Source organism: Podarcis erhardii (assembly GCF_964252035.2).
Source record: "Podarcis erhardii genome assembly, chromosome: 5".
NCBI lineage: Eukaryota > Metazoa > Chordata > Lepidosauria > Squamata > Lacertidae > Podarcis > Podarcis erhardii.
Genome location: NC_138509.1, coordinates 22,933,039 through 23,053,514, shown reverse-complemented (window position 1 = coordinate 23,053,514; position 120,476 = coordinate 22,933,039). Strand labels below are relative to the sequence as shown.

The 120,476-nt window shown below is 43.5% G+C and overlaps 2 protein-coding genes and 2 long non-coding RNA genes across 7 annotated transcripts; 1 reads left to right on the top strand and 3 right to left on the bottom strand.

Annotated features, from left to right (window-relative positions):
- Positions 1-4,661: 4,661 nt before the first annotated feature.
- On the bottom strand, positions 4,662-74,845 carry CDHR1 (cadherin related family member 1). 2 transcript variants are annotated; one of them, XM_081861158.1, is made up of 17 exons: positions 74,548-74,845; positions 73,704-73,799; positions 70,991-71,136; positions 69,626-69,676; positions 67,175-67,264; positions 66,282-66,368; positions 52,902-53,018; positions 48,654-48,797; positions 46,248-46,326; positions 35,433-35,533; positions 34,450-34,653; positions 30,568-30,720; positions 27,291-27,455; positions 24,653-24,720; positions 16,571-16,799; positions 14,228-14,482; positions 4,662-8,184 (listed from the first exon to the last, which is right to left on the bottom strand). In XM_081861158.1, exons 1-17 carry the CDS (start codon positions 74,834-74,836, stop codon positions 7,633-7,635), a joined length of 2,826 nt encoding a protein of 941 aa, XP_081717284.1. In that variant the 5' UTR covers positions 74,837-74,845; the 3' UTR covers positions 4,662-7,632. The 2 variants fall into 2 exon arrangements, with proteins under 2 accessions (XP_081717284.1, XP_081717285.1); XM_081861159.1 differs by lacking the exon at positions 4,662-8,184 and adding an exon at positions 8,975-9,364.
- Positions 74,846-87,385: 12,540 nt separating this feature from the next.
- LOC309341688 lies at positions 87,386-91,155 on the bottom strand. Its single transcript, XR_014156534.1, has 3 exons — positions 91,000-91,155; positions 88,574-88,630; positions 87,386-87,588 (listed from the first exon to the last, which is right to left on the bottom strand). It is a non-coding gene; the product is annotated as an uncharacterized lncRNA (long non-coding RNA).
- A 2,807-nt stretch (positions 91,156-93,962) lies between these two features.
- On the top strand, positions 93,963-95,544 carry LOC309341845. Its single transcript, XR_014156586.1, has 2 exons — positions 93,963-94,514; positions 94,546-95,544. It is a non-coding gene; the product is annotated as an uncharacterized lncRNA (long non-coding RNA).
- GHITM (growth hormone inducible transmembrane protein) lies at positions 94,657-111,762 on the bottom strand. 3 transcript variants are annotated; one of them, XM_081861691.1, is made up of 9 exons: positions 111,636-111,762; positions 106,977-107,131; positions 105,372-105,471; positions 103,074-103,185; positions 101,109-101,250; positions 99,774-99,882; positions 97,377-97,565; positions 96,755-96,932; positions 94,657-95,890 (listed from the first exon to the last, which is right to left on the bottom strand). In XM_081861691.1, the coding sequence occupies exons 2-9, from the start codon at positions 107,100-107,102 to the stop codon at positions 95,803-95,805; spliced, it is 1,044 nt and encodes a 347-aa protein (XP_081717817.1). In that variant the 5' UTR covers positions 107,103-107,131; positions 111,636-111,762; the 3' UTR covers positions 94,657-95,802. The 3 variants fall into 3 exon arrangements, with proteins under 3 accessions (XP_081717817.1, XP_081717819.1, XP_081717818.1); XM_081861693.1 differs by having other exon boundaries at positions 111,627-111,682; XM_081861692.1 differs by lacking the exon at positions 111,636-111,762 and adding an exon at positions 108,057-108,230.
- Positions 111,763-120,476: the final 8,714 nt, after the last annotated feature.

Sequence of the window (120,476 nt, the reverse complement as noted above, 5' to 3'; positions counted from 1 at the left end):
ACTGGTTAAAGTCAGCCATAACTTTAGATTTAACTTTATTGTCGCCTTCTAGTGAGCTTGCAGCAGTAATTTTTATCAGCAGCACAAAAAGTTAGTGGTGTCTTAGTTAATGGTGAAATTATATAACAGAGCTTATCGTACAGAAACCCTATTTGCTGCTAAAATGAAGTGATTCTTAAAAGTACAACCAGCCACACAAGGTACACACTGATAACAACAAGGATTCTTAGTTGTCTGCACAGACCAAAACCTGATGTCCATGGAGAAAAGATGCCAGTTTCAGGTGTCCCCCCCCGGTAGTAGTGAAGCACATCTCTCCCTAGGGATGAGTGAATTTGTCAATTTTGGTTCTCTCAGCTTCTCATTTTTCCAACTCATACTCAGTTCTCTGCATTTTGCAGCAATGCAGGTTAAAAAAAAACCCTCATGAAAATTCATTGTCATTTTAATGTGAATTTCTCCTTTAAAAACTACGTTTTTAATACGCAGTGTTGACCCCCAAATAACACCTTTTTGTATGCTATTTTCACCAGTATCTTCATTCTTGTGCCCACTTTCCCCCAATAGATGCATTTTTGTAGACACTGGCTGGAGAACTGCATCGCAAAATTCAGCTAAGTGCGAATTTTGAAGGCAAGCTGTGTTTAGGTTTGCTTATTGCTCCTGAATGTGCAGTTTTGATAGATTCAGCTTTAAACGCACAATTGGGTTACTCCTCCATCCCTCCATCTCCTCACCAATCAATTTCACACACACACATTGCATTAAAAAAAAGGGGGGGGGGACACTTCTCAGATCTTCCATGCCACATCTGATTTTGCCATTAGAAACAATCCAACAATACTTTATTCCCCAAATGTAAAATAATTGATAATAGGACACGAGGGGAGGGGGAAATGCAATCCATTTTCAGCAGAACTTACTAGTCTCCTTTTTGCAAAGGACACCCAAGGCACTTTACATTAGAAGCAATTAAAATACAAAGCAGAAAGTTGCCCCCATCAGTAAATGATCGTTATGTTTAATGAAGCCATTCTCTTTTAAATGTGTGAAATCCCCCTCTCCTGAAAAGGTATATAAACACAGTTGCATATCTGCATGCAGAAAAATTATCTACCTGTTATCTACCTGTCTGTCGTTATGTATGCATGTGGCAATTTTGCCCCAGAGTCTGAAACTTTCATCAATATTTTTAACTGGGCTCTTAAAAAATGATGTAGAAACAGTGCTATTTTTTAAAAAATAATAATTATTTTTGAAGTTTACTCTTCAAAAGAGTTCAGCATATTTAGTTTAATCTCCCACAGCAGCTCTATGAGGTAGGTTCAACTGAGTGGTCCAGTGACACTTAATGATGCTGACAACCAAGCAGAGATTTGGCCACAGGTCCCCACTGTTCCCTATGCCATGTTCATAAGCTCAGCAAAGTTTTATATTCCGGAGCTTCCAGAGCAGGCATGTACAACTGGTCGATCGCGAGGTGTCCCTGGTCGATCGTGTGCTTCTGATTGCTCCAAAAAAAGCTCAACAACTTTGGTTAATCCAATGGTTAATCCATTGCCAGATATATATATATATATATATATATATATATATATATATATAGAGTAGATAGCAGTCTCTTGGGAGTTGGACATGCCTGTTTTAGAGCAACTAATTTACAGGATTTCCTTGCTCCTCTAACAACAACCATTTCAACACATTATTATCCTGATCCTTAGATATGACTGTGTTATCTTTTGGATATTGAAAGTATATGCAATAGAAAGAAGTTGCTGTTAGCTGGAAACACACGTCTTGAAATAAAAGAAATGGTTTTTCAAATGCTCTGACGTTTCTTCTCTGTTGCGACACCATTTTGCACATATACATGTGGGAGGTTGATGGGGAAGGGGCGTATGGGAAGGACACCCCCCCCCAGCAAAAATGGAAGGCTTCAAACGTTAACGCTTCAAATGATTCAGGTGATCATAATGGCGACCAGCTATTAGGAAGAGAGAACAATTAGGGGAGTTCAGTGACCTCATTAAATAGATTAAAAAAAGTGGGATGGGAGAGGACGGAAATGAGCCAGGTTTTAATTTGGCATCTCAAGCATCCTCTGCAAAGCAAAGTGTTCTGAGCATGAAGCACCTTTTGAACAATGTAACCCCGCTTGACAATTCTATGCCATTAGCTCACGAGAAGATGGTACAAATGGGGAAATGGAGTGGTCGAAATAAGAGTGCATAGATCTCAGGCCTGCCAATAAAGTTGTGACATTTAAAAAACTTGTAGTGCAATGGAAATTGAATTGATCGTGGCTCAGAACAGCGCCGGATTTACGTATAAGCTAAACAAGCTATAGCTTAGGGCCCCACTCTCTTGGCCCCCCCCCCAAATTAAAGAATAAAACACCTGGATGTACATTTCCAAAATATAAGATAAAAAACAAATAAAATAAAACCTACATACGGCAACAGTGTTTTGTGTTGTGTAGGCTCCTATGATGTAAATAATGGGCACCGCCTGCTCCCTAAAATATCACTGGTTTACTCATTTCTATATATAGGGTGCTTACATTTTGCATGGACTGGTTGTATGGGCAACATGTGCAAATGGCTTTAGATACCTATTAGGTCCATAAATTACTATATAGCATATATTCAACACAAAAAACAGCAACAACTTGTTGACAAAGGACAGCTGGACATATAAAGGGCACCATTACCTTCAGTAGCTTAGGGCCTCATCGAACCTAAATCTGGCCCTGGCTGAGAACCAGATTCGGTAGCGTTTCTAATGGTAAGAGGGTGCTGTTTAAGTGCCATGAAAAACTACTTGTCCTTATCCATAACTTCTGATTCTATTACTTGCCTCTGAAACCCTACAGTCCATCTCACTGTGATCCCCTTTCTCTGCCAATTGCTTCAAAAGGGTGAATCTTAAAGAGATTGTTTTAAAACTTTTGTTTTGGTTGCATGCATGCAGCTGTGGGATGTGCGTGTTGTATTTGTGCCGTGGCAGTGAAATTCTGCAAGTGGGCTTCACAGGGACATCTGATTGACTACAGTAAGAACAGGATGCTGGAGTAGATACTGGGCAAGCAGGTGGCGTTGTGGTCTAAACCACTGAGCCTCTTGGGCTTAGTGATCAGAAGGTTGGTGGTTTGAATCCACATGATGGGGTGAGCTCCTGTTGCTCTGTCCCAGCTTCTGCCAACCTAGCAGTTCAAAAGCATGCCAGTTTAAGTAGATAAATAGGTACCACTGCGGTGGAAGGTAAACGGTATTTCTGTGAGCTCTGGTTTCTGTCATGGTGTTCCATTGTGCCAGAAGCAGTTTAGTCATGCTGGCCACATGACCTGGAAAGGTGTCTGTGGACAAACGCCGGCTCCCTTGGCCTGAAGCGAGATGAGCACTGCAACCCCATAGTCGCCTTTGACTGGACTTAACTGTCCAGGGATCTTTTACCTTTACCTTGCTGGAGTAGATGGGACATGGCCTGATCCAGCAGGATCTTCTTATACCCTTACAAATCAGATATTAGGTAAAAGTACATACCAGCTTAGTGTACTAGGATAAATCCACACTGGCGTTTTCATGAGGCCTTTTCTTTATAAAAAAAACGCAAACAGATATGGAAACGTGGATAACTGGACTTAAGGCTGGAAAAATGAGAATCTGAGAGAAGCCAAAATCGATGGATTCACCCATCCCTAATTGTGACCTTGGGACCCTAAAGGCACTGAAGGCCAAGACATCTTCGCCAGGGGCAGGGTTGTGAGAACAGGATCTCACCTATTGATTTGCAGCAGCTGGGAAATTTTGGGGCTGGAAGCTTCTAGTAGAATCTGGGCCAGATCTAGGCACAAAAAAACAAAGTTTCAGGAAAATGCGCATGATGGGAAATCATGTTGCCAAAAGATGGAACTCCACAGCACCATCTGGTGTCAGTGTTATAACGCATTTGAAACGCTTTTTCTTTACTAATGTAGCCGAGTCCCTGGATTGCCTTCTGGTATGGAGCACTTGCAATGCTGAATATGAAGAATTGAGAGGGGTAACAATGGTCAGAACAAGGCAACAAATGCATTTTTCAAGTTTTTATTAACAAAAAACATTTGGAACGCAGTTCACTCAGTACAGAACAACTGCATTCGGTTTGGGGGGTTGGGAGTTGAACGATGTAAAAGAAAAATAGTTATCTCTTAATTATGTTGAACCCTATTAAGTCTAATATTATAAGTCTTTTCTTGAACATGATGCTGAGGGTTGCCACCTTTTCAGCTGCCAAAGGATGGGGCAATACAGATGTTTTTCATGTAGGTGGGCAATAGCTGCTTTGGACTCCTTTATGGGGGGGGAGAGAATTTGCTGCCCATTCTATCAGTGCAATCGGGTCCTTTGACTGCATTGTGAAGGTGCAGCACACTTCTGCTGGGGAGAGGGGAGGAGCTGCAGGAGAAATTTAATCCTGCTACACCTTTCCTCCCGTCTCGTTCTAATTCCAACATTCTATTGCTAAAACCTAGTAAAATCTTGCGGTACCTTAAACACATTTCATGGCGGCATCTTTAGCATAATCAAATGTGCTGGTCTTTAAGGTTCCACAGGGCTGTTTGTTAGTTAGCTACAGACTAACACAAATCACCCCCTGCCCCCCCCCAAAAAAACCTGGCAAAATGCACAAGATGCTTTTTGTGGTTCCATAATTTTTTCTCCCTCAAATGCATCATTTAAAAATAAAATGTAGAACTGATTCAAGTTTGTTTGTGCACAAAATGTTGATTCCATAAAAAGTATATCTGCAATAGGTTTTTTACATATAATACGGACAGATATATTTCAAAAATATGAACAATCCATACAGATTACAAATGGATGGCAGCCCTGGAGATTTTTTGACCTTTGTCGCATTGTGCAATAAAACACTGTGTTAGGAAAATAGCAATGCAGATAATTCTTGGAAGCTTTTGGTACCTCAAAGAGAATTTGTTTAAGTAGGTTCAGAAACAAAAGGAAAGATGTTGCATGATTTACAAATCTTCCCATGATTTGGATGTGCCCCTCTGGGTGCAATATAAGAGATGTGCCTCTTTTTAAAGCTATTTATGACGTATATACTCAGCTTTTCATCTGAAGAGCTCCAAGCAGCTCACATATAGTTCCTGGGAGGACTTTCTTCCAAGCCATTACATGGCCAGACCTGATCAACAATAGGACTCTTTCATGTGCCTTCAAGCTATTATCTTCTCCTGTGACTATTCATGGAGATCTCATGTGGGGGATTTGCCCAGGAGTGAAATTAACCAAATTGAACGGAGGGACATTTTGGTAATCTGGTTCAGGGGTAGCCAATGTTGCACCCTCTGGATTTTGCAGGGCTACAAGTCCCAACACCACAGGCTATTCTTATTATTTATTATATTTGTCAGTTGGTTTTCTTGCAAAGCAAATGAAAACAATGAAAAATGAAAAATACAGCAACACAGGCTAAAAACATAGCTAAATGAAAAGGCAGGGATACAAGTCCCCCCCCCGCCCCGCAATGCCACCCTTCAGATCAAGGGCCCCAAACATAGGAATGGAGAAAGCAAAGGGGGTGCCACTGAAAAGGCCCATTCTTGAATTGTCACACTCTAAATCTCCCATGGAGGTGGCACACAAAGAAGGGTCATGCTGGCTAGGACTAATGGGATTTGGAGCCCAATAATATAGAGGGGGGAATGGAACCACATTGGTAACCCCATGTCTGGTTGGACCAGCCTTTGCCTCCTTCAAACACCCTGATGTTTCTTCCCAAAATGAACCAATGAAGTCACCACTACTTGCTTTGATGGCAACTCTTGCTTAGAACTAGTAAGGAATCAAGTTAGGGCCACCAGTAAACCAGTCTAGATATGATGCAGATAATGTTAGGCTTCCCTCAGCCTTGTGGCTATTAGAGCCAGGGGAAGGTCAGCCTATCTGGACAGGTCCGTCTGTGTCACAGCTCACTTGTGGACCAGTCACAGTGGGTGAAATGGAGGAAGTTTCAGGAAGAAAACACACACAACATCCTCCTATATTCCTTGGTTAGCGGGATGCAGCTTGAAAGCCTTACATCATGTTTATAAGGGTATGGCACTACCATTCCACATGATACGATTTTAAGGAATGTTGCTACATTCCTTAAAATGGCCTCAGCTCAGAAATTTACCTAAATTGTGCTGCATCTCAAAATGATGCAGGGTTGCAAGAGATTTCTGTCTTTCTTCTGTTCACACCTTTTCTTTGCCCAGCTCCCCTCCAAGGCAAACACTTCTGACACCATGTTTCTCGTTTAACTGCCTCGTTTGTAGTAATTTAACACCAGGGGAATGTTCAGGTTGTCCCTCTGCAGCACCTTAACTTCAAATTCCCATAAACACCGGCATTTTAAACATTCAGTGGTTAGGATGCTCGTAAAGCAGTAAAGCACTGTTTTGCAGCAGTGTAGGGAGCAATTTTGCCTTTTATAGAGAAAGAACTCTTGGTTTTTCCACTCCTCCATAAAAAGTTTTACGTCACTGGTCTGTTGTGATGAGGCATATCACATAGAGACGTGTCGACTCTCAATAATACTGAATGTTATGAAAACATTCCTGTTTTCAGTATAACTCATCTGCTTACTTTATGGACAGAAGTGGCCCAGATCTCTGTGTCTGATAAATTTTTGTCAGCCTATCCTTACTTGTCATTCAGTGCATGTGCCCCAATACTGTTCATGTTACCTGTGATTAGGGATTACATGAATACCCCTGACTGCACACCTGTGAGCAGAATCAGGGTAAACACAACTCTCCTTGCTGTCTGTGTTCATTTCAGTCCTGAGAAGTGCCTCCTCCCTCACCTTCCCAAAGGTGAAAAAACTGGATTGCAACTAGAAATACCACAATCCTTGCTGGGAAAGTGATGCTGTTGGCTGTCACCTCCTGCCATGATCCCTCACCTCTTTCTTTTCTCATTCAAGAGATTTTCTTGGACAGGTTAGGGCAAATTGCATCATTCACACCTCACATTGGGACATGTTAATCTGTATGCTTGATGCCTATATGATTGGGAATGCTGTCAAATTCCAGCCCAAGTAAAGCCCGAGTTATGGCTGGGGCAGAACAATTTAAAAGGTCAATCAACATCTGAGCTGGACCCTGGAGCTACTGAATTTCAGCGAGTGGCATGCTAGGAGATGGGGCAGCTTCTTAGGCTTAATTGGCTATTCCTTGAGGACTCTGGCATGAGATATTTTAAAACATTCAATATTTCAAGCTGAACTTTAAAACAGATCACTGGAAAGCCTTGGCCAGATACAGAACAAATTGGCATCCTGAAAATTGCAGCACACAAACACGCAAGCAGACTTTGCAGCGGGAACCTGTATAAAAACATTGTAACAAATGCGCACCACATATTACCATAAAGTTATAGGTGAAACAATTGCACCGGGCGAGAGGATATGTACCGGCATGCGATCCGGGCGAATGGATGCGAAACACCGAGAAGAGATAATGAGCGTTTTCAGCTTGTGGGGAGATGGGGAATTGGTACAAAATGCAAAATAAGAAAATCACACCATGTACCTGGAATGGCACACAGAAGACACACTCCCCATGCAAGCTGTGGGGAGGAGACACTAAATGTGAGGGCTTGCCGCATTTCTCATTTCAAACCTCTGCTTGAGCTCCGACACCAGAGCATTGTGGGATGTGCAGACCGCGGCACCTTTCTTCGCCTGCTTTTTAATAAGCTTTGGACTCAGCGATCCGGATACTGTGGGGACCCTCCATTCAGAGACATTAGTCTTGAGTGCCGGGGCTGGAGGTAGGGCTGGAGCAGTGGGTGGCGGAGGAGGAAGGGGCACCTGGAAGTTGTTGTTGCTGTTCTCATTTTGCAGACTTTTGGTATCCTCTTCGACGACAAACTTCTCCGCAGCGTTGCTGGGCCTCTTGAATTTCAGCCACTCCATTCTGATCATCCTGGTTGGTTGGTGGTTCTGCCTTTTTTTAATGATCCGTCTCACGGGCATGATTTTGTTGGACCTCTTATTGCGCCAGAACATGGCGGTGGAGATTAAAATGGTGATCGCCACCATCACCCCCATGACACCAGCTAGCACTCCTAAGGCTTTCATGGGGTTATCTTTTGTTTGCATCAAAAAGGCAGCCATAGGCCCTTTGTGAAGAGTCTGTAAAAGAGTACAAAGAGAACATGGTGACTTAACTCTGGGGCACAGAGAGAGAGAGACTGCGCTTTCATTTGTCCAAAATATGTGATCCACACCACAAAGCCACCTCCAATTTGGCATCCAAAATTCAAATTTAACACTAAGAAGGCCAACTGCAGCCATTAAATAGTGGAGCCTTTCACTCAGGATGTGGGGAGTTTTGCATCATCCCTATGCAATACTCTATCGTCCGTCGGTTGCAAGTGGAAACAAAACCACTGGGTTGTGCAGTCAAGGACATACCCATACAACAAACTGGTGACAACAGTCATTCCCTATTCTCTGAGGAACCCTGGAAATTGTAGTCCTGTTAGAATGGACACCAGGGATCCCTAACCAGGCAGAGGGCCTTCTTGGTAGTGGCGTCCGCTCTGTGGAATGCTCTCCAATCAGATGACAATGAAATAAACAACTACAGTATCTGACTTTTAGAAGACATCTGAAGGCAGCCCTGTTTAAGGAAGTTTTTAATGTTTGATGTTTTATTTTGTTTTTAATATTCTGTTGGGAGTCTCCCAGAATGGTTGGGGAAACCCAGCCAGATGGGCGGGGTATGAATAAATAAATAAATAAATAAATAAATAAATCAGATTTCATTTCAGAATCTCCCAAAATCAAAGCAACGCTTTCAGAGAAAATACTAGCAATAAGATTTTCTCATCCTATTGATGCATCTTCAGCTGAAAACATTTTGAGGCTGTCAAATCGGTTCTTAAACAGCAGAAACTGAGCATGTTCTAGTACTCTTTTACAGACATTACAAAAACAAAACAAACCACTCCAATGCTATGAGGTAATGAATCTGAGATGAAGAGACAGGCTGTTTGTTTCCCTTTTAAAGAATCCAAAGCTTGATTAAGAGGTAATGCAGCCTCTCAATATGGCATATTGAGGACAAATGAATGAAAAGTTCGTACAGTATAGCATTTTAGCACACAGAGCGCTGTGGTAGTCGCCGTTTAATTTTCCTGATTTTTCCCTGAGGATGGAGTCTGGATCTTTTCACACTTTTCCAGTACATGATGGTGGAGATCACCATGGTAACAGAAATGGTAGAAAGGACGCCACTCGTGCAAATCCCAAATAATGTCCATGGACGTTTCTTGAGGCCTAAAATATAGGACCTTACCCTTGATTTGATCTGAAAATGTCAAAAATAAGAAAACCAATCAACCTGTGGACCACCATCATAAAGGAAACAGCGGGTTGCATCCAATGTAGTGCAAAGTACCTCATTCTGTCAGTGCAAGGATGTCTGCTTGTGGGACACAACTTTCTCCTCCCTCCCTAAATCTGTTCTGGGATTCCTCCCAACCCCCTGCAACATATTTGGGGAGGGCGTGGGGTGAACACAGGCAGGAGAAAGGGGAGGGAGTTCTGTTGTGCAAGTGGAAATCCTCGCACAGCCAAAATACCTTAGCAAGTAACTGAAGCAGATAATTTAATTAGACAGCGCCTACATGATATCGAGCAACAGAATTTGGCCATGATAAAGAAATTTTGTCCATTGTATGATTATTTCCCACCTAGTCATTTTGACACTTTGGCACCCTATTTGCAAAATTTAACAATTCCAAAATATACAGATGCACTTTTACTTATGCAAGATTAAATATACTGCCTACAGCTGTGCTTGAGGGTCGATTTCAAAAAAAAATGCGGGGAAAAGGGCTATGTCCATGTGGAGAGGGCAGTATTGAATCAGTAGCTCATGTGCTTCTAGCTTGCATTCTGTATAAAGATTTGAGGAGTGAGGTTATTACCCCTCTACTACTATCCCTACCAGAATAAAAAAAATTCCTTCCAGTAGCACCTTAGAGACCAACTAAGTTTGTTATTGGTATGAGCTTTCGTGTGCATGCACACTTCTTCAGATACACTTCAGATCCCTACCAGGTTGCTCAACCATTGCTACTGTGTGCTTTCTTTTAACAGATCAGGATAACCAGGTGACAGCAAAAACTGCAAAAAATAAATAAATCAGCAGGGGCAACTAGAATAAGATGTATTATTTGATTATTGAGGTAAATCTCCAGAATGTATTTTGTATAGTTAAGTTTTTACCTCTATCTCCAGTACATTTTATTTTACTGCTATGGCTGGTAAAGGTAAAGGTAAAGGGACCCCTGACCATTAGGTCCAGTCGTGACCGACTCTGGGGTTGTGTCACTCAACTCGCTTTACTGGCTGAGGGAGCCGGCGTATAGCTTCCGGGTCATGTGGCCAGCATGACTAAGCCACTTCTGGCGAACCAGAGCAGTGCACAAAAACGCCATTTACCTTCCCGCCGGAGCGGTACCTATTTATCTACTTGCACTTTGATGTGCTTTTGAACTGCTAGGTTGGCAGGAACAGGGACTGAGCAACGGGAGCTCACCCCACCACGGGGATTTGAACTGCCGACCTTCTGATTGGCAAGTCCTAGGCTCTGTGGTTTAGCCCACAGCGCCACCCATGTCCCTGCTATGGCTAGTAGCTGATGCAGAAAGAATTATTCTGAATATATTGGTTGGAGACCATCATAGGACCCTCCCCTCTTTAAAACATAGCAGGGCTAAGAAGCCACTTGCTGTACCAGGACATTAACAAAAAGCAATTGGGCGGGGGGGGGGGGGAAGCAACTACTAAATATTTTTGAGCCCATCCTCCTCTAATACATGGTGCTGGGACAGAACACCAAACAAACAAACAAAACAACAACACACCACTCAGTGTGTAAACACAGGCAAAAGAATAACATCACAAAATTGGTGGTTAAAAGACCAATTTTAGAAGCTAAAAAAACCCTACCCAGGTAGCACAGATAAATGAGTGCCTGTAATTGCACATAATACTAAGAGAAACAGCAAGGCTTGAAGACTGGAGAATGGAAACATGCAACCACAGGAGATGTTTATAAGTCATTATTACTGTAACCAAGCAGTTACATATGTGCAGTTAGATATGAGCTTCAGAACGAGACTGGCTTAGTTGTACGGTACCTATATCTAATAATGAAGTAGAGGTGTTCTTTGTCTGAGACCAGGGACTGGAGCCTGAGCTGCAGAAGCAGGCAGAAGATACTGCTCTCTTGAACTGGCAAAGGCAGATATCCAAGCTCCCATTATATAGCTTGGACTTGGCCAACTTTTCCTCCTGACTGTCCATTGTAGGAGACTGCAATCTCCTCACAGGATTGTGAAGCAGCAGATTGCCAAAACCTGAGACACCATTCCGTTCCAGCTTGGCACCCAGTGCTTTCTGCCTCCTTTCTTGCTTCCTGCCAGCTGCCTTGATGGCGACAGCACAGTTACAACCCAGAGGTAATGGTGTGCAGAATTCCAGCCTCGAAGACTGACTACACTGCAGCCCAAGTCAATGGGAAGATTCTTCTACTGATTTGAATGGTACAGAATCTTGTCTTCCAAGGATTTGTGGAGCAAGCCACAATCAATGCATGTTCTCTTTAGCTGCCTGAATAAGATTATCTGTTATACACCTGACTCAGCAAAAAGCGTGCCAGAGAAAAACATATTCATCGCATGAGACACACTTAATCTGAGTTCCATCTCCTCAGTGTCCCTGCGCGTCGTCATGACACATCCTGAGTCTGCTTAGGTCAAATGCAAAGGAGATGCGGCTGTTAATAAAACACTCAGGTGTGTATTCAATGATACCTGATTTCTCATACGAAAGCTTCCTGCTGCATGCCGTGCTCATTTTCCACATGGCACTAGGATGCTACTGCAATGATATGTATTGGGGCTGGAGCGTCCAGAAAATTGTGGAGCTGCTAGGCTGCCTAATTGGGATCAGCCATTGTGAACATATTTTGCCATTGCTTAAAGAGCTGCACTGGCTCCTGGTTCATTTCTGAGAGCAATATAAAGTGTTGGTGCTCCCTGTTAAAGCTGTATATGGCTTGGGATCTGGAAACAGCTCACATAGCTGCCTGCTCTATATTCACCTGCCTGTGCACCAAGATCATCTTTGGATATCCTCCCCCAGGTACTCCACCATCTGATGCAAGGCATGTGGCAATTGGGAAGAGGGTCTTTTCCAGAAGGCTAAGCAGGCAGAGCGAGGCTGCCTCCCAAGCCCACACAAGTGTAACATGTAGCTCGTCTCTGAATGAACCTTGTGCTTATCCATTTATGTTCAGGGCAAAGGGTTAGGTAGCCACCCCTTCTAATCTTGTGGACTATAGACAAACTTTCGCAAAACTATTGGTGTGCTCTGTCACTGCAATGATCAGTCTTTCCATTCCAGGCCATGGAAATCTAGGACTACGTATTCTGTCATTAAAAAAATACCTGTAATCAAGGATAGGGGGGAGCAAACAGCATATGCCTTCAGCACTTTCCCCCCAGTGGGTATGAAAGAAAGCATTAGCTTATCATCAATATCCCGTTTTTTGTGTAAAAATAGGATCCGTTAAATAGCCTTGGGATTTTTTTATTATCACTGCATTGTTTCAAGAGCAAAAGGTTTTTTTGATGCATGAAACCACCAAACCTAGCCGCAGGGCATCTATCTTGAAGGGAGCAGTGTTCTGCTAATTGTGATGGTAAATGTTAATCAAAAATAGGCCTGTTTAATTACTCATTGTGATTAACACTGCTGGACACCTCTAGTTGTGTTGTCAAAAAAGCTTTTCCTTCAGAAAGGAAAACAGAGCACTGTTCTGCGGGATGAAGAATGCCGGGTCAGACACAATGGAAGAGGAACAGATGTGTTCAAGTACATCCTGGGGCACATTATACAAAGAGAATGCTTATTTGCATGCCACTAGCTTTGATCCTGCCATCTCCAGTTGGAAATGATTCCCAGTGTAGTATATGCTAACCCTTTTCCTCCTGAAAAAAGGTCACAAAGAGCACAGTCTCAGAGATGGATTCATGTACCATGCAAGCTTAGGGTTCATCCACACTTCTGCTCGCTATTGAATTGGAGCAAACATCAATCAGGTTTTCTCCAGATGGACATTTGCTCCAATTTAGTGCAGAAGTGTGGGTTTCCTGGGGAAAAGCTGTGAGGAAAAGGCCAAACTGCTCGTGGGAGAAGTGGAAATGTGGATAAGACCTATTTACAGGAGCTAAGCACCGTTGCAATGAAGGCACAAAGAGGACAAACAGTTACTATGAAGAGACCAAGATATGAAAGCAAGGAACTAAGCTATTGCAGAGGAAATTACAGACAGCATAGCAAAGACAGGGGAGTTACAGATGGACACTTGTAAATTGTAAGGTTTGGGGATAATAAAGCTAGATATGGCTGAGGGGGTGGCATTTCAAATCTCTTTGCCACCAATTTGCAATGCTTATTCAAGGGAAATAAATATTCTAGAACAGATGGGTGACATTCTGTTTGCTGATATTAGATGGCCACATGTCTCGGTTGCCCCTGCCACATCTATGTAGTCTGCAAGGTATAAGGGAAATGACAGTTTAACGAATCCTCTGTATATGTGAAGCAGAGTGACAAGTCTGTCACACGCACCCCAGCATTGGACCCGCCATAGCAACCATTCTGAAATATTGTTTGGGAAGTTAAATGTAGTAATAAAGGAGGAGTTATTCTTCTAATGAACCATCTGGAGAATGGTTGGTAAAATCAAGGGCGAGTTAAGATACAAAGTTAAAAGAAGGACAGATTAGGTGTGGACCTTTAAGACCGTTGTTGTGGGCCTTCATAAATTTCTCCTTCTCCATTTTCAGTGTAGGGAAAGCAATCGTAACTTCTATTTGGTACCAATGAGGTGAACAATGCAACAGAGAGGTCAGGGGTGGACCCATTGCCAGCAGATGAAATGGCTTAGGATCCACTTGATCCTTTGGCAAACTCTACGCTTCCTTGACCCAGAAATTCTCATTTCACAGCTGACAGCACTCCCTTACTTCAATTTAACTTCAATGACTCAAATTATGACGCTTTTGCAGCGGTGCCCATTACCAATCACTGTTTCTCAGCCACAAATCTTGGGTCTCCCTGCTTGCCTTTTCTCTCCAGTATCCTATCCCCTTACCTCTTCTGTGATATCAATCTTCAGGACAGCGGTGGTGCTAAATGAAGGAGAGCCCCGATCTTTGGCTTGAACTACCACCGACCATATGCAGTCTTTGTTGTTGGTGATGTTGTGAATTATGTCCAAGGATCTTATGTAGGATTTCAGTTTTATTTCTCCGGTGCTTTGGTCTATATCAAACACATTGGCAGGATCTGCTTGCATAATAGAATAGTCAACTATGTTATTGGGTTCTTCCGCATCTTGGTCTATTGCCTGTTAGGGATGGGGAGAAAAGGTGAAAGAGAAATGTTTATTGAATGGCAATCTATTTTAAAGAGGACTGGTTCTTTTTGATTCTGAAGTTCCATGCTTTGAGCATGGCTTCTATACCAGAACTTTGTGGGGTGGGGTTTGGTTGGATTCCAGAGTAGTTTAAAAATCTATCTTGTACCATTCTTCCATTTTATAGTCTGCTTGGTATAGAGAGGTGTGGGATACAGCTATTAATGATAAATTGACATGTGCCATTAAGGTAAGGCAGGGAATATGCAGGAGAAATGATTCTGAGGAGATATGGAGAATGTTTGTAGAATTTGTACTGTTAAAATGGAAAGGAGTCAAACCATCGCAAGAGGTGTTGAAATTTTGGGAGGCCGGATAGTTACAATGGAATGGTTTCAGTGGTGGGGTGCACATTTTTATTCTTATTTGTTTATGATTATTAATTTGTATACAACAAAATCTATCTTAGAGAAAATTGAAATGCTAGGAGTTTGAAGGAACAGTTCCCCCCTCCCTTAAAAAAAAAACACCTTGGAAAATTCAGATCTCCTACCAATTATCCCCTTCCCCCTTTTTATTTGAAAAACTCTGCAATGGGGGAATTTTTAATTTTATTTTTTTACAAAAATAAAACCAATGTATGTTTAATTTTCTGATTTGAAGTAAATGGCCATTGTGCAGAATTCTGCCTGCTGCATCTGAAATCAGCATTTCTCCTCAGAAAAACAGCAGGGGGTGGGAATTCTAGAATAATTCCAGAATGGAACTGCTCCATTCTGCTCGACCTATTAACAATTTTGCTGTATTCCATCAAAGTGGAAGGGTAATGAGGCACAGCAAAACAGAAATCACACCCATGATGCAACTCTAGTTTTCAAAGAATGGTTCTAGACTAGCCTTTTATGATTATTTCTTGTAAGCAAAAGACCCATGGCATTTCATGAGTAATAATAATAATAATAAAAATAATAATAGTAGTAGTTTTGGTCTCTGTGGAAGCCGCCCAGAGTGGCTGGGAAAACCCAGCCAGATGGGCAGGGTACAAATAATAAATTATTATTATATAATAATAAGACTGGAGATCTTTCCTACGCCACCTATCTGACACGATCTTCTCTGTCTCTCGCCACCTCTCTGACACTGTCATTCTCTGCCTCCCACTCCAACCTTGATTCTCTTTGTACCCAAACACTCTTCTGGGTCCTCTTCCCATTTCCATGGGAATGACTGGCAGCTATTCACAAATGAAGGAGAATGTAACGGGATGCCCTCAAGTGTAACCTTAGGGCTTAAGGCAGGGTGGGGATCCTCTAGTCTGTGGGCCAATGTTGGACTGCTATTGGGCTCTGGGTTGGCCTGTGAGGCCTTTCCCCCAAACCATGCCCAACTCCCAATCAGCTGACTTAATTTGTGATGTTATCTGATGGATACTTGAGTATGGTTACCATATTTTTCGCTCTATAGGACGCACTTTTTCCCCTTCAAAAATGAAGGGGAAATGTGTGTGCGTCCTATGGAGCGAAGACGCCATAGCCCCGCGACCCTCTCCCGGCTGGAGAGGTGACGCGCGGCTATGGCTGGAGCCTCTATAACCGCGCGTCACCTCTCCAGCTGGGAGAGCGCGCACGGGGCAAAAGATGCCCCCCGCGACCCTCTCCCGGCTGGAGAGGTGACGCGCGGCTATGGCAGGAGCCTCTCCGCTGCGCCTTTCCGCTGCTCCCTGACCTGCTCTTTGGGGCTGGTGGTGGGCTTCCCCCGCCAGCCCCAAAGAGCAGGTCGAAAGGAACCTGAAGCCTGGAGAGTGAGAGGGGTCGTGGGGATTCGAACCGCCGACCTTCTGATCGGCAAGCTCAAGAGGCTCAATGGTTTAGACCACAGCGCCACCCGCATCCTCTAAACTGTAATGGAATATTGAAAAGTGGATTATACCCATAGCTGCACAGATTTACTTACAGAAGTGTAAGCTCCTTATTTAGCCTTTGAGTCCATAACAGGAACCGTTGCAACATAACAAATCCATTGCAATCACTTCAGTACCAATCACTAAAACCAAACACACAAACGTGCAAATCGACCAACCTCCACTTTCACTGGAGTGCCTATAATCATGGTTTTTTCCTGGATGTTCTCGTTGAACTCTGGGGAGTGATCGTTGACATCAAGCACAGTAATGAAGACTTCAGCCAAGCTATACTTCCCCTCTGTATCTTCTGCCTTCACATAGAAGTTGTACTTGGACGTAACTTCTGCATCTAACGTGGCCCATGGCTGGGTGTAAATGATCCCAGTGGATGGATGGATGAGGAATCTGGAAGAAAAAAACAACAATGGCCAATATTTCATCTATTTCCTAGTTAGCTGCACAGACAGAAGAAAAGAGATCACCCTTATGCTCAGATGCACCCTTTTCAGAGTGATTTCTCCCCCTACAGTAGCTGCTGTGGGTGGCTGCAGTCCCACTTGTGCTTGGAAAATGGGAATTTATTTGTTACAAAAGATATTAAAGCAAAAATTATGGGATAATGCACACAGTGACTTGCGATCTCGATCACACATAGTCTGTAGTCCACTGGCAGTAGGAGTACAGTATGGGCATGTCTTTAAGTTAACATCTTACATTAAAAACCTGACAGTACCAAACTATCGAAGGCTTTTCACCAAAGCCAGACTAAATGTCTTTCCTTCTGCAGTGTTGGATGGCAGGTTGAGAGGAGTTCCCTATCAGGACAGACTTGGCTCATGTGCTCAAGACATCGACTCCATAAAACATATTTTGTTGCACTGTGCAAAATATGAGCAAGCCAGGGCTGAACTTATACTACCCTTGCTGGTACCTTTCCCGGGAAAATCAGAGGCTCACTATGTCAGGTTCCTATTGGAAGACCAGACAAATGCTAGAATATTAGCATTGGCAAAGTTTTTATCAATGGTTGCAAGAACCAATGATCCCTATATTCTGAACAAAATGCTTGTTTAACCTGGAGGTAGGCTGTATGAATTGTGTATTGCTTTGTAACGATTTGTTGGGTCTCTGGACCGTAATAAAGATTGTTGTTATTGTTGTTGTTGTTACAAATCCTATTAGCCAATTCTCTATAAAATACTCTGAACAACATACAGTAAAACAAGTGTTTAACGTGATGCATCTATTAAAAATAACATTTCATACCAATGACTACACAATACCCGTTTAAAATCAAGCTCAACTCAGCTATTCAGCATTTTTGAAAGTTGTGGCGAATAAAAAATATGTTGACCTATAGGTAAAAAAGGGAGCACAAGGATGGAGTCTGGTATACTTTTATGTGTGCAGAGATCCACAGGGAAGAGTGTCATATAACTGAAAGCCTTGCTCACTCTGTGGCCAGCCTTACCAAAATCAGCTTTCGACGGAAACTTCTCAATTTGTACAGCTTATGAGCATGGAAAAGATCCCAGGAGAGGCCAATTTTGACTTATTAAGATTAATGAAGGATGGAGTTATTTGTGTAAGATGGCAGAAGTTATTAACACAAGGGCTCTGAAGTAGGAAGTGAAGTCTTATATTGAGGAAAAACGTTAACAACTTTGGACTCCTCTAATTTGAGTTATTTCCCGTTTAATTTTAATTAAAAATGATTTTAAGGAAACGAGAAAGCAATCTGGAACTTATGGAGTATTCCCTGGGTCTGTCAGAGGGGTCATGTTATTCTTGCACTAATATATATATATATATAGAGAGAGAGAGAGAGAGAGAGAGAGAGAGTGTTCATGTTATCTGTTGATCTGTACATGCTTTCACCCTTCACCTTACTTCAGCATATTTTAGAAGCCCCTACAAGAGTTGAAAACTGCTCAGAGGAGTGTGTGTGTGTTACTTGCTGCCCATTGGATATTTTGGTTTAACTCCCCCCCACAAAAAAATAAATTCCTGAGCATTGGCCATGCTTGCTGAAGCTGATGAGAGCTGCAGTTCAACAACAGGCATGGGGGGGGGGGCAACGGGTTGCCGAAGAGACAGGGCCAGATGGGCTTACCTCCAAGTATTATAAGACATTAAAAGACTATTTGATACAACCATTGATGGAGGTAAGCAATGAAATTATGGAGGGGAAGAGGGCGCCGGAATCGTGGAAGGAAGCTTTCATCACATTGATACCAAAATTGGAAACCGAAAAGACACAACTCAAGAACTATCGTCCCATCTCCCTTTTAAATGTGGATTACAAAATATTTGCAGAAGTTTTGGCAAGTAGATTTTAAAAAGTTTTAAATGAAGTAATTCATAAAGACCAGGCAGGCTTTCTCCCAGGCAGACACATGTTTGCTAATACAAGGAACATTATTGATATTTTGGAACTTTTGCAAACAGACATAAACACAAAAGCAGTGTTAATCTTTATAGATGCGGAGAAGGCTTTTGATAATATCTCTTGGAAATTTATGAAGGGAAATTTAAAAGAAATGGGAGTGGGACGGGGTTTTGAGAATGGGATTGATGCAATATACTCAGAACAGAAGGCCAAATTGATAGTTAACAATGTGGTTACAGAAGAGTACAAAATTGAAAAAGGAACACGACAAGGCTGCCCGATCTCCCCTTTGTTATTTATTTCGGTTCTGGAGGTGCTCTTGAATATGATCAGAGGGGACCGGTTGGTGGAAGGGATTCAGGTCGGAGCGAAACAATATAAACTTAAAGCCTTTGCAGATGACCTAGTTTTGACCCTGCAGGAGCCAGAATCTAGCACAAAAAGAGTATTACAATTGATTCAAGACTTTGGTCGGGTGGCGGGATTTAAATTAAACAAACAGAAAACTAAGGTGTTGGGAAAAAATCTGACAGATACAGAGTCAGAACGGTTTCAGAGAGAGACAGAACTAATTGTGGTTAAAAAAGTAAAGTACCTAGGGGTAAACATAACAGCAAAAAATCTGAGTCTATTTAAGGATAATTATGAAAAATGTTGGTCTGAAATTAAAAGAGACCTGGACAGTTGGACAAAATTAAAACTTTCTTTGCTAGGCCGAATTGCTGCTATTAAGATGAATGTATTGCCAAAAATGTTGTTTTTGTTTCAAACACTACAGATTGTGGACAAGACGGAGTGCTTCCGGAAGTGGCAGAGAGATATCTCCAGATTTGTCTGGCAGGGCAAAAAGCCCAGAATCAAGTTTAAGATATTAACTGATGCGAAAGAAAGAGGGGGCTTTGCCCTGCCAGACCTAAAGTTGTACTATGAAGCCGCAGCTTTCTGCTGGCTAAAAGACTGGCTACTTCTCGAAGACACTGACGTACTGGACCTGGAAGGTTTTAACAATACTTTTGGTTGGCATGCATACTTATGGTATGACAAAGTTAAGATCAATAAGGCCTTTAAGAACCATATTGTCAGGAAAGCAGTGTTTAATGTCTGGACAAAATATAAAGACTTATTGGAAAACAAAACTCCAAGGTGGCTTTCACCTCTGGAAGCTAAGGCCCGAAAAAGACCCAATATGGAGGCCAAATGGCCAAAATATTGGGAAATATTAGAAAAAGATGGAGACAATTGGAAATTGCAGAGTTTGGAGAATATGAAGGATAAAGTGCGAGACTGGTTACACTACGCTCAGATTAAAGAAGTTTTCAAAAATGACAAAAAGTTAGGGTTCCAGGTGGAGAAATCGAAGTTGGAAACAGAACTGTTAGAACATAAGACTAAGGTACTTTCAAGAATGTATAACTTGCTGTTAAAATGGAACACACAAGATGAAATGGTTAAATCGGCTATGATAAAGTGGGCACAGGATATTGGGCATAACATTATGTTTGAGGACTGGGAAAGGTTGTGGACCACTGGGTTGAACTTCACTGCATGTAATGCTTTGAAGGAAAATGTAATGAAAATGACATATAGATGGTACATGACCCCAGTTAAACTTGCCAAGATATACCATTTGTCTGATAATAAATGTTGGAAATGTAAAGAAAATGAAGGTACATTCTTTCACCTCTGGTGGACTTGCCCTAGGGTGAAGGCTTTCTGGGAAATGATATATAATGAGCTGAAAAAGGTATTTAAGTATACCTTCACCAAGAAACCAGAGGCCTTCCTTCTGGGTATTGTCGGCCCGAAGGTGTTAAAGAAGGACCGAACATTTTTTATGTACGCAACAACGGCAGCAAGGATACTCATCGCTAAGAACTGGAAAACTCAAGATCTACCCACACTGGAAGAGTGGCAGATGCAACTGATGGACTATATGGAACTGGCCGAGATGACTGGCAGAATCCGAGACCTGGGAGAGGAGAGGGTTGAAGAAGACTGGAAGAAATTCAAGATTTATTTAAAAAAACACTGTAATTTGGTTGAATGTTAAGAAAGGATGCTAGATCATAAATAATTGTGCACCACTAAACTAGATGGAATTAAGATGACAAGTAAGTTGAGGAAAAATTATAAACCTATTGGAGAATTAACAGAAATAGAGTTAAATGAATGTGACACAAGATTGTAAACAAGATGATAAATTGCAGGCAAGAATTGACAATGATGCAAATGGGAGCGGGAGATGTGAGGGAGTCCAAAGAAGTTACGAAAGTATGTTATGATATATGTTATACTGTTTTCTATCTTTGCATTTATGTTTAAAAACTTTAATAAAATAGATATTTTTTTTTAAAAAAACGGGTTGCCGAAGAGAGGCTTAAGGCATGCCTTCTCTCTCTCTCTCTCTCTCTCTCTCTCTCTCTCTCTCTCTCTCTCTGTGTGTGTGTGTGTGTGTGTGTCTATTTGTATCTATATATATCTGCATGCAAATAATAATATTAAATCCAAATCTGCAAAAGTCAAAACAGAGAGGGGGGGCCAGGAATCAGTTCCAGTGTAACGTGGATATGTTTAGATGTAATACTGTTTTTACACAAGGTCTCTAGAGCCTTTGGATATGGCGAAAAAAATGAGGTGGGTGAATTGATTGCCTAGCATTTCAAGTTTCATATTTTTTAATCCATTTTGGATGTGTCCCTTGTTTTTGTGAACAGCATAGTGCGGTGGATTTCCACTCAGTCCCTCTACGCTGAAACAAGGGAGAATGGCGCAGTTGTGCAGTTTGTGAGAACAGTGCATTGAGTCATGCGCTGAATAAAACAACGCAGAGACCTTCAGCACGCAAGCAATGGAAGTGTGATGAACAGTGGTGTAGCGTGGGTTGTCAGCTCCCTTATAAAACAAGAAAGGGGAGAAGAATTTATTTCCTTCTGCTTCTAATTTATTTCTAATTTATTTATCTAATTTATTTCTAATTTATTTCCTTCTGCTCTGCTCCTCAAACTCTGAGGTACATTTAGACTACCTCAGAGTAGGCAAGTCTGAAAATCTTAGCTTAAATGAGTGTAAGACTGCAACTTCATCACACACAGACATGAAGGCAGCAGGTAAGCAAAACTATTTGTCATACATTATATACCAATCATTTCAAACGACAGACTGAATTTATCTGAAAGATGCTAATGTGAAATCTGATTCATTGAATTTGCAGATTGAACGATTTGGGGGTTCCTTTTTTAAAACACAAGATAGTGCTAAATGTTCTGGGGTCCCCTCACTACTTTGACTTTTCCAATAGCAAGGCCAAGTCATAAATTCTCGAGTAAACTTATTTTACTCAAAAATGATTTGAGGGTAATGGAAGTTGCCCAGAGTGGCTGGGGATGGGTGGGGTATAATAATAATAATAATAATAATAATAATAATAATAATAATAAGGGTAATGGAAGTTGCCCAGAGTGGCTGGGGATGGGTGGGGTATAATAATAATAATAATAATAATAATAATAATAATAATAATAATAATAATTCTTCACAAGCCCCTGCTCTCACCTTTTCTTTTTTGCTACCAACTCCTCTTCCTGTCCTTACTCCATATTGGCTTCATAATAAAGCCAAATCAGAATGAGGGCAATGTGTCCTGCCATTACTCCGATTGGCTTAATTGTAAAATAAAGAGAACAAGGGGGTCTAGTAGCACACAGAACCATTGCTATGGCAACCAGGAATACCAGTAAGTGAAATAAACTTCACAGAGCCCCTACAAAATTGCTGAAAAATGGCCCCACCCAACTCTTGGATTCAGCCCAACAACAACACTAATAACAGCCTCCTAATGTAAAATGTCCCAAGCAGAAATTAAAAACCAACGTTGTTTATTGTTTTTTTTTCATGCCCAGTGAGTCGGTGTAAATATTGGAAGTAATTAAAAATCTAATTATTTTTGCTAATTCCTTTTGAGACCATTTGCTGGGTATTAGAGTTATGACTAGGGATCTGCTATTTGTGCCCACCTTTCTGCAAATGCAAAGGGCAAGATATTCGAAAGGTTGTTCGTGAAGACAGAGAAATACTATTAGAATTCTGCTCTTGCAGAAGTGCCTTGAGTTTTTCAGGTGTAACCAAAGAGACAGCCCATCCCACAAATTGCTTAACGGCATCCTAAAAGAGAGGAGAAATATCTAAAGGAGATGCTTAACTGTTGTTGCTGTCACACACACACACATATATAATTATTTTCTGCATGCAATGCAGGAGACACTGAGGTTTTTCAAGGTCACTTAGGAAATGTGGCTCAGAACTGGAGGAAAAAGCACATGGTTTTCTGACTCTCTACCAGGGTTCATCCAAACCTTTTCGTTGTCCATGGGTGAGGTGCTAAGCATCTTGCCCATGGATGTGCAGGAAGAACAATGGCTCCCAGGACGAGGATATGGCTGTGCTGGGCAGCAATTACCACTTATCTGAAGCCCCAGTTCAGTGGAGATAATCAGAGCTCTAAGGGATGCAGGTGGCGCCGTGGTCTAAACCACTGAGCCTCTTGGGCTTGCTGATCAGAAGGTTGGCGGTTCGAATCTGTGCAACGGGGTGAGCTCCTGTTGCTCTGTGCCAGCTCCTGCCAACCTAGCAGTTTGAAAGCACACTACAGTGGTACCTCGGGTCACAGACGCTGCAGGTTACAGGCTCTGCTAACCCAGAAATAGCACCCCGGTTTAAGAACTTTGCTTCAGGATGAGAACAGAAATTGTGCGGCAGCGGTAGGCCCCATTAGCTAAAGTGGTACCTCAGGTTAAGAACAGTTTCAGGTTAAGAACGGACCTCCAGAACGAATGAAGTTCTTAACCCGAGGCACCATAGTAGTGCAAATAGATAAATAGGTACCGCTGCGGCAGGAAGGTAAATGGCGTTTCTGTGAGTTGTGGGTCCCGTCACACTGCTCCGTTGCACCAGAAGTGGTTTAGTCATGTTGGCCACATGACCCAGAAAGCTGTCTGTGGACAAACACTGGCTCCCTCAGCTTGAGATTGAGATGAGCGCCTCACCCAATAGTTGCCTTTGACTGGACGTAACCATCCAGGTCCTTTTAAAATCAGAGTTTGAGGAGATTTCCAGCCAGGTGAAGGCACCAAAATATGACGCGAAGCAGGAAAAGGAAGGGGCCTAGATGGGGGCCAGATTTTTGGCATGAGGAGAGTCCAGAGGGCCAGATGGAGAGATTTATTAGGCCCCAGGGGGCCTTACAGTGTTCCAGAAGGAAGATTATAAGTGGCACATCTTTTGAATGACATGCAGTTAACATTGATAACCTCCTCAAAATTATTTGCTGCCCCCTAAGTGGCACATCTCTTGAATTGCATGCAGTTTTATTTGGTATCCCGCTTAAAATCATTTGCTCCTCTCGATCCCAATTTTTAATGCTTTTACGTTTTATTTATGCAAAACTTTTACAACCCACAGTTGCTCAAGGCGGCTCACTCCATCGGTTTCACACAGTTCCCTACATCGAAACAAATGAAAAGCACACACTAAAACGGCAAACATTAAAATGAAAAACAGCAACACCCTTTCCACAATCTGTTCTTCCTTTATGCATATTTATTGTTAGGTTCATGTGGAAGAACCTGGAGGTTTGGTCCTCTGCATGTTGCTTTGCTTGAAATAGAACACTGTTGGTGTGAAACAGCCAGGAAAAAGATATACATCCCCTTTAAGAAAGAATTTCATCATGTTTGAATTTGATGCATCAGACAGAACATTACTCTCATTCATTTGCTAATAGCAATAAAAATTATGCAAACTTTTTTTAAAAAACAACAACCACACCCTTAAATAAAAATATGTATATATCCATATGTAAGTTTAAACTTACAGATCTGCACCTGTTCCATAAATGGAGTATTTCATTTCGCCCCAAAGTCCTGAATCAGGGTCTGTTGCCTTAAGAAGAAAATGGAAAGGGGTACTGATGGATTAAAACAGAAGCGAAGCAGACTTTTGTGACATGCATAATTGGTCACATTGAGGATGGAAAATAGCAAAAACCAGAAGGCTACTTTCCCTAGGGGGACACAGCTTTGGGAGTGGGATTTGGAGGGCGGAAGTAGCCAGGGTGAGAGAGGGTGCCTCACCACTTTTCAGTCTAATAATAATAATAATAATAATAATAATTTATTTATTTATACCCCGCCAATCTGGCCAGGTTTCCCATCCACTCTGGGCGGCTCCCAATAGACTATTAAAAACACAATAAAACATCAAACCTTAAAAACTTCCCTAAACAGGGCTGCCTTCAGATGTCTTCTAAAAGTCAGATAGTTGTTCATTTCCTTGGCATCTGATGGGAGGGCTTTCCACAGGGCGGGTGCCACTATGGAGAAGGCCTTCTGCCTGGTTCCCTGTAACATCACTTCTCGCAGTGAGGGAGCCGCCAGAAGGCCCACAGAGCTAGACCTCAGTGTTTGGGCTGAACGATGGAGGTGAAGATGCTCCTTCAGGTATACTGAGCTGAGGCCGTTTATGGCTTTAAAGGTCTGCACCCCAAATGGCCACAAACTGCTTCTATCTCCCCACCCCACCCTTTCGCCACCAAGGTATTTGGAGATGAAAATGTGCAACTGAAAGTTTGTGACAGGGCGGGGGGCGGGGGCGAATTTAACGGTGGGGAAGAGTCATGTCAATTACAGTGGTACCTCAAGTTACAGAAGCTTCAGGTTACAGACGCTTCAGGTTACAGAGTCTGCTAACTCAGAAACAGTACTTGGGTTAAGAACTTTGCTTCAGGATGAGAACAGAAATCATGTGGTGGTGGCGTGGCAGCAGTGGGAGGCCCCATTAACTAAAGAGGTACTTCAGGTTAAGAACAGGTTAAGAACGGACCTCCGGAATGAATTAAGTTCTTAACCCGAGGTACCACTGTAATCTGCATCCATCTGCAAGGTGTTGGGAGAGGATGTTGCTAAGAGATGCGTGTGTGAGAGAGCGTAAACTTCAGGATCAGGCCTACACACAAAGAAAAGGTGAAAAATTCCACCTCTGTACTAGCAGCATAACCAAGCGGGGCCACTGGGTGGCTCCCCTCACTTGAGATACATGTCACCATTAAAGTTTGGGACATGGAAAATGATGAAATGATCCTCTTTCTGAGCATATTATTCTGCTAAGAAAATATCTAGGCATTGTGCAGATTGGGCCCCTAGAAAATAAGGGAGGAAATCAATCATCTAGCCATGTTTTATTTTCCACTTAGCTGCTCTAGTTTAAGCTAAACAATGTGTGAGATGAAGAAAGCATGCTAGGCAGAAAGGTTCAGTTCTCTCCAATGGCTTATTTGGTGCAGACGTAGCAGTTTCATATCAGTTAACTTTCATATCTTCCACTACAGAATCATAGGAAGTATACTTTGTAGTGCAATCCTAACCAAGTTTGTCCTGCTTAATTTGGTGGGAATAACATCAATGGGAATTACGTTAATCCAGAAGATATCATCATCATCATCATCATCATTTATTATTTATACCCCACCCATCTGGCTGGCTTTCTCCAGTCACTCTGGGTGATTCCCAACAGAATATTATTATTAATAATAATAAGTGATAAAGAATCAAACATTAAAAACTTCAATAAACAGGGCTGCCTTCAGATGTCTTCTAAAAGTCAGATGGTTGTTTATTTCCTTGACATCTGATGGGTGGGTGTTCCACAGGACAGGCGCCACTACCAAGAAGGCCCTCTGTCTGGTTCCCTGTAACTTCACTTTTCACAGTGAGGGAACTACCAGAAGACCCTCAGAGCTGGACCTCAGTGAATGGCTGAACGATGGGGGTGGAGACACTCCTTCAGGCATATTGGGTTGAAGCCATTTAGGGCTTTAAAGGTCAGCACCAGCACTTTGAATTGTGTTTGGAAACGTACTAGGAGCCAACGTAGTCTTTCAGGTCTGGTGTTAATATCAATTTATAGTGTGAATATTCTCCTGGGGTTTTCTGCATATTCTACAGAGTCCAGCAACATCTGGAAGGGCCCAGTTTATCCTCCCCAGCTTTAAACAGCCATATATTCTGAAGTTGTAGAACATGGAAAAAAATCCGAGGATAGACTTAGCTTGGACAGACAAACCATCTATCAAGTAGTTTCAGTACAGTTTTAAAGTGGTGGCATTATTATTTTATTTGTTTGGATACTGACAAACTATAATTTAATTTAAGAAACACACCCTTGCTCAGCAGAGCAAATTCCAGCCCGCATTGCTCTGTGCAGAATTACAGACTATGGTGAATTCAAATTCAAATTCTAAAAAGCAATCCTAGCTTGAGTCTGTGCTTAGACTCATGAGAGATTCAGCTCTACAACTCTGTGATTCTATGATTCTATTTTTTTTGTCAGTTTCTGAATATATAGATCCCCACCTCCTCCCAGGGACAATAATTACAGATATCGAGAGACTCATGGAACTACACAGAATTATAAGTCCAACAGAGCATGGCTCTAGAGGAATGAATAAAATTTACCGTTACAGCCACAACATTGGAGCCTCCAGGAGAATTCTCTGGGATCCTCGCGATGTAGTAATCAGATGAAAACTTTGGGACATTATCATTCGTATCCAAGAGACGGATCACAATATCTGCTGTTGAACTGAACTTCTCAGGTGTGTTAACTTCTATTGCAAGAAGCTAAGGAGGTAATTGAGAAATTACGAGCTAGTAAGTCACGCAAAATCCAACAGTTGTGCTTCTACAGAACCCAGATATTTTATATGGAACTGACTAATTTGTGTTACGGCTAATAATGATGAAAGAGAATCCCATCAACAGAATATATTCCACATGGTACAGAAAGAAAGAAAGAAAAGAACTCACAAAAGTTGGAATTCCATCATTGTTACGTTAATAAAAAGTTAATTTTCAAATGACTCCAAAAATCTGAGTATAAATCCCTTATGGCATAACTATGTTTGTGTGCTGCCTGTATATCATTTCGTTAACCATGGGAAGGACTCACGTTTTCAGCACATCCTGAATCAAAGAGATTCAGCCAATGGCAATGGAACATTAGCATTGCCACCAAAAAAGGAAGCAGAAAAAAAGAACATAAGAAGAGCTCTTGCATTCGTTCTTGGTTGAGACCTTGGTGGCGATGCTCAAGAAAACCAATAAAGCAGAATAAAATGAAACCGAATCAATCTTGAACATCAATACACCAGAACAGGTTATTTGGCTAAGGCATGAAGACGTTAAACTGTGTGTGTGTGGGGGGGGGGAGATATGAGTGGGATACACTTATGAGAAGTGAATAATAATAATAATAATAATAATAATAATAATAATAATAATAATAATAAATTACTTATACCCCACCCATCTGGCCGGGCCTTCCCAGCCACTCTGGGTGGCTCCCAACAGAATATTAAAAACACGATAAAACATCAAACATAAAAAACTTCCCTAAACGGGACTGCCTTCAGATGCTTCCTAAAAGGCATCATCATCATCATTATTTATACCCTGCCCATCTGGCTGGCTTTCCCCGGTAACTCTGGGCGATTCCCAACAGAATATTGTCAGATAGTTGTTTATTTCCTTGACATCTGATGGGAGGGCATTCCACAGAGCGGGCGCCACTACCGAGAAGGCCCTCTGCCTAGTTCCCTGTAACCTGAGTATTATTGTGACTAACTTAAAGCCAACATTTTATTATTCTGCATCCAGCAATTCCTCAAAGAGAACATGGAGCAGCATCGAGAACATGGAGCAAGATGGAGCAATGGTCTGCCTTATGTCTCTGGGAATCTTAATAGGCCACTTCCACAGGGATATTCACATGTCTTCTGAAGACAATGCGTTGAATACAGTATAAAGACTGGTGGAGTCAATAGCCAAGGAGGTCATCTGGAGTAATAGAAAGATGGTAATGAATCAAAGTGGGCATTAAGCTGCCCCCCCAGGAGAACATGCAGGGGCAGAAGACAGGTGACTATTCCTCCCCCCCCAAAAAAAATTCAAATGCCCAAGGACCCAATCCAAATCTGTCTCTGAAATATTGCTTTCAGCTTGAATCGAAAGCTGCTGCAAATAGATGATGATATGCCTATTAAAGACTGTTAATCATTCCCTCCGCTACGAATAATCAAATATTGGGGACCGACATAAAACAAAGGTTATCTAAAATTAACTTTGTATATTCCATCGCTCTTGGATAAAAACCAGCAGGCCCGCTATCTTAGATATGTCAGATAACGAACCACTGGAGGCAACCCCAACACAACAAAACATTTGGAATGTACGATTTCATGTGGAAATCTGGTCTCCAATCAAGTTACATGTCTTTAGGTGCCAGGCAAAAACATTCCTCTTCTCCCAGGCCTGTGACCAATTAAACAATTTATGGCAAACTGTGTGTGGCGGGGTTGGGGTGTTATTGCTTTTGCTTGTTAGTATGTTGTGCATTTTTGTGTTTTTATATTGTAAATTGCATTGTGTTCCTCAGATGAATGGCAGTAAATAATAATAATAATAATAATAATAATAATAATAATAATAATAATGTCAGTGGAGAACTCTCTACTGGAACCCATGGTGAATGCATCTCTGCCTTTCTTTGTTGCCAATGCATTTGGAATTTATAAAAGGGCTTTAAAATGTTGTATAAAAGCCCTTTGCTGTTTATCTTCAATCACTTGCAAACAACAACAACAACAACAACCATTTTTCAGAGACAAAGTGTACAATTTCTCAAGAAAAAGAAACACACACTTTTCTCTTTTAATTACTTCCTTTGGTGTTTACAGCGGTGCTCTTAATCATGCTGAATTCTATTAGTATTCATGAGGCCACGCTTTGTAATTTCCTTACCATGCATACTTGGGCATTGCTTTATAACCTTCTGAGAATTTTCTAGTTGTAACAGGAATAATTATAGGTTGTGTTCCATGCGCACCTCTTGGATGAAACACCCCATGAAATAAACAGGCAAGGGCCTTGACAGGGCTCAAAAGGAGCACACGGCCATCAAATCCAGCCCTCTCCCATGAGGCAGAAATATCCACACATCACCTCTCCCCCCCGCCCCAAGATTTACCCACAAAAGCCAGAACACTGTATGCCGCAAACAGAGAGGTCAAACAAGTCGTAAATAAGACAGCAAGATACTTGCAAATCGCGTAGGTTGAGGTGGCTCTTGCAAATGAGCCAAGGGACACACTTCGGAAGGGCTTCTATAATTTTAGCCGCATGAAAAACTATTTTGGGGGCGTTTATTGTTTGTTTACAGATAGTTGCCTTGGTGATGTTATCTTGCGTCTGTTGAAGTAGCTGTTGCATCACCACCCGGTTTATTGTTTTTCAGTATATTTATGATATGCAGTGTTTTTTTCTTTAAAAATATGTTTAGGGGTAGTCTCATTTTGACTCAAGAAAATCACCATTTTGTAGTTCAAATCAGGGGAAATAAATACAGTAAATGGACAAATGGACAAAGATTCACAAAATGTTTAGGGGTATGCGTACCCCTTTGTCTCCCCAGGGGAAAAAAAAAACACTGTATATGTGACATCTCAAGATTCTATGCTGCAGCTTTAATCCTTTGTGTAGTATTTTGGATGCAGGATTCCCCCCCCCCCAGTCACCATTCCAGGAATTGGAGGGCAATTTTCTGAAGGAGGAAGCCTGCTATAAACCCAGGGTTCTAAAACACCGAGGGAGAGCCAGCCAGGGCAAGAGACTCCCTGCTTCAGAAGATTGCGCTCCAGCGGGAATGAAGTTAGCATGAAGGCAGAAGTTACAATACCTTGAAGGTGAAGACCTGGAACTTTTCGTAGTCTATGGCAGCAGAGTTTTCTACGATGATTGTGACCTGCGCTTCATTCAGCACAGTCTGAGGGACAACGCGAAAAATGCCACCTGGCCCGACAAGCCGGAGGTTGAATTTCGCATTCGCCCCCTGTGAAGAAAGAGCCGGCATTAAAAAATAAATGACAAATGTATCATAGCATATAACCCAGTACTGTTGATTTCCTTACAGAAGAGACACATGTGTGTGTTTGTATAAGTGTAAAAAAATCCTAGTCTTCCCGCAATAAATGTGGAAGTAGTGGATAGTTATTGTTAGTTCTACTCTTGACCTAAATGGGCCTGCTGGCTCTCCATCTCTGCACAGTAAATGGAAAGTATGCTTGCATAAGCGAACATGCGGAAGTCCTGCATTCACAACCAGGAACTCTGCTGTTATCATGGAACCCTGTACAACATGTAGAAATTGGGGGATAGAGTCGGCATTTCCCTTTCCATATGTGGGGGAGAATGAGAGGAGAGGGCAAGAATGATTGCTTAGTATCTTCAATTCAGCAGCTACTGGATGAGAGAGAACTAAGAGGCTTTCTGAAGTAATCTCCCCAAGCTTTGGCTCACAAGATGTCGTGGTTTTGATGAAAATAGATTTGGGAGCTTGCCTATTCCTCCAGTCACACTGGAAGAGCACCTAGTTTAGGTTGGCTAAGTGTGAGAATAATCTGGAAGGTAGACTCTGAGATGCTGAACATTCAGAATGACCCGATTACCTAAATATGGGTCATTTTAAGTACAAGGTACACCTCCATATACTTTGACCAGGGACGTGTTTGAATACTATCCCTTCTTCTGCTAAAAAAGTACTAGGAGTGGGCCTTAGGTTGGTGGCACAGGTATTTTTCTTATTATTCCAGATTAATATAGTTGCTGCTCTGGAAATAAGTCACTACACCTTTCTGAGAGGAGAAGAATACGATTGGGTACGGTCAGGGCCAGCCCACCCATGAGGCAAGATGAAGCTTTTGTCTCAGGGTGGCAAGGCTGAGAGAGGCGACAGATCTGCCTCTTGTGCTTGTTGGTCTCCTCTTCTTCCTCTGCTGCGTGCCCACTCTTCTTCTGCTGCTCCATTGTATGCATGCCCACCCTGCCATGCAGGGCTCCATCTTGAAAATGTTGTCCTTACAATGTTGCCTGTTCCCAAGGAATGAGACTATGAAAGTAATGAAGCTTAAGCTTCAGGGTCTGTGGTCCACATTGCTTACAAACATTTGGGCCTAGTAGGCCCAACCCGAGTCGCAAATTGTTGCATATGTTTCGACAGTCCCAAAATTTGGGAGTCAGCATCACAGATGTTGTAAAGGTGTCATGATCTGATGTGGAACAGCTCCGATGGAGAAGATTGCAGCGGTTCCGCGGACCTCGTTGCTGGTTATGAAGGGTCTCCCATGACAGCTGAAGCTTTGGGGCCCCCGAAATGCTGGTGCATCACTGAGTAAGGGTGTGACAGGCAGGCACATGGCAGTGGTGAGAGTCCAGATATTCTGGGGAGGGGACAAGGCCCTGGATATGGCAGAGGGGCAGACCTATGGGGGACATCAAGTGGCAAAACATCTCAGCCTGGCTGTACATAGGGTGAGGTGGTAGCCTCAAGCACCAGATTCTGAGGGCTGAGGAGTGGCTAGAGCTGTGTGCCATAAGTACTGTTTTGGGGGGACAGGAGGCAGGCAGGTGTGGGGAACTCCCTGGTCCTGAATGGGGTATCTGTGCCCCTAAAGGACCAGGTGCGCAGCCTGGGAATCATTTTGGACTCACAGCTGTCCATGGAGGTGCTGGTCGATTCTGTGTCCCGGGCAGCTGTCTACCAGCTCCATCTGGTACACAGGCTGAGACCCTACCTGCCCGCAGACTGTCTCGCCAGAGTGGTGCATGCTCTAGTTATCGCCCGCTTGGACTACTGCATGGGACTACCTTTGAAGGTGATCCAGAAACTACAAGTAATCCAGAATGCGGCAGCTAGACTGGTGACTGGGAGTGGCCACTGAGACCATATAACACCAGACCTTAAAGACCAAATTGGCTCCCAGTACATTTCCGCGCACAATTCAAAGTGTTGGTGCTGACCTTTAAAGCCCTAAACAGCCTCGGTCCTGTATACCTGAAGGAGCATCTTCACTCCCATTGTTCAGCCCAGACATTGTTCACTCCCATTGTTCAGCTCTGAGGACCTTCTGGCGGTTCCCTCACTACACGAAGTGAAGCTACAGGGAACCAAGCAGAGGGCCTTCTCCATAGTGGAGCCTACTCTGTCAACACCCTTCAATCAGATGTCAAGGAAATTAACAACAATCTGACTTTTAGAAGACATCTGAAGGCAGCCCTGTTTGGGGAAGTTTTTAATATTTGATGTTTTATTGTGCTTTTAATTCTGTTGAGAGCCATCCAGAGTGGCTGGGGAAACTCAGCCAGACTGGCGGGGTATAAATAATAATAATAATAATAATAATAATAATAATAATAATAATACTGCTACTATATGGTCTGCCTTGCATCCTATCGGCTAGCCTGCTGCCCTCATGTGCAGTAGACAATGCACACTGGTTGGGGCCAGTGAGTGCTGCTAAACTTTCCCCTTGAACACCCAAAGATGGCTCCAGTGGGGAACAAACAGGTGCAGGCGGAACCAAAGATCAATTTGGGTAGGGACTGGAAATATAAATATGAATTAAAAAGCAATCTTCAATCTCAAAAGAAAATTGTATGGTTTCCTTGTGATAGGAAGGGGAGTAGAATGTAGCAAACAAAAGATCTGTGCAAAATATACTGGCCGTGACAACTTTTGGCTGGTCTCTGCTTGCTCCGTAATATTAGTAAGCAGTTAATTTAAATTTTGCTGCCTTCTGCAACTGCAGAAGCAGCAATTACGAGGCTGGCTGCCTCAGAAGTAGTTACTTATCCCTTTGCAGCAGGCTGGCAGGGAACCTGCTGACTTTTATATGGAGCAGAATGCAACCATGTTAGCACAACACTGAGTATATGCTACATGTTGATGGACTAGATTTTCTTTTCAATAATTGCAGTCCTTTCATGTGTATTAAACTTTCAGGCCTCAACTTTTCCTCTCCTGCTAGCTCAGGTGGAAGCTATTACAGAGGTTTCCTTAGCAACCTTTGCCATAGTTTCCACATAAAATAAACTGTACTGAACCTAAAGGAATCCCATTCCTCTGGTTAAAGCATTCAGCGCTCACTGCATATGGGACAGAGTGCTTATTTTTCAAAATAAGGCTCTAGTAGAGTAGCTTTAGCAATGCTCCAGAAAGATCGGGACCAGAATTATTATTTTTTAAAATAAAAAATAAAAACTAAGTGGGGCAGCATGGAGTATTATTTCTATCGGCTGATGAAGTAAATCAGCGATAATGCAATAAAGAAAGGGCACGACCCAGTCAAACTAAGAGGACAAGGCTTGCTGAATCAAACAAAATATTCATCCATTAACAGCATTTTGTTTCAAGGACACAAATGTCATATGCCCCTGGAAATCAAGCAGGACAAGAAGACAATGGATTGTTGGCTGTCACCACCACCTAGTTTTCAATGCTGTGATACTTAAAACAAAAGGTTTATGGAATCAAGGCCAGCCCACCCATGAGGCAAAATGAGGCAACTGCCTCAGGTGGTAGGATCCACAGGGGCAGCAGATCCTGATGTAGATCTTTATCCCCCCCCCCCGATCTTCCCTGGAAGGGAGGAAGCATTTTGTGGTTCGCCTCAAGTGCGAAAATGTCTTGGGCTGGCCCAGAATGGAGGTATAAGAGAGAGGCAAGAAAGGACAGATAAACAAAACAAAACAAAACAAAACAAAACAAAAACACCACACTGGCCTGATCTGAATCATTGACGGTAATTTTGAGGCCTCTCAGAATCTCGCCCTCTGGCGGATGCTCGTACATTGTGAGCTCAAATCGGTTCTGCAGCCCGTTTTCTCCATAGAACGTCGGTGGGTGGTTGTTGAGGTCCACAACTCGTATGGTTGCCGTGGCAAAGGCGTGAGCAGTCGCCTCACCCTCCGGGCTGATTTCGGAAGCCTGTAGTGAACAAGAAATGGATTTGCATGGGCTTTCCCTCCTGCTTACGATGCTTCATCCAACATGCAATTCTAGAGTTTGATCGTATCAGTATCTTGCTGGTTGCATTTGAGACTTCAGCGACGTCAGCTCTTCACCATTGGCCTCAGGGCTGAACAGAGGTGGAAGGTCCAGATTTGACTTCCCACAGCCCCAGCCTTGCACAGTGTTAAGCATACTCAGCTAGAATGAGGAACTGTCAGCTCTGTATGCAGTTGCCCTATATATTAGAGCACATTGCTGACACTGAAATATTTCTTGAGTTCAGACCTACTCTGACCATTTGGTCCTCCTGGACAGAAAGAACTCCAAAAGGCTTCCTGACCAACAAAGACTTCCTAGTTCTGGTATGTTTCTGTGCATTCCTCCCTGACTCGTGGCTTTGTCCCTTGCCTCACAGTCTCTGGTGCAAATCTGACAGCTTAACCTATGGTTTAGCCATAATACATAGTACATATGTGAACAAATTTGCATAACTTGAATAATGCACACCTGTCTGGTTACCTAGTTAAAGAATCCAGTTCTTTTCTCTTTAACACACCAGACCCTTTGGGTAGAGTTGGCATTGACAGAGAAAATTGTTTTTTTTTTTAAATGGTATCATAGCAGACAGCAGCAATATGCATCAATTCTCCTATGTAAAGAGGGCACTACATTTGCAGTAGTTGAAATTCTGCACACTGCAGATCTATCAGAAGTGGTAAGGGGAAACATTTATAGCAGGAGAGTAAGACAAATACCTGAATTTTCAGTTCATATACTTCTTTCTTCAGCTGATTTGGGCTTTTAATAACAGAAATGGCTCCAGTTGCGTTATTTATTTCAAACGAACCTTCACTTCCTGTTACAAAACAGAAATATACCTATCAAATTTTCCAGCCCCCTCAAAAAGAATCCGCTTCAATCCAGTTGCAGTCAGAGGTAACTAGTTGTGCAGAGCAACTACTGGCCATACCCAGAGTACTGGGAAGTTATATTAATTGAAAATAGCTTCCCAACCATGCTGAACATGTGACCTGCTGTTTAAGAGACCCAGGACTCATCTACACAGCTGCAAATGAAATGTTTCAAATGTTTTGTAAAGTGCAATGTACAAATGTGACACTAGATGGTGACAGTGAGCTATGCCAAATCGAATGTATTTTTCAAAACTTTTAAAAAGCATTTTCACAGCTGTCAGGGGCTCAGGAGCTGAGGCACAGGGAAGATGGGAGATGGAGAGCGAGGGGGAGGAATCCGAAGGGAGCGTAGGAGGGGACAGTGGTCCGAGGGATTCCATGAGCCTCTCCAGAAGTCCAGAAGTCCAGAAGAGGTCCAGAAGTTTGTCGGCTTCGCCAACTTTTATCGCAAGTTTATCAAGGGTTTCGCGATGCAAACGGCGGCCATCACCGACACCCTCAGCTCCAAGAAGAAGTTGTTCATCTGGACGGAGCAGGCGGAGAAGTCCTTTCAGGAGCTCAAGCGACTCTTCGCATCCGAAGAACAACTGCTACATGTGAACCCCAGCAAACCCATGTGGGTTGAAACGGACGCCTCCGACAGAGCCGTGGGGGCAGTCCTGTTGCAGCAAGATCCGCAAGGGAACTGGAGGCCGTGCGCTTTCTAGTCCAGGAAACTCAGCAAGTCAGAGCAGAACTACACCATCTGGGACAGGGAACTGCTGGCCATTCATGCAGCCTTCAAGGCGTGGCGGCACTTCCTCATCGGAGCCAAACACACAGTGCAAGTTTGCACGGACCACAAGAACCTGGAGTACTGGCGTATGACGCGGTTCCTGAACCAGAGACACATCCGACGGGCGGAGTTCTTTGCAGATTTCGACTTCAGAATAGAATACATCCCAGGAGACAGCAACATCATGGCGGATGCGCTATCCAGGAAGCCGCAGTACCTCGAGGCAGAGGCACCGGCGGCAGCCAAGCACATTTTCGCACCGAAAGCGTGGGCATGCGCCGCAGCCACGGTGGACCTGGACGCAGTACGTCGCGCGTTGCAGACAGACTCCTTCGCACGATCCAAGATGGAGGAGGTGCGAAGCGGCACAGCGAAGGACGATGAGTTTCAGATACGCGACGGACTGCTCATCCGCAAAGGGGCCCTCTACGTGCCGGGAGACGACCTCCGCGCGAAGGTACTGCAGCAGTTACACGACGCACCCAGCGCTGGGCACTTCGGCAAAGAGAAGACGGTGGAATTAGTAGCCAGAGACTTTTGGTGGCCCAAGATGAGGGGAGAAGTCGAGGATTACGTCAAGAGGTGCGACACATGCCAAAGAGCCAAACCAGTACACAGGCCGCCAGCGGGATTGCTGGAACCGCTACAGACGCCCCTTGAGCCGTGGGAGAAAGTGGCCCTGGAGTTCGTCACAGATCTGCCCAGCTCGCGAGGCAAGACAGCGGTACTCGTGGTAGTGGACTTGTTCACCAAGATGGCCCACTTCATTCCTTGCGCGAAGGTGGCCACAGCGGAACAGACAGCCAAGATGTTCATAGACCACGTGTTCAAGGTGCACGGCCTACCACGGTCTATCCTGTCCGACTGGGGGCGCCAGTTCATCTCGAGTTTCTGGCAGAAGCTGATGGGCATCCTGAACGTCAAGGTCAACCTATCGTCGGCGAGACACCCGCAGACCAACGGACAAGCGGAGAGGGTCAACGCCATCATGCAGCAGTACCTGAGATGCTACGCGAACCAGCAGCCCTCGACCTGGGTGGACTATCTACCACTGGCCGAGTTTGCCTACAACAACACGAAGCACGTGTCCACGGGGGTGACACCGTTTTTCGCCAACAATGGGCGGCATCCCAGAACCTTCCCGGGGTTAGAGAAAGTCGGGGAGGGGGAGCCGCAGGGAGCTGAGGACTGGGCGGCGGAGTTACAGGAGGTCCACGAACAGCTCCGAAGTTGGAGCTAGCTAAACACGCTTACAAAATGCAGGCAGACCAACACAGGAGAGTTGGTGAGGACATACGGGTGGGGGACTGGGTCTGGTTAGCAGCCCAGGCAGTGCCGGCCAGATTGTTAGCTAAGAAGAAGCTCGGACACAAGCAGCTAGGGCCTTACCAAGTCGAGGCACAGATCAACCCAGTGGCCTTCCGGTTGACACTCCCGGAAGGATCCAGAATGCACCCGGTCTTTCATAGATCGGTGCTCACGCCTTATAAGGCACCTCACAGGTTCCAAGCACCAGGGACAGCTCCCAGTCCGCTCAGAGGCGCACCCACAAAGGGGGGGGCACCGAGGGAGGAGCCGCTCAACGAGGTCATGGAGATCTTGGACTCGAGATGGAGGGAAGAGGGGGTTGAATATCTACTAGCCAGGGAAGGTACCCCGGCCAGCGCCAACAACTGGGTACCATACAATGCGGTGGAGGAGCACTACCTCAAAGACGAGTTCCACGCACTGTACCCACACAGGCCCATGCCGGCGGATTATTTCGACGAATATCTTTTCATACCCACACTCTCAACCAGCACATTCCAGGGTTTCTCTTCAGCTGAAGAGGCGTCACAGGAGACCAGCTCCCCAGAGGGATCCCTCTCAGAGTTTGGTACAGGCGGGTCTTATTGGTGGGAGGATCAACCTGAGGTGGGCTGGCGCAGAGAACTGCCGAGGGGACCATGGCACGCAGTGTCACCCCAGACAACAGAGGAAGGGGGGGCACCGGGCGAGTTGGGGGTAGATCCAGGTTTCGAACACACCTCCCAAGAGATGGAAGCAGAGGAGATCGCCATTGGCGGGACCATGGAGGACTTCCCGGACTTATCCGGCTGGCAGCACGCCACGGGGGAAGAACTGTACCATGCACTCACCCCCACAACACTGGAGCACCCAGAACCCACACCGGAAGAAGGGGAGGGGGGAAGGGGGGCTTCGAGGGGGGGATGGATGTCAGGGGCTCAGGAGCTGAGGCACAGGGAAGATGGGAGATGGAGAGCGAGGGGGAGGAATCCAAAGGGAGCGTAGGAGGGGACAGTGGTCCGAGGGATTCCATGAGCCTCTCCAGCGAATCGGAAGATTCATGGAAGGGAGGTCAGATCCGACCAGTGTCACGGAGGAGGGAGGCAGTGATAGAAGTAGTGTAACGGTTAGGAGAAAGGTCACTGGGTTGGCGTGAGAAGCAAGTTCAAATGTACAGGAGCGCGGGACAGCAGAGAGTGAGGATTGGGAACCGGGTCCTAAAGCACGCCGGAGGCAGGGGGAGGAGCTAAGCGACTCAGCGTCGGAAGAGTCCAGAAAGGGCAATGCCCCAGAGGGCAGGAGGACCCAGAGGAGAAGAGAGCAGCGCAGGAGGTGGAGCAGGGCTAGGATCTTAAACTGGTGTGGAAGGGGCGGAGACTCAGACGGGACTTCGCCAATCTAGAGTCTAGACGTAGGGCTGCACGCTCTGGCTTTGAAATGGAAATTAAACTTCAATAAAGACTTTTGTACATAACATCAGCCTGGCGTTGGTCCTCTGTGAGCTGGGACCTAGAGGCAGCTCTGACAACAGCGTTTTTTATATGTGTGTAGATTACACCCTACTTGTGCAAATACACAGGTACATATGAACCTGTATCTTACATGCGTGTTCATGGAAATATCGCTTTAGGGATCTTATCTGGAGTTGATTGTATACCACAGAGGCTATTGTAATGGACACCATTACTTTTACAATACCAATCTAGTTTTGCTTACTGGGGAATTACCAACCACCAACAAATGCCAATATAAACAAATTTAACAAGTTTGTTTACTAAAAAGGGTGGTCGGTGAGTCAAATGATTCTGCTGTTTGAAGTGACAGCAAAATAGCTAGTAGTTACAAAAAATCAACACATTACTTGGGAAGAAAGGCAAACTAGTGTCAGTGTATTGGAAGAAGCAAAGACCACCAGTGTTGAAGCACTGATTCTTCAAACATCAACTTTGTTGGACTGGTCATGTTGTTCGAATGCCGAATTATCGTCTTCCAAAGCAACTATTCTATTTCAAACTTTAAAATGGAAAGCGTAATGCTGGTGGTCAACAAAAGAGGTTTAAAGACTCTCTCAAGACAAATCTAAAAATAATGTAGTATAAGCACTGACAATTGGGAAACACTGGCCTACAAGCACTCCAATTGGAGAACATCCTTTTCCAAAGGTGTCATGGACTTTGAAGATGCTCAAACTCAGGACGAAAGGGAGAAATGTGCTAAGAGGACGGCACGTTTGGCAAACCCTCACCATGATCAACTCCCACCCGGAAACCTATGTCCCAACTGTGGAAGGATGTGTGGATCCAGAATTGGCCTCCACAGTCACTTACGGACTCACTTTTAAGACAGTGTTCATGGAAGGCAATCTTACTCAGCTATGAGTGATTGCCAAAGAAGAAAAAAGAATGACTTGCAGAATTATCCGTCCTTTTGCTGGTGGAGCCATCCATGCACAGAGGGGTTAGCATAGGGCTTAGTAGAACCTGGTACTTTTCTGTGTCCTTCATGAACCCACTTTGGAGCATGACACGCCATTGCTGGGAATGAGAGGCCTGTGCAATATTCCCATAGGCAGTTCCACGTTACCCTCCCTTTTTAGTACAGGTTACTTGCATGCACTCCTGCGCCAATCCCTCCATGTGTGGTTGGCTCCACCAATGTGGAAATGGATCATGTCACAAGGGAGTGGAACCAGTGAGGAATAAGCATATGTGCTCCAGACAGGATCTGGAAGAAGGTACACTCTCTCTGTGTGAGAGATTTTTCCCTTTAAATGCTCAGTATCTATCTTTGAATGCCGAATTGCTCGGGTGTGCAAAACATAAGCAAAAGCTGAAAAAGAACACTTTTCTTTGCTGGGGCATAATTAATTCCTCCAACAGTGCAAACTCCTCTCACAAAGCTCAAGTATGTGAGAAGTTTAACTTTCACAGATTCCTTTTCCTGCACATGTTTCTGAAAAACACACAACAGCCTCAACCACAAACTCAGTTCCTTGTATCTCGGGCATTCGGTGCTCAACAACAACAATGGCAACAGAAGCGGCAAACCCAAATCCTTGTATCTTAGGTGTTAAACATTCCATTTCCAAGTAATCTAAAAAAATGTGAAAAGATATGAGTCATGCAAGAGGCTTGGGGTTTTTTCCCTGATGACTTCTTGAGGCAGCTGTAAGTGTTAAAATCTTGATTTTTAGATCTAGTTAGTCTTCTAGAACTGGGCTGCTCATGATTCACCCAATCTAGAACCAGTACCAGACCAATGTGGATTGCTTGCATTTGGCTTGTTGAGTTGTATGTGGCCAAAAGGGGAAATAAATATTGGTGATGTATACATACATAAATAAGAATATTTTGCAGACTTAGAGAAAGAGTGACCATCTTTTGTCTTCACAGCCAAGTAGAAAAAGGAAGGTGCTAGAGAAAATATTGAGTCCAGTCCTCAATTATACAGAACCCCATTTCTGCCATACATGGAAGTATGGGTGGGATAAAAAAAGGCTCTCTTCCAATCATCTCTCTAAACAACTACAATTTTTACCTCTCACACCATAATTGGTCCAATCTAGCTAGTGACATATGCACACAGAGTTAAGCTTCCACAAAGAGAATGAATCATGCACACACAGGAACTGCATACATGAGATTTCTGACAAAGTTCAGCAGCCAGGTAGGATTCCAAGCTACTACTAAGTTTACTGGTCCAATCAAAATATTATACTCTTGGCCAGCCACTAGAATCATAGAATCAGGGTTTTGTTTTCAGCCGGAACTTGCCAGAACTCAGTTCCCGCACCTCTCTGGTGGGTGCCATTGCCATGAAAATAGAACAAGGGAGGTGTTTGTGGTGAGTTCTGGCACCTCTTTTTCTAGAAAAATAGCACTGCATAGAATCATAGGATTGTAGAGTTGGAAGGGAGTCTGAGGGTCATCCAGTCCAACCCCCTGCAATGCAGGAATCTTTTGCCCAACAGGGGTTTGAACCCATGACACAGAGCTTAAGAGTCTCACACTCTAGCAACTGAGCTATCCCAGGTCCCTGTTCAGCCAGAAATTGTTGAAGTTGCAGCATATGTTGCTGTCAATGTGCATGCATGTGCTGGCACAATGCACGCCTTTGTGCATGCCTGGGCACTGACAGCAACCTCAGCTCAGCTCAAATCTTTTCTGACCCTCTGATCCTAGCAACTGACTAACAGGATACTGTAAGGGAGAGATAGAGTTGTGAAGGCCAGGCAGTCTAAAAGCAAACATGTACTTTCACTTCAAGCTCAATCCCTTCACGAGAGCATCACTGAAGGTGGCTGGCAGCGATCTCTGAGTGCATTCTCCAAAATGACATCCATATAGTTTGCTCTCCTATTCATAGCACAGATAAAGGTAAAAGGTAAGGCAAAGGATCCCTGGATGGTTAATCAAAGGCGACTATGGGGTTGTGGTGCTCATCTCTCTTTCAGGTTGAGGGAGCTGGTGTTTGTCCACAGACAACTTTCTGGGTCATGTGGCCAGCATGACTAAACCACTTCTGGTGTGACAGAAACCAGAGCACACAGAAACACTGTTTACCTTCCCACCACAGCAGTACCTATTTATCTACTTGCACTGGCGTGCTTTCGAACTGCTAAGTTGGCAGGAGCTGGGACAGAGCAACAGGAGCTCACCCCATCGTGTGGATTCGAACTACCAACCTTCTGGTCGGCAAGCCCAAGAGGCTCAGTGGCTTAGACCACAGCTCCACCTGCACCCTAGCACAGATAAACTAGGGAACCCACAGTAGATCATGAGCTCCTGTCCCTCATAAATCTCACCCCAGGCCTTAAATCTTGCTGACTCAGGTCTACTCTCAAGCAGTGCAACATCTGGGGACACTGCCATAGGGAAGTTGAGTGCCCCTGTTCCCCTACCCTTCAGACCTGACAAAAAAAAATTATCAGTGCTATCCCCAGTTTTCTGACCAGAGCTGCATGCATGCGACCCTGACTGGTGCATGCATGTTCAACATGTTCAGTACAACAGGAGTGCAGCATGTATTCCGGAGAATTTTCATACGACGGATGAAACATGTTCTGGGGCTCAGCCAAGCCTACTTTGAAACTAGAAGTGTAGGAAATCCAGTTAAAGAAAACAGCATCGATACTCTTCTCTGTTTCCTTCTCTAATTTAACACTGATGCTCATTTTGAAAACTGCCCAATAATGTCTCATTTTGCTAATATCTGCAATAACTGTGACTTCATTAGAAGGCATTAGACTTTGCACTGAACATGGATTGACTTATGTGGAGGGCCATTATCAAGATTCATAGGGCAGAAAAGGAAAGCTTGACTACAATGGAAATGAAGTCAATAGCAGTTTCAAGTGCTCATATATCATGCTATTCACTGCCTAATTGCTATGTGGAAATAGATGATTCAGAGCATGGTTCATCATGTGTTTTCTGGAGGATTTGCCAGCATATAAAATATAAAGTTCTTTTCAATGGTTTAGCATTATTTATTCTTTAATAAGAATAATAGACCTTCCTACAATTCTACTGGGTAACAGGTATGAAACTTCACATGGGACTGAGATGGTACAAAAAGCTTGGGGAAGAACAAGTATGCAGAAATCCTGCATCTGTTGTTACAACATGTAAGGAAAGTAACTGGTAGTTTAAATAACTCGCCATGATATGCATGTTTGTTTTGTGCTATGCAATAACAACCACAGCAATTTAAATGCATATACAGGGTGAGTCCTTTAAAAGAGGCCCCATGGATACAGAGTACACATATTCCACGGGGCCTGTTTTAAAAGACTCACCCTGTATTTTCACATTGGCAGATAATGAAGTGCAACCTAAGACGTGCAAAATAAACTGATTGCAGAGGAATGGAGAAGACCAGATAAAAATGCAAATAAATGTCGGAATAGATTGAGGCGTGTCCGTACGTCATTCTTATAAAGCTACTGAAAGTCAAACAGCAGAAAACCTATTCCTTGAAACTGGGTGTGCCCCAATCACATATAAATTCAGAGAGAGAGAGAGAGAAAGAAAGAAAGAGAGAGAGAGGGGTTGAAGAGCAAAATGGGATGTAGATGAAAGGAGCTGCACTCTCCCATTCCAGTTCTATACCTCTCTTCCCCTGGCCCCCACAGTTTGGACCCCAAAACTGAAAGCGGGACTTTCAGGGAGGGGAAAATAACACCTGGGAGACAATCTGTGAGGAGATAAACTGCAGAAGTGAGGAAGGAAGGTTCTGCTCTTCAGCTGCGGAGCATATGCCCACGCTGCCCAGGGCAGGTGAGCTCCCAAGGGGGGCAGGGCACGGAGGATGCCCCCCCCCCCAGGCACGGGGTAGCTGCTCGGGTGCATGGAGCGGCACACGTGCCCTGCAGCTGGAGGCAGAGCGAGTCGCCGATGGCGGACATTCGGTGAGCCTTCCTCCTGAGACTCCCAAGCCTCCCCCAGACTCTCAAAACGAAGGGGGAAGGGGGGAATGCCACTGGCAAAGCAGCACAACTCCCCCTTCCCTCAACAGCTCGGGGTGAGCTTGGGAGTCGTGGGCTAGCAGCGCGCCAAATGTCACCCCCCTCAGTGAAAACACCTGGGGCGGTCTGCCCCAACCGCACCCACATCCTCCACCCCTGCTGCTCTTCTCACTTGAATTCCCCCTTTCTCTCCACAACTTCAGCTTTTATACAGCCTTTTTTATAAGGCCACAGTCCTGTATACCTGAAGGAGCGTCTCCACCCCCATCGTTCAGCCCGGGCACTGAGACCCAGTGCCGAGGGCCTTCTGGTAGTTCCCTCCCTGTGAGAAGTGAGGTTACAGGGAACCAGATGGAGGGCCTTCTCGGTAGTGGTGCCTGCCCTGTGGAACACCCATCAGATGTCAAGGAAATAAACAGCTATTTTATTTTTAAAAGACATCTGAAGGCAGCCCTGTTTAGGGAAGTTTTTAATATTTAATGCTGTATTGTTTTTAACACTCGATTGGGAGCCGCCCTGAGTGGCTGGGGAAACTCAGCCAGATGGGCGGGGTATAAATTATAAATTTATTATTATTATTATTATTATTATTATTATTATTATTATTAACATGATTTGGGCCGGCAGGCACTTAAACTAACACAGTCTGCTGCCATCACTTGTAGTCTGAGATAGCCAGGTTGTGCTATCTCCCCAAGGTCCAGTTAGGAGAATTCCAGGTAAAAAAGGCACTCTCAACATCATCCTTCACACACCAGGTACTTGACATTACAAAATGCGTCCTTTTCCCAATATGAAGATAGAAGTTATGTGTGAAATAATCCTTAGCTTGAGGGTAAATATTCTGCAGATAATACCATGCTCTAGTTGGATCTCTCTCTCCCCACCCCCCGCAACCCCACCACTAATAGCAGCTTAAAATAATAGACTAATTCCTTCCAACAAAGCTGCCCTGATTGAATTAACAGAGTTTTAAGTTAAAAACAAAAATCAAGACAGTCATATGGATTTAATCTAGCTTGGCTGTCAAGGGTAAAAGTAGAAACATAGTCTCTGTGTGGAGGGGCCAGAGTTAAGGAAGCAGGCTAGTTCATCTGGACTGAAAACCTTTGTCATTTGGGATTGTATAACAAAAAACTTGTTAAGACAATATAAAATGTAAATTGGAAAAAAAACAAAAAACTTAAAAGGAAAACCTTTGTCATTTGCTCCTGTCACCCCATGTCTATCAGAGCTCCACTGTGACATCATGGTTTTCCCTTGCCTGGCTATGTACTACTTTCTATCTCCACTAACAAATGCTAGACCCAGGTCTTATTGTACTCCCCATGATCTGTCATAAACCGGCCCTTGACTCTCAAGCATCACCCCTGCAACAGAGTCTCGGCCAACTGGCAATCCTGCCCAGTGGCTTAAAATTGGTTCACTCATCATCACAATCCTCATAACCAAATGCAGTTCATTAAAAGAGGAGAAACAGGCCTGCTAAAACACAGGCAGACAATGGTGGTATCTACACACACACATACAAAAAAAGCTCCAACGCTGTGAAAATGCTTACCGCCCCCCCAAAAAGTTTTGAAAAATGCATCTGATTTGGCATAGCTCACCATCGCCATCTAGAGTCGCATTTGTATATTGCATTTTACAACACATTTTAAATGTTTCATTTGCAGTTTTATAGCTGAGTCCCATGGAGGCCAATATGCCCATTCCCGATGTGTACAACTCCTATTATCCCTGGCCATGGGGCTGAAGGGAGTTGTAGTCTGAAGGGCACCATGTTGGGAGAAGCCTTTGACTCTCCTAGAACCTGCCTGTGCCTTCTTAGACACAGTGAGAGTGAATATCTATTTTGATTATATAATTTGTGGTTTTATATTTTGATTTTGTTCTGTGAACCAGCCTGAGACCTCCGGGTATAGGGCGGTATATAAATTCAATCAATCAATCAATCAATCAATCAATCAATAAAATAAATAGCTTTACAGCAAATCAAAGCAATATTAAGTACATCTGTTTTTTTATATCTGATAGGCTTCCTTGCATATATGAAACCATAACTAAACAGTGAGTTCGGTGGATTTAGGTATTCCTTTAAGATTTCAAACCAACCCAGTAAACTTACCATTCATAAGACGGTAATGAATGTCATTAGGCTTCCCTCGGTCCCCATCAATAGCAACAACTGTTATTACCTCAGAACCCTGGGGAGAGAGAGAGAGAGAGAAAGAGGGAAAGAAAACAAGGAGCACAGGGAGGTAAAACTGCTGTAAAATATAACTCCAAGCCAACCTAATGCATCAGCTCTCTCCCATGTAGACAGGCAACACAATATAAAACTGAGCACTCTACTTGCAGACAGCCTTGCCAAACACAAGCTCACCAGCATGATATGGTAAATGATTAAAGAGAGAGGAACTAAAGGTCCTGATCTGTATTTGTAGTTCTGCTCAGAGAATAACTTTTCTATATTTTTTTATGGCGTATTTAGCAGAGAACGCGGCAAGACCAAGTTCAAGGAGCTTATAACAAATCAAGGAGCTTCGATATCTCTGGTGGAAGAAGTAAGGACCAGCAACTTTTTCCTCAGTGATAGGAGGGGTTGACCACATCTCAGAGTTGCCTTGGACTCTAATGAGCGAGAGACATCCTTCTGCAATTATTTGGAAAGCTTTTTTGGGGGGGGGGGAGTTGTAGAGCTTTGAAAAGCGCTTTAGGAAGAAATCCTCTTCAATAGCTAAGAAAGCAATATGCTAAAAAGAGAGAAAAAAACGTTTGACCTGAAAATCCACTCCCTTTGCAAGTTTAATGGGCAACACCTGGATCTGTAAATAATAGTAAACCTCGAAATAGCATTTTACTATGTGGAGTTTGACATACTAAGCAGGGAAAGAGGTGAGTTTTTCCATCATTATAATATGATAATATTTTTGGTTATGGGGCTCACAGTGGAGGTGATTAATGCTTAATTATCCCTGATTTCCTCTGTGAGCTCCATAAAAAACCCCACAACTCGGCGTATTTAATAATTATAGGCATTTCCAGATCATTGGTTAATAGCAGCACAAAGTAAATTATTATGTTTCACAGCTTTATGGCACCTCTTATTGCCAAGGATTATGAAGTGCATGAAAAACACCTCCAATATTCCTCAAAATCATTCTCTCCTGGCCTCTAACTGGGCAGGCTACAACAATATGGGCAGTGAAATATGGTACCAATGTCTACAGAAATAACTGAAGATTGTGAAGGCGGAAGCCTCCGTAAACATGCTTTGAACAGCAAGTTGCAGCACCACAGAGCTAAACTATGAGCTTGCTTCAGCTCTGGAGAATTTTATATCCACTTGCACAAGCTAAACCAGGATTAACCAAACCTTATAAGCTCCTGCAGGTTGAACTTGGATTTCTGCCGAGGTTGAAAACGGAAGTGGATGTAGTACATAAGTTCAGTTTGAACATTAAGCAGGCTTGGCCTTACCATTTGGCAAAGTCAAATAGCTGGGGACAACTTGTGTGTATAATCATGCTACAACCCTTCGTTATATCTGAGCATCATAAATTAATTCTGTAAGAACATGGCTTGTCTAAGCAATACTTCTGCTAAGCCATTTATGGTACATGTTCCCCCCCAGTCTGCTTCAACTCTCTCTTTGTTCATCTCCTTTCTGCCTACCGTCTTTCCAAAAACACTTGGAAAACTTGATGCAGTTTCAATATGATCTGATTTTAATTGATTAATTTTGGAGCATCAGGCGTAATCCAATGGTGTACATACAATCCACTGCGTGTGAAGTGGGGTGAAAGGATATTTCAGCCCCCTCTTGAAGCAGGAGCTGCTCACACTCCTGTCAGGCATCAGAGGACCCAACCCCCACAGCAGGTTGCCAGGAATGTACAAGACAAGAAAAAGTCCTTACCATCTGCTTTTTATTCAATATTCACAGAGAGAGGCTTGGAATTCAGCCTCTTGGATAATGCTGTTGCCCCGAGTGAGTTTCCACCCCCTCCATCCCTCCCATTTCTTCATGTGTCATCGCTATGGGTGCTGAAAGGTGCCCTTTGCCTTTGAGCTCTTTGCTCTCCTACTTTCAATGCTTGCTGGGTTCTGGGAGAGGGGGATTCTGGAATGCTTTCTAAAGACACTGTGTCTGTCAGCTGTCCCCCCTCTGGTGCTTCTTCTTCCTCCTCTCCCATTATTTCCCAGCTTTCCCCCTCATCTGCCTCTGAGCTGTGACCTCCCTCAAACCCCTGTTGTAATTCTGAATTGTCTTCTTCTCCTCTAGAAGGGTCAGGCTGGGGAGGCGGTCTCTACCATTCCTCCTCTGCCCAGTTTCTGACAACTCCCCTGAAAAGTGACCCCTTAAGGTCCAGGGACCTTGGACATTTTGTGGGGAGCACTCACTGTCAGAAAGGAAATCAGCAATCTCCTTGCACATGTGCACTTTGCATCCTTCCCCCCTCCAGTTATTTGTTGCAGAAGCTACATCATTTTGGCAGGGAGCACAAGAAATGATTCTTGTGGTACTCACGGCCAGAGTGTCCTCATAGACATATCCATAGTAGGGAGTGCCGACAAACATCGGAGGTGTGTCCTGAACATCTTCCACATTGATTGTGACAGTGGTTGTGGCTGAGAACACCTTGTTGTTGCCACGGAGCTTGCCGCCGCCATCCTAGGATGTAAAACAGTTCCAAGATCTTAGGATCCCTTTGCATTTCACACACAAAAAATGTTCTCCACTCATTTGGAGTGAGAGACCAGGCTGAGAAGTACAGCTCTGATGAGGAATGGTGGGAGCCTCCCCCTCCCCTTGGATCCTGAAGCTACCCAGGAGCAGGAGGACAGTATAGATTTGGAACAATGGTTTGCAGAAGGGCATAGTTCTGAAGACAAAAGTTGGGATGAACTGGGGTTTGAACAGCAAAGTGAAGTAGAACAGGAAGAGATAGAGCTAACAGACTCTCTCTCACTGGAGACTGTCCAGCTATCAGTCCAAGGACACGTAGAGCAAATAAGGTGGCTGCACAAAAGGCACAATGGTTGCAAGATCAGGTTGCAAGGCGCAGAAATGACGAGGGGGGGAAGTGGGTGGAAACCTTAATTGGAAACACCGTCATTTCGAGAATGGCTGTGTTGGTCTTTTGCTGTGATCATTAAAGACTCTTTAAATGGTAAGCAACTCTTTTCACTTTGGCCTGCTTATCTACGGCAAAAGGGTCCCCGAAGCCTGACCATTGCTCTGCTCCTGGTAGAATAGACTAACTGGACATGTTGAAAATTATGTGTACACCAGAACTGATGGAAATAGGAAATATCTGATCTGGCACAGATAGATGGGGCTCATTCCCTGAACCATAGGAAGTTCCCCCCTCATTTTCAGCTTTTCTTCTGTTAACTACTTCTGAGGAGGCCTGACCTTAAGTGTCCAAGATTCTACATCCCAAGGATTCTAAGGAGAGAGGCTTTTCCCCGGGGACCACTCCCAAGGTGACAACGGTTACTGTCACTGGACCAAGGATTTACTGCAGTGCTCCTCATGGATGCAAGCCTTTCGCTGTGTCAGCACAATATCAGTGGTATCAAATTACCAGCCAGTATCTCTCCCCCCCCCATTCATATGAATTTAACCTTTCTGCAGAATATACGATAAGCAAAGAACAAACACTTGTTGCCAACAACCCATTTGCAATATCTCAATGACTCATTTGGAATATGAACCCAGCAGTATACAAAATGCTTCTACGCATTTCTCAATTTTGCTTTATTTTTAATTGCTCTTGTTTGTTCCTCAGCCGAGGTAAATCCATCACATATGCTTTGTTTGCTTTTCTTTGAAAGGTTTGCAGATTTGAGCTTCAACTGGTCAAAGGGTAGCTAAGTCGGAAAATTCTGCTCTCCTATAGGGTACCAGAGGCTGACTTTACCCAGAATCCTTAAATACAGGCCTTGACATGATGGTAAGACCCCACTGATCTTGGCAACATTATTTCTGAAGGAAAAATCAGAGGACTGGAGTCCCTTAGAGACTCCCTTGTGATGGTATAATCAAAGTGCAAACAGCCTCTATGGACTATGAGAGAATTGACTCCTGCTGGAGCTGCAGGCACAACATAGGCAATTAAGGAGACAATTTGACAGATGTAACCAGGAGGAGCCTTTCAACACCCCGTGATCATCATGGCTGAGCAGGGCTTTGAACTTGAGAGATCATCTACACAAACAACCAAATTATGCCCCGAAACCTTTAGCTCATATAGTCACTATGTCCATTCCACCCTTTCGTGGGCCAGGGGAATTGGCCTGTAGACTGGAATGTACAAAGCATCTGTACGAAGGAGTCACAGATCTGCTTTCAATTACCGGTAATTATTACTCTCTTCTCCCCACACACCCCAATTTCATTTCCTCCTCCTCCTACACACCACACAGACTGATGTCTTAAAGCTTGGAAATGGTGTTCAGAAATATAATGAGATAGCCGTCCATCTTGGATTGTCCAAGTTCAGAATGAAGGTGGAGGAATCTTTTGACCGAACGCTCTTTCTCTCATGTATAAAACTTCCCGAAGCCAGAAAAATAGGATGTCAGGGAACAGGAGTCTAACCCACCCTTCACACTGAAATGTGCAGGGTAGGCTTATTGTTCACAAATATTTTTTAAAGTAAACAGGAGTGTATGGTGAAGAAGGTTGCTGTTGTAGATCTGGCCTCCCAGTGGTGGTAACATTGCCACATAAAATCATAGAATTGTAGAGTTGGAAGGGACCACGAGGATCGTCTTGTCCGACCCTCTGCAATGCATGAATCTTTCACTCAACATGGGGCTCGAATCCACAACCCTGAGATTAAAGAGTCTCGTACTCTACTGACTGAGCTATCCCAGAACAGCAAGGATAGGTAGCAAGTTTGGGCCATATAGGCAAGACCAGCAGATTGGCTTCACTGATCCACTTGAACTGTCATAACTATGATCCTGACCCACCATGTCACCCAACCATCCCAGTACACGGCAGAAACATTGCTGCCAGGAGGCCAGATCCATAGCAGTGCTCCTCCCCACCAGCTGTTCTTGGACTTGAAGTTAAAAATGGGCAACCACAACAATGGATCACACCTGACAATACAACAGGATTGCAAAGCAATAAAGAGATCTGCTGGTTACAACGCTTAATATTTCAAGCTTGTCTAGGATAACACCTGACAACATATATAACTAGACTATATATGGCTTGTGATACGGTAAATACATATTTAGTATGACCTAAGTTTTCAGAGATGGAAAGAAAGCAAGGTCCCTATCAGAGAAGAATGGCAAACCAGGCTGATGGACTATGCCAAAATAGCAAAACCTGACTGGAAAACTCAGAAACCAAGAGGACAAAAACTTTATAAAAGAACGGGAAAAAATTATAAGTTATTTAGGAGACCACTGTAAGCAGATGGAAACATTGGCAGGATTTTTATTTCACTTGTAGTGTAACAATTACAATGGACAATATGGATTGATATAAACATTAGAGTATGGAAGAATATGCAGTTGTAAATGTTCAAAATGGGACCCCGTGAAGGGGGCAGGGGGAAGTCCCAAGATTCGGAGGAATCTCTCTATATGGATACGTATCTGGGTTTTTATAGTTTTGTATTTGTAAAACCAAATCAAAGTGATTTCAAAAATAAAAGAAAATAATATGACATAAGTTTTCATGGACTATATTAGCATTAGGCTAAGTTGCAGGAATATGGTTGGTGTGTGCATTTAGAAGGGCACTCAGAGAGAAATAAGATGCAGAAAAGTACAGACAGCAATAATTATATACACGGCAGTGGTAATTTTTTTAAAAAATGTCAACGGTATAGACCAGGGGTAGGCAGCCTAAGGCCCGGGGGCCAGGTGCAGCCCAATCGCCTTCTCAATCTGGCCCATGGACGTTCCAGGAATCAGCTTGTTTTTACATGAGTAGAATGTGTCCTTTTATTTAAAATGAATCTCTGGGTTATTTGTGGGGCCTGCTGGTTTTTTTACATGAGTAGAATGTGTGCTTTTATTTAAAATGCATCTCTGGGGGGCAGAGGAATTTGTTCATTCCCCCTCCCCCCCAAAAATATATAGACCAGCCCACCACATGGTTTGAGGGACAGTGGCTGAAAAAGGTTGCTGCCCCCTGGTATAGACACCCTGGCATTGGCAAGCGAATTAACACATATTTTGGTTTGGTCCACAAGTGATAACACCAAGACTCTTGGTGTATTTTAATTCAGCACTTTTCCATTGCAGTCTCCCTTCAAATGACAAAGTGGACCTGTCTGAGCTAAATGGACCATTGGCCTGGCTCTGTAATAAGGGAGGTCCATACATTTTCAAGACCAGAAATTGTCCACCCCTGCCCAATCATCACCATCTCTTTCAAAATGTGCACAGATATCTTGCACCCACAGACTCTGCAGGATACCACTCACTCTGTTATGGAAAAGCTGGATATGTTTGGCTACCATAAACCATTTCTCCAGAACTTTGCACAGCAAGAATACGGAAAGATACTCGGGCCATGTCCTTCACTGTAAACCCCAGGAGAAATCACAGCAAGACTTCTTGAGGACTGCTTTGCTAGACTGGCAGAAGCACTGTAGATCCAGTGTCGAGAAAATATTAGATGTCACAAGCTATTTTGGGCCTGTTAGATCTCACACCATTTCTATCACCTGCAAGGGTGCTTTTCCTTGTCCTTGTACAGTTCCCCCACAGCTGGAAAAGTATGATCAGGAGAATATATAAATACCTTTGCCACCACAGTAACAAAATAAGTTCTGGATTTTTCATAGTCAAGAGTGATCCCGGTTTTGATGCGAAGGACACCACTGTGGCGATCTATAGTAAACTTATTTGTATGGATGTTCTAGAAGAAAAGAAAAGAAATGTAAGATTGTGTGTGTCTTTAATGCATAGGTTGATATCCTCCTGCTGTCAGAAACCAACTTCATATTATTTGCTCTGATAGAACAAGACCTACGGCAACACAGAGAACAAGCGGCTGCCCGCGAAAAGAACGAGCGCTCTGCACAATGTGAATTTCCTTGAGACAAATGGAGTTTTAATCTTCAGTAGGTCAACTGACTGAAGCGAACTGGAGCAAGCACAGAATTCATCCCCTCTGACAGTAGCATGGCCAATTACCCATTGCCGTGAAAGGAGATTTGCATTACCAAAGAGGACATCAATTGTCATACGGTAAACCACAGAGCCTAGGACTTGCTAATCAGAAGGTCGGCGGTTCGAATCCCCACAATGGGGTGAGCTCCCGTTGCTCGGTCCCTGCTCCTGCCAACCTAGCAGTTCGAAAGCATGTCAAAGTGCAAGTAGATAAATAGGTACTGCTCCAGTGGGAAGGTAAACAGCATTTCTGTGTGCTGCTCTGGTTCACCAGAAGCGGCTTAGTCATGCTGGCCACATGACCCAGAAGCTGTACGCCGGCTCCCTCGGCCAATAAAGCGAGATGAGCGCCGCAACTCCAGAGTCGGTCACGACTGGACCTAATGGTCAGGGGTCCCTTTACCTTTACCTTTATTAAATTTTATGTAGATGCACAAATTCAGAAATAATTGATATAGTTTAAATAGAAGTGCATGCTTCCCACCATACTGGGGAAGGCACCAGGTGACTTGGGTCACTTGTTCAGTCTGCTGACCCACAGCTGCCAATTGCTCCTCAAAGCTCTCCCTTTCTATGACCTAACAGCCCTCAAAATAGAGGACAGTTCTCTTTAAATTTGGACATAAGGCCACCCTAATTGTCAGTGGTCTTTTTCTTTTTCTTTTTTTTTTTTAATAATATTTATTATCATTTTTGAAAAATACAAATAACAAAGATGCATACATAACAAAAAATTACAGAAAAAGAAAAAAAAGAAAAATTCCACCTTTTAATTCCCATTTTCAGTAACTTCTTTTCTGGACTTCCCCACGCCTCCCCTTCTTGTATTCCATTTCCCATATTTGTTCAGCAAGTTTTAACCTTAATATCATCACTTGTTTTAACCATTATTTCAATATTGTATTTGCTTTAATCTAATCAAAGACACTTAAACTATATATCTTGTTCATATATAAACAGGATAGAAGAGCAGAAAGAATATAGAATAAAAATAAAAATATTTTTCCTAAGGTTGTCCCTAGTTCCCGTCCACGAATTCCCCATTTTATTACTAAAGAATAAGATAAAAAAAAGGAAAAAAGAATTTTTACACTGCATAGTGAAAATTAGATCCCCTTCGGGCTCCCAAACCCTCCTTTTCCATCCCCAGTTTTCACCCCAAACCTAGGTCCATAAGTCTATCTTTTTAACCCGGTGCCCTAACGTCCGAGGCTCTCAGGTCCCCTTCAGTCCCTCTCAGCCGGCTTTTTTGAAAATCTTTTATATTAAATACCTAAACTCGAAAAAGTACTTTCCCAATACTGTCAATGATTTTTTCAGCCAAGTCAAGTTGTTTAAGTGTGAAACTCTGTCTTTGTTTCTTAAGTTCATACATCCCAGCTAGTCCAGCTGTGCTGGACCCGGGGGAAAGGTACCGTGAGCGTAGTCTGAGTCCACACGAAGAGGGGCGAGGTCCGAGGCGGAGAGCCGGGCGGGGAACAGGAACGCTGGAACAGGAGGCCGAGCAGGGAACAGGAACACCGGATGGTCAGGAACAGGAGGCCGAGCAGGGATCAGGAACACAGGAAGGTCCAAAGCCAACAACGACGTTGCTCCCGCAACCTGGGGCCAGGCTGACTGGGCTTTTATCCTCTTCTAAGGCCGGGGGCGGTCCCGACCCCCAGGAGCCCCGCCTCCTCTGGCCTTAAGGCGAGCACTCCTCCTGGGGGCAACCAGTTCCCTTCGCCTCTCTGCCCTAAGCCTCTGCAGATCAGGAGAGGCCGAAGGGTTACTGGGCCCTGGAGGAGGCTCACCTGTGGCCACTGAGTCGTCAAGCCCCTCTGGGGCCAGAAGGGCTTCACCTGGGGCCAGCTCCTGATGCTCTGTCACAGGTGCAGGCTCTTCAGCATCTAGGCCTTGCCCCAGTTCAGCCGGCCCTGGAGGCGGGGACTCCTGTGCAGGCTGGGATTCCTCTGGTTCATCCTCAGAATCGGAATCCCAGGCCATCACACCATCCCCCCTCCCAGGCCCCCCCCTCAACCGAGGGTCCGGACCCGGCTTGCCGGGGTACGTCGCATGGAACTCTCGGAGGCAGGCAGGTGCGTGGACGTTGGCCGCTGGTTCCCAGGAACGGTCCTCCGGTCCATACCCCTTCCAGTCAATGAGATACTGCAGCTTTCCCCTGCGGTATCGGGAGTCCAGGATGCGTTCCACCTCATACTCAGGCTCTCCCTGAACCAACACTGGCTGCGGACGGGGACGGTTCGGGTGGAACTCGTCGGGTGGGGCCACCGGACTCAGCAGGGACCTGTGGAAGACCGGGTGAACCTTCAGGGTTGCGGGTAACCGGAGACGGAATGCTACAGGAGAGACTTGGTCCACGATAGGGAACGGGCCGGTGAAGCGGGCGTCCAACTTCCGCGAAGGTCGAGAGGGGTGGAGGTGGCGAGTGGAGAGCCAAACCAGGTCACCGACGCGAAGTTCCGGCCCCACCTGGCGGTGGCGGTCGGCCTGGGCTTTGTACGCTTCATTGGCCTGGTGCAGTTGCTCCACCAAAAGCTGTTGCTGGGACTGGAGCTCTTGAAGCCACTCCGTCACCGCCGGGACCGCGGATGCCGGCAGCACATCTGGAAACAGCCGTGGATGATAACCGTAACTGGCCTGGAACGGGGTCTGCTGGGTGGATGCATTCACCGCGTTGTTGTAGGCGAACTCCGCCAATGCCAGGTGGTCGACCCAGTCATCCTGCTGGTAGCTGCAGTAACACCGGAGGTACTGCTCCAGCACCGCGTTCGCCCGTTCCGTCTGGCCATCGGTCTGTGGGTGGTAGGCTGACGAGAGGCAGACCTCTGTCCCGAGGGTCTGGTGTAATGCTCGCCAGAACCGGGATGTGAACTGAACGCCCCGGTCGGACACCACGCGCTCTGGTAGGCCATGCAGGCGGAAGACATGCTGAAGGTACAGCTGAGCGGTTTCCTTGGCTGTGGGTACAGATGGGCAGGGGGTGCAGTGCACCATCTTGGTGAAATGGTCGGAGAACACTAGAAGGCAGGTACAGCCACGAGACGGGGGTAAGTCCACTACAAAGTCCAACGAAACCGTGTGCCAAGGGCGCGGTGGAACTGGCAATGGCTGAAGTAGGCCGGGGGGTCGCCCGGTAGGACCCTTGGCGCGCCGGCAGACATCACAACCAGCAACGTAGCGAGCCACGTCGGCCTTCAGGCGGGGCCACCAAAACTCACGACTGACCAGATGGGTGGTCCGATACCGTCCAAAGTGCCCCGCTGCTGGGGCATCATGGGCCATCCGGAGAACCTCCAGCCGCAGTGGCCCTGGCGGGATGTACAGACGGCCGTGGTGCAGCAGAAGGCCCTGATGCAGGACCAGCCCCGGATACTGTGGGCTGGACCCTTCAGCCAGCTCCCGGAGTCGTTCCTGGGCCCAAGCGTCGACCCGCTGCTGTTCCCGCACCCGAGCCTGCAGTGGTTCCGCCTCCTGGGTGGCCAGGAACGCAGCTGGAGGTAGGATCGTGGTGGGTTCTGCTTGCTGTACCGCGTCTGCGTTGTCTTCAGGTTTCCGGGACAGGGCATCTGCCTTCTGGTTCTGAGAGCTAGGGATATAGCGGATCCGGAACTGGAACCGGGAAAAGAACAACGCCCACCGGATCTGTCTTTGGTTCAGCTTGCGGGTGGTCTGGAGGTACTCCAGATTCCGGTGGTCGGTTCTCACCTCCACCGGATGTCGTGCCCCCTCAAGATGGTGGCGCCAGACCTCAAAGGCCACCTTGATGGCCAGTAGTTCCCGCTCCCACACAGTATAGTTACGCTCCGCTGGTAGGAGCTGGCGGGAATAGAAGGCACAGGGCAAGAGTGGCGCTTCATGTCCATTCTGTTGAGACAAGACGGCACCGAGAGCCGTACTGGAGGCGTCGGTCTCCACCACAAAGGGTCGAGAGGGGTCAGGATGTTGTAAGATCGGCGCCCTCTGGAAACAGGCCTTCAACCCCTGGAACGCCTCCTCTGCCTCCTCGTCCCAGGAAAACGGCGTCTTTGGGCGCAGTAGCCGGGTCAACGGGGTGGTGCGATGAGCATAATCTGCGATGAAGGTCCGGTAGTAGTTGGCGAACCCCAGGAAACGCTGTAGGTCCTTGCGGTTCCGGGGTGCCGCCCATTCTCGAACCGCTGCCACCTTCCCAGGGTCCATCTGCACCCCATCTGGAGAGAGCCGGTGACCAAGGAAGTCCACAGTCCGCTGATGGAACTCGCACTTGCTGAGCTTTGCGTACAAACGGTGCTCACGCAAGCGCTGCAGCACGGTCCGGACATGTCCCTCATGGCGAGCCGGGTCACGGGAGTAAACCAGTATGTCATCCAAGTACACCACCACGTACTTATCTAACAAATCCTGGAACACGTGGTTGATGTAGCGTTGGAACACAGCAGGCGCGTTGCATAAACCAAAAGGCATAACCAAGTATTCGAACTGCCCGTACCGGGTCCCAAACGCTGTCTTCCACTCATCCCCGGCTCGGATCCGAATCAAGTTGTAGGCCCCCCGGAGGTCCAGCTTGGTGAACACCTGTGCCCCTTGCACCCGCTCCAGCAACTCCGAAATAAGGGGCAAGGGGTACCGGTCTGGGATGGTGATTTTGTTCAGGGCTCGGTAATCATGGCAAGGACGGAGTTCCCCACATTTCTTCTTAACAAAGAGCACTGGTGCCGCAGTAGGCGAGGTGGAAGGCCTAATGAACCCACGCTCCAGGTTCTTGCGCAAGAAGTCCTGCAAAGCCTCGCGCTCTGGCTCTGTTAGAGAGTATAAGCGACTCACCGGTAGGGGCGCTCCGGGCTGGAGGTCTATGCCGCAGTCAAAAGACCGATGCGGCGGCAGCTGGTCTGCCCCCCGTTCCTTGAACACGTCTTGGTAGTCCCGGTACACGGCAGGGAGCGTGGGTGCTGCCTCCTCCGTGGGTGCGGCCGCTAGCATCTGCGACTGAGCATGGGAACATGGATCTGGGAAGTGTACGGTCCGTTTGACCCAGTCAATCTGAACGTTGTGAGCCTCTAGCCAGTCCATTCCGAGCACCAGGGGGAACCGGGGCATGGAGGCAATGTCCAAGGTTCGCACCTCCCGGTGCTGCTGGAGACACAGGACCAAGGGCTGGGTCTCCCGAGTGACGGCACCCGAACGCAGGAGCCGTCCGTCAATTGCCTCCACCTGTACCGGTTCTGGTTTGTTCTGAAGTGGCACCTGATGATGCGCGGCAAAGGCAGCGTCCATATAGGAGCGGGTTGCCCCCGAATCTACCAAAGCGTGGGTAAGAATCCAGGGCCCACCTGGAGGGTAGAGACGCACCGGTACCATGAGATGTCGCAATTCTACTGGTGAGGGCCCTTCTTGCATGGTTTGGGACCCCACGTTGCTGGGGCCTTCGGCTACCGAGGTTGGCGGTTTCCCTGCGACTGGTAGCTTCTCGGGACAGGAACGGGCGTAATGTCCACCCCCACCGCAGTAAAGGCACAGGTTCCCCTCCCGACGCCGCGACTTCTCCGAGGGGGAGAGCCGAGGTCGCGCAGCCCCGAGCGGCGTTGGCTCGACTGGTAACTCGGCTGTGGGCGTGGACCTGCTGGGAAGGACTGGCGCCAGGAGTCGGGAGTGCTGGCGGTCCCGGGTCTGGCGACGGTCCTCCAACCGATCGTCTATCTGCAGGCTCCGCTGAATGAGGGTATCCAGTGTGGTGGGACGATCCATCATGGCCAACTGGTCCAGTATCTCGTCCGACAGTCCCTCAAGATACTGGTCCCGTAGTGCAGAGTCATTCCAAGACAAGTCTTGTGCCAACAGCCGAAATTCTGTGGCGTAGGCGGCGGCTGTGGACTTGTCCTGTCTCAACCGACGAATCGCCCGATTGGCTTGGCTCTCCTTCAGTGGGTTACCAAACGCAGTCTCTAAGTGGTTACAAAACCCCACATAGTCCGTTAGCAAAGGAGAGTCTTGCCGGAGCAGTGGCAAAGCCCACTTGGCCGCCTGGTCCTTTAACAAACTGATTAAAAAATGCACCTTGGTGCGGTCGTCAGGGAAGTTCCGGGCTCGCCCCTGAATGTACAACTTGGCCTGGGCGAGGAACATGGGAAAACTGGCCTGGGTCCCATCAAATTTCTCTGGCAAGGCCACTGGGTACTTGCCTGGAGCTAGGGCGTCGGCCCCAGGATCTGGAAAGGCTTCCAACTGCTGCTGAAGCGCCGCAACCACATCGCTTAGCTGCTGAACGGTGTGGGTCAAGGCCTGGTTTTCCTGGGCCAATGCCACCAGCGCAGCCGCCTGGTCAGCCATGGCCTCTGGCTCTTCCCGAACGCACCCCAACGAAGGGGGAGTGCGGGTGTGGCGGGAGCAAACTGTGCTGGACCCGGGGGAAAGGTACCGTGAGCGTAGTCTGAGTCCACACGAAGAGGGGCGAGGTCCGAGGCGGAGAGCCGGGCGGGGAACAGGAACGCTGGAACAGGAGGCCGAGCAGGGAACAGGAACACCGGATGGTCAGGAACAGGAGGCCGAGCAGGGATCAGGAACACAGGAAGGTCCAAAGCCAACAACGACGTTGCTCCCGCAACCTGGGGCCAGGCTGACTGGGCTTTTATCCTCTTCTAAGGCCGGGGGCGGTCCCGACCCCCAGGAGCCCCGCCTCCTCTGGCCTTAAGGCGAGCACTCCTCCTGGGGGCAACCAGTTCCCTTCGCCTCTCTGCCCTAAGCCTCTGCAGATCAGGAGAGGCCGAAGGGTTACTGGGCCCTGGAGGAGGCTCACCTGTGGCCACTGAGTCGTCAAGCCCCTCTGGGGCCAGAAGGGCTTCACCTGGGGCCAGCTCCTGATGCTCTGTCACAGGTGCAGGCTCTTCAGCATCTAGGCCTTGCCCCAGTTCAGCCGGCCCTGGAGGCGGGGACTCCTGTGCAGGCTGGGATTCCTCTGGTTCATCCTCAGAATCGGAATCCCAGGCCATCACACCAGCTTTCACTCTGGTCGGGTTTGAAGTCATCTTGATAGGTCCTCGGCTCTCATTTATCTTCTGTATCCCTTCGGCCGTCCCTTGTTTGACAAATGTCTTTTCCTCCTCTTCTTTCTTTAGTTTCCTTTCTTGTCCAGCTGCCGGTGTTTTGAGTATCAGGCCCTTTTCCATCTCAGTGATTATATTCTCTTTTGGTTTCAGCTTTGAAGGGCTTGTAGACCAAACATGACCTTGCTCATACGTCTCTTGCAGCTTTCTCATGAGAACAACCAGCTCTTGCAGCTCTGCTCGCATTTCCCGACATATTTCCATCTTGTAATGTCCGTAGATCCCCTCTAGAGGGATTCTTGTTACTTAGTATTCCTTTCACTTTCGACCCAAAAGTCAATGTTATTTGTATCAATTTTCCTTTACTTTAAATTACTTTATATCCAGATCATCGGCTAAGAGTTAAAACTTTCAGTTATTCCCAGACCTTGACAGCTAATCTGACAGCTGTCAAAGGCTTGTAAATCCACCGCAGGCTCTTTCACAAAATACTCCCAGTCTTTAGAAAAGTGGTACTTAATCCAAATATCTAAACTCTTGCCCTCCAGCACGATAACTTAATCTTTTAAAATCCGTGGAGTTAATATCTTTTATCCGATCACTAAAAAATGAGCGACGACTCTTCTCACAACCTTAGTTGACAGATCTTTGCTGTTAAGCTGTTTACAATGGGGGTGAGGCGGACTTCCTCTTTTCACCTACCCCCGCTCGTACCAAATCCAAATATAAATAATTTCAAAAGTTCGGTTCCAGATTACTCACGGGTTGTTGCTCTTAAATTTAAGTCCGAATTTTAGACGGAAGAAGTCAGCGCTGTCCGGCAAATGGCATGCGGCTTCACTCAGCGGGGGAAGCAGAGGACTCACAGCACCACGCCGCTCCCCGGCACCAGTTCCGTAGCCTTTAAAAAGGCTCCTTCGCGGGTCGGGAGGGCGCTAGCGGTGCCCACCGAGTCACCACGTCCCCGGTCATTCGCGCCTGAGGTTTTTAAGGGTCCCCGTGTCGCCGGCACGGCAAGACCCAGCCCCCGCTGAGCAGATTCCCTCCGGAGCTCAGAGGGAATCCGCCATTAGCCGATCGCGCTAACCCGGAAGTCCTGTCAGTGGTCTTTTTCTGAGTGAGGAGACTCTACTCACTTTATGCTCTGCAACCGCCAAGGCTCCTGTGCTCACCCCATTGTGAGTACCCATTTATTTGCATTGTCCAAAGAAGGGGGAAGTACAACAGGGAATGAGTTATGTTGGTTAAAGGTAAAGGTAAAGGACTGCTGGACGGTTAAGTCCCGTCAAAGGCGACTATGGGGTTGCGGCCTTCATCTCGCTTTCAGGCCAAGGGAGCCAGCGTTCATCCACAGACAGTTTTCCAGGTCATGTGGCCAGCAGGACTAAACTGCTTCTGGCACAATGGAACACTGACGGAAACCAGAGCCCACAGAAATGCCGCTTACCTTCCTGCCGTAACGTTACACCAACCTATAACATACTTCCTTTTGAAATCCTTGTCATCTCTAGAATCTAGAGACACAGAGGAGGGGCAGGTGATATGACCTGACAAAAGGACTCAAGAGGCAGAAGGCACATAGTATAGGACCAGCTCTCAGCATTTATGAATGTCATGACAGGCTCAGCAATATTCTCAGACTTCCCGTAATTCTTACTTGTGAACTCAAGCTGTTTATTGTAAAGGACAATTGAGTTGCATCCAGGATAGTGCTATGTGAATGTTCTCTCCGCACAAAGATTTCTGCTTGCGCAGCAAAATGTTTGCCCCCTCTCTTCCCTTGTGCATCCTAAATCATGGGTTCTTCCAACCCTCTGGAGCAAATGGGGGGAGTGGGAAGAGAAGGAGTAAAGTCGTGGTACATAAGCGGGGGGGGGGGGGGATTCACAGATGGGACACATTAGCTCAGGCATCCCCAAACTCAGCCCTCCAGCTTTTTTTGGACTACAACTCCCATCATCCCTAGCTAACAGGACCAGTGGTCAGGGATGATGGGAACTGTAGTTCCAAAACAGCTGTGGGCCGAGTTTGGGGATGCCTGAATTAGCTGCATACAGCCCTGTAGTCTGCCATCTTAACAGTAACAGCATCATCAAGACACAGGGTGTGTGGTTTTTTTTCTTCCTTTCCTGCCTCTGGGCACATCCCACAATTTTTAGCAGTATAACAATTCTTATACAGTTACATGTGCTTTACCAGAATATGTATAGAGTTTTATTTCAGGTAAAAGGGCAGCTAGAAACACTTCTTCTGACAGCTTAGCTAAGGAGATTTTGTTGTGTTACTTGTGAAAGCAATTATACCCCACTTTTCGGCGCTCAGAGTGTTTTGCGGTAAAAAAATAAAATGAAATACAATAGAGCCGAGAGCTTTTAAATGGAACCAAAACATAAACAGCATGGTGGAAACAAACAAAAAAAATCAATCAAAGTTTAAAACCATGTAAAAGAAAAGGGGCTTCAGAACTTTGCCTAAAGGTTCAAAAGGGAGGCTCACCACCATAGCACTGTGTGCTATCTGAGGAGGTGCAAATCTGCAAGAAGACTGTAATATTTGCCCCTATATCATCTGGAACACTAGGACAGGGGTTGCTCAAAAAAGGAGAAAGAAAAATGCTAAGGTCTCTTTTCAGTAAAGAAGAATGATTGCCTTTCTGTCTCCCTTGGCTGTGCACAATGCTCAGCTTATGGTTTCTCTCCTTTCAGTATTTTTCTCCTGTTAAGAAGATTAGATTTAATCCTACTTAAATATTTGTGCTTTCAGAAGCAGCTACTTGATTAGTGAGCTCTCCAGTGTCTGAGGAAAGACCAAAATGAGTAGGTTTACATGGATTCTTTTACCTCTAGTTGGGTGGGAATCAAAATTACTCAGCTGTGAGATTTTTATATTGCAAGCTCTATTAGTTCAGGTAGACAGTGTCTTTTTTTGCACTGAAGTTTTGTCTTTGAAAGGGGAAAAAATCCATTAGAAGAACTGGAACTGTTTCCACTGAGATATTGCTCCCTCCTAGATGGGTCATTTGCTGATACACAATTGCAGCCAAATAAATTAGGACTTGTGTATACAGTAGCTAGCTGGGAACTGATACACTTGTGGCAAAGTATCATTAAAAGGTAAAGGGACCCCTGACAGTTAAGTCCAGTCGCGAACGACTCTGGGGTTGTGGCGCTCATACTGCACTCAAAAAACCCATATGTGTGAACAGTACCAAAAAAAGAAAAGAAAAGAAAAATTAGGGAGAAAGAAACACAAGTAAAAAGTCATATTTCAAATGGAGAAATCTCTAAGAATTGCTCTCTCCCTTTGCAGGATATGTCTCTCTTCTGCAATGTGTATGGCTTTTTGCACTGTAGGGAGGGGAAATGAGGAGGTCACGAAACCATACTTTTGCCTGCAGCTCAATACACAAAACAACCTTTCCTAACTCATTGTCTCAAGTAACCCTGGGAGGTAACCTGGGAGAAGAATTGGTGGAGGAGGATTGGAAGAAATTTAAGGACTATTTACAAAAATACTGTAAATTGTATGAGTGTTAAGAAAGATGTAAGATCTGTAATAAGATGGCTCCAACAAATTAGTAACAAAGAATATAAATTTAAACGTGACTGAAAGAAAAGACAAATTTTGGATAAATAATATGCTAGAATTAAGTTTTTTAAGAAAAAAAGAGTGATTTAAATTCTAAGATTTGAGATTTAATACTGGACAATTATATGATATAAACTGAATTAAGTAAATAATTTGCTAGAAAATCTATGTGTTCAGAAAGCAGGAACAAGAGATGTGAGGAAGTCCAAAGATGAGAACGAAATGTGGTTATTGAAAAAGATCATGTTGTTATGTATGTTGATTATTGTTTAAAAATTTAATAAATATTATTATAAAAAAAGTAACCCTGGGAGGTAGATAAGTGATGCTTTCAGTTTATGAATTGGAAACTGAGGCAGACAGCTGCAGCGATCACAGAGCCTAGGACTTGCTGATCAGAAGGTCGGCGGTTTGAATCCCAGCGACGGGGTGAGCTCCTGTTGCTCAGTCCCTGCTCCTGCCAACCTAGCAGTTCGAAAGCACATCAAAGTGCAAGTAGATTAATAGGTACCACTCCGGCGGGAAGGTAAACGGCGTTTCCATGTGCTGCTCTGGTTCACCAGAAGCAGCTTAGTCATGCTGGCCACATGACCCGGAAGCTGTATGCCGGCTCCCTCGGCCAATAAAGCGAGATGAGCGCCGCAACCCCAGAGTCGGCCACGACTGGACCTAATGGTCAGGGGTCCCTTTACCTTTACCTTTTACCCATCTAACCTCTGAGTCACACAAGTCCGCTTACCCACTCTTAGGGGTGTGGCAGCTTTGTGGAACAGCCAGCGCCTCTCCTCCCACCAACGATGCAGGGCTGGGCATCAGGGGCTGATCCTTGCTGGACCGCAAGCTTCAAATCCTGCTCTGCGTCAGCCTGCCAAACTGGCAAATGGCAGGCTGGTGTAGAGGGCTGGGCTCTCTGGGGGCAGGCTGGAGGGAACAATCAGGCTTCCCTCAGGTCCACGCCTGGGGGATTTAAAACAGCCTGCACCAGCCCCCGATGCCCAGCTCTTCTTCATCGGATCTAACCAACTCCAGTAATTTTGCATTTACTCATTGAATTGACCTTGCTATGGCTGTGGTAGTTGCCGCATTTATGGGGCCAGGTAGGAATTTGCTTATCAGGCAAATGGGCTGTGACCTGGAGGTTTTGCCTACCTCGTAGCAATTGTCACAACTTTTAGAGGTTTAGGCACTGAGTAACCTTAGCCTGGGTTGGAAGGGGGGGTTGTACCCTGGCCTTCCCATCCAGAAACAGAGTAACCTATTAAAGGGATCTGTGATGGAGTTACTTCTGTCCATTTAGCCAGACAAGGGGCTTGGGCCTCAGCGGTCCTAGAGGTGGTGATCCCTGAGGGGATCCCCCTATTTGATGTAAGTCGTAGGAACCCCCGCTGCCGGCGTTGACCCTGATGTCATTTCTGGTAGGCAGCCTGGAAATAAATGCTTATCCAATGCCTATGCCAAACAACTTCATCTGAAGTCAATAAAGTTGTGGCCTGATTTGACCCCCTTCAACTGTATGGTCTCCTTTATTGGTAGCTCACCTGGGCGGAGGGGGCACAGAATATTTTTATCTCATGCTGTACCAAGCTGAGCTCATAGATGGGGAACCTGTGACCCTCTAGAAGTTGTTGGACTGCAACTCCCATCATCCTTGACTGGAGGATGGCGGCTGAGGTTGATGGGAGTTGCAGTCCAACAATATCTGGAATGGCAAAGGTCCTCATTCCTGCATTATATCATTATGGAAGTTCTAATGTTCTTAGTATTAACTTTATAGTCAGAAGGTAAACAAACAGACACCATGAGATGGATTTTACCATATTTTTCACTCCATAAGATGCACCTGACCATAAGACGCACCTAGTTTTTAGAGGGGGAAAGCAAGAAAAAAAATATTCTGTGCAGAGCATGTAAGCAGCTCTTGCTTTTCTTGCTTTAAACCCTTCCGTCGCTCCTCCCCGCTTCACTGAGAAGCCAGCAGAGCAAACTGCACGGCTCTCACTGAAGCCAGCAGAGCAAGAGCAAGAGCAAGAGTGATAGCTGCACAGTGCCTCTTGTTCTGCTGGCTTCCCAGCAAAGCGGGAGGAACGCCGAAAGGGAGCCCTTACAAGGGAGCGCTGAGCAGAGCCTGGCAGCGGCTCTTGCTGGCTTTTTGGGAGGTGTGGGAAGGGACAGAGGGCAGCCTGTCAGTCCCTTCTCCCTCCGCGCGGCTCTTTAAAGGGAGCGCTGAGCAGAGCCTCCCACCTGCTTTCACTCCTTAAGACGCACACACATTTCCCCTTACTTTTTAAGAGGGAAAAGTGCATCTTATGAAGCGAAAAATATGGTAAATGGCTCCCAGTGCTTCCAGTCCACTCTTTGTCTTATTCCTGGGGTGCCTAGACACCTAAGTCAATATTTACCTGCAGAAAGTAGGTTATGCTCCCCCCTGAACCGGTGTCTCTGTCTATGGCTTCAATTTTCAAGATGCTGCTGCCTGAAGGTGTGTTCTGTGAATCCAAACAGAGAACATAATCAGAGATGGGCATAAGAAATTAGGGGGTATTAGTAAAATATAAATATACTCCTATGATGGGAAGGTAATGTGTTAGGAAAGCAAAAAAAGAGAGAGAACAATGAGATATTGCATTGGGAAGAAGGGGAAAGAGAATCAAGTTCATTCCTTCCCCATCCATCCCAAAATCACAGCAGCAACAAGGAGAGACACAGAGCAATGAAGAATATGTCCATGTCAGCTGTTTTTACTCTTCACTGAGCACTGAAGTGTACAATCTGAAGCTTAGGGAAAGTTTCTGGAAAGGCAGGGTAAAAACTGACATAACATTTGACAGATGAAACCTCTATAGAGCAGTGGGAATAGTTTTAGATACGCTCTCAAAATGATCAATACAAACTTACTTTTTTGAGCTCTTATAAAATGATTTGGGCAGTTTCCTGGGGACGTTGATTGTGGGCAGCTGTAACTGATTGGCTAGTGCCCAGGAAATCACCAAATGCTGCCTCCCAGTCCCCAAGGCAGTTTGTAGTAGTTGTTATTACTTTTTTACCTTACTTTAAAAATGAAATAAAATAATGACACCTTTTCTTTCCAGACAAGGGATAACGACATTATCATCAAATTGCAAAGCTCATCAGAAACCTTCATTTGAAGTGGAATTGCATATGTCAACACTGCTTGAATCTTACCACAAAAGCAGCCAGTGCACAACTTACAGCCATGCTCATCATGGGGTAGCCAAACACAATTTCCTCTCTATTTACATTTGCTAAAAAGACAGAGTTAAGTTTCACCAACCTCCAGGACTTGGGCTATGTATGGTGTGTTGGTAAATTCTGGGCTCTCATCATTAGCATCTGTTACAAGGATCCTGACTTTCTCAGCCACCTAAAGTTGAACATGATGCAATTTTAGACAGGAAAGTGGATTTATACCAAGGAGTGATCATATGCATACTTGGCTGCATCTTAGCCCTAATGACAACCATTTTAAGAACTACTAGGATCAGAACAAGAGTTCCTCAAGGGTGGCAGCTTTGATCCCCATATGGGACAGTTGAATATTCCTGCATTGCAGGGGGTTGGACTAGGCCAGTGGTCCCCAACCTTTTTTTGGCCATGCCCCACCTAAGCATCTCTAAAATCCTGATCCTGCCCCCTACCGTGACATATAATTCTTATAATTCAAAAGATGAACTCCTGTCCACGTGGAGGAAGCCTAAAAGACCATTAACTTGGTCTAAACAAGCTTCCAAAGAACATGGCATCCATGAAAGAGAAAAATAAAAGAACAAAAGGACAGTTGAAGTACAGTGGTACCTCAGGTTACATACGCTTCAGGTTACAAACACATCAGGTTACAGACTCTGCTAACCCAGAAATAGTACCTCGGGTTAAGAACTTTGCTTCAGGATGAGAACAGAAATTGTGCTCCGGCGGCCTGAAGGCAGCGGGAGGCCCCATTAGCTAAAGTGGTGCTTCAGGTTAAGATCAGTTTCAGGTTAAGAACAGACCTCTGGAACGAATTAAGTACTTAACCCGAGGTACCACTGTACTGAGGAAGAAATCAATAAGAAAATTTTTTAATGTGTGTGTTGCAATATATATTTATATAGAAGAAGAAGAGGAGGAGGAGGAGGAGGAGGAGGAGGAGGAGGAGGAGGAGGAGGAGTTTGGATTTGATATCCCACTTTATCAATACCCAAAGGAGTCTCAAAGCTGCTAACAATCTCTACCCCCCCCACAACAAACACTCTGTGAGGTGAGTGGGGCTGAGAGACTTCAGAGAAGTGTGACTAGTCCAAGGTCACCCAGCAGCTGCATGTGAAGGAGTGGAGACGCAAACCCGGTTCCCCAGATTACAAGTCCATCGCTCTTAACTACTACACGACACTGGCTCCTGTATACGAGGCCCCTAGAACTATAGGAAGTGCAAAAAGGTCACTGTTAATAACTCATTCTCAAATTGCTTCCCTGAAAAATCAAATTGCCCCCCTGCGGGGTGTGTGCCCCACGTTGGGAACCATGGGACTAGACAATCCTCAAGGTCCCTTGCAACTCTACAATTTTATTATTCTTTGATTCTATCCGTTTCATTGAGGGACTTACGCTTCCAGCCTTGGGTGTGTGTGTGTGTGTGTGTGTGTGTGTGTGTGTGTGTGTATCTCTATCCTCTTTCTTCCAACAATTTACAGACCAGGGTTCAAAGCCCCACATGTGGGAGGGCTTCCCTCCAATGTGAGGAAGTTAAACATTCACTCACTTCCCCATGCAGTGCAGATGAACATTGTGCCTTTTTTTGTTCACAAGATGCTATTCCCACTAAGAAAACCTTAATATGGAAATAATGTGTTTATCTGTGTCTACTCGTGAGTCAGATGCACATGTGCCAACCCACTCTTGGAGTCTTGGTCATGCCCATGTCTGAGTGAGTGATTAAGTTACAAGGATCTGGTTGAGACAGATATGGAGGGTGGCTAAGAGCCAGGGGACTGCCCCGATATGCTGTATCTTTTGCTCTATAAAACTCACTTTTCCCCTCCTAAAAAGTAAGGGGAAATGTGTGCGTCTTATGGAGCAAATGCAGGCTGCACAGCTATCCCAGAAGCCAGAACAGCAAGAGGGATTGCTGCTTTCACTGCGCAGCGATCCCTCTTGCTGTTCTGGCTTCTGAGATTCAGAATATTTTTTTTCTTGCTTTCCTCCTCCAGAAACTAGGTGCATCTTATGGTCTGGTGCGTCTTATAGAGCGAAAAATACGGTAATGCATTTTTTTAAAAAAATATTTCTTAGGTTTTCAGATCAAAGTTTTACAGTCACATATCCAATATACAACATAAAAACAAGATTCCGAAGAATCTCCTGGACTTCCCTCCTCCCCTTTCTGAGTTGTATTGTTAATCATTTCCTCCTGCATCTTTTATGATAATCCAAATCTTTTACATCTCCATTATGTCCAAAATTCACCATTAAACTACAAGTGTTATTCCAGTCCTACTAATGGTGGGTGGGTTATAATTTATCTTAAAAACCATTGTAAACACTTAAAGCCCCTGATATAATATATATAAGATAAACCAAAAAACCTAGGGGTGATTCCTCACATCCCACAATCTATCCCTTGGAAATATCCAAGCAGTTGATTTGGCAGTTAGGAGAATGGCAACTGTTTCCTTTTCCATTATCTGATACAGAATAGAGCGTGAATAGGCAACGATGAGGAAAACCCCTTTTCTCTTGAAATACTTACTGTACTTAAGCCATCTGAGATGCTGACGACAACTTCAACCTCATCTTCTCTCTTAAAATAGAAAATAAAAGAATTGTTGTCCACAGGGTTGATGGGATCTAAGGCTCATACTTTTAGAAGTGTAAAAATACAACATTTATCAAATATTTGCTTGCTTTCTACGTAGTATTGTTTTACCTGGCTAAATAAGTAACACATAACTCTGTTTGAAGAACAGAGTTAGGAGACCATTAACAGCAGAAACCTAGGGATGTCTGCTTAAATGTATGATCTATTGAGTTCAATGGGGCTTACTCCCAAGTAAGTGCGGGCAAGTTCATGTGTGCACTTATTGTGGAGTAAGCCCAACTGAATTCAGGAATTAATTCTGAGTAAATATCCACATTGACTATAACTGTTTTGTAGAGTAACCTTTCAAATATACGGAGTTTGCTTTCAATCTGTGGACTTCTTGGAAACATCCCTTTGGTGGACATAATTATGGTTACTAACATTTTACTTTTAGCTTGTTTATTTATGTGAAACATTATACCACAACTATTCTTTACAAATATTAGGAAGTGTGCAATAATAGATAGATAGATAGATAGATAGATAGATAGATAGATAGATAGATTCTTTATTGTCATTACACAAGTGCAACATTGCACAAGTGCAACGAAATTGGATGCCATCCCTTAAAAACAACAAAAGCAAAACAACAACAACAACCAAACAAACCACATTCCAGCCACACCCACACCCACACCCATCAAACTCCCAGGTCACACTATCGAGTTACTGCATTTAAGAAGGCCACAGCTCTTGGATAGAAACTATTTTTCAGTCTATTTGTCTGAAATGTGATCAATCACCCAAATTTTCAAATTCCATGTTTTAAAAGCTGAAAATGAGGCTAAAAAAATGTATCCTTATTTCTGTCATTTGCTTCACATTGGTTATACTATTTTGTCCCCCAAATTAATGGATGGTATAACCAGTTGTCCTACAACTGATAGATATGGCCCTAAATTTTCACTGGAGGCAATAAATCTGTATCTGGACTGAACCATTTTGGACCACAGGTAGATAATCATATGGTTGAATATTCCTCCCTAAAAGAAAACAAAATCTTTGCACAGAGTAAAGAGCATGTCAGGGAGATGGGCTTAAACTTAAACTTCTACCTAGTTTCCTTTGTGTGATTTGTTTTTTGTATAAAGATGAATTTGATTATGTGAGTGCCCCCCCCCCCGAGATTTTAAGTGAACAGCCCAGGTAGGGGGTTATCAGCTCAGTGGGAACTAAGCTACAAACAGCTGACACAAACAACCATCTTAAATTGATCCTGACACCACAAATAGATTCTGCTTTGTTGCACTGTACCTCACGGTCCAGCTCTTCAATCAGTGTAACATTTCCATAGTTTTCATCAATAGCAAAGTACTTTCTTGACCCAGATTCAAAGGTCATGCCATAGGTTACTGGATCCCCTTCAGGATCTGTCCCATTTAATGTGTACACGTGTGTACCTGAAAGAGAGAGATTAGGACACCTTGTAGAAAAATTTGCTTTTGGAGGGTATTGTGAAGAGCTACTGCAATGTTGTTATACAGTGGAACCTCGGTTGTCGAACGTAATCTGATCCGGAAGACCGTTCGACTTCCAAAACTTTTGACAACCGAGGCACAATTGCTGGTTGGTAAAATCCATTGTAAAAATGGAGGAATGTTCCTTGGAAGCCATTCAATTTCTGAGGCGCGTTCCAAAATGGAAGCATTCACTTCCGGGTTGTTGGTGTTCAAAAGCCGAAGCATTCGACTTCCGTACTCCGTACTGGAGTAACATTTTTGTGTGTGAAAAAAATTGAAGTACATTGCTGACTTTAAGAAGAAACCTAGGTCATTTTTTTTCTCACTTGAGATTGAAACTAGTTTGGAGGGAAATGCAGCAAAACACAGTATTTCATAAGCAGTGAGAGGCAGTGTCGTAGCTTGGGGCGGTTAGCCTGAGTGCAAAATTGTCAGGGGTGCAAAATTTCGATACTTTACCTTTGGCGTGTTAAAGGAGTTCTCGTGTTTTTGTTTTGTTTTGTTTTGTTGTTTTGCAAGCAAACAAGCACCAAAAGCCCTGCTCTTCCATGCCTCCCTCCCCCAAGCTGATATCAGCTAATGTTTCACTAGTTGTGCGAATGCCAGGATGTTAATAGGATGTTAAAATGGGAAGGTTTTACGGCTTCTCCTTCAGATCAGGCTTGGTGTCTGGCTGATAATTTTTACACCTTTCTCAACACAAGCTCTCCATATCATTAGCACCCGGGGAACACTTCGCAGTGCAGAATTAACACCAATTAAAAAAAATCTAAATTTGGCATTTCTGCCTCCTCTTGCTGAAAAGAAAAGTGAATTTAAAATTAGTCTTATCTTTGTGGGCGCCAGCAAATGGAAACAGAAGCAAACACAGCAGTCTTCATCCCTTGGGGAAGGGGGAAACAAAAGCCTTTTCCTAGGTACATTATGATTTGTGAGCTGAAACTGAATCTTGGCATTAATCTATCTACCTAGTTAATATATCAGGTGTACAGTGAGGAGCAGTAAAACCAGTGCTATTTTTCTAGAAAAAGTGGTGCTGGAACTCGCCATTATCACCTCCCTGGTTCTCTTAGAATGACAATGGCAACCAGCTGAGAGGAACTGAATTCTGGTGAGTTCTGGCTAAAAAAAAGCCTTGAATAAAACTCTGGAGGAAATGCCCAAGAAAAAGGTAAAACTCTGGACAGGTGAGAAGGGAAAATAGGAAGTACAGTAGGAATGGGAAAGAAAAAAAGGTAAAGGACCCCTGGACGGTTAAGTCCAGTCAAAGGCGGTTATGGGATTGCGGCGCTCATCTAGCTGGGTTTCCCCAGCCACTTTAGACATAGTTTGGAATAGGTCCAAATAATGCCCACAAAAAGTATGGGATAAAGTGGGAGGGGAATTTGGGGGTGCAAAATGTCTACAAGACCCCCAGTGTAGCTTTTTCATTTCTTTTGTGGCATGTCACAGCCAGGGTGATCCACTTCTCTGCTCCCTCCTCCATCATTTTGTTTTCTCTCTCTCGCCACATGATCCTGGCCAATCGAGAATCGCGTAGTGAGCGAGAGGCTTTTGCACCTAGCCAATCGGAATTGGCCACCTACCATTATTACTGGGAGTGAGCGTTGCGCTCATGTTGGTGGGAGGAGGGATGGATAATCCTTGTGTTGTCCTGACAGACCAGATGACTCTTCCTAGCTTCTTACCCTTTGCCGGAATGCATTGTGGCACGGTGTAGGAAAAAAAGGAATTTGCCTAGGTGTCTGGAAAGTGCAGAGATGTGCACAAGAAAGGAACATTTTGGAGGGTGGGCAGGTGGATAGAGGCTTAGATGGTGGCATTCAACTTCTAAGGAGTGTTCAAGCCTTGGAAGGGAAAGCTGGTGATGGGTACCAGCCATGGTTTTGGTGAAGGAATTTGGATAGGCAAAATATGGAAGGCTGGCATGTTTGGACTGATTTATGAGAGAATGGTTAAAAGAAATTAAACTCTGGTCCCCTAACTGGCAAATTTCTGGTTAAAGAAAGTCAGGCATCTGCTGGAAGTGGAGTTTTGCATTTGATCCATGTGAGTGTAATGTTCCTGCCCTATAACAAATCCCTTGTGCATTAATTGTGTGAAAAATACCAGATGGATAACTCATTCCAGCAAGGAAGTTCTAGAAACAAGCTTAAGCGTGCAGGGCCAATGGAAATGGAAATTCAGGCTTACTAACACTTGCATCACAGTGCTCACCCAGGCCCCATTGAATTGGCTGAGTGTCACCATTTGTTGTACAAAATTACAGCCCAAATAGGCTACACACATGCATCTGAACGTACATGAATGCTACTTACAGAAATGACCCATTTAACTCATTTCATTTATAGATAAGTCATCAAGTTTAAAGACAAGAAGAGTTTTTAGGTAGACACAACCTGCACAAATACAACTGAGTCTCTTTTCTTAGTTCTTAACAAATGAAAAAGAAACTAGCAAATTAATATTTTTTTTAAAAAAGGAGTGGGCTATATCGTAAGACTGACCGACAGCTATGTCTTCCGAAAGGCTGAGAAGTGCCATGTTCCCGTTAGTGCTGCTAGCTCCATTGTCGAAGAAATAGGGAGCGTAATTCGCCTGAGCTGCAGGTCGAAAAGAAAACAGAATCCAAAACAAAAGCATTCTTTAGATCACAAACAGATGAATTTCCTACCCCGCCTGCCTCTGAGTACAAAGCAAAGATCAACCCTCAAGGGAATAATCTGAGTTCACAATATATCCAATTATGCTAATAGATCACATCTACATTTTAGAAAGTTTATGGCCGTATTTAAGGGATCCTGTACTATCTTGTTAATAACACAAACGGCTATGAATCAGTTAACATATTACAGATGTACCCCTATATATAACACACAGAAAACGAATTAATCAGGATCCCACCAGACAGTCTGAAGTTTTCTGCTTGTTGAATGAGCCTTCATGAAATGCTCACTAACTGCAAAACGAGCATCTTTGACCTCCAGGCAATCCCTAAGCAATCTATTGGAGATTCTAAAACATTTTGATTTTCAGGGATGCCTATCAAGAAGCCATAATGAAATAATTACTTACTTGCTGCAAGAGAACAGCAAAGTTCAAAGAAAAAAAAGTAAAAATGAAATGAAATTAGTTATCATTCTAATCACAGATCAAGAATCAATAACAGCCCACTTGGAGCTACAGGTAATACAATTAGTGGGGGAGGGAGGACAGCCAGCAAGCAGTATTTATTTACACAGTTATCAAGAAACAGTTGCAAGGCCACATTACGAAGGATTGCTAACAAAGCTTAGGCATACATTGCTGTCCTATCGTTTCTGAAGGAGCCAAGAGGTTTGTTGTACTTACCCAGGCAAACATGCATCAAATTGAGGAACAAAGATGGGGGCAGCTGCCATAGATGCTTCATCCCCCCAAAGCAAGGGTCAGTATCTTCCGAGTTTGGGGGCAGTTGGGTGGAAATATGGCCCCAAAGACCTGGCAGTAAGCTGTCCTTCAGCCCCGTGCAGCAGGGAGAGGCAGGAGCAGATGTTAAGATGTTAAGTGGATGACGCGTCTTAATTTCCGAGGAATTTAAAGGCGCTCCTTCCTTCCACCTAATTAGACCAATTACTTTGCAAGGAGCTCTGGGACTCATTTCTCTGCGAGAGAGTTTGGAGGAACCAGCATCACTCTCTGCTGGGGCTGTTATTGTCGTGCGCTGCACTCACACCGCCCAATAAAACATTCTCCAGATCTGGAAAGGACAAGGTAAAACCGGGGTTTGAAATATCCCTCTCCCTCTTTTTTCTAACCTTGCTTTTCTTTTTTTCCAGAAATGGAAGGAAGGACAATTTTTACCTCCCTCGAAAGGCTGATGGAACAAATTCTCAAAAGTAAATCAACTTTGACTTACTGAGTGAGCAGCAACATATAGCATTCTTATAACCAGGAAATCTTTGCCTGAAAGATGGATGTAAATGTAATGAAGAGAAGCGCTCGTTAATCTAGATAATTGTTTTACTACATTTTCAAGACTGAATTTGTATTCGGTTTCTAAGACTTGATTGATAAGTCCACCAATTGGATAACCAATATAGATAACATTTAAAAACAACAGGGCTTTTGTTTCTCATTTCACTTTATGTTTGATAGAAAGAAAACTGTGGTGTTTTTTAAAATATCATTTTGAAGATTCCTGCATTGCAGGGGGTTGGATTAGATGATCCTTGTGGTCCCTGGCAACTCTGCAGTTCTAGGGTTCCATGAAGCACTTATTAACATAATGGAATTCATTAAATCAAGGGCTAAACTAAAGCACTTGTCACCCAAATTTGTACCTCTAGCTTGAAAAAAGTGCTTCATAAATGATTTAATAGGCCCCATTCTGCGACTGAAAGTGTCAGACTGAGTTCAAAAGGATTGCAGCCTTAAACAGGGATCTCCAAATTTGGATTTAAGGGGGGGGGGAGAGCAATGAGAAATTGACTTGATTTTTTTTTTAAAAAATGGGAGTAAATCATTAGAGTTTGCACCAAATAGCACAATTGCTAGGAGTTAGGCTGAATGGAGAAAGCATTGTGCCGTTATGAAGAATAAATCTGTCTGCCCAAAGTCCTGAGGCCCCTTGGTGCAATAATATTGCTTACACCTTCAACAAAAAAAGTGAATTGCTTTTGCGTTTCATATCAATGCAGGAGAGGACATACGGATTTGGTCCACTTTGCAGTGACGCATCTCGCTAGCAACCAAACCACACAAAGCTGTTTGCCCGCGGATTGTTCCAAGTCGCTCTCTCGATGTCACACCCGCAGCAAGAGGTGTTATAGCACATAGGAAGCATAACAAAATATCACCTCCATACCTGGAGGTGAGCTCTGTTCTGCAACACCTTCCTTGTTAACGCTTCTACGGATCTAAATAGGACTGAGGATTATGGACAGAAAGTGATACAAAGCTAAAAACACAAGCCGCAAACTCAGCAAGCCCCAAAATAAAAGCCAATCCTCATTCATTGCCCGTGTGCTAAAAATTATCCACTGCGTACTACAGTTTAATAATATATTTGAAATTTCTTTAAGACGCACTGATTTCCCCCCTTTCTCATTTGGGGTGTGTGGGGTGTATGGGTGTGGGTGTGTACTATATTTACTCGTAGTTACTTCAGGACAGTCCCAAAATACAGACTTTTGAAACAGGAATTGGAAGGTAGGTGAAAAGTTGGCACGAAGCAAATTGACTCTGCTGCCTACAGAAATGTCCAACTTCCAAGAAACTGAGATCTACTCCGACTATAAAAAAACAACTGGCAGTGATCTACAAAAAGTTGTTGAGCTTTTTGGGACAGCTAAAAGAAGTTGTTCAGCGTTTTTTAGAAAGTCAAAGTTGTTGAGCTTTTTTGTGGTGGGTCCGATGATCTACCGCGATCTGCCACGGACACCCCACAATCTACCAATAGATCATGATCTACCTGTTGGACATCCCTGCTCTAGTAGTTTCCTGCTCTAGTAGTTTCACCTTTCAGCAGCTCTTGAATCCATTTCTCCAGCAATTTAAAGCTCTGGTTCCTTGATTTGACTGAGGAATGCTGCACGCAACATCCATGTGCATGGGTTGGGCTAGATCAGTGTTTCTCAACCCGTGGGTCCCCAGATGTTGTTGGACTACAACTCCCATCATTCCTAACCAGCATGACCAGTGGTCAAGGAAGATGGGAGTTGTAATCCAACAACATCTAGGGATCCACAGGTTGAGAACCGCTGGGCTAGATGAACCTGGGGATCCCTCCCAACTCCACAGTTCTATGATTCTATGAATGATACCACAAAATTGAAGCCTGCTTTCATATGTGTCCAGATCCTCTTTGCTAGAATGGGGTTCCATATCTCAGGGTTACAAGAATTATGGATCCCCATCTCTTTTCTTGCAGTATGCGAACGCACAAACTGAAAATTCCAAAGTGGGTCTACTTTGTCCATCCGTATTTCACATCCATTATGAAGTGTGCCAATTTAGGGATGCTCTAAAAGCATGCTTTCTTTGAAAAACATATTCACATTGCAGAAACAGGTAGAGAGGAAGCCTGCAGAAGTTGGAGTTTGTCAAAGGAATTCCAAGCCCCACCCCCAACTCTGTCACTTTCACAGGTTTAGAATTTATTTCTTCTTGTTTGGCAAAATGAGGTTTTTTTAAAAAAAAGGGAGAGTAAATACGTGTGCTAAAGCTGGCTGGTTTTACTCAGTTATGCCACTATGATAAAAAACCATCTTATTCCAATTAGTTCCAAATAAAACCATGATCCCCTCCAAAAACACAAAACAACAACAACCCTCCAATAAAGCATACATTTTTATGATCCTAGTGGCAGTAATTGCCAAATAAATATTTTCCACAGAACTCAATCTGGCCCAATCTGAGCCTGATAAACAGAAAGTATTCATAATCAATATTGTGGATTGCCGTGGAAACAAAATCCATTATGCTGCGACTTTGTGACATTCTTTATCCGATCATAACCTAGAAATGCAGAGGCACTTTCTCCCCTCACAGATGCAAAATAGTCTGTCGTTATGACTGGATTTTAAACTACTTTCACTAGGGGCAAAATCACTTGTAAACAACCGTGGCTTTAGCCCAAGTATACATTTCCCTACTTTCTAGAAATGAGGAGCAAGGATTTTTCTCAAGGTGGAACTAGATATGATGCAGGGTTGGAGCCAGACAATCATAGGATTGTAGAGTTGGGAGGGACCATGAGCGTCATCTAGTCTAACCCTTTGCAATACTGGATTTGTTTCCCCTATGTGGGGCTCAAACCCATAACCCTGAAATTAAGAGTTTCATGCTCTATCGACTGAGCTAAGAGTCCTTCCAGACTGCGTTTTGGGGTTTTTTGAGGATGTATTCTGAGACATGTCATTGATGCAAAAATAACATATTACTGGTGAGCTTGCTGTACTTTTCCATGTATTAGACGCCCCCATGTATAAGACACCCCCTATTTGGGGGGACTCAAATTTAAGAAAGTGGGCTCAGAGTTGTTGAACTTTTTTGGGGAGAATTACCTGGGGTTAGTTAGCTTTTTTAAGGGGGGATTGCCAAAAATTGCTCACCTGCACGTGTCAAAAAATCAGTCTCGTGTCTGTCCCATCACCGGCAGAAGCTGCCAAACGTCCGCCCAATTACCACAGCATCAGCCAATCAACACCAACCATTGACGCAGGAACCAATAAGCCATTGACAGCCACGGCAGCAACCAATCAAACATCCATCCTATGCACTATCCATGTATAACACCAGGCACCCCCAAACTCGGCCCTCCAGATGTTTTGGAACTACAACTCCTATCATCCCTAACTAACAGGACCAGTGGTCAGGAATGATGGGAATTGCAGTCTCAAAACATCTGCCAACCCAGCAGTTTGAAAGCATGCCAGTGCAAGTACATAAATAGGTACCACTGTGGCAGGAAGGTAAATGGCGTTTCCGCGTGCTCTGATTTCCATCACGGTGTTCCGTTGTGCCAGAAGCAGTTTAGTCCTGCTAGCCACATGACCTGGAAAACTGTCTGTGGACAAACGCTGGCTCCCTTGGCCTGAAAGTAAGATGAGCACCGCAATCCCATAACCACCTTTGACTGGACTTAACCTTCCAGGGGTCCTTTGCTTTTTTACCTTTATACCTTGGCTGTTAGATTTCTAAGGTCCTCAGGAAGGCACTAGCCATTTTGCTCATCTGTAAAGCAACATGTTCATCCAACATTACTACATAAATTGTAAATAATAAAGCATCATTCAGCTAGCTGGGAGCAAAAAGGAGAATAAGGTCTCTGTCTCTCTGTTTCTCTCTAGAAAGCTTTTGTTTTATTTCTGCTTTTTAGTTTCCCGCTGGATCCCCATCTGTCATTCTGTAAAGGGTAAGGAAACGGTTACCATGTGCAATGCACAGCAATCCTCTCGGCTCTTGGGCTAGGGCATCGGAGGCTTACGAGTGCATGACTTGGGTCTCCATGCTCTAGCTGGAACAAAACGATGGCGCCTCTGGGCTCTGCCAGCAGATGATGGATGTCCACTTTATTAGGTCTATGGCTGACTGAATGCAACAAGATCAGCACAAGCCTAATTTACTCACCCTGTCAGCCGTAAAAAGGCATTACATAAGCAGCTGCCCAATGAGAGAGAAAAAGGAAATGGATCAATACATTGGAAACAGTTCCTGTACAAGTAGCTGTTTGGCAGACAGGCAAATTGTGTCCTTTGGTAGACCCAAAAGTCACGCAGTGGCTTTGGGTTCGAGAAATTGGCATGGCTGCAGTTGTAATATAAGCCACAGAGCATGGGCTCAGAAATACTCTGGAATATACAATCCAGAGCTTGGTAAATAAGGTAAAAATATTGTCTAAAATGCATAAGATGTTAGAATGGTACACTAAAGATGTAGAGGTTAAAGCGGTAATGATACACTGGGGAAAGGGATTTTGGCTATAATATTCAACTCTCTTCATGGGAGAAACTCTGGAGAGAGGATTTGAAATTTACGGCATGCAGTACATTGAAAGAAAACTATATGGAAATGATGTATAGATGGTATTTGACTCCCAGTAAATTAGCAAAGATGTATAAGAATACTTCAAATATGTGTTGGAAATGCAAGGAAAAAGAGGGCAATAGAAGCATGTTGGGAAATGATATATAATGAGTTGAAAAAGATCTTTAAAATAACATTTGTTAAAAAAAACCCATAAGCCTTTTTATTAGGAATTGTAGGTGCAGAGATACCAAGGGAGTACAAAAGATTGTTTATGTACGTGATGACAGCAGCCCTGATGCTTCTAGACCAAAGATGGAAGGAAGATAAAATACCTACAAAAGAAGAGAGGACAACAAAACTGTTGGGCTATGCAGAGATGGCCAAAATGACTGGAAAAACCAGAAATCACAATGTCAAAAACTTTAATAAAGACTGGGGAAAGTTTGTAATATATTTAAAAGAACACTGTAAACAGTTAAAAACATTAGCAGGATTGAAATAACACTTGCAATGTGAAGAGAACTATGGATTGAAATAGAATACTATGAAAAAATCAGAAGAAAACATGATACGCAGTGAAAAATGTTGACAAGAGGACTCCATGGAGGGGAGGATGGAAGTCTGTGAAGTCTGGAAGTCTGGTTCTGCCCCTCTGGTGCTATTTACCTGTTGCTCATAAAATACATTTACAGCTGCTGTTTTATGAATTTCATCAGCCATGACAGAAGCTGGACAAATGTACTGCGGTCTGGAAAGTAAAAGTTTCTCTTAAAAACAAATAGTGCAGGCAAGGGTGTGCAATTGTGCCATTAATTGTACTGTTAGCCAATCCATCTGTGCATGCAGTTGACCAGGAGATGGAATTGAATATTGCAGTTTTTACAATGCCTTTTTGCCTATTCGGCTTTTTACCCATTTTGTAGATCAATTAAGGGCTTTATGACCACTGTTTAATATTCATTTTAATGTATTCTAACCTTTTTTACTTTCACAACAGAATGTTAATTTTAAACTAATCTCAAACGCTGCCTTGTGAGGCGGGATAGATGAGATAAATAAATACACAAATAGAAGAACTTGCAGACTCTCAGCAATTAGGGACAGGCACTCTGTGCGTGCTCCAAGGCACTCATTCGCAAACATAAGCAGCAAGTGTAATCTGCCTATAGCATCATGAAAGAGCTGAAAATGCTTTGGCTACATATCAATTGAAATGTAGCATGCCAGGATCAAGGATTCACCCTGGACTTTTCCACAACTTAATAGCAGCAATGTTACTACTTGACTCTTCTGAGTGTAAACCAAAAGCCTAGGGCTTGCTGATCAGAAGGTTGGCGGTTCAAATCCCCGCGACGGGGTGATCTCCCGTTGTTTGGTCCCAGTTCCTGCCAACCTAGCAGTTCGAAAGCACATCAAAGTTCAAGTAGATAAATAGGTACCGCTCCGGTGGGAAGGTAAACGGCGTTTCCGTGTGCTGCTCTGGTTCGCCAGAAGCAGCTTAGTCATGCTGGCCACATGACCCGTAAGCTGTCTGCAGACAAACGCAGGCTCCCTCGGCCTATAGAGCGAGATGAGTGTCGTAACCCCAGAGTCATCCGCGACTGGACCTAATGGTCAGGGGTACTTTTACCTTTACCTTTATCTCTGAGAAGAGCATGGGTTTTTTATTTAATAAATTATTTATTTTTGGTTTTACATATTTAAGTTTACAATCGTACCACAAAACATCCAAAGTTACAAGATTCTTCCGAATTCTCCTGAATCTTCCCACACTCCCCTCCACAGGTTCTGTTATTAAACCTTTTCTACTGCATCTTTTTTTAAATAATCAGGGTTTTTTTTATAACTCCATTGTATCCGTAGTTCTCTTTACATTACAGGTGCTATTGTAGTCCTGCTAATGTTTTCAACTGCTTACAGTGGTTTTTAAGGTAAATTGTGTTTTTTTTCCATTCCTCATTAAAGTTTTTGTCTTTTTGGTTCCTGAGTTTTCTGGTCAGTGTTGACATTTCGGCATAGTCCAACAGCTTTACTTGCCATTCTTCTCTGGTAGGGACTATATCTTGTTTCCATCTCTGAGCTATCTGAGAAGAGCATAGGAAAGGCAGGGTGACTTAGCTGCAAATCACTCTTCCCTTATTCGAAAAACCAGAATTAGCAGTTACTATTATTTACCGGCAAGACGTGTGTCATGATAATAAGACCTATAAATATTACCCAGTGCAAAGCTCTTCCTTCTAAGGCCCTTGTTGATGAAAGCTGGACTACTAATAGGAACAACAAGGGGGCAAAGTCTAGCCCCTTCTACAACATTGTTCCCAAGCGCAGTGTTTTCTGTTTCTTCATAGGAAAGAATGGCAGACATCCTTCCAGCACACTTGGAAGGATGGTCGAACAGTCAACGGTGACCCTCGCGTCACTCTCTATGTGCCACGGTGAAGGGCGGTCTTCCCTTCCTCTGAGTTGCGTCCCAGCTCGCAATTTGTCCTGCAGAAATGTGACAGGCATTCGGTGGGGGCTGTTGAGAAATCAGCCAACTCTTAAGTTCCTACTATCATTTATTAAATTTATATATCACCTTTGTCCTGGGATCACAGGGTGGTTTAAGTTCCATTCATTGGGCCATGTTATAGGCTGGTTACAATATCATCAGTTACATGAAATGTTTAAAACAGACAGGAAAAATGACTTTTTGGACCGAAGTGCTGGAGATGCAAGGAGGTTGAGGGAATGTTTTTTCATATGTGATGGACTTGTAAAAACGTAAAAGAGTATTGGGAAATGATCCAAAATGAAATGAAAAAATTGTTTAAAAGTACCTTCCCAAAAAACCAGAGTCCTTTTTGTTGGGAATAATTCAGATGGAAATTCCCAGGTGTCAAAAAAGGTTATTTATGTATGCTACTACTGCGGCCCATGTTTTGATAGCCCCAAAATGGAAAACGAGCGAGGTCTCAGCTAAAGAAGAATGGCCCCTTAAGCTGATGGAATATGCCCATCTTGCAGACTTAACATATAGAATAAGAGAACAAGAAAAACATACGTTTAAAGAAGATTGGAAAATGTTTACTGTATAAATGGGTGGAAACTGTGTACAGTCGTACCTTGGTTTTTGAACAGCTTAATTCTCAAATGCCACAAATCCAGAAATGAATGTTCCGGTTTGCAAACTATTTCTGGAACATTCGACAAGGCTTCCATGGCTTCCAATTGAATTCAGGAGCTTCCTGCAGCCAATCAGAAGCCGTGCTTTGGTTTTCGAACGTTTTGTAAGTCAGACTTCTGGAACGGATTCCGTTTACTTTCAAGGTATGAATGTATGCTTGAAAACGCTGGCAGCATTAAGATAAATTTAACAGTGTAAATAAGTTTTGTTGGATGTAATAATGGAATACTGGATGGTTTAGTTTATGTAAAATATGCAGGGATTTATGGTATGTAAAACGAACCAAGGAAAGAGAAGAAGGGAAGTCATTGATATTGTAAGGCTGTTTAAATGAGTATTTAAAATTGTCAAACAGAAAATCTAATAAAAATTAGTGTGTGTGTGTTCCATTCATTGGTCATCTGAGTAAGATGGGGTGGAACGCACACACAGAGACACGGCTCCGAGTTGGCCTGCCACACCACGGAAATCAAAATGGCCGTGCAGTCGTGAGATCTGCCTGTTTGTGCTGCCACAGGGTGACCTGATTTCTCCACTTACACTTCGGTAAGGAGGACAGATGGCATTGTGCTTATGAGAGGATTATCACGCGGCAAATCCATGTTCTTATCCCTTGCCAGGCAGAAGGTGAGTCAAAGGGAAATTGTGAACTAAGCCTTCCCCCGCAACTGAAGGCAGTGACGGGAAACAAGGTTCAATGGTATGACTCATTAACAGAGATGTTTAGCTTTATTCCGACTGCTGCACTGAATTCTGGTTTCTGCAGTCGATTTTCAGGCCAGATTAAGTGGCTAAAGGCTTTTCGCAAATGTGCTCACACATGAAAACCAGCAAGAAAATACATAAACCTTGTATCAGTTGAAACCTGTGGTTCAACTGAAAAAAAAAAAAAAACAGTTGCAGCCAGAACAAATACAATGGCAAATACAATGAGAACAGTTCTCAAACGTAATCCGTTCCGGAAGACCATTCGAGTTCCGAAACATTCGACAACCGAGGCACAAAGGGCTGTCTGCAAGTTCAATGGAGAAAACTGAAAAACACACAGTGGAAGCCATTCGACTTCTGAGGCGTGTTTGAAAATAGAAGCATTTACTTCCAGGTTTTCGGTGTTTGGGTTCTGAAACGTTCGTCACCGGAGATGTTCGAGAACGGAGGTACCACAGTATGTCTGTGTTTCATGCTTGGCTCCTCCACTTTCCCAAACAGTAGAAAGTTCTAGAGACATTTCATGCAGGACCTTATTTCCCACAGAAGAGAAAAACAAGAGGGAAAGTGCAGCTCCACTAACTCCAAAAGTTGTTACTCCCATGCCTAGGACAGACCCTCCAAGTGTCCCTATTTTCCTGGGACAGCCCCAGATTTACAGAAGTCATCCCGGTTTCTGATCTGATCCCATAATGTTCTGCTTTTCCTTAGGATGTCCCTATTTCACTGGAGAAATGTTGGAAGGTATGGAGTTATCTGACCCCCGCACTATCTGAAGGCAGCCTTGTATAGGGAGGGTTTTTTAACGTTTAATGTTTTCATATGTTTTTATATATGTTGGAAGTCACCCAGAGTGGCTGGGGCAACCCGGTCATATGAGTGGGGTATAAATAGTACTGTTGTTGTGGTTCTTGTTAAATAGGAGATCCCAATTTTCATCAGAGAAATGTTGGAAGGTATGATAGGCTTGTAGGGTGTTTTTCATGATAGCTGTTTATTTACAAGTATACATAATATAAAGATATAATTTTTTTGTGAGGGAGGCACCAAGTACCCATACAGAGCAAAGCCACATTCTTTTTAGTTGAACACATGCATATTATTATTATTATTATTATTATTGTTATTATTATTATTATTATTATTATTATTATTATTATTATTTAGGACATCCGTATTTTCATTGGAGAAAAGTTGAAGGGCATGATAGGTTTGTAGGGTGCTTTTTATATTATTATTATTATTATTATTATTATTATTATTATTATTATTATTATATCACCCTATACCCGGAGGTCTCAGGGCAGTTCACAAAACAAAATCAAAATACCAAACCACAAAATACGTAATCAAAATAAAAACAACAACAGCCCAATAACCCCCCCCCCCCAAAAGAGCCACATTTTAAAAGGATGTCAATCAAATCATCCAAAGGCCTGGTGAAAAAGGAACGTTTTTGCCTGATGACTAAAGGTGTATAATGAAGGCACCAGGCAAACCTCCCTGGGGAGAGCATTCCATAGATGGGGAGCCACTGCAGAGAAGGCCCATTCTCGTGTTGCCGCCCTCTGGACCTCTCGTGGAGAAGGCACACAAAGAAGGGCCTCAGAAGATGATCAGGGTCTGGGTAGGTTCATATGTAAAGAGGCAGTCCTTGAGGTATTGCAGTCCCGAGCCATTTAAGGCTTTATAGCTTAAAACTAGCACTTTGAATTGGACCCGGAAACTAATTGGTAGCCAGTGCAGTCTGACCAAGATCATTCAATCTGCAAGCATGCCACAAATATGTTTGATGTAAAGTGGGTCAGGGCAATGGGGCTGCTCATACTTCTGGATTCAGCAGCCCTCTGCTGGTTAGTTTTTAAACTACTGTAATTGCTTAGCAATAATGGGAGCATATCGAAAGTTCACCCCACCCACACTATGAAATGAAAATGAGTGAATCATAAGTGCTTAAAGGCCATTCATTGCCGTGTAGAATTCCCCAGTACTGAAACTGCTTTGCTCAGAAGGAAATCTAATAAAAGGTCTGCAAACATGCCACAGTTGGAAGTAAGTCCTGGAACTTACTTTTGAGTAGACCTGCATTGTGTTACATACACCCTTGTGCAAATTAATTGAAACAAAGCATGTTTTCTATCTTACTCAAAACAAACACAAAAAGTCAGTTGATCATTATCGGAAGCCTTCAGCCAATAGAAGGAATGATGCGCGCACCACAATATATTGAGGTTCTACGAAAGAGAGTTATTCGAGCTGGAAAAGAAGTATCCTGGCGGTACTGGGATATTGCAGCAGGACCTAGCCCCCTGTCACACATCGAAAGTGGTGAAGGAATTCATGACAGAGCAGCAAGTACAGGTACTTGATTGGCCAGGGAATTCCACAGATGTAAATCCCATTGAGAATTTGTGGGCTATATGCAAAAGTCGCCTCTGTGCTGTAGACTGTACAATTATGGAGAAGCTCATTCAGGCACTGATTCACGTGTGGTACAGGGATCCGAAAATCAACAGTGACTGTTCAAAACTAGTAGACTCCATGCCTAACTGTGTTCAAATGTTGCTTAAAAATAGCGGAGGTCATATCCGTTACTAATGTACGTATATGTGAGTTTTGTACAATAAACTACACTGTTTGTTTCAATTAATTTGCACAAGGGTAAAAGAGAGCCAGGGTGGTACGGGGGGAAGGAATGGAGAAGAAATAGGGAGGGGTGAGTTCAATTCCCAATTTCCCATGAATGGCACTTAGGCTTTCCTAGTTTATTCAGGAGGAAGTCTCATTGAACTCAGTAGGACTGAATTCTGAGTATAGGATTGGTCGATAAAGGAGCTTGGTTCACTTATTCATTTTACTCTAAGCTACCTCCTAGAGTTGCCAGTGAAAATTAGATGGGGTAACCCCCTTGTATGCAGCCCTGAGCTCTTTGAAGGAAGCATAGGATAGAAATATGAAAATTAATTTAGTGAGACTGATTTCAGTGAGATGACCAGCCCTCTTAGTGGTGGCAGAGCAAAAGTTGATCGGTAAGAAAGGTCAGTAGCAACAGATCTTCACTGAACAAATTCCAAAATAAAACAAGAACCTCTGGATATACGGGCACAGTATTGTGCATTGGGCACAGATGCACGCCATCACCATTGGTTTGGGGGCTGTGCTCGGGCTCTCAACTGGCTCCCAGATTCACTGGCTGGGCCACTGGGGCATGAAGTGGCAAGACGTTATGCCCCTGATAATGACAGGAATTGAGAATTGAGGCCCCCGGACGCCTTGATCATCCAGTTGGGGGGAGATGATTTGGGCCAACACAAAAGAGTTGACTTAATGTGGGTAATAATAATAATAATTTATTTACCGTATTTTTCCAGGTATAATATGCCCCCTTGTATAAGACACCCCCTATTTTGGGGGACTCAGAGTCATCCACGACTGGACCTAATGGTCAGGGGTCCCTTTACCTTCTACTTGTTGCAATAAGGAATTGTGGCTTTGGGGCCAATATACTGGAATGTCACACTAAATTTCATTCATGTACATGTAGTGTGAAAAAACCACAAACTTCATGCGATGTTCCTACATCCCTATGTTCCCTTATGACTCCCCCATGAAAGCAGCAAGAAAAGGTTGCTTGCCACCATACGGGCCCCAAATTTCATCCCTTCACTCCCACAATTCTCTGGGGCTGCAAACAGATACAACCATGCACAATGTTGCGGAATGCAAATAACCTGCTGAAACTGAGTTTTTGGAACCCCCAGTTAGAAATCCAGATGTCAACGTCACTCAAGAATTCCCTGGGAATGGATGGAGAAAGTTTAATGAGGGGGTGAAGGTGGGAAGGGAGAGCTCAAAGCCATGTGCCCTTATGAAATTTGTTTGCCAAAATCTTCTGAAACTTTCACTTCAGTTGAGAGGAAGTGGTCCAACAGGAAGAGGTATGTGTGGATGTCTGGGTCTCTGACAAGGCACACAGTTGTGTCGCTTGGCACTTCTGGTATTAATATCTGTAAGACAAAGAGAGGAAGAATGTTCAACTGAAAGAATTTAGCATACATGTTAAGACATTTCTCCTCATGCTCTAGTTTAAGCCATCCTCCCTTAACTTAAAAAAGCTATAAATCTAGCTCTGGCCCTGTGTAGCAGAGAATAATTATTTCCCCTCTTCTGTATGACAGTCCTTCTGGAACTTGCAGAGCAACCTCAGTCTTTTCTTCTCCTGTTTCCAGAACTTATTTTCAGTCTTTCTTGTTCTTCCCTATTCCTGTTTGTCTAAATCCCATGATATGAAATGTTGAGGGGAATGACTTTTCATAAAGTAACTGATTTTATATAGATATAGATGAAACAGATATAGCTATAGATATATAGATACAGTGGTTAATAACTTAATTCGTTCTGGAGTTTTGTTCTTAAACTGGAAATGTTCTTAACCTGAGGTACCACTTTAGCTAATGAGGCCCCCCGCTGCCACCGCGGGATGGTATTTCCTATGCCATCCATATTGAAAATTTTATGAGTTAGGAAGCAACAAATGGCACGAGGCTTGGCTCCATGAACAAGTGGGTTGTGAGTGGCTGCTGCTTCCATTCTAGGTGCTAATAGCTTAAAAAAGTTCCCTTAGTTTCATATACAATTATACAAGGGATTATTATTATGACCAGAATGTAATTGAGATCAATAAGATTTTGGAACGCAGAAACAAAGAAAATAATCAAATCATCAATTCTAGCACGTGGGGGGGGGGCACCTTACCTAAATTATATAATTTGGTTAAATGATTGATATTGGTAATCATATTATAAATTGGTATTTTTATAATGAGGCTATTATTGGCTCATAACTGAAAATTAATAAAAAAATTATTATCACATTTTTAAAAAAGTTCCCTTAGTTTCATTCTAGTTTATGTCAGTAGGCATTTGGTGTAGTTTGCATTAAGGAATGCCTGGTGGACACCCATATCTTTGTTCATCATTAACAAAACCATACTTCTCTTGTGATGTGCAGTCTTCATTTTGTGGCAGCAAATTCTTCTACTTTTAGGACCTAGGGAATGATTTAAAAAATGTTGCCAATAAATATTGAGGGGAAATATAGAGATAGATAGATAATAAGTTGTGAAAGCATCAAACAGCACTTCAGACAAGTTTGTTCTGAATCCTGGTAGGGTGCAGTAAATAACTAAAATCATATACAGTGACTAACAGAACAGAAATTTTAAATTCTTACAGCAAAACTTTGCAGCTTCCACCTTGATCTAATAAGAATGATGCCGTTTCCAAGAGAGTGGTTCTAGAACTTTGGAGATGGAATGCAATTATTGATGAATCCTACAGGCTATAGAGCTGCTTGCTACAGAGAGGCCCAGAAATTCAACAATGCAGCAACAAGGGATAACTTCAGGATGGATATGCCAGACATGTTAAGCCTTGCATGGCCTCAGCCTGGAGGATAGAACCAACATTGCTTAGCTTCGGCAAATGAACCTGTCTGCTCATAGAGTCTAATGATCTACATGAAGGGTGGATCGCTATAAGATCCACTATCCTGTAATATTACATATGAGCCCGTTCTACTGATGAAGCCTAGGATGACGAAACAAGGCTAAGATTCTGGAAATCCTTGTCTTAGGCTCTGTGAAAGGATTCTGTGGAACTGTAACAACCCTGTAACTGTAACAAGTGGAATAGTCATTTACTGTATACATGTATGGACCTTATGCATGAACTGACTAGAGAATGAACTGATCCACTGGGTCTTCTGCTTTTTTCATTGAAATTTATAAGACTTACATTGAAATCTACAATTTGATACAATGAATAGTATAATATATTTATTCAAAAGTACAGCCGGTTACGTCTTGTGTGTTTATTACGTTTCACGTAACCATAGGTTTGTTGTTGTTGTTTTACTATGAATAACCAGCCAAGAATGAAAATCTGTAATGTACATAAAGAAAGATAAGGATGAAAGATTGGTGACAAACATCGCTCCCTCTGCGAGCAAACTTAGTCTTACAGAAGTACAGCAAATATTTATTTTTAAGGGGTTGCCTCTGGCACATGAAGCCAGCCAAATGAGGCCACAGAATTATGAGTTTCACTTGAGAAGAAAACTGGGTGATGGTTGGCAGGCTGGCAGGCACTCTGAAATGAGGGAACCTCTTAGGTTGTCAGGAGACATGGCAGCATTTTGTTGTTGCCGTTCCTATTTATGAAATAGCAAAAACAAAAACAACAAACAGGTGTTGTAGGGGTTAAATTCTAGCCTCATATCCTGAAGACTGCAGAAAGAAGCCCAGCAGTGTGGCCTGGAGAAATAGAGGATGCGTAGCTTTCCATGATTTTACTCAGATTGCCATCAGAAATGCATCAACACAACTAATTATTATTTTTTAAGTTTCTTAAGCTGTTTTCAGCGTATTTTAAATGCTCAAAACCCACCCTGGGAACCAAATTTTCAGAATATTCACTGGTGAAATAATAGTTCTTCATCTTTGGCAGTCTGAGGGCAATTCCCCCATTCCCCATGTTTTGGTTATTCTTTTCACACACATCTCTAGTTATTATGAGGTATACAAAAATAATCCCCATAAGTTATTTTCCAATATACTTCTCTTTGCTGTTTTCAGTCACTGGTGTGCTGCTTCCCCACAAGATTGTGTCCAAAGCAACTTGCAAGATAACAATTTTTTTAAAAGTACAATTCAGAATATAATGTGAAACACAGACCACCTGAATGAAACTCGTGGACCATTGGTGGTCTGTATACCACTGATTTTGTGAACCCCTAATATTAACAATTACATATATCAATCACAGAATCAATATAAAATTAAAGCACCTGGAACAAAAAATACAAGCAGACTAATCATTTTATGGCAACCATGAACAAATAATGGAGCAGACATTTGAATCTTGCCATAAGTTCCACCCTGTCCCCCATGCTAGAACCTGAAATGGCCTATTTGGGCATAGGATATTCATTTATTTAAAAATAGATAAATATTTATTTAATCTGAATATATTATAAAATATATTTCATAAGTATATTTAATATAAATATAAATTGCACTTTCATATAAAATATCATTCAGACTAAATAACACATTATGACATCTAACGCATCAGTAAGAGCTGCTTGGCAAAGGATCTCAGGTTTGAAAGGCCTGTGCGAATAATCAGACATCTAAAAATGAGCAAGTGCCGTATTGGCCCGACTATAAGCCGCACCCGCAAATAATCTGCACCTTTAAAATTCAAGACTTATTTGCTGGTGCGGCCCACCTCGTGGCACTACTGCCCTGATGGCAACAGAGCACTGGGTCAGAGAGACTTTTGGTGCAACCCGGCAAATAAGTCCTTGTGAAAATAAAGCCCTGCCAAGTGTTCCCAGCTGTGGAGTCCATAGCTTACCTGCACTTTCAGCCAAAAAGGTCCCGAGGCAGAGAATCAAGATGACTAGGAAGCCGAGAAGGTTCAAAACCTTCATGGTTCCACCCGGCTGCAGACTGACACCCAAAGAGACTCAGGCAGTCGTTGCTGTTCACCAACAGCGATGCAACGTTTATTTATCGGGGCGGCCCAGTATGATAAAACATGATTGCCGTGGGAGCCTCGGCCTTTGTACTGGTTTATTCAGGATTACAGATAGCCAACTCTTGCTCCCACGCTCAGAGCTGGATGTATGCCAATATATATATATCTATATCATAAAGCAGCTTCGCTGCTCAGATCGGGGATTTTGGGAGTAATAAATCAAACCCCGCTTCCCTGACAGGGAAGGCAGAAAGAGAGGGAGTCCTTGAGAGGGGAAAAGGTCTACTTGTTTCACAAGCCTGGAGACTTTTATAGGATTCAGGGAGGACAATTGCTTTCTCCAATCAGGTGTTTTGGACTACAATTCCCACAATCTCTGTCCCTTGACAGAGGGAGTGATGTTTTTCACCAATTTTTCATCCTTGATTATCCTTGATTATGTACATTATAGAAGCAGGACATTCCGGGATCACATCAGAAACCAGGACAGCCTCTGTCAATCCAGGACTCTCCCTGGAAAACAGGGACACTTGGAGGGTCTGAGATGTGTAACTTGGTGTCTGGGGACTTGTCCATTTATTCCATAGCAGTAGCCATACTTCAGCCCACCAGATATTTTGAACTGTAACTCGCACTGCCCCTTCATTTGGTTGTAAATATTAAGATTATACCAGCAAGAATGATTCTTTCGGGGGGGGGGAGATTTATATCAAGAATTACTGACTAGTGATTTAAATCAATTAGATTTCAGTCAAATCTACCCTGGTGACAAGCAACCCTATGTACATTGAAGCATGTGCAACACACAATCATCTAATGCCGGTGGGCTTTTTCCTCAGAAACTATTCCCACAATGGATCACTCCGGTAGAGTGAGAGTATTGTCATTATCATACTGGCCCAAATATAAGCCACACCCACAAATAAGCCGCACCTTTAAAATTCAAGGGGGGGAAGACAATACCCGAATATAAGCCTCTCCCTTAAAATTGGGTTACAGGCTAAAAATTGATGCGGTTGGTAGAACTGTAACTCCAACCAAATTTAAGCCTTTGATCTTGCAAGGCCGCAGAAGTTACCGTACAATCGCTAAAATCACAAAACTATATTAAGTTGCTACAATTCTGCAGGCACTCACACCGGTAAATGGCAAATGAACAGTCTCAAGCTTGCAAATCGGCAATAAAACCTTTTTTTTTGGGGGGGGGGGGTTTCCGCTATACCATATGTTTCAGCAGCGATATAGTAAAAGTCAATTTTTGTAAGGCTGTGAATTTGGAAAAGAGGTGCAGCTTATATTTGGGCCAATAAGGTATTTAATCAGAATTTTTACTGTGCATTATAGAATAGTACAACAGGTGACGGGGGGAGGGAAATGAACATAATATATTAATTTATTAAACCAACAAAAAAATATATATACGGTCTTAACATCTCCCCCAAATCTGTCACTCCTTACAGAAATAATATTACCCATATTTCAATACATCTGTTTTCATATGATCCCCCCCCCCCAGCACAAGTACATAGTAGGTTAATTTATGACACTGTGGCATTCCAGGATTAGAGCATTATGAACTGTAAATAATAAAATTCTAACACAGCACTATAATGTTGGAGTTTATAATTAACAGAAGGATATGAACCTTTGCAAATACTTTCGTAAAGCACCTCCCGGGCTGAAGGCGTGCAGTCTCATCAGGATGGTGTCAAAGTCCAGAAGGCCACACATAATGAGTGCTTTTAAAAAACAATGAAGTTCAAAATAAGGTGTGACAGTAGCGCACCTTTCTTTGCTCAAAGGAGCACAGCCAATGTTAGATGCCTATGATTCACAAATTATCAATGGTTTCAAGGCACTGGGGGTCAAAGCTTTCGTTTTCCCCTGTGGAACACTCAAATGCACCACAGACATTAAAGCTACAAGAAATTTTTGGAGGGTTTTTAAAAGGCATTTTCGGCACTATTTAACCCCCGTGACTGGTTTTACGGGACATTTGCCCGATTTCTGAAAACTAATCTGATGGCTCTTTTTTTGGCCTACGTGGAAATATGGCGTATGCAGCACCAAACTCTGCAGGGGGCAATTTGCAGGTGTTTTGTGCTGTTTTCGAGTGAACCGGACATCGGAATTTTGGCAAAAACTGTGTCAGGGCACTAAGGGCTCATTTTGGGGCGTACCAGGAAATGCAGCATTTGCACCGATTCACTCAAAAACGGCGCCAAACACCTGCAGATTGGCCACTGCAGCATTTGGCGGTGCATATGCCACATTTCCCATGTAGGCCAAAAAATGAGCCATTGGTGCTCTGACCAGTGGGTTTTCACCAAAAATCCAACATTGTCCGATTCATTCGAAAATGGCACCAAACATCTGCAAATTGGCTACGGCCTACTAGGAAACACGATGTTTGCACCGCCAAACGCTGCAGACGGCCATTTGCAGGTGTTTGGCACAGTTTGCAAGTGAATCAGACGTCGGTACGCAGGTTAGATCGCTGGGTGCTCATTTTATGGCCTACTGTGAAACATGGCATTCACAATGCCAAAGGTTGCAGGGAACATTTGCAGGTGTTTGGTGCCGTTTTCGAGTGAATCGGACGACAGCAGAATTTTGGCGAAAACCGTGACATGCAGGTCAGGGCGCCGAGGGCTCATATTTTGGCGTACCTGGAAACATGGCCTATCTGGCATCGGTTTGGCCTATCAGGCACCACTTTCAGGTGAATCGGATGTAAGGCTGCAGGTAGCCAAGAGCCTGTCCCAGATAGGCCAGCTCTTCAAGAACAAAATGGTGGCATCCTGTGAGGTGTAGGCATGAGCCAGCCCCCTCCCCTCTTTTCCCAGTGTACCAGGGACTCAGCTATACAGCTGCAGATGAAACATTTTAAGTTTGTTGTAAGGTGCAATATATAAACGTGACACTAGACGGCGACAGTGAGCTATGGCAATTTCAATTTATTTTTCGAAATGTTAACATAAAGCATTTTCACATCATTTTTTATATGTGTGTAGATTCCATCCAGAACCTCTGGGAGCGCTGGAGCAAACTTTTCAGGTTCCCTACACCTGGGCAGGTGAGGGAGTCGCTGCTGCTGGATTCAGGGCATATACCTTGCACAAGTGCCCAGGGTCCCCAGACTCTGATGGGTCTGCAGAAAGACCCATCTCCAAAAACATGTCTCCTCTCAAGGAAAACCCCTTCCGATGGTTTTAGCCACTTCCCAAGGCTCCCCACCCCCAAACAACATCCAGAAGCCTCTGAGGCTATAGGTGTAAAACACAAGGAAACAAAAAAAAAGCCCCAAATATGGATGCCTGGTGAAGGGAAAGGAGAGCTCTATGGAGCTGGCAGATTACTAAACAGAGTACGACCTGTAAACACTCAATTTTGTGAGATTTCCCCTAAAAAGGGTAAATTCAGAAGGAAAATGAAAACTGCTCAAGTGCCTTCAAGTATATGAAAAGCGTTTTTTAAAGCACAGTTTTAAGTAAAGTATCTCTGTAGCACCTTACAGAAAACAAGACCAATAAATTTCTCAGCTAAGACTTTATTGTTTCAGAAGCTGGTACAAGCACAAATGGCAAAAGCGGATGGAAAATAAAGTTACTGAATTGCTGTGCCACAATACTTAAAAATAACAGACAAGTACTACGGTAACAAAGAGGTCCAGCAATTTCCAAAATAACTTCTGTTCCGTCTGATGAATGAATTCACATACATCTGCTTTCCCAGCTTTAAAAAAATATTATTTTCAGAAGTGTGACACTTGAATTACATATTTTAGAAATCAGTGTTCTGTAAAGGAGGCCACATGTCCTTAGATAAATACCAAAAGAAACTGCCAGTTGATAGGCAACGTTTTGAGCCCGGAAGAGAGGGATGCGGGCTTCAAAGTTAAAATTGTGTCCCAGTTTGACTTTGAAGGAAAATGCAGGTCAGAAATGCTCAAATTGATTCCTTTACCCTTGCTGTTAGCGATAGCGAAAAGCAACTCTTGAGTTAACCTACACTTCAGCATTGCTTCCACAATCTCTTCAAAGAGAAGCAACACTCTGCTGATGGCATTTGTGTGACAGTAGTACAAATACAATATAGTCTGATGGTAAGTTCCCCAATTGTCTGCTAGGGAAAGCAAAGAGGATCCTAACAAATATCCTTTTAGAGATTTTATTTTATTAGCCATTTCTGTTATCAGTCCGGAGTATGTTACATTCAGTTACCACCGAAGAGTATGCTGCGGAGCACAATCTGTTGCAAATAACTTCCAAATACAGCTCCCTTTGACGTTAATTTTGGTTTAAATGCAGCGCCCTTTGGGTCTGCTCCTATATACGGAGTTAAGACCACAACTTCACCTTTTAAGAGGAGGAAATTAAACTTACACCGGCTACAAATCTATATATTTTAAAATAAACTTCTTACACATTTCCAAACCCCCCCAAATCAGGGAGAAATGATTTAATGGCATGCAGCAATTTACTTTCCACTCGTGTTAAGATCCAAATCACATTACTCCGAAAACACCTTAAAAGGTCACGTGGAAGTGCTAGGAATATCTGACTGCTACATGAAAGCTGCCTCCAACCCAGCGGCAGTTTTAGGAGATATAATGTGCTAATCAGACAAGCCAAAGTTTTTGGTGAGCTATCAGTTCGGCCTGAGGAAGGAAGTTGCGGTTTATTTTCTCCTGTTGCCACTGCCGGTAGCAAGCATGGTGGCGACTCTGATGAAGATGTTTAGAGTATCCATGTATATACCCATACACCTGAAAGACAAGAGAAACAGCCATTAGGTTAAACAAACTTTCCTTGTCCTCTAGCAAGGAAAAAAGAATGATGCAAATGATTTGGCACAGCACCCTGGTGTTCAAACTGAAGTCCATTCGTGGTTTTGAGACAAAAACACCACAAACTAAGTTCACGGACCTTACTAGCGTATACAAACAAATATTAGTGAATACTATCCACAAATGGCTTCCTCCCCAGTCATCCTATTGTATATACTCCTTGCTGTCACCAGTACAGTCGTACCTTGGATCCCAAACGCCTTGGTACTCAGGTGTTTTGGAACCCAAACGTCCAACAGGGCTTCCAACAAAGCCGCACTTTGGTTTAATAATAAATAATAATAATAATAATAAATTTATTTATATCCCGCCCTCCCCAGCCGAAGCCGGGCTCAGGGCGGCTAACAACAATAAAATAATACAACATTCTAAAACCATTTAATTATAAAATTAATTCAAACTTCCAAACATTTTGGAAGTCGAACGGACTTCTGGAACAGATTCCGTACGACTTCCAAGGTACGACTGGAAATTGCTCTCCTTAAACTAGGTAACAGCTGTTTCTAAGCCTGTAACACAAAGGGTTGTTTTTACTGGAGATAGCTAACGAAAATCAGAGGTTGTCTATTGCACCCGGCCTCTTGGTGCAGCTGCTCCTCATCTTCCTAACCTTCTAAGCAGCAATCACTGAAAAGAATGACAAGGCACCCTTTATTAAAAGGTCTATAGACTTTTAGGCAGACCTAAACATAGCATGCACACAGTTTGCTTGTATTCCAGAAGACTAGGATTCTCTAAATGTTTCATGAATTTGCATCACGTTTATCAAGAGGAAGGACTTACATGTTGATGGGGTCATACTTTTGCATCCCTACGCCATACAGCGGTTGAGTTTCTGCACGGTGTACGACTTTCTGGGTGTCATAGAGCAGGAACATGCTGAAAAGTATCAAGCCACCATAAACAGCGACTGAATAGAGGCCGGCACCAAAAGCAGTCGTAGGAGGAAAGAACATCGATCCTGGAAGATATACACAAAGGCTACCAAGAACCAAGTATGCATTTTGGGGGGGACACACAGTTATGCCACATGCAAACAGTGCTTTCATATGCAAAATGCACCACTGAATGGAAAGCATTATCTAAATAAGATATTGACCATGAAATCACTGAGGACATGTTACTTATAATCAGCCTCCCTTTTTCTAACTTTAGATGTCCGATATTTGCTCTTTACAAGTTCACTGGGGGGCGGGAGGGAGAGCCAGAGCGACATACAAACCTGAGTACGTCTAATTTCAAACAAAACATTTTTAATATGCCAAGAAACATAGATGGCCAACCAGCAGAAATGTACATAACACAAATTTTCGGAACACATTTGTTAAGGAACAGAAGGAATGCATAAAGCAAGCTTGATTCTAGGCAGCTCAGTCACACTCTACACCCAACATCATCCACTGACCAAGGGAAGAAGCAAGCACCAGGCCAAAGCCCACTCCCAGTGGTGCTCCCATGTTCAGAAACTTCTCACTCGGTGCGCACATAGCCACAGTTGAGAGACCACCAACGATTCCTGCTGTGTACCAAGCAGCTCGAATGAGCAGGGGGCCACCCAGTAGAGTAAGAGGAGCCACAACGGCACCCATGACACCTGAGGGAAGAAAGAGGCACCAATATTAATTCAGTTACTCAACTGCATACATGGCACATCAAGGCTTTTAAGGACTGCGAACAGAAACCAAACTTAGAGGAGCTTAGACTTGCCATCTATTTAAATTGCCTGTTGCTGTTTTAGTTCGAACTTTTTGTGTTTTACTACACTGTCAGCTGCCCTAGAAACAAATCAGTGTTGTAGGTTTGGGATACAAGTTAGATAAATGGGAATACGTATGAAGCAAGTTAACTTAGGGTTGCCATATGTCCGGATTTTCCTGGACATTAATTGGATGCCAAAGCCATCTTAAGACGTCAATCGAAAAATCGCGGTTGAAAAATGCTTTCAGGTTTTCCCTAAAAACAGCTCAAAAATTTGGGGTCTCCCTAAAACAAGCTCAACAACTTTCAGGGTGGTTTTTTACTTTTTGAAATATGGCAAACCTAGTTAACTACCGACTGGTGATGAGGCAATCACATTTTGACCCTGCTGCAATGTTGGCCTCAAGTGCCAATATTTTAAATCACCCCAGGCTTCCTCAGATTGGAGTTCAACAACAACCCAAGTCTATGCTAGATGCCATGAAAATTCTGTAGAACTGAACAGTATGAAACTACAGGGAACAATCCTGACGCGAAAGCTGTGAAGATTTAAATTCGCTAACATGCAACACCACCCTAAAACCCTCTGTGCTTTCAAAGAGGCATGAAATAACCCCAACAGCTGACTAAAAAAAGAAAAGAAAAAACCTTGCTTTAATTTCTGTATTATTTAATAGACTGATATATAACAACACATCTGGTAGCCAAGGATGACCAGGAATTCCATACAGATGAGTGGAGAGGGACTCCACACTTCATCACTGCTCTGCCAGCTTGTTTTGTTCTGTGCTAGCTATGGAAGAACAAACTTCCTCAACTAGCATGGAAACGCAGCAGGGCAGAGGAGGGACGATCGACTGCTCTGTTCATCCTTCACCATTCCTATTGGCAGAAGGCATCAAAAAACCAAAACCATTTAGCCCCTATCTTTCAGATTTCAGCTTCTAGCGTTCAGATCTCAGTTTCCTGCCTACTGAAAGGTAGTAGCTTCCATTCCTGCACTGGGCTTGGAGCAAGCGGCTTCCTCTTTTCCCTTGCCAGGAAGGAAACAAAGGCTACTAGCTTCTCTGCAGGCTTTTAAGTTTTGTGAGGTTACTTAGAAGGCTGCGACGAAGTCTCAAAGCACTTCACATTATCTCAGCAACCGTCACAACACTGCAAAGGTAAGCCGGCATCATTCCTGTATCCCAGACAGTGGTTTGTTTTAAAGTCCCCAGCAAGTTTGTGCCCGAGATTTGGAGAAGGGAGCAGATTTTAAGCGTTTTATTTTATCAGATGGGATCCAGAGCTGCACAAAACACTCGTGTGCAATTTGGAAGTTTAAATGGAAGTGTTTCCTCAAAATGCATGGGAGCGTTTTGTGCATAGAAGCTCTGGATCCCATCTGACACCCCCCCCCCCGGACTGCAAGATGTCTATGACAAAAGTGTCTCTCCCTAAATGTAAATGAACTGAGAATAAGACTCTATGAATTAATAGTGGAGAGAAGAGACAGACTGTGAAAGGTACATATGTTTTGTAATACAAAAATTCCTTAATATATATATATATATATTTAAAACCCACTTCCATGTATGCATAAAGACTGTCCAGCTTCTAGCAAGTTATCCCTTGCCCTTCTAGGGGTGCTATTCTTGAGGGATCCAACCTTTGGAGCTGAGGGCTTTGTTTGGGGGGGGGGCAGAAAGAAATGACACCAGGAGAAGCCAAGATTGCCACATATGGATGTGGAACTGCATGGATGGTGTTTGGAACCTGGTCACTGCATGTTTAAATATCTTCACACTAGATGGCATGTGTCTTTAAGGCCAGTGTTTCTGGTATAGGGCAGTATATACATTCTAACAACAACAACAATAATAAACCTTTATTGCCTCCATCTAAATGTATTTTAACCCACCCCGCAGCACTATTCTACAGCTCCACAGCAAATCAGCTGGATTGTCAAGTATGTTTTTGACTGAAAGTGAGAATTATCCATCCTTCAGTGAGTGAATCAATAAATAAATCAGGGAGCTGATCAGGGGAATTCTCAATGCAACTTACATTTGAGGTCAACAACAGCAACAACAATAATTGTTTAGGAAAATCAGAAACCACCTACCTGCGTGCAGCATCCAAGCCAGATGTTTAGGGACAGGGCTCTGTTCATAATCTATTGATCTAACCAGCATTCCAGCACCGATCATTGCAGCAAATGTCGCACCAATTGCCTGTAAAAGATTGTTGTTATTACTAGCAAATTGTTTTATAGTTTTGGGTTTGTTTTTGTTTTTTTTACTAAGCATTTTACAGCTGACTAAGGTTCACTTATGATACGGCAATATTCACTCGGGGTCTTTCCCCAGATAACATGGCAGGAAAATATACTCGTGTCACAAAGGTCCTAATCAGGCAGCTTCGTCCAATTCTGCTTTGGCAATGGCTATACTTGTGCAATGCATTTGCTTCCTAGCCAGTGTGTTTCAGTCACACATTATCTTGCCGAAACCTTCCACGCAAAGGCAATATTTGACTAAATTAGCGGTGGCTCCCTCTAGTGGGCACAATGGATCTTCAGGTTGTTTTTTTGGCAAGATGGCAGATACTGGGTGTTTTTAAAAGTGAGATTTGAGGCTTATGTTGGTTGCAGTCCCATCCATCTCTATTCCAAAATAAATCCCAGAGAATTCAGTGGAGCATATCCCCATCTAACTGGGGTTGGGATTGCAGCATAATGCCAGCATGTGACTGCAAACTCTTCCATTTACTGCCATGTGGTAGAACTAGGTCCCTTGTTTCTCCCCGTCTATTTCCAACCACACTGTTAAAGAAATTAGGAAGATAAGCTTTGAAGGGGCTGTGTTAATAGGCGATTAACCTATAGCAAGCACAGATCTGCTGCCGACCAAGTGCCATCCCTGGCAAAATCAATTATATTCCAACAAGGAATAAGATCTCCTTGTTTCTGGAAGAACACGCCTGCCCCCCCCCCAAAAGAACATGCAATACTTGTCCCTCACTGTGTGGACAGACTTCAGCATCAATACTGAAACCCACCTTTTTTAACTGTTAACTAAGCAGCGTGAGAGGGATTGTGTTAATCCCGGCTCTGTGCAAACCTGGCCATAAGTGCTTCACTCCAGAATCAGTCTCTCACACATGAAACAACATGTAATCTTTTGACGTTTTTCATTTGGCAAGCGGGAGACTAACTGAGCACGCCTATGCTACAGCTCCCTGGGTTCTCTATGAGAAGCAGCACCACTCAAATAGGGTCAAAACCATGGGATATTTTATTGAATCCTGCCTACCTATTGGTCTTTTCATCACTTGCGATTTAGAGAGCCCCTACAGGTTATGAGAAAATTTAACTCAGTCAACGGGAGGTTGAAGAATTCTTTTGAGAGATGCATTCTAACCGATGTTAGATAGAGAACACCCCCCCCCCCGAACTTACCAGCCAAGATCCCCTCATCATGAGACCCATGAGGGCTGGAGATCTGCTAACTAAAACAGCAGACAATGCTGTCAAACCAACACTTCCTGCAAAATACATGTAGGTGGAACGGATTCTGTCTTTCACATACTGCGGCCAGATACTGGAAACAAACAGAATATATTTAAGTTATATGAATATGTTACGGGGGTAAGAATACAGCAAGCAGCAAGACTGCACTCTGACGGAAGAAAAACTGTTTCAATACTTGCAATCCAGGCTTCAATGTAATGGGTTTGTGACACTCCCTTTGCTCCCCTAATATAGCATGTGTTGTGGAAATCATGTTAGTTATTAAGGGAACAGAAAAAATACATTGTGTGGAATCTGAGACCACATTTCCCTGCAACCACATGTCTTTAGCCACAGAGTAGTTTTGGATCCCTCAGCTGATTTTTTATCATTCGCCCATTGGGCAATTAATTTTTGTTCACTTTTACATTGTGTGTTAGCTCAAAAAGGCACACAAACAGAAGTATTTTAACAACAACTATGAGAAGAAAAGGTCCTCCGATTTTTCTCTCTCATTTTTTTTTATAGCAACATGCCAGAACCAAAATGGGGTTGGAATGGGGGTAGATTAAGGCAAGAAAATTCTCTTTAATAGAACCATTTTCTCTTTTGCTGTAACCATTTCTCCCCATAATTTCTAGTCAATTGTATTTCTGACTTCAAAACCCAAAATTTCAATGGCTACAGTTATGATTTATTTAAAAGACCAATAGCGATCAGAAAAGCACAGAAGTTTCACATATCACACTTCCTCCTTGCATCCTAAACACAGAATAGAGGGGAAATACATAGGCCAACGGAATATGAACGACTCGCATCTAGGGTGGGCTGGAGAAGATGCTATGTAAATGTATCCACATAGCAGGAAAAACATGGCTTCTTCTGCCCCTACTATACCCAATCTGCTTCCCACAGAACACCGGTTCCCTGCTCCACTGCTATTTCAGCACCATTTTTCTTGGTTTCATTTTAAAATGATTTCAGTCATTTAGGGGTCACATTATGGATGGGATGGTGCCACTGAGGACAAACGAGGCCTTTTAAGAAAATGAGCTACGTTTGTGCAGTGGTTAAGAGGAGTAGTCTCGTAATCTGGTGAACCGGGTACGCGTCTCCGCTCCTCCACATGCAGCTGCTAGGTCACACTTCTCTGAAGTCTCTTAGCCCCACTCACCTCACAAAGTGTTTGTTGTGGGGGAGGAAGGGAAAGGAGAATGTTAGCCGCTTTGAGACTCCTTTGGGTAGCGATAAAGCGGGATATCAAATCCAAACTCTTCTTCTTCTTCTTTCTTACAATGGTCACATAGATAATCCAAACCTGTCAGTGTTCACCCTATGGATTGAACGTTTTTCAACCAACCCCTAAAAAGTTGCTGTGGGGAAATTCCACTGCTGACACCAAAATATTTTTGCAAAACACTCCCCACCCTAGCCCCCACCTAACCCCTCCTTTCGGCTCAGCCTGGGTAACCCGATTCTTGCTGAAACTCTGCCAGTTTCCAGGCTCAAAGCGGGCCTGCTGCCATCACATGGCAGAAGCCAGCCAGATCAGGACTGCTTGGCTCCTTTGCTGGCTGAACTCTGCCCCTGAAACATCCTGACTGGTAAAGCTAGGCAGCGCTGGGTGGAGAAACCTTTCTGCCTCATCCAAATTCCCTTCAGCCCAGCCGACTTCTGTATCTTTTCGGTCACTGTATCTTTTCGGTCACTGTTTTAGCAGAATCATTAATGACAAATCAAGAGATTCGAAGCAGAAGGGCACCACACATTTAATCACGGTTTTGTCATGTTCAGAAAAAGAAAGAACGAACTTTCAAAACCACAGCTCTGACTATAGATTGATTTCACTGAAATTGCTTTTAACTATCTTGTTGTGACCACAAGAACTCGACACATTTTGGGTATTTTACTTACATGGCCTTTTCAATGGCTCCGATCTCGTTGGACATCCCCAATCCATAGTAACAAACTGCCCCAAGGCCAATAGCAGCACCTCCAGCAACAATCCATCTCCCCATTCGATCAACTGGTAAAGAGAATATAATTAAGCTTACCCCATAAAACGTTTTCCCCATTTTGCGGCAACACCAATGCAATGTTATGATTTCAGAAGTAAGTAGTTTTCTCCTAAGAAATACACATGCTTAAATAGCTGAATAAGTGAGTGGGCTGGTATGATTTATACTGGAAGAAGCAAAGATCACCAGTGTCAAAGCGATGATTCTTTAACATCAACTTTAGAAGATTTCATTTTTATTCTTCTTGAATGAACATTGAAGTTTCTAGTTCTCCACTACGTACTTATGGCCACAGAACTGAGAGAACTGCCATGCATCTTGTTTACTTTATGCCTATAATCTTTTGCCACGCATACAGAGTTCACTACCAATTGTTTAGAAGGGCAAAAGTTTCATACAATTAATGGCGCAATCCAAACCTTGGCTGCAAGAACCATCACTGCATCTGTAGCTCAGCTGCCCAGCAGTCAGGGTGGAGGAGACTGCCATGCTAACCTTGAGCAATGGGGCCTGATGCCATCATGAAAAGGCAGTGAAACTGGCTCAGGATCTGACAGATCCCAGGGTGGCCCAGCCCTGGCCCTCTCCTGTCCTCAAAACCTCACATTTTGGAGCTTGCTGCTGGCTGCCACCAGCAGAGATCCCACCTGCACAGGGGCTGGTTGGTGAGACAGCCCAAATTTAACAGTCCTTTGCAAAGAGATTTGGATTGCACTTTAAACTTCTAAAAATAAGGAAACCAAGGACCATTTTAATAGAGCTGCAATAAAATGGCAATTATCCGTAAGCCACAAGGCTGTTCCGAGATTTTGACAAAGAGGAATTGCTTTAAACCACGTTTCCCATGCAGTTCAGAACCACCATGCATACTAATAGGCTACGATGACAATTAGCTCATACTGCTTTGCAATGTATTCCAAAACCTATAATTCATCCTGCATGTCTGTTGCTTCATATAATTATATCTAGGCAGAGGCAAGAGGAGGTGGGAATTCTGATGTGAGGACTTAGGCAAGATCACTTATTTGAAAGTCAAATGTCCAAAACAGTGTTTTGCCATGCAATATAAAATAAATGTGGTTTAGCTGGCGAAATTATATTTATATATTCGTGGTTTAAGAAATGAATGTACTGCAGAGCTCAGGTAGCTATAGGACATAAAACTGGAGTACATGATCTCCCAGAGGGATCAATGGATGAATCCTGCTGAGAGGCAGGATGTTGTATTCAGGAACCTGGCACAGAGTCCCTGTGCTTACAAGTCCCCAAATCCATCAGAAAGCTCTCAATCATACATATGCTATGTGTGTTATCTATAATGCTTGCCTGGAGTCTTTTTTTCTATTGTACAAAGCAGGCAGTCTATAAGCCAATCTTAGGACAGTCCCTCTCCAATTTTGCCTGGGGCTACTTAAAAGACTTGTGTCCTGAATGGATGGAGAGAGGAAGAGGTTGTGGAGATCACTTCTTCTGCCATCTTATTGTTTTCATTTTTTTTTTTTATTGTAACATAAACTGTCAGTAGTTTATTGGCACAAAGTTACTATGAGTGATATCCAACCATGTTGCACTCAGACTTAAATCCACTGACACTGTGTGACGGGCCCCATTTAAAGCAGTATCATGTCACTTTAAGCAGTCATGGCTTCTCCCAAAGAATCATGGGAACTGTAGTTCGTTACAGTTGCTAAGAGTTGTTAGAAGACCCTTAATCCCCTCACAGAGCTACAGTTTCCAGAGAGGTTTAACCTGGAAACTATAGCTGTGTGAGGGGAATAGGGATCTCTTAACAACTGTCAGCACACTTAACAAACAACAGTTTCCAGCATTCTTTGGGGGAAGCCATAACTGCTTAAAATGATATGATACTGCTTTAAATGTATAGTGTAACTGGGACCTTAGCTAGATATCACCCTATGTAAATGCAACAAATAAAACAGTTTGCTAGAGGATGACGAATCAAGTTTAAGAGATATTGATTATATCAGTTTTGAAATAAATCAATTTAAAAATTGGCAATTGTGCTTTTATATGCTTTATCTGTATCATGGCTCTTTTTAAAACTTTTAAAAATTAAAGCCGAAAAGTAAAAATACAGAAAGTCATTGATTTGCCTCCACACTACTTTCGAGTGTTGCTTTGCCTCTCCTCTGTCAACCACGGTAAGTGAAATCTGAGAGAGATATACAGGTACCTTTTAACACTTTCTCCATTGAGGGTTCAAAAGCTGCTTCCTTAATTTCTTGACCAGTTCTCCCCTTGCGTACACCAAACCTGGCTTTGGAGGCATATCCCTGTTAGAACAAAAGGTAAGGAAAGAAAGAAAGACTCTAGATTGCTGTCAAGGGAACGGATGATAAATATGCCTCCAGTTAATCTGGAGAAACAGCATACTGCACAACGAAGATCAAATTAGGGGGAGTTGAACAATGGGGAAAGATAGCTGGAGTCTAACCATGCATCACACAATCATCTCCCAGTTTGGAGAAATATCAATGTGACAGGCCAAACATACTCGACTGGGTCATTCACATGCATAACGTATGTATCAGGAGAGGCCGTTCAAACCGTGAATAGGGGCATGGACCCCATAATGGGCTAAAAGAGGACCAACAAACTATGAATCCAGCAAGACAAGAGGCCTTGTGGGTGGGCGGGCACTGACTGCTTGGGACAGGATTGTATTCCCCTTGAAGGAGCATGCACCTGGTATGAGGGATGCTCCTGTATTCTGTAAGAATCCATATGACCTCATGGCTAGGAATGTCTTTTATCAGCTTCAGCTGGTAAGACAGATTTGTCTGTTTCTGGACTGGGATAGTCTGACCACTATTGTCACCATTGTTGATAACCTCCAGAATGCATTACTGCAACGGGCTCCATGTGAGGCCACCCTTGAAGTTGGAAGTTAGTGCAAAATGCAGGAGCACAACTACTCACTGGGGCAGATAATGTTACACTACTGCTGAAAGAATTGCACTGGCTGAAAGTGAGCTAACATGCTACGTTTAATATGTTGGTACTGGCACATAAAATCCTATACCTGCTCCATCACTGTGATCTGCAGGAGAGGATGCTCTGTAGATACAATCTTATTGACAGCTCTATTTTACAGGGTACCAATCAGAATATCAGACCAGCACCACCTCTGCTGTCCCTTCAGCATCTACAGAAGACCACTCTCTTTCAACAAGCTTTTCTCGCACTCTGCATCTGTACTGTAACTATTTAAAGCTGTTTTTATATGTGGAATTGCTAAATGTTTGCTTTGTATTTAATTCTGGGTCTGTTTCTCATGGTGCTGTTGTTACACGATTCCTCTTTTATGTTTACAACCATTTTGTTTTATATAATTGTATACTTTATTGTAGTAACTCGTGCTGGGACCTTAAAGTAAACGGCAGGCAGGAATCTATTAAAGTAAGTAAATAAATTCCACATTGGAGCATACCACTAAGAAGTGGGGCCCATGAAGATAGTTGTGGGGTGTGCGTGCATGCAAAGACAGGGCAGATTTTGGGCTGGCTTTGATGTAGTTGCACGAACATGTCAAGTTGTGCTGCCTTTGCCCATACTCTGCAGGGCTAGAGCTATAAAACAGAAACTGTCCAAACGTAAAAGAAAGTTATGGTTTTCTGTTCACATGAAAGGCTTCCAAGGATTAAGATCTTGGAGCAGATCCGTATGGTTTTAAGAAGCAAAAAATAGGCATTCATGTACTGAATGTATTAACTTGCACATAAACTGTTTTTAAAAGAGAAATCTTAAAACTAGTATAAGATTCCAAAGACACACCTACCTTAGAAGGCTGCAAGAGCCAATGCTGTGTCTTTAGAGAAGAATTTCTCAGTGCAGGTGAAGCCTGAAGGTGTGCAGGCCGTAGGCAAGGGAGAGCCCGAAGGCACACTAACCTTGCTGCCAACATGGCTGTGGTCGTCAATGGCAAAATTTTACCTGTAACAACAACATGTAAGAGAGTTACATAACAGCAACTGCACTGCAAAGCACAGCATGGAGCCAAATAATAATAATTGCTAACATCACTACTGTATATAAAAAAAAGTGGATATAGGAAGCTGCTTCAAATCATCTCTCCACTTAACTGTTGAACCCAACAGTGTCTACTCTGGCTGGAAGCAGCTCTTCAAGGTCCAGCACATTTTTACCTGGAGATCCCAAGGATTCAAGACATAGGTAAGGTAAAGGTAAAGGACCCCTGGATGGTTAAGTCCAGTCAAAGGAGACTATGGGGTTGCGGTGTTTATCTCGCTTTCAGGCCGAGGGAGCTGGCGTTTGGACAGCTTTCCAGGTCATGTGGCCAGGACTAAACTGCTTCTGGCACACGGAACACTGTGACAGAAACTAGAGGGCAAGGAAACACTGTTTACCTTCCCACCACAGCTGTACCTATTTATCTACTTGACTGGTGTGCTTTCAAACTGCTAGGTTGGCAGGAGCTGGGACCGAGCAATGGGAGCTCACCCTGTCGCAGGTATTCGAACGGCCAACCCTCTGATTGGCAAGCCCAAGAAGCTCTGTGGTTTAGACCACAGCGCAACCTGCATCAAGACATACATGAACTGGGAACCTTCAAAATATAAAGCATGGACACAAACAATGTGCTACAGCCCATCCCCCTTTATGAATGAAAATAATCAAACTTCGATAAAAAATAGTACTCAAAATTAAATTAGGACAGCAGACTTCCTTGAGTAGTAGCAGCTTTTTGTTTTGTTTTTGTGTGTGAAAAAAATAAAGTTTACTCTGCCACTTTTGAGTGTGTTCAACTCAGTTGCTGGGAAAAGAGGCTTCAAAAGAGATTATCCTCTCTCTTCCTTTGCAGTCTTTAAAATGGCAACGTTTTAAAAAGGTATACTACAATGTTTCTCTGGAAGTTGTCGCTGCAAGGCAGGAGCTGGAAGACGGCGACTTCAAGGCAAGGGGAGCTTTCCCAAAAGGTTTCATTTGCCACCCTGGTCATGTCCAGCTGCTGATGACATTATCCCCAACAGCTGAGCTTCTCCTCCTTGCAGTTCTGTTTGCTGTGTTTTTATGGAGAGCCGGAAAGGGAGAGGATCCCAGCAGCAGAGTAGAATTCAAACCATTGTGATGCCACCATCTCTTAGGGATTCCACAGCCTGATAATCTGCCCTCAGAATAGTGCAAGCTAAGTTTCAGTTACATTAGCTGCTGTGAAATTTTAAAGTGGAAATGCACATTTAGGAGAGGGATAAGCAACTCTTTGGCCCTCCAGATTTGGGATTCTCATTGGGTATGATGGGGGGGGGTTGTGGTCCTATAACAGAGGGCCACAGCTTCTACATCTCTCATCTACAAGGAATAAAGGAAAGACTTTATTTTGTTATTCCTAGTTTAAGCTAAGCAGAGGCAAGACTACTTTCTTTTCACCCAGACTTTCCAAGGGAAAGGGGGTGGAAAGGCAGAAAGAAGAAAAGAGAAACTAGGCAAACTGGAGTAAATATGACCCTCGCTTTGCCCCTGAGTCTGTAACCTGAAGCGTCTGTAATTCGAGGTACCACTGTAGACAGACTTGCAAGTCTGGCTGATCCCTGGAAACAGAACAGGGTCAGTAGAATACAAGAACCAAAAGGGTTTGTTGGAACGTGGTGAATACAGTTCTGAACTTTTCCAAAAGCTTCAAGCAAGTAAAGACGTTTTGCGTCCCGGGCAAAACACACACCAACCCAGTAAGCTGTTTAAGAGGCTGTAATTTAAATGACAGCCAAATAAAAGTGGCAAGGATTGCAGAGCTGTGTCACTAATACTTCCCATCCACTTTAAACCTGTTACATGGTTGCTACTGATCCTTTGAGGCTAAGCCACAAAAATTAAAGAAATATTTAACTTTCACCATAAACAAACAAAAAACTACCCGGGGAACAGCTGAAGTCACAAGCTGGGATGCTAGTTTAGCCTTAAACTGGAGAAATCAGAAAAAATCAGACAAATGATAATTCTCTCCTTACCTAGGATTTTTAGAATTTAGCAGATTTTTTTAAAAAAAAAACAAATCTTATGAAGAGAAAGGAAAAGAAATGGGAAAAGTTGTGGCTGTTTAGCAACCACAAGTTAGATAAAATAAGTCCGTCTGTGAATAAGACCCATAAAATAATTTCTAAGGAACTAGGTACGGAGGAAGGAGGGGTAGTAATATGCATTTTCATGGTGCACTCGTAAGTGAACAATACCATAGTCTGTATTTGCTATGAGAAACTGTTCAGTGGGTTTCAAATCTATTATACATCTGAGCCTCTGGCAGTCAGTACTGAGCAGAAAAGCCTCATTTTGCTTACAAACTATATTTACTTCTGAGTAGTAATACACAGGACTGCAGTGTAGATACACTTTTTGAAAGGCTCATGTACGTATAAGAAATATATCACAGAAACTTTGTTAAGATAGGGCTGCCATACGTCTTAGAATTTGCTTCCGAAAATGTCATCCTGGATTATTTTTTGGAAATCGGGCAAATGTCCTGGAAAACCAGCAAAATTGTGCTGAAAATGCTTTAAAAAAGCTCCAAAACCCAAAAACCTCTTGTAACTCTTACAAAAAAAGCTGATAGTTGTTAGTTCCCTTCAAAAACAAAAACAAACTCAATAACTCTGTCCTGAGTTTCACTTTTGGAGATATGGCAACTCTAGGTTTGTCAACAACTTTTGTTGTTCAACAATTTTGGTGGTTTCCTTTTTAAAAAAGGAAACTTTTAGGATGTCCTGGTTTTTACTTTTTGAAATACGGCAGCCCTAGTTAAGACCTTCTAAAAACAAGAGGGAGCAGCAACAGATGAAGGGAACACAGTAACCATGTCTGTCACCAAGCCCATTATCTAACATCAAGTAAATGCTGAGTCAAGGCTGCATGATGTAATAAGGAGAAAGACATGCATGCATACAAGGACGTCCACCAAGCCTTGTAATCCTCAAAATAGAGGAATAGAGATTGATGCTGCAACTTTCAACCAAAATAACATTATTTCTGTGGTATCCCCACAGATCAATGATAGTCGCTGAATGTACCAAATGCAAAGGATCAGCAAGAACGGGCAATTTCTTAGCAGAACCAGTCACTTTTATTCTTTTAGTTGCTATCCTACGTGGGCTTGGAGCAGTGTTCGAAACTCCCACTGTACTAGGCACATTTTGTGATAGGGAATTTCATTAGCGCAAGCAGTTTATGAGCTTTGGGCGCAGTACTGCGCCTAAGATTTCAGATTAAAACTGCAAAGTCGGAGAAAAGGATGACCTTTTTCTGCCTCTCCAGTTCCAGCTACTCTCTGAAGACTAGAGAAGTGACCCTCTTAAGAATATTAGAGGGATGGACAGGGGAAGGACTAGACCAAGTGAAAAATGAACAAAATATTTTAGCTGCAGTTCATTCATTTTCAGCTTTGTATTATTATTGTTAAAAAAAGAGCGCCTTGGCATTCTGTTGTTGCTCCCATAACTTAGGCTAGGCTTGCCCTGCGTCAGGAAAATTCCTGACATGTCCTGGTTTTGGAGTGCAAAAAAATGGCATGGGGGGGGGGGGAATTTTGCCAAAGTAGCAAAATGTCATTGAAAACCTGGCTATAAGGCAACTGATGGGAAATTCCGCCCCCCAAAAAAGCTTAACAATTTGGGTTTGTTCCCCCCCAAAACTCCCCAATTTTGTTGGTTTTCCTAAAAGAAGTGCCACCGTTTGGGTGGTTTCTAATAAAAAAATGCTCCACAATTTTGTTGGTTTTCCAAAATAAAGCTCGACAATTCTGGTGAGTTTCCCAAAATACAGCTTCACAATTTTGGAGGTTTCTTAAAAAAAATGAAAAATAAAATAAAATTCTCCACAATCTTGGTGGAGTCCTAAAAAAAGAATGCTCGACAATTTTGTTGGTTTTCCAAAATAAAGCTCGACAATTCTGGTGAGTTTCCCAAAATAAAGCTTCACAATTTTGGAGGTTTCTTTAAAAAAAAAAAAAAAGCTCCATAATCTTGGTGGGGTTTCCTTAAAAAATGAAAAAAAAAATAAAATTCTCCACAATCTTGGTGGAGTCCTAAAAAAAGAATGCTCGACAATTTTGTTGGTTTTCCAAAATAAAGCTCGACAATTCTGGTGCGTTTCCTAAAATAAAGCTTCACAATTTGGGCGGTTTCTAAAAAATAAGCTCGACAATCTTGGTGGGTTTCTAAAACAAACAAACAAAACCCTCCACAATTGGTGGAATTTTACTTTTTGGAATATGGCGAGCCTAACCTAAGTGCCACTGAGCTAATATCTGCGTATACGCATCTAATATCTGCGTGCATCTTCGCTTCCTCACACGGGGACTATTCCCACCCGTCCCTCTCCTACCTGTGAACAGAAACCCCTCCCGGAGCAAAGAACGGTGACAGGGGGAAGCGCTGCCCGCCGCCCGCCAAAATAAACCGATTCCACGCCGAATTCCGACCTCACTCACCTACCACCGTCCCTCTCGCCCCTCGTTTGACACCGGGAAACGGCGCCGGCGCAAAGCCTTCTGGGAAGAGCGGCTCTGCTCACGCGCGCTGTTTTCCACCTCTCCCTCAGCCATTTTGACTGAGGGCAAACTAGGACGCTTCCCTTCCGACGTCTCGGCGAAAGGCCGCTGCCGTCGCCGCGGAAACGCCTAGAGCATGCGTCATGCGGCGGGGGGGGAGGGGGCATCCATCTTCGTTCCGGGTAGGGGAAGCTGCGGACCGCCATGTTGGATGAGGGCAAGCGCCTCTGGGTTGCTTTGTACGGAGGGCGGGGGGGGGGGGGCAGAGAAGAAATGTGCAAACAACCAACCAGCAAATGCAGAATTTTTAAAAGTTCATTTATGATTTTCATCCACAACAGATAAACATTTCATCAAAGAAAATGAAACTGCAGTTCATTTATTATTTTCATTTACAACAAATAAACATTTCAACAGAGAAAATGAAACAATCCTAAATTATTTTATTTTATTTTTTGAAAAAGCAGCTTCCCTCCCTTCTCTCTGCGGTTCCCTGAATTTATTTCCTCCCTCACCCCGCATCTCCCAATTAACTCTATCCCTTTTCTCATCTATTTCATATATGTTTTAAGAACTGCAATTTCTGCAATAATCCTACTAATGTCTTAATTTGTTTGCAATTTATTTATAAATATACAACAGACGATTTCCATCGCTTACTAAAAAGTCTTAATTTCTTATTTTTCAAGGAGGTTTTGCCATTTCTGCATAGCCCGTTCTTCTCTTGTTGGGACTTCTTCTTCGTTCTTGTGGCAGTAGCTGCATACGTACATAAATTTCTATATTGTTTCGGTAATTCTGATCCTATAATCCCCAAGAGAAAAGCTTTTTTTAAAAAAAACCACACCAAATGTTATCTTAAACATCTTTTTCACTTCATTATATATTGTTTCCCAATAAACTTTAACCTTATTGCAGGACCACTGCATATGGAAAAAGGTGCCTTCTTTCTCTTTACATTTCCGACACTTAATCGATTTGGATTTGTACATTTTTGCCAATCTGCTAGGTGTCTAGGCACCATCTATAGAACATTTTCACATAATTTTCTCCTAAACCATAACCTGCTGTCAATTTTATACCCATGTTCCAAAACCAGCATCTTCACCAGCATCCATAAAAGCAGGAAACTGGCTAAAGAGGGACAGCGCTTACAGGAAATTGGCTGTATTTAAAGGAAAATGAGCATATGGCATTCAAGTGCCTCTGAGCATACGTCCCGGATTTCTGTCTTTTTTTAAAAAAAATACTTTTCAAGTTTACACATTTCACTAATTTTATACATTTCTCTAATTTTACAATCATTTTGACATTTCAAAACTTGGCTTCCTTCCCCCTCTTTCTGCAGTTCCTTAAATTTATTTTTAATATCTTCTGCATAGCCCAATTAACTAAATTAAGGTTTTCTTTTCTCTTCTCCTCCGGAAAAGGAGAGAAGGGGGGGCAGAACGCCTCTAGACATGTGCAGAGTGCCTCCCCTTTGCGAGGGGAGCCAATGGCGAAAATGGTGCCAAACGGTGCCTCTGTTTTTTGTGTTTTTTAAAAAAATAATATTTATTACTTTTCCAACAATTTAAGCACTACAAAAAAACAAGAACAATACAATACACAAACACTACATAACACTAACACATTAAACTAACAACACAAAACAAAAACAATTTAAAGCACATCAAATAATTTCAATATCTTATTTCCACGACCTCCTCGCACCTCCCTTTTTGTATTCCACTTCTGTTAATTGCCTCTGAACACGTGCAGCTCTTTTTCGCGAAAGCTAAAAAGAAACAAACCAGCCAGAACCCACAGATATAGAGATTGCCTCTGAGCTTGTTGCAGCTAGAAGGTTGCATTGAAAAAGGCATCTTATTCAAAACAGATAAACTGCAAAACAAAATAAAAAAATTCCTTCCAGTAGCACCTTAAAGACCAACTAAGTTAGTTCTAGGTATGAGCTGAAGAAGTGTGCATGCACACGAAAGCTCATACCTAGAACTAACTTAGTTGGTCTTTAAGGTGCTACTGGAAGGAATTTTTTTATTTTGTTTTGACTATGGCAGACCAACACGGCTACCCATCTGTAACTAGGATAAACTGCAGTTCGGAAAAAACCCGGTACATGCAAACACCTTTTTCTTGCTTTATAGTATCGGCAACTGGCCAATACGCCACTTTCTGGTTGTGAAAAATAGAACACACGTATGGTAGTTGTGCTTCGTACATTTTATGAGCGGAACAAAATTACTTTTTTTTCTGCAAGTGTAACTCAATTTCTAAGCTGAAGACCATTAAGGATAAGTTCAAATTTTAGGTTTCTGCTGGAGTTGGAAATCCATAATCCTTTGGAGATCCACAGGATCCTCGTCCCTGCTTTATAATCTGCTCCAGATGTTTCCTAGCAGCAGTTATTGGGCAGTCTGGTTTGTAAAATTTTGATTCTAGGCCAGAGAGATTTTCAGATTGCCAGCGGTGCATCCATTTCCAAGCGAATACCAAGTGAGCTCACCCTGCCTAGCTCTTATGCATTCTCTTTGCCTTGCCAACTGCCTTAAACAAGACAACAAAACATACTTCGCCAAACCTTTATTTGGCATGAAGGTTCAGTCGTGGCCGACTCTGGGGTTGTGGCGCTCATCTCGCTTTATTGGCCGAGGGAGCCAGCATACAGCTTCCAGGTCATGTGGCCAGCAGGAATAAGCCACTTCTGGTGAGCCAGAGCAGCGCACAGAAATGCCGTTTACCCTCCCACCAGAGCGGTACCTATTTATCTACTTGCACTTTGATGTGCTTTCGAACTGCTAGGTTGGCAGGAGCAGGGACCGAGCAACAGGAGCTCACCCCGTCATGGGGATTCAAACCGCCGACCTTCTGATCGGCAAGTCCTAGGCTCTGTGGTTTAACCCACAGCGCCACCCGCCACCCTTACAGTTACTTCTGGGTTAATGTCAGAATCTGATATTTTCATTGTGTCGTGGTGTTAGACTACCCAAAAAGGGGGATAGCACACATTTGCGTAACTGGTTGTACAATGGACAGCTGAAAATGGTATGTTCTACTATGTCTGCCACATTCAAAGAATAGCTGCAATGTCTATCATTTCTGGGGATGTTTAAATACCTGCCCTTGACAAAACACAACTTGAAAAAAGAGACAATGCATGTATTTTTGTAAATTAAGAAATCTTTAATAAACATTTTTTTAAAAAGCTGAGGAAAAACGTTCAGTCAAGGCTAATATAAAGGCCCTGCGTTGGACTGGAATTATTAATTCTGAAATACAGTAAGTGACCCTGTTATTTGTTGTATTTAAACCATAAAACTTGGAGGAGAAAAAAAGATAAAATATATTTAAATGTACCCAAATGCTGGAGCCATGAGAGCAGCAAACAACCCCATAATTGCATTAACAGATAGGATGGTTATGAAGTTTGAAATGCAAGCTTACAGCTCTGGCGTGCCAGTTGGTTCCCTCTGCAGAAAAAAGAAAACCAAACCGACAACTTTATCAATTGTTCACACGACTGTGTTCATCAGCAGAAAATAAATGAGTCTGTGCTTAGCACAATTTCTCCTCGGAGCAAGCTGGCTCGCTGAAGTTTTTCAAATGAGATCAGAAGCGCAGGGTGGTGGTGAGATACCAAAAAAAGAAGTGTAGCATTCTGGAGCCCGGCTGACTCTTTAGCATTCCAGATGCCTCTGCTGGCATATTGCACAAGATTTGGGGATTTATCTATTGCTGCCATGTATATTATCAGAGCCCATTTAATAAGAAATTCGGCTCCTATTTTAGGCTAGATAATAAATAAAGGAGTGTGGGGATTTGAGGAGACAATAGCAGTATCTATTGCCATCGCTGTATCTCACAAATGGGAAAGGGAAAAGAGTTTTCTATTAAAAAGACCGAGCCCTTCAGGATTGCCACGGTTCCCTGTCTCACGACACAGCGGTTTAAAACATAGTCGCTCTCAAATTTCAGCTGGGGGAATTCAATGGCGTACTTAGGGAACATAGGAAGTATGCGCATGGAACCAACCCTGGTCCACCTTGCTTAATAATTCTCTTTCTGTGTATGTACATGTTTTGAATGGACCTGTGGGTACCTGCTTCTTTATGAGTGAAACTATGTTTTTGGGATGGGGAGGGAGGCAAGGTGCTCCATTTTAAAATGGTTCTGACAGACAGATTCCCAAACAACAACAACAACAACAACAACAATAACAGCAAGTTTTTCTTTGTATAATTTTTTGGAATAGTTTTTTTAAGTTTCCAGTTTAACATCTCAAAACAAACATTTTCCATAGCACCATATACAGTGGTGCCTCGCAAGACGAAATTAATTCGTTCCGCGAGTTTTTTCGTCTTGCGAGTTTTTTCGTCTTGCGAAGCACGGACTTTGGAAAAGCTTCAAAAATCACCAAAGTCTTCAAAAACCTCAAAAAAGGCTATCACACCGCGTGCTACGAGTTGCTCCTCAAAGTGAATGCACGGTTTTAAGAAAAAGGAAACAAACTTGCAAGACAAAGGAAACAAACTTGCAAGACGTTTTCGTCTTGCGAAGCAAGCCCATAGGGAAATCCGTCTTGCGAAGCAACTAAAAAAACGAAAAATCCTTTCGTTTTGCGAGTTTTTCGTCTTCCGAGGCATTCATCTTGCGAGGTACCACTGTAATCAATGACTTCCCTCCTTCCCCTTCCATTTTAGTTGTCAATATAATTCCTGCATATTTTACTGTAACCATTTTGGTCTATTTTCCAATCTTACATCACTCTAATATTAATCAAACAGTGGAATTTATCTTACTGCTGCCAGTGTTTTCAACAATGCGCAGCTATTCTCCATATACGCGGCAAAAGCTTTCCACTCCTCTTTAAATGCATGTCCTACTTGTTCTCTTAAGCTAGACATCAAACCTATAAGTTCCGCATATTCTATCATCTTAAGTTGCCAGTCTTCCTTATGTGGGACCTAACTCACTTTCCATTGTTGGGCTAAGTTTTTATTTTTATGCCACCCATCTGACTGGGTTGCCCCAGCCAATCTGGGCGGCTCCTAACAAAAGAACAGTAAAAACACAATACAACATCACACTCTAAAAACATCCCTGCCTTTAGATGTCTTTTGAAAATCACATAGCTGTTTGACATCTCCTGGGAGTGCATTCCACAGGGTGGGCTCGACTCCCGAGAAGGCCCTCTGCCTTTTGTGTGATTCCTTGTGGCAGAGATGACCCAATAGCTTTCCTTTACCTCCCCTGTGATCTTTCTTAAAAAACACACACAAATATTTGGTTTTTCAACTTAAAGTTTAACAGAGATATATCAAACATAGATCATCAAAACAAGATTCCAAGGAATCTTCTGGACTTCCATCCTCCCCTATGTGGGTCCTATAATTAATCAGTTCCTCCCACAGAAGTGGATCTGCACTCCATGCATTCACTGTTTTTGCAGTGTGGGGTGCATCTGTGCAGGGGAAATTGTTGTATGAGCATAGGCTGAGACCTAAGGATCCACATCACAAGGCAAGCCTATCCACACAGAGCAGGTTCCTCTCTGTAGGGCTGCCCCCAACATGTGAATAACAGCGGGCAGTGAGGCTCAGCAGAGACAAAATGTGGATATGACACATACCCTCCAACATTTTTCTGATGAAAATAGGGACATCCCATTCCATAATGATAATTGTACTATTTATACCCCACACATCTGAATGGGTTGCCCCAGCCACTCTGGGCAGCTTCCAACATATAAAAGCCCCATAATAAAACAATTGATGCTGACCTTTAAAGCCCTAAATGGCCTCGGTCCTGTATACCTGAAGGAGCATCTCCACCCCCATCATCCAGCCCGGACTCTGAGGTCCAGGGCCGAGGGCCTTCTGGCGGTTCCCTCGCTGCAAGAAGTGAGGTTACAGGGAACCAGGCAGAGGGCCTTCTCGGTAGTGGCGCCTGCCCTGTGGAATGCCCTCCCAGCAGATGTCAAGGCAATAAACAACTATTTTACTTTTAAAAGACAACTGAAGGTGGCCCTGTTTAGGGAAGTTTTTAATGTCTGACACTGTATTGTTTTTAATATTCTGATTGGTTGCAATAGCTTTTTGCACTCAAGCGGAAGCTGCGTCAGACGTTTGAGTTCTGAGGAACGTTCGAAAACTGGAACACTTACTTCCGGGTTTTTGGCGTTCAGGAACTGAAATGTTCGGCAATGGAGCTGTTCAGATTCTGAGGTTTGACTGTACAGGATTGCCTTCAGATGGCTTGCGGGTCAGATAACTCCATACACTCCAACATTTCTCCAATGATAGTAGGGACAGACTAAAGAAAAGTGGGACTTTCCAGAACCAAATCTGGGACAGCTTCTCTAAATCAGGGATATCCCTGGAAAATAGGGACACTTGAAGGGTCTGTATGACAGTGGGGCGAGGTGAGAGATAGTTTTGCTTCACAGACATTTATACAACTCTATACTATATATATATATTTGTCAACCCTGGTTATTGAAATGCTTTAAGCTGTCCTCAAAATTCCTCAGCGTTTATCCAGAGAAGAACCTCTACATCCGTTTCTAAAGTTTGTTTTAGGCAAAATCCAGTGACAATGTGGTGTCGTGCTGGTGTAAGTAAACACAATGAAATTTAACGGGTCTTATTTGAAACAGCTTCCCTTCACATTTCTGGGAGGTTTTACCAAGCAGGAAACTCTAAATTTGTGTTGAAATAGGTGTGTACTCTAGTTTTCTCCTTACAGCGATCACTGTATTTATTGCAGCTTCGTAAAGAGATTGCTGAGGAGAGAAGGTCAAGGAAAGAGACATGACGTGACAACAAATATAGACACCCGGTTGTTTTCTATCATGAGTAGCAAGAACAGGCTTGTTTTGTGCGCATTGACCAGTTTATCTTTACAACCGTGAAGATGGGAAAATGATGCTGTGTAGGGAGAAAACACCCCCCCCCCAATGTTGCCTCTCACAAATCACCTCCCTCTTTTCTGTAGACTAACTACAATGGAAGGTTCAATAAGATCTGATCAGAAGAAATACAAACGGCACAACAACCATCTAAAAGTGAGAATCTCCCACAGGAGAATGCTGTGTAGACTTCATGAAACGGACATAAAAGCTTTCAGCAAAGCTTTGTAGTTTGTGGTCACGGAGGTGGTCGTCGGTAACTTTTGAGAAGAGCCACTTTCAAAACAAAACCTAGTTATTTGTGTCTGGGGAAAAGATGCTTGCACCCGATTCAGAGAGCAGAGCGGCTCTGCCTAGGCAGTTGTTCTGCGCTGTCTAAGCCACTTCCATAGCACAAAGAGAGAAGGAAAACACCCTTTCTACAGTACCTTGCAGGATATAGCCCCTCCCACTGAAGATTAGGAGGTCACCCCAAAGGTGTTCCCTGAACAGGTAAAATTCCCCAGAAGCCTCCATGATACCTCTAGGATGACCTCTAGGGAGTATTAGAGGCTTTTGTTGGGTCGTGGACCCTTCCAAGTGTATGATTCTAGGAAATAAATACAGTTAAACCTCAGAACTCGAACATAATGCATTCCAGAAGACCATTCGACTTCCGCAACGTTTGAGTTCCAAGGTGTGGCTTCTGATTGGCTGACATCTAGGTTTTTGCATAGCGGAAGCCGCGTCAGACGTTTGAGTTCCGAAGAACATTCGAAAACCTTAACACTTACTTCCGGGTTTTCGGCGTTTGGGAACTGAAACATTCAGCAACGGAGCTGTTTGAATTCCAAGGTTTGAATGTATTGGTTAATAATCAAAACAAAACAAATTCCTTCCAGTAGCACCTTAAAGACCAACTAAGTCAGTTCTTGGTATGAGCTTTCGTGTGCATGTGTATCTGAAGAAGTGTGCATGCACACGAAAGCTCATACCAAGAACTGACTTAGTTGGTCTTTAAGGTGCTACTGGAAGGAATTTGTTTTGTTTTGACTATGGCAGACCAACACGGCTACCTATCTGTAATTGGTTAATAATCAGTTATCGGTTAATAATCAACTCCCAGAAGCAAGATACTGGACCAGATGTGATCCACCAAAGTTCTGTTTCTTCTTTGAAAATGTATACTTGTTGAAAAGGCTTGAAGATCTTTAACTGCAGTTGTAATCTGTCCGTCTACAGAAACCAAAAGATTAATACCTAAAGCAATTTGGAGGCCCAAAGGAAATAAAACATTTGGTCATAAATGGAGGAATTTGTCTTAAAAAGAGAGAGAGAGAGTCTGCAATCAGCTCTGATGATTATTGTAAGTGGTTTGAGATACTTAGATGGAAGGCGCTAAATGAAACACATTTCTAATAGTCATAAAGATCACTTAAGAGCACTTCATTTGTTAAGTAAAGTATCAGTGAAACAATTTGTAGGGCGTTGAGCTCAGTTATACATATCTTTCAAGAGATGGCACTCTTTCCTCTTGCTAATTTCCCCGCACTCGGCAACTTATTGCTGGACACCATAAGCTGATGGAGGTGCCATCCTACATGTTAGAAGGGAAGGGAAGCAGTTGACCCATCCAACAAAACATCCCATAGTAACTTTCCACAAAGAGCAGAGATGTCACTATCACCATCCTGGCTCCGGTCCAACTTGAATAATTGCATCTCATCTCCAAATTATCCTCTGCCTTTTTTGTAGCTCTGTTTGACACGGCAGTATGACATGCTCTTCGTCCTGCCCTAAACTGTTTTGTGAATTTGCTTAGCCTTTTAAAACAACTCCCATATTCTCCTTGTGAAACGATAGCAGTTTACCAATAGGAGAAGGAGGCCTGGTTT

What these genes read in the sequence shown, in the direction of transcription:
- GHITM (XM_081861691.1), bottom strand. Translation starts at nt 107,102, where the DNA reads ATGTTGGCAGCAAGGTTAGTGTGCCTTCGGGCTCTCCCTTGCCTACGG. An exon ending in AATGGAGAAAGTGTTAAAAG is followed by an intron (nt 103,186 to 105,371) that starts GTACCTGTATAT and finishes TCTCTTTACCAG; the next exon opens with TTGATCGAATGGGGAGATGG. An exon ending in AAGTATGACCCCATCAACAT is followed by an intron (nt 95,891 to 96,754) that starts GTAAGTCCTTCC and finishes CTTGTCTTTCAG; the next exon opens with GTGTATGGGTATATACATGG.
- CDHR1 (XM_081861158.1), bottom strand. Translation starts at nt 74,836, where the DNA reads ATGAGTCCCAGAGCTCCTTGCAAAGTAATTGGTCTAATTAGGTGGAAG. An exon ending in TATATGAACTGAAAATTCAG is followed by an intron (nt 34,654 to 35,432) that starts GTATTTGTCTTA and finishes TGTTCACTACAG; the next exon opens with GCTTCCGAAATCAGCCCGGA. An exon ending in GCACTCCAGTGAAAGTGGAG is followed by an intron (nt 14,483 to 16,570) that starts GTTGGTCGATTT and finishes CATCCCTAACAG; the next exon opens with GCAATAGACCAAGATGCGGA.